The sequence below is a fragment of the Varroa destructor genome, unplaced genomic scaffold (assembly GCF_002443255.2).
Source record: "Varroa destructor unplaced genomic scaffold, Vdes_3.0 BEIS01000006.1, whole genome shotgun sequence".
NCBI classification, from domain to species: Eukaryota; Metazoa; Arthropoda; class Arachnida; order Mesostigmata; family Varroidae; genus Varroa; species Varroa destructor.
In genome coordinates, this window is record NW_019211459.1 from 4,416,658 (window position 1) to 4,538,553 (window position 121,896).

General features: G+C 41.5%; 5 protein-coding genes and 1 long non-coding RNA gene across 16 annotated transcripts in view; 3 read left to right on the plus strand and 3 right to left on the minus strand.

Moving 5' to 3' along the window:
• LOC111253329 (uncharacterized) overlaps window positions 1-6,394 on the minus strand; it is a 7,639-nt gene extending 1,245 nt beyond the window's left edge. The window contains exons 1-2 of one of the 3 annotated variants that reach the window (XM_086993628.1): window positions 6,268-6,394; window positions 1-35 (exon numbers count right to left, since the gene is read on the minus strand). The exon at window positions 1-35 is cut by the window's left edge and continues 103 nt beyond it. In XM_086993628.1, the coding sequence (XP_086849754.1) occupies window positions 1-35; window positions 6,268-6,342 (110 nt within the window). In that variant the 5' untranslated portion in view covers window positions 6,343-6,394. Of the gene's footprint in view, window positions 276-1,116; window positions 1,457-6,267 lie in introns of those variants that run through there. The other 2 variants (XM_022812578.2, XM_022812577.2) reach the window with 2 other exon arrangements.
• Window positions 1,654-15,529, plus strand: LOC111253324 (alpha-tocopherol transfer protein-like). 5 transcript variants are annotated; one of them, XM_086993616.1, is made up of 11 exons: window positions 1,654-2,025; window positions 2,508-2,604; window positions 4,625-4,795; window positions 5,008-5,422; window positions 8,314-8,568; window positions 8,955-9,091; window positions 9,309-9,540; window positions 9,696-9,776; window positions 10,211-10,336; window positions 10,587-10,673; window positions 11,171-15,529. In XM_086993616.1, exons 5-11 carry the CDS (start codon window positions 8,410-8,412, stop codon window positions 11,360-11,362), a joined length of 1,014 nt encoding a protein of 337 aa, XP_086849742.1. In that variant the 5' UTR covers window positions 1,654-2,025; window positions 2,508-2,604; window positions 4,625-4,795; window positions 5,008-5,422; window positions 8,314-8,409; the 3' UTR covers window positions 11,363-15,529. The 5 variants fall into 5 exon arrangements, with proteins under 5 accessions (XP_086849742.1, XP_022668301.1, XP_022668299.1 ...); XM_022812566.2 differs by lacking the exons at window positions 1,654-2,025; window positions 2,508-2,604; window positions 4,625-4,795; window positions 5,008-5,422 and having other exon boundaries at window positions 6,527-8,568; window positions 11,171-11,401; window positions 13,257-15,529; XM_022812564.2 differs by lacking the exons at window positions 1,654-2,025; window positions 2,508-2,604; window positions 4,625-4,795; window positions 5,008-5,422 and having other exon boundaries at window positions 6,527-8,568; window positions 11,171-11,401; window positions 15,367-15,529.
• On the minus strand, window positions 11,855-19,502 carry LOC111253325 (uncharacterized). The gene is made up of 7 exons (XM_022812569.2): window positions 19,294-19,502; window positions 18,660-18,966; window positions 16,436-16,586; window positions 15,565-15,652; window positions 13,929-14,023; window positions 13,488-13,571; window positions 11,855-12,556 (listed from the first exon to the last, which is right to left on the minus strand). Exons 2-7 carry the CDS (start codon window positions 18,914-18,916, stop codon window positions 12,329-12,331), a joined length of 903 nt encoding a protein of 300 aa, XP_022668304.1. The 5' UTR covers window positions 18,917-18,966; window positions 19,294-19,502; the 3' UTR covers window positions 11,855-12,328.
• A 1,005-nt stretch (window positions 19,503-20,507) lies between these two features.
• On the minus strand, window positions 20,508-25,119 carry LOC111253326 (uncharacterized). 3 transcript variants are annotated; one of them, XM_022812571.2, is made up of 4 exons: window positions 23,869-25,116; window positions 22,745-22,885; window positions 22,296-22,621; window positions 20,508-21,420 (listed from the first exon to the last, which is right to left on the minus strand). In XM_022812571.2, exons 1-4 carry the CDS (start codon window positions 24,080-24,082, stop codon window positions 21,334-21,336), a joined length of 768 nt encoding a protein of 255 aa, XP_022668306.1. In that variant the 5' UTR covers window positions 24,083-25,116; the 3' UTR covers window positions 20,508-21,333. The 3 variants fall into 3 exon arrangements, with proteins under 3 accessions (XP_022668306.1, XP_022668307.1, XP_022668305.1); XM_022812572.2 differs by lacking the exon at window positions 22,745-22,885 and having other exon boundaries at window positions 23,869-25,119; XM_022812570.2 differs by having other exon boundaries at window positions 22,296-22,885.
• Window positions 25,120-37,344: 12,225 nt separating this feature from the next.
• LOC111253327 (uncharacterized) lies at window positions 37,345-45,036 on the plus strand. Its single transcript, XM_022812573.2, has 4 exons — window positions 37,345-37,586; window positions 38,788-38,956; window positions 41,447-41,547; window positions 43,468-45,036. The coding sequence occupies exons 1-4, from the start codon at window positions 37,541-37,543 to the stop codon at window positions 43,836-43,838; spliced, it is 687 nt and encodes a 228-aa protein (XP_022668308.1). The 5' UTR covers window positions 37,345-37,540; the 3' UTR covers window positions 43,839-45,036.
• Window positions 45,037-73,504: 28,468 nt separating this feature from the next.
• Window positions 73,505-106,845, plus strand: LOC111253330 (uncharacterized). Of its 3 annotated transcripts, none has more exons than XR_015330622.1 (5): window positions 73,518-73,660; window positions 73,990-74,155; window positions 74,820-74,892; window positions 79,136-79,344; window positions 105,921-106,845. It is a non-coding gene; the product is annotated as an uncharacterized LOC111253330 (long non-coding RNA). The 3 variants fall into 3 exon arrangements; XR_002674598.2 differs by lacking the exon at window positions 105,921-106,845 and adding an exon at window positions 80,966-82,136; XR_015330621.1 differs by lacking the exon at window positions 79,136-79,344 and having other exon boundaries at window positions 73,505-73,660.
• Window positions 106,846-121,896: the final 15,051 nt, after the last annotated feature.

Sequence of the window (121,896 nt, forward strand, 5' to 3'; positions counted from 1 at the left end):
GCATCCATAGCTCCCTGTGCGAATTCGCCAGTTTTCTGCAAAACGGTATGAAAAGTGTTGTCGAGATGTTTAAGTAGATCGCTGATAAGTAGCCTGTCGGAGATCATCGTGTACATCTCTTTCCGGCGTTCAGGGCTTTGCACAGTGTCCATGGCATCATTAGCAAGTTCGCTAGTCTTCTCCGTAACTGTCTGAATCGCGTCTTTTAATTGCCACCAAAGATCGTCAATGTGCATCATGATGTCATCCTTCAAACCCCGACATGGGTCTTCCAGCTGTGTTTAATAAAATGGCTTAGTGCATTTCATTTTATCTCGCGATAGTGATTAGTTTGGCGAAAGAACAGATGGCCATCGAACCAAATGCTTATATAATGTTATTAGGAACTAAGGGTTTTCTAAGCAAACTACGTCTCATCTGTGTGCCTAAATGCTATCACATTTAAATATTTAGACTACAATGGGTCATCCGTTTTTATCCTTCACTCTTCTACTTTCCAATTTTCTCCAGTTCATGGTGGTCTCGTGCTAAGAAAAAGGGTTAACTAGGATCTTTTTTTATTTAAACACCGATGCTCAGTTCGTTACATGTAGGAAGTTAATATTTATTCGAGTCAGAACTGACGAAATAAGTTGAGATATGTCAGTTGAAACAGCCTGTATGAACTGAATCCGATGCTATGTTGAAGCGCGGTAAAGGCCATGCGGTTCTACAACAAGCAATCAATCAAGCGAGCGAAGAAAGAAAATCTGGTAAAATGAAGGGAGATTTCTATGAGCCTTGTGAAGTGACTCGGTTAGAAACGATGGAGTGTCGTGACACAACGACTATCTTACAAATCCTAATCATCTTGCACATGGCCTCCATAGTTCGAAAAAAAAGGTCTAAAGCCAAATCAAGATATTATATGACTAATCTCACCATTTGATTTTGGAATTTGACGTTACTCTAAAATAGCGGTTCATTGCTATACAGAACAATGTTGCAGCACCCTAAGGAAACAGTCGTGCATAAAAGGCACTTGTTTCAAACTTTGGTTATTACTGGATACTGTTAAATACGCATTATTGATATATCACATGCAGCTGCAAAGACTCAGTTAGTTCCAGTTCCTACCTCAGGCAAGTTTGCTGACGTGCACTTCAGGGCATTCAGCGTTGTGACGAGCAACAAAAACCTCACTGCCTTGGATAATAACATGCTCCTTATTACCCTATAGCTGAATGCTTCAAAGCGAAAGCTTTGGTGGTAATTTCTTGGCAAACCGATATTTTTTTTATCTCTATCACATTTGATTTGTTGCACACGCTTTGTTTAGCATAGGAATTTAAATCCACTTCGACCCGAAGGCTAAAAAGTATAAACACTGACGATTAGGTGAGTCATAAGCAGCCAAAGCTAATTAATGGCTTCGATTTGAGTAGAGATGCTTCTACATGTTGTTGTAATTGGGTTCTAAAATAAGGCGCCCACTCGTTTTTTTTCAACATGTGCAGGCAGTTGTCAGTTTTCGATTCGATCCGACTACGATATGTCATACCTACATACGAAGTGGTGCAATGTGCACATCTGTGAGATTTGTGCGGTTCGCCAACGTTGGGGGCAATATGATTTTGCCGTCCTCCAATGAGCAACCATCAGCCGCTTGCCACTGCCCTCATTGATGCTATATAATAAATTTTTCTTTCTTACGCACTCAGATGTCAAGATTGATTATGGACATTAGAGATTGTTTCAAGACCAGTGACCGGGCCGTTTAACAAAAACAAATAGAGGTCGGAGTACAGCATTATCAGAAGTAAATTGTTTGGCTCGAGAATATTTGTCACTTCGTTCGATTGTTTCGAATTCATGTCTGAAGTATTATAAGATGCTCTTATTCATACGTAAAAAACAGTTAACTGACAATGTTCAGTACTTAAGTTTCCAATGAAGTGATAAATGCGAAAAGACGAACCGTACCGAAATAGACCTACAATGCTTCCCTTCATTTCGCCAGAGGAAAAATTCTCCGTACAGCCGAACGTAAATATACCATTCGAGCCGTTGAAATACGTAAAAAACTTTTCCAGCCACTCCCTCTTAAGCAGTAATATCGCAATAACTAATGCTGGCGCATGATTTTTTTGGTTGGTGTGCATATTTGTGACCAGTGGCGGTGAAAGTAATGAGGAACCAGAATAAACACAAAAACAAACAGAATGAAATCGAGAACAGAAAGAGACAAGGGTCGTATAGAAGACGAAGGCGGAACTGATCGTCGGCTTATTGACCATACCGTGCTAGTGACGCTGTCAACGCCCCATAGATTTTGCTGTGCACCCGCTGCAGCAATGTTACGGCAGATATATTTTAACTTTGTTGCTGAGCGAACGGTCAAAATCGTTGTCGACACTTTTTTTTTAAGTTAACCGCTGCACTTCCCTTTGCCTGGCGCTCTTCCTCTGTTGTTGCGGTCGTTGGCGCGTTTACTGTGACGTACTCATCAGAGCGATTTCTGTTTTCAGAAGCCTGCAGTGCGACGACAGCAATACCAGCAGCTGTTTTCGCTAATGACTGATACTTTGAAGTTACTGCCCATAAGGGTGTTGCATTGCGCTTAGGGTGCGTTTGTCCTTTTTTTCTAATTCTACTCGAGCCTTTCTATTAGACTACTATTTGATTGTACAGAAGGTGTCTTGCATTCGTTGCGTCGTTTAATTTCCTATAAAATTATTCTGATTTATCACGAGTTTTATCTATAGATCTAAATATAAATAGATGTTTGTCACACTAGTTCATCACAATGGCATTGTATAAAATGGCTTTGCTAATGGCTTTTTGCTATTAGGTCGCATTTACAATAAAAGCATTCATTCTTAAATCTACTGCCAAACTATTAGTGGGTATAAAAATCATAATAGGCATCATTAAATAACATTAATAACATCAATAAATAAGCATTTGAATTCGCAAGACGGGCCCATGACGATAGCAACACACCTATAATCTTAAATTGTAAATAAAAAAGATTTGGCCACCGTGGACAGTCCCTCTTAAACTTGAGGTGTCCGATACCGTTTAACTCGGCAATTCTTTTTTTTCAATACTAATTTCTCAATTATTGCACTTCAGCGAAAACATATCATTCTTTTTTTACCATTCAATTATAGAAATCTGTGCAGTGTTACTGTTTCTACAAGTTTCAAAGGCTGCGACAGACTTAAATGAACACATATATACTGCCTAAAAAAATACAGAAACTATTTTGGTTAGGAACGAATTGAGCAGGCCGACAAATATCAATGTCCCATAATATCATTCAATGAACAGCAATTGGCAATAAGTCCTTTCTTTAGAAGTTTTGCAAAGCAAAAAAAGCTTACCCTCTTATTCCTGTTCTATTTAACATGTATCGTTAAGCGAGTCGAAAAACTTCAAAAAAGAACAGGGTAAAACATAGACCACGTCTGTTCCTCTATTGCTTATACAGTGAAGTCAGCGATGTGGGAGTCTCCCAACAACCCATGTATTTCTGATTTGCCTTACCTTGCTTAATTCCCTTATCGATGGTTTGTTTGAAAAGATTGGCGGTAAAATACGCTACAATATCTATTGACCTTTTGAAAGCATGAAAGCAATCAAAATCATATAGACTTGAACATGGAGTATGTGGATACGAAGGTGCTCACTCAATTTTTATCTTCTCTAATTCAAGCTGTAACAGAGGCATAATTAGCTTATGCTTCAGTTACTTCGGTACCGCGACCGAAATCGCTGTTTTTTTTCCTGATATTTTCTAGTTTGATTATTTTTTTAACAAGGAATATAAGCTCGTCTATTTTTTTTACCTCGTCCTCCTAAGTGCCTTCGCTGCAGTTTTGAAGGATCTCATACTAATTCTACAGGGAGCGATTTGTATGATTGATCTTGTTCCAGAGTTTCCATAATGTAGCAACCTGTCGTGAGATGTAGCCGTTCCCCCTGTGCTTAACTTACTTCAACAGTGATAACCTGGTGTCTTGCTAAGTGCCTCATTGCAAAGTGTTTTCACCAATATTCAATCTGTTAATGATCCGACCTTTGAGAACAGTATTGATTTTAAGCACTTAACAAGATCTTTGCCTCCAAATGTACTAGCCCTTGACGGTATTCAGTCAGCTTAGGTTGGTAGATAGTCAAATTTTACGCAAAAATCCTTCAACCACGTCTGCTAATAACGCGTTTTATTTTAAGTTATTAGAATTTTTAGTTTATCAGGTAGCTCCGGATAAGTTAATAATTGAAGACCTCATAGTTTATTGACCGACGCGCTATGCTTCATCGATATAACACATTATGTTAGTATGAGTAATATGGCTAAATTGCCGTATTGCACAATACTTCATCTACCGTTTTGATTCGATCGTTGTTGTTGTTGTTGTTGTTGTTAGATGTTACGTGGCGCCACGGATTGGCTCCAAGGACGATGCCAGTCTTTAGTTACTATAGATATAGCATGTTGTGTTTCGTGCGTGAAGAGTCGTTTCCGGAGAGGAGAGTCTTCTTTTATGCCGCATTAAATTATGTTGCCCTTTGCTATCAGTATGCGCGTCCAATACTACTATGGCGTGATTTTCCATTTATTATTCCCATTGTATGTTAGCCGTCCGATTCAGCCGATGCAGCGGGCGCCGCCGCCGCCGCCGCCGTCGTCGTCAGGCTCATTCATTCCAGAATATTTTGTCGTGGTGGGGTCAAAGCAGTTGTTATTGAAGCTCACAGTTGTACTGCTTCCGATTGATGGCCACCGAAGTTTAACAGAAATCAAGCCCAAGTAAATAATTTCCTTTGCTGTAAATTACCGTTAGAGTAACTATAAAGTAAACCTTGCTTCTAAGCGGTTTTGCGAATAGTCAGATAGGTTGAGGTCGGTAAACTGAGAGGATTATATCGGCCACTAAATCGAAAAATCTCTAAAAAAACCGAGATTGACTGACCTATATATTGCCACTAATAACCGTGTAATTATTTCCCGTGTCTCGTTAGAACTTAGAAAAAGAACTAGAAAAAGAGACTGCCCGCCAGCTGGACAGCTAATTGTCGGAGGAGGTTAATTCGTTTACGGAAGATTTTGCCCGATGAAACTAATGATAAACTGCAATGTTTCCTGTGTGAGGTACTGTAGTATACGGTGTAGACAATACAATCATCACGGGTGAGGATAATATATCGTCCTGCCGTAAAGTGCACTGACGCTATCGAAGATATGATTACGTTGTACACTACTGTAGATTTAACGTACGGTTACCCTATGGTTACCATAGGTAGGAAGTGTGAAGAAAATTATGCGTTTGCCCTTTTGGAAGCGTTTCGAAGTTAAAGTGGCGTTAAGGTTAAATCTAAATCTTGAAATGTATACAGACACATCTATATGTGACGAAAACGTGCTTGCGTAGTACTGGTAAGTATTATTTATTTTTTTTCATACCGAGAACTGCAACTGACTTATAAGAGGTCGAAGCTCATCTTGCTAATGGGAAGAGTTCTAGTCTAGGGTCCAACGAATAGGAGTTTGATAAAAATAGAGAATGTTCCAGTAAAGTCCCCTTATGGATAATGATTAATTCCTAGGCGTCACAGTGAGGATAGCAGCGATATCTTTTCTCTGATGTATTTCTAGTTGGCCACCTGCAATAAAAATGAATACTCTGACGGTGTGAGTTAACGAAGTTAGAGGCTTTGAAAACTTATTGGACTTTTTTCTAATTAGTGCTAATCGATTTGCTGCTACGAAGAATCAAGGACACAATTACTACTTCATTGCTGTAAGATACAGGCGGTCCTAATCAATAAGCAGCCGCGGCATCCTAGTATAAATACAGAAAGCACGCACAATGAACGTCTGATACGGATAATGGTATTTAAGCGTATCTACTAGGTTTCTTATTTTAGGGTTTAGATTTACACTACCTTTCCTTGAAGTGATCAAGACCTAGTTGATGCATACCAGACATCACTATAGAAGAATTAGCGGCACTGTGGGGCTCTCGCTTATTGAACCCTGGTCATATAGTCCTAAAGCTTTAGTTCAGTAGTGACTCTAAGATCACTTCAGATTAAAACTTGCAGGAAAAGCTAACAGATTTGTGAGTTCATTAGTATTTCGGTTTATCTTTCAGGCTTTCAAAGTTTTTGAAGATCTATTAAGCTTTAGGAGGAGCTGAAAATGTCTTTCGTATTCTTGCAAATACCTAAATGTGTATCAGCGTCTAGTGTACTGGCTTCAGACTGTGCTTCAGGACTCACCCTTTCAGGTCGATTTTTCTCTTTAAGGGATTTTCGAAAGCTCGTGTTACGCCTATTCTGCTGGGCCGTCTGCATTCCTTGTAATCCGCCTTCTTCAATTAGATAGAAGCTAAAGAAGTCCAGCCGCTTCCTCCTTCCGTCTCAGAATACCTAGACATATGCGACCAGAGACATACGCACTCTATAATTTTATGAATGTTTTTACTCAGTTTGGTTGTTTATTGAATCAGTAGGTGTCTAGTAGCAGTGGGTGCATTGTATCATAAACAGGTACTCAGAACTACAGTGATTTTTTTTTACATCAATCTGTTACATATTGTTGTTAATCGATGCCTAAGATTGATGCTTGATCAATGCTAAAAATGGGACCCCTAATAATAATGTTCACCTTATCATTAATACTCGGCTGTAGGTGAACAAATGGTCTATTCCGTAAACGAAAGACAAAACCCTAATTCGGCACAGTATCCTTGCAATGTATATTTCGTAGATTTTTTATGTGTGTACTACGCCATCATATACACGAGTGTTTCAGTTTTACCGGCTTTAGCAAGGTATCGTAATAGCAAATAGCCAAAAAGCATCCGACAGATCAGATATAAATGAGACCGGAAATTCCGGATACCGCAATGATGTCTGTTGTTTGACACAGTAAACTTCCATTAGCAGCTTCATAATATTAACAATATCGCATAACTTGTGTGTTTAATATATTGTTGAAAATACCTCACTATGAAACTACTCACTGTTGCTATTCCGCCTCTCTCGTTTTTTACGTATCGACGACTCTTTTTGTCATCGTAACACGCGCGTCTACCCTATATTTGAACCCCTTTCCCTTTGTTCCTTACACTCTCATATCGCTAGCGCGTATTTCGTAATACTTTTGCAGTACTTTTAGGTAATGACTATAACGATGGTTCTGTTGTTCATGATAAAAAATGATGTCAATAACTGTCGCCATTGGATTTTCTGGACCTTACCAGTCTCGGCTGTGCATCGTCTGGGAGAACTGAACAATCGCTAGCTGTTTTTTGTGCCGTATATCTTCAGCTAACTTCAGTGCAACGTTTTGTTGTGGTGACTCCCCCTTATTTCTCCGCGTGCTTCGGTGTCTGCTAATAACCTTGTAGGCTGCGTTAATAGAGACCCGAAAACGCTAACAGCTATTCGACCGCGCAGTGCAGTGTTTCAATATGCCGCTTCAGAACTGCAAGATACGATGGCATCAAACCTCTTTCACGCACAGACGGGCAAGATAAGGTTTCGCGCTTGTTGAGAGGGTGACAGTCTTGAACAGAGACAGTCGCAACTGCAAGTTGATAGTAGCAACGTACTGAAAAGGTTAAACTTCGAACGAGGCCCAGATACAGAAACCGCAAGATAGGTTCCGCACCAAGGCGATGATCAACCCTTTCTCGCAAAATGTTTTTTTCTCTAGGAGCCCGCTGGAGAAGGGGTCTATTCGCTATAGCATATCTAAGAGATGCGGTGTATTCGTTTGTACAATAGCAATTACGTCAGAATTTATTCTGTTAAGTTGGAGCGTTGTACCGGTCTTCGTTATGGTTCTGTGGCGGCGCCAGCTACTTACGCCTGTCGGACTTTGGTAGTGTACCACTTCACACTCCTCCATGTTCCCTTACTTGCGTTTTAGCGCGACTTGTATGTACGTATATACATACAACGGTACAAAGCGTCACTAGTAAATAGTAAGACGTGTCTATGCGCGATCGAAGACTACTAGTTCAGTCAGTTCAGCTCAGCCAAGCTTGTTTGCCCTTAAGTCTTATTAAATGTTTTTTCTTTAATAGAATTATTAGTTTATTACAGTATCATTTTCAATATCTCCTGTGATGGCTAGCCGCTTAGTAGAGTCATTGTAGTGCGTGTTCACTTTGATTTTTAAGGCTCTCCTTAAACAAGATCGCTCTTTAAAAAGACGAAGCTGGCTCTAAGCGGTGAATAGACATAAAACGCGGACTAGCATTTTGCAGTTAGCTTTATGCACATCTTCGAAGATCTAATGCTTTTGCACCTGGATAGGACTGATTAGTCCTAATTAACCGTTATTCTCGGAATTACCGTACTACCGAGGCGGGTGAGTGTAGATAACCCAAGCAGTTTTAATAGTCGTCCATTATGGGTGGAAATCCATCGGGTAAGAAGTGTCAGAAGAGGGAAGGCTTAAATAGCCAGATCCAATCGCAGGTGGATTGCAAGGCCCACCCTTTTGACTGGAAAAGACGTGCAAAGGAAGAATTGGGTGAAACACCTGAAATTCGAACTAAGGCTTTGAAGGTGAGTCCTTGTGCAATATTGTAAATATGAAAATCAGTTTCTTTTCCAAACACACTTTTTAGGGATTAATGAAGGGCATGTCTTTAACTATTCTACTAAGTTAAACGTATTTAGTGATATAATATTCTGACAGAGTTTTATATGGCGACCTTCATAAAAGCTGCTAACTGTTCAGTTGATAAAACCAACCGTCTATCCAGTGAAGCGAGCTCGTTCTTTCCGTCGCAGTTATTTTCCTTTATTGTTAATACGCTTCAGGAAACTTCCGGATTCACAAGTTGGACAGCCAGTCTCTTAAATAATTTTCTTTGATCGACTTCCCTTGGTAGGTGGCAACTAACTTACTAAGATGATTATACTAACTGTTTGCAATAATGTTCTTCAAGGAATTATCAGAAAAAGTCAGACAGATAGAAAATTTCAATCCGCGTGTGGACGAGAACTTTCTACTGCGGTTTCTTCGTTCAAAAAAGTTTGATGTCGAGAAGGCCTACAAATCCTACAGGAAGTTCCATACAATTAGGTACGAGCACGGCCACTTACAAGTATGCTTAAGTGTAGTAATAGCATTACGATATACAAACATGCCGACTGGTTATTGAATCGGCTCGTTCAACACCATAAACCCCTTTCGTAATCTAATGTTATAACGCATGCTGGGAATAGTGTATTTTTACAGTGATTCAACTGGATAGAAACCTAGCTAGACACAGAAAACGTTAAGTCAACTACAATTACAGGCTTATCGACCCCGCAAGATACCTTCCGGTGGGCGTTGGTCCGTTACGATACAAGCCCGCTTTTGACTTAGCTACGGGAACTCAACTCGAACCTTACAACCCCATCGATGGCGCTTTCATAGTCATTTGGCGAGTTGGCAAATGGAGCCCCGAGTGTGGCTTTGATCTAAGTGACATATTTACCCCAACAGCTATGGGTGGCGACTTTAGACTACGCCAAGACCAAGCGCAAGTAAGTTCGATAACTCACTATACTTACATATAAGTTGGGTTAAACGTTGATCTGCAAAATGAAAGGCCTTAGTTGCACTTATATTCGTTTATTCAGTGAAACCAAAATCCAACTAAACCTCTCGTTTGATCTTTACGACGGTAATTATCATTTAGGTTGCCGGTTGTCATATGGTGGTGGACTGTGGGCAAATGCAGCTGTCGTATATACGATACTTCCCATTTTCGGCCATAAGGGTGAGCGGGATGGTTGAAACGGCTCGAACAAGCCTATCTTTGTTCCTTTTCACAAAATTTTCATCTACGATCTAAGATTTCAATTTCTAGATGATAGTCCACATAATATTTGGAACGAGAATTACCTAACTGCATACGATTATAACGTACTAACTTGATTTTCTGAACCCATTCATATCAAACGTTTAATGGCTAAATTAGCACACGAAATTGAACATTTGCAGAAATCAGACTTACAATCTTGCTAAGCCGTGGTGAAGAAAGATACAGACCTTTGACTTTTAATGAAGATTATAAATTTTCCTTGGTATTGCACTGTGGATGCTTCGGATCGTTAGAGCAGATTCAATATGAAGTGAAGCACAAGTAATAAAATGACAATCATAAATATTGCACTTATACAGCTGCTAACCATTTAACATATCTGATCACAGGCCCTGATCATGACTATTCAAGATGGCTATCCGTGTCGCTTCAAAGGCTTCCACGTCATTAACCAATCTTCATTATGGGATTACGTCTGGGCAGTTGCGCGACCTTTTCTCAAAGAGAAGATTAAGGTAAGCACATATTGAGATACAGTAAAACTTAATGCATTCCAGCATATGTAGGCATATACATATATCGAGCAGTGAATATATTCCCGTTGTCTACGGTGTATGCTACGCCTATGATCGATTAATGCTTTATAAATTAAATTGATCTAAAGGTAAATAGTTTACCGAAAAGAACAAAATAGAAAAGGGAAGAAGGCAATAAAAATATGGAGCCATTGCAAAGCAAACAAAAACGCCACCCTTATTCTTACAGAAGCGTGTATATCTGCATGGTTCAAATATGGCATCACTTCACAAACATGTTTGTCCATCAGTCCTTCCAGAAGAATACGGAGGCCAGGTAATCTTTAAGCATGGTTTTTGCTGGCTTTTGTTAGGTGGGTTGCATGAAGAAAATGTGTAAAAGGTGCTTTATTACCTGTTTTTGACGTCGTTCTCTGATAAATCATATCGCTGATTTCATAGTTTCGAGAGTTAGAATTAGATTCACGTATGCTTATAACCTAACGGAGACAGAGCTATTTCCTCTGAAAAGTTGATTTCGTCTAGTAAATAGTCGTCTGGCGTAAGCTCTATCGTGATTTTGCAGTTGATCCGTAGCTCGACGCTAATTCTACTGCTACTTCAGATTAGGGCTTCATTTTGAGTAAGATAGTCACTGGCACATTCTGCACATGTTTTTAGGTAGGCCAACGAGAAGCTATTTGAGGTAATACGAGGTAAACTAGGCTAAGCTAGGTATGCCTTCACATTTTACCATTTTGTCAAATGGCGGGTCGAAAGCACCGTGTAAACTAGGCCTGACGTTGCCTAATAGTTTCGTTTCTTTAAACGCAGGCTGGCCCATTCAGTTGGTCCTGGATAACCAGGAACTTGTATGAGCGCAATGATGAATTCATTAGGCTCAGCCGGTATGGGTATATCACAAACAAAGAAGACCAACTGGATTTGCAAGAAAGTAACAAGGAATATTGGTCGGTAGCGTCCTGCACCTCGGACGAGAATACTGCTCAACATTGCAAGGAATAACAACGTACTATTATTAAAGTATTAGGAGAAGATTGAAACGTAAGTTGTTCCACGATTACGTTTTTCCAATTCAATACTCGGGTAATCGGGTAATATAGTTAATCAGCGGAGTAAGAAATGAATGAATTGAATTCAAATCGGTGAGCGCCGATGCACAACCATAAAAATAAGTCCGATCATTCAGCACAAATATTACTGAAATATATATTGATGTCGATTTTGTCCGCTCAATCTGAACGATACGTTACTTAGCTTGTATAGCGCCTATAAATTCCGCAACGAAAGAGCAATACTTATACGTTTTTTGATAGAAATCTTGAAATTTTGATTATTTAAAGTTGAGGCTGTTCATACGAAATCATAACTTATTGCAGAGCTGAGCCTGCTGTAGAGGATGAAGTAGCTATGTCTATCTATCTGAATGTTGCTCGACCTTCTTATGAAATACTAACGCTGTTCCAAACGTCAAACTAAAATGACTTTAGCAAAAGCGAAACATGGTTACCCAAATGGGTACTATTTATTTGGACCAAAGTGCTGGAATCTGATAAGCGGTTTGTGTTTGTTGTTTTATTCAGTTGCAGTGCTCTGTATTCAAGTGACTAGCCTTTCATTAGTATTAGCTAGTTTTCATAGGAAAAATTTCATAGGAATGACTATGAGTCTGTTAATCAGCTATTTAACACATTACCTGTTTGTTAATAATTCTGTCATTAGAGTATGATAGCGGCCCGGGTCCGGGCAACTAGAACATTTCGCATCTCATTCTTGCCAATTCAGAGATAAAGTGGTGTTTACCCAATTACCTAGCAAGAGGCACGGTCGATAATACACAGTACATAAACTAGTTAAACAAAACAGACAGATGCTGGCGTTTTTTTTGGAGAGTGAGATTAGGCTTAACCAAAGCAGGTACGTAGTGCGAAATTTAGAATGCAATGGTTGAAAGGCTGAAAATTTACATTTTCAAATTGTCTTGATTGGGATTGTGTATTCTCCCCCGACCGGCTGCGGGAAAGGGATTATAACCGTCAGCTTTCCTGAATTAGCGCACAGGGAGCAAGTTACGTGTGCGGCATCTACTCCAGGCGGCATAACGATGTCTCTTTTAAGCTCCTTACGAAGTGTTGTAGCTGGATCACGAGGATCTGGTCCCTCTTTTTTGCCCTGGATCACGAGATTGCGCCCGCTCACCTGTGAATAAAGGACGCTCTTAAAAATTGCGTATTGATGCACTCTGAAAATTTTTAGTAAAATGCGTAAAGGCGTAATGATTGGAAGTTGTTATTTCGAATCATAAACATTGCGCAATTCGTATGAACAACCAAAAATTCACTTACGAATAAAGCAAGTTCTTTTTTTTCATTTTTTATATAAACTTATACGCATGAATCGACAAGCCCGACGACGGGTTTTTGTTGCAGGAACTTTGGCCGAGTTTTCTGAGTTGACAAATTTAACATTTCCCACTCATGTGAGTTTGATTGACGGACTAAAGCTATAAGCAAACAAGACTATACGCGATCTAGGGATCGCCACGGTACTTATCCTACATACACAGAACCGGCGGCATATATTGTGCTACTTAATCCAATGTTGTAAACGAAGCTATGCAGTATTATTCATTGAGTTATATTTTTTGCTCTCATAAATAACCATGGTATTAAAGCCTAAACACTTTTAGGCTCGAAAAATTTGGGAATGCATATTGAATACGCGGTAGCCTCAAATGTTAGTGTCAAAAAGGGAGTAAGAATTGCCATCACCTGTCGTTAGATTTAACGTCATTGGCAAAAAAACACTGAACGTAATAAATAATCATCTTCCAATGCTGAAAATAACAATGTTGGGGACAAACAAGAGAGCTACCCCATCTCATAACAATATTTTACAGAAATTCATCTACAAGTGTCTTGTGAATGCACGACGGACTAGTGAACGGACCCCATTCTGCGCTACCCACGCAATCATATGTCAAAGAAAAACATGTTTATCTGCCCTGCTGCAATAAATCTTTGAAGTCGGTAATAACATTTCTACATGAATAGGATATCCTAGTTATAATATGATTTTTTCGTGTAGCAGTAACACTGTCAAACTACATAGTCACATCGACCAATCTTACCTTCATGGAGATATCCTCAGCGGTGAAACCTGACGCATCGATTTCAACGACAATTTTGTCGTGTGACTGAAGACAATTCTTAACCTAATCGTATAGTAACACAAACACAAATATACAAAAAAAAAAAGGTTAATGAAATATGGGAGAATATGCGCTGTATAAAAGCATTTATTGTGATGCCGGCTATTTTTTTTGTACTATTTTAACTTTCCTAGTTTCGAAACGGCAATTACTACAAGATGAGTCGACATCGTTTGCCTCCGACCAGATCCAATGGACCGCTTTTTTTTATCTGAAGCAAGAAAAAAATCGTTATATATCCAGCGGGTAAACCCGCAGTTCGTTTCAGTTTCTATACTAGTGGTCGTGTTTAAATTAGCAGTTAGTATATCATGGATAGATTGTTCTATCGTATATATTAAGATTTCGGCTAGTATGTACCTGTAGGTCGGGGATATCGTTGGTATACCCGGTTGATGTGGTGTTTTCTCTTGTCGTATGAACAGTCACGTGCTCGATATTCTTATTTTGCATCCCTAACAATAAAACAAATAGATAATCAACGCAGACTATTTTAGTACATGTTACCTCGTATGGATCAAATCAGAGTGCGCTAGATCAATCATGCGAGCCACGACCGCGCGCGCGCACATTTGAAAAATTTAAATCATTTGCTATAACTGCACTGGAACCCTTTCTATAAATATTTATATAGGCCATCTCACTGAAACACTTAAATGTTAATCAAGCAAGCTCGAGTGCTGAAATCAAACATTTAAATAATACAAACAACGTTAAATTAACAATACATAAATGGATATGACGATAAATATGTATAACAGTAACTAATTTAGAAATAGCTTAAATTTTCTAGCAGATTAACGGATCAGCTCTACAGGATCTTACTGCAAAGTTTATATACGTAAGTGCAAACGAAATCGTGTACCCTTGTACCATGTGCCCCAATTGATCAACCTGAACTTCAGAGTCGGAAGGCGTCTTGAAATCATCAATGATAACGAAACCTGCATGGATCGGCCTAAAGTCCTCTTTATTGCTATTTTTCACGGCGTCATCGACGATCTATCGATACGTATGTCGTGTTATTCATTAGGCTGGGCGTTTTGATAGCCCAGGTAAGAAATGGCAAACGGGGATATTCGATTTTTTCTAAAACAAAACTAACTTGTCATAGAATACACCCGCTGTCCGATCCCTTTGCGCTGGACGAACGCCCGTAAAAAATTAAAAATTTTCTCTTTTGCCAGTTTTAACTTGGTCTCTGAAAAAAACGAGGGAAATTCTCATGAGGTAAATATGATTTTTTTTCAATAAAGGCTCAGAAAAACTCAATAAAAAACGGCTCAAAAAATCCGTTCTTGATTCATATAGGCTTTAATAGAGAACCTAACGGCCGCTTTAGGCCAAAGAAAATCAATTTCCGATTGGGTCGTCCAAGTAAGCTTTTTGTCCTTGCTTTTCGCTGACCTTTGGCTTGCTGTCAGTCTAAGATCCAAACCCGTTAATATTTTTTGTATATAGAGTCTTCAAGTTATACTTTTAAATTTACATTTACTGATACAGCTTGGCACGCGGTTTACTGAGGACTATTTGAAACGATGTATTGAAACTATAATCGCGGTGAGTAGACATAACTGTAACGAAGTACACTTCGACATACAAAAAATTCTGGTTCATTACGTTATTGGGTCCAAGTTCCTTGAGAGCACTTCAGTATCTAGTTTTTTCTATGCAAACCTTGCATTCAAACACGCGATAGCAGTGCTCGTACGCTTTAAAGAACGAATAGTTAATTTAAATAATTAGACTGTTGAGAATCTAACAAGCCTCTATATAATTTTGTCCTATTTGTGTACAGATTTGGTCAGAGACGTTGTACGGCCGCGAGTACAATAGCATAACGTGTTTGCTAAAACCCTAATACGATTATTCTGCAATGCTGATCCAAGGCTTCAGAAGGAATAAATTTTAGGTAAAAATCTAAATATAAATAAATAAAAAAATCTAACAAAAAAACTAAACCTTGCGAATTGTCATGTTGCCTAGGGCAACCTACCCTGACTATTCATGAAGTCATTGATATATTTTTTGCACTCCTCTGGAAGCTGGTCGAGCATATCCTTTGTAAACGTTTTTGTCTCCTCCTGCAAATGTTGTGAAAAGGTACGTTGCTGTGAAATTATATTAGTTTTAATAGTGCATCGTCTGGGGCAGTCCTAGATTTATAATTTTGTTACGAAATTTGCACGGTTGATGGTCAGTTGTTCTGTTTTGTCGTGATTTTGCTATGTGCCTCGTTTATCCTCGGAATAACTGTTATAATAAAAGTACTCGAGCATATTACAACTATTTTCGAAATTGGGCCGCGGTGCTTCGTTCTTTACCGTTGTCATATGTAAGGATGTTCGTTCCCTATGATATCGACAAGCAGAGTTCAGAAGACGCTCAAGACATCGTCGAGGGAATTTATGGACGATGCCAGAAAGGCGTACTCAACGTAAACATCGTTTTGTCCTTCCATCGTGAAATTGCAGAAATGGTGATCAACCAACAAAACTAAGGTTCCGGTAGCTGCCTTCGAGAGATATTACTTTACATGTAGAAATAGTCCAGACGTCTTTTGTAACTTGTAAGTCAGGTGCCACATAGATATTTTTGTTGATAAATCGTTTTAAACGAAAAAATACCTCTTGCTACGTCCGACTACATCAAATTATAGCAGTAATATAGGGCCTTCTACTTCTCAAAAACCTTGCCATGTATTTTCGATATGTAATTTTAAGGTGCGAGTTTATGTCCAAGAAGGATAGTGTTGCTAGCCGCACAAGTGCCAGTCTTAGGCAGTACTATATAGTTTATCGTTTGTGGAAAATATAGCTTGGAACAACGAACTGTAAAAACTGTTAATAAGAAGCACGCTGCTTTACCTTGTATGTGTTGTCACGAGAGGAGATTGACGTTTGTTCAGTCGTCTGTTGAGATGACATCGCGCGTTCGTCAACTACCGGAATTTTTCGATTTTCTTCAACGATCTTCTTATGGCTGATGTTTACGACGCTCACTTCCGGCTGTGAGTACCTGCGAAGCATGGTTCTCAAATGTCTCTCATCCGGTTCGTTCTAAGGACAAACTGAGTGTACGTTTAGCGCTATAGTCTATAGCTCCTAACGTCCATCAACGCTCCAGGTCAAGCGGTTAGCTGTTTAGCTGGAGTCTGACACAAAATAGATGAAGCGAAGCATCATGAGCCCAATTTAGTGACGGCGCTGGTTGCTGTTTACGATATTAACGAAATAAACGAAAATGGTCTGCTCAATGAATACGTACTTTCTAAGCGTACTGCACACACAACCACACTGACACACACATTACCACCATTCAAACATCTGAAGTATCAACACATAGCAGTGTGTAAGATGCAAAAATCTTCTACTTCTAAGGTTCGTTGTTCTTGTTGCCTATGATAGTGCAGCCAAGTGAAATTTTCATGTTCAGTCTACGATAGTCGGGATAGTGGTCAACTTGTTACGACTTTCTCGAGGCAATTATGTGTATCACTACAGTTGAATGTCGATCGGTATATTTCGCATAGGACAGGTCCTGTCACTCGAAAGTCTCAGTCCATACTCATGCCGTCTGCGATGTCACTATGGAGATCAACAGTGCAGTGATACTACTATCCGCCACTACATTCTATAGTCAAAGTGAGTCACGTATCGGAGTATGCGGTCGTAGGCACTTCTTACAGCGCACATTTTGCTGTAGGTGACCAGCCTGAATGGCTCTAGAAGTTTACTGTCAAGCTGCAAGGCTTCGGACCGAAGGCCCTGCCCCACATAGTAGTAAGCATTATACCCGTTAAGTAGGCCTGACAGGGAAAAGGCATTATGTTGCGAACAACGACAAGAGGCAAAAAAAAAGACCATTTGTAGGTCTTGGCAGGTGCCAATGCCACTGTTAGTTCGTCAAAAAATAAATGTTCAAAAGTTCATTTTCTTTTTGCTCTCGCACAGGCTCTCTATGCCTGTCGATGCCGCTCGGCGAAGCTCTTCGATCGACCTAGGCCGCCCACGGTGTCTGACCGAGTTGCTATTGCTGGCACTGCTACAGTTAAATCGAAAAGTATTGAAGTGGAGTGCGGCAGCATAATCTTTTGCATCAATTGCCAGCCGGTAGCAGGGTTTGTGCAACGCTCACGTGGGTCAGGTAAAAGTAGGCCTAACAATAATACAGGCAGCAATCGAGCGGAAAAGAGCGTTTTGCTATAACCAGTCACTGCTAGCCCCTACATAGGCATGCACTAGGGTTCCTATGCGAGTTGCGTCAGCATCGTATAGCAGGGTGCTTTCATCATCTTATACATGGCCTTGCATTGGTCACTAGCCATTGATCACTGCATGCCCTACATATATACACACCCGCGTGTGAAAATAGACGTAACTGTGCCAGCAGGCAAACGACTTCATAGGTATGGCATATACGCCAAGGCCTACGATCTCTATGCTACTGTTATAAAGGCCAAGGAGGACCGACTGAATAGAATAAACAGCGGTGTGTTTACTGTATGGTTACGTCTTAGGAGATAGATAAACAAGGGTGGATGGTTAATTTTTTTTTAACTATCCTAAATTGCATTTTATTTTTTAAATTTAATTTTTTTTTAATTTTAAATTTAAACGATAAATTATCTTAAAAACTTGCCTTATCCGAAAACACCATGAATGTCTAAACATTTAGAAGAAAAACAAACTTTTCACTGGTAATTTAGTTTTGTAATTTCACGCGGGTTTCTATTGGAGCCGCAGGATGTGCATGACATCGCCTGCATATCATAATATAGCACATTATATAAAGTTCTAATACGTAATTTTGAGCTTTGGATATACGTTTCAAAAACGCGTACGAGCGAAACATCCACAAACATAAACAAGGCTACGTAAGACTGGCCTGAAGTTCATGATAGATTGCTCGCCAGGCATATTTGCTAAACCAGACACATTGATGTAAAATTAAAAAATTGCTTTGATTTGTGTTGTTGTACATCCGTGGCTCAGTCGGATATTTAGCGGCAAGTGATAACTAGGGAGGAGCGCGTTACCTCCAACCCCAATTACTTTTGACAAATCCCCTTCACCTAGCGTTTTGTCTAACCTTGTTGTCTCTTCGCTCACAACCGAAATATTGTCGAATTTCGTTTTCGCCTCAGGACCGAGCAGCTCATCGATGTATTTGCGAGCGTCTGTAGGGAACTCGTCGAAACTGTGATACTCGCGACGTTCAGCCTTATTTTCACTAGTGTGCACTTTTTCGCCGAGAAAAGTAGGATCGTGTGGACCACTGCTTCCTGCTGTAGATGACGACGTTGCACTCAGCTCGGAGAGCACTTTTATTTCACGGTTGCTACCCATTATCGGCGGTGCTGTGGTCGAAGAAAACTTTTCGTGTGTCTGGAATGGCGCTATCGAGCAGACGAACCTGCTTCGTTTAGTCGTGCGTCTTGTTCAAGCGGTTTAAAGCGCGCAAAAGCTTAGCTTCACTTCTCAGCAATAATAGCTCACTCCACTCAAAACTGCTCAGATAGTTATATGGCCCTTGCCTCTTCTCTCTTACTGCCTATTAGTGTTGTAATTAGTGGTAAATCCTGGTATCCAGAAATCAATATGAAGACTTCGCACACCACGCTTATCGACCTAGTAGTTGTATCTATGGGCGGATGGATAACAAGCAAGCAGAAACAAAGTTGTGCTTTGGAGGAACAAAGCTAAAATAAAAATGAAAACTTTACTGCCACAAGCGACGTTTGTCGTTGCTTCAGAACGAGCCTGTTGTCTAATACCGCGAGGACTGGAACCTACTACTATTGATACAACAGATACGGTCTCCGGCAGACAGTTCTGATAGTGAACTGCGACTTGAGGCCGTTCTTAAATGACGCTTGCCGCCCACTCATTCAGCTGAGTGTCATCGCTTGACAAAAAAACCACTAGCATATAGGTATAGTCACGGTCACTGCGACGGCTGAAGCACCCGCGGTTTTAGCACAACTCGTCTAGGCTACTTATTGGCCGCTACTCGAAGCCATAGTCGGCTCGCCTAATAGCTTTCTGTGACCTCTACCGTCCGTTTGAATACCGCATAACCAAAATCTGATTCTGGTACCGTTTACAGCTATCTGTATATTCTGGTATCGCTTACATCACTCGTTTTCTAGACTGTTCTATGACTCGCATCGCTGCTGTAGTTGCACATTGTTTCACGTAACGTTGCCCGGGTCTTCAATCCGAGTCCCTTTACCGCATTGTCAGATACTGACAAAGAGAACGACAAGACATCACCTCGACGTTCACCAAGCTGTCAATGGCGTCTTACGATTTTTAATCTAAATCTACATGCCTACTAATAAGAGCTATTGACCTGTACTTCGGTGCTAAGCAGCTCAAGCACGGTATGCCTACCACAGTCAGATATCCTGAAAGCATATAATTATGAATCGTTTGAAAAAATACTCCAGCTGTTTTGGGTCAATATAGAGATTCAAAAGACCTCGTAAGCACCTTTGACGCCTGAAAATAGCTTGACCGATAAGTAATTCTCGTTTATACTTTTCAGCGTACGTTTGACGACTAATTAGGCCGCCGATAACACACGCGCTAGTGCGTTCTTGGTAGGTCCCAATATGGATAAACATTGTTTACACCGCCTGGGCCAAAAGCCTGTTTCAAGGTAAAACGCGTAATGGGTATCAGGGAACGCTGTTGAAGTCGATGTGGGAGGCACGCGCTAAGTTTTTTTTGGACTGTTCCAAAGTTCTTTTTTTTTTTCTATTATCGTTTAGCCCGGATCGCAAAATTTTACTTCGGAGCGTAGGTTCCAAAGGCGGGTGTGTCGGGTGGCAAACGTATCGTGCGCTTTTACCAGCCTAATTGTAACCTCTGCTAGTTGACGGTATTATTCAGAAGCTGCCTGCTAAATTCAGAGACCATCTTTTCGACCCAATGAACGTACTTTCTAATATGGGACTCGTTTCTTTTTTATTGTCGGCTTATGCTCGATGCGGGCCGGCGTACATTCTGTATGAACGTTCAGCAATTGACCCTGATGCAGCCTACTTAACCTTTCAATTGTCCACGCCAGAGCAATGATTTACACCCGTATGTTCAATCCATTACGGTTCGTTAACATGTAGGGGCTAATATTTACAATTTAGTTGAATGAGGAATTTAAAGCTAAGTGTAAGAAGGCACCGGATTTAATGTCTTGTAGCATTACTACTGTGGATTGCCAAATAGCTCTTCATTACCTTTTACTTTGGTTATCCATTCAGCCTATGTACGGTTACCGAAACAGCGCTTGTAGTTTTCTGGGGTTCTTCATTTCGTACAGGTCAAAAACGATCATCTCTAGGGGGATTTTTTTTCTTTTGACAACAATGCTTGGGGGCTTCGTCATTGTTTAGGAAGACAGTCGCTATGCTTCCGTTTGATATTATCTCTATGTATGAATGGACTATGCCCTCCTGTTGTGCAATTCAGTCTGACAATATTTGATAACTTGGAACATAATTTAGATAACTGTCATACATATTCTGTAGGAAGCATTAACAACAAATGTATGAACCCTTTTTCTCAGGATTAAATAAAGGCTTAAAAAAGTACCATCCTTTTTCAGGTTTAATGCAATAAAGTTTATTCTATCAATTATATATTTGTGTGGGCCACATTTTCAACACAAATAATCCCCGAAATCCATCCCGAATTCAAAAAAAGTATGCACACAAATGTCCGTAGGTATATACTTCTGCGAGAGCCTCCTTCGAGCACCAATGTTATAAACTTCTCCGTTTATGTTCGGTTCTTAACAAGGCAGGAGAGCTGTCCCCACGCCAAACCGTCGTTTTCGGCAGTACGCGATTCTTTGTTGAACGAAAACAGATAAAACAAATTGAATGGCACAATTAAGTTACCGGTGCAAATGCTACAACATCGTACTCTCATTATGGATAAAAGTTAAACAATTATTAGCAGATCACTCGTCCAACAAAAACTGTTACTTAATAAATTATAGCATAGTTAGAACAGCTGTCTAACGGGATACTAAGGACATTTTCAATCAACAAGTGCATAGATAATTGCAGTTCCGAATTGGACTAGGATTCTCTGATGCGGGATCCGCCTGTAAGACGGCAAACCCTCTATCAGGGACTTAGCGTCTAAAATTCAGTTATGGCGGGACTTGTTGAGGAATATGAAGGAAATAACAGAGTGCATTTTGACAGGCCTGTTTTTTGTATGTCTATTCCAATTGACCCTGGGCACGTATTAAAATTCAGCTCTGTACTAAATACTGATGAGCGCATCAAAATTTAAACCTGTTTCGAAAAAGCGTACGACTGACTCTCTTTCCAATTTCCTAAAAAAATAGATTTACCGTTATGTGAATTCATCACTCGAGCGAATACGACAAGAAACTGCCAAGCCAACTATAGCAATGATGGCCATTGCTTTCCCAGACCCGACCGTTCGTTACCAGTAGGTGGGCACGAGGCAACTGCTATGTTAACGAAAGGTTCGAACGCTATCACACGCTAGCTTACACCCCGCCAGATCAAGTAGAGAGGTTTCATTCAAACTATTTTTTGAATGCCTATTCGTTCCAGATGGGTCTTATACGGCGATGGGCACCAAAAGTGTTCGTTTCCTATACTTCACTTGAGATAAATGAATTTATCTAATACAGCATAGTATGTCGATGTAATGTTACTTAATAAAATATCATTTGTGCACATACCTCGTCATCAATATTATTTGCACTGTCCCCACCGCATGCAGCAGTACCATGTAATCGAGGCCACGTTTCGCATTTGAGACGCTCTCCTGACGATCGCGTCTCAATCTCTTCTGTTCTGACCATAGCCTCAGCATCGTCTGATGCATGTCCGCTAGTACTGCCACATGTGCTACTGCTTACTTCGTCAAAATGTTCCTCTTCCCATAAATCTGACACGATCTCCGAATTGCTCGATTCACTTAGAGGGTCATTTTCATCCGAATCCTTCTGCATCGCTTCGTGACAGAAACGTACCCCTGCTGTGAAGCCCAGGTTGAAGTATTTTTCTGCAATGGCAAGGCAAGCTTCGAGAACTTGTTCCGATTCTATGATCGAGGACAACGGTTGATCCGTCTCCACAAACGGTGCAAATGCTCTATGTTGATCAGATTGTTGTTGTTGTGAATTACCGTTTGAGTCCGCGGCGCCTGGTGAAGTATTGCTAATTCTTGACGGACCTCTGCCCTCGACTTCTGCCCAGGCGGCGAGTTCGGCCCGAACTGCGTCCGCCTCACGCAGATAGCCGTCAAGGAGACTGGCAGACGAATCCACTGTTGAAATGAACAGTATGTCCGATTGAATGAAATGTACGTTTCTCAAGATTACCTAACACCCATAACGAATCCAAAACGCGGTTTACTGGGTTACAAGAAAAGAGAATGGCCTGAGCATAAAGCATTTCCAAATTCCGAGCTTCGATTACCATGACTTCATAAACCTTGACCATGCTTTAAATCTCGTAGGTACGTAAGAGATTTAACGCCGGCTTCCACCGTGCTTGCCATGTCGAACTTCGACCGATGCTTGTTTTGATATGGATAGAATTTGATCTAAGCTGTAGTATTTCCTAAAAGAAAGTTTCCTATAGGTGGAGACCAAAACTGCAGCTTTAAAGTGAAGCCGAATTCAAAGAGTATTCAGTAACGTCAGTTTCTTCCAGGGCCCTTTGGGGAACTACCAGTGGACACATTTGTTCTTTATAAGGGAAGTGTTCATTCTATTTGTTTCTTGTGAGACCGCGTACCTAAATTAAAACTTCGTACAAACTTTACTAAAGAATTGCTGAATTCTTAAGGGTATACATTAGTGATTCATAAGTTATCATCACAAATAGAATCCTTAGCATCGTTAGTAGTCGCTAAAACTTCAATGTGGAATATCTTTAATCTGTACCAAGTGAAAAGTAGATATGACCCGTTTATTGAAATAAGTACGTTTTCTGTAACCTGCGAATAGAAGCAAAGGATTCGTGGAAGTCGTATTTTCTATATCTATCCGCACCTTACCGCAGACTTCATGGCACTGTCTTCTGCATATTTTGGCGCAAATTCTCTGACGGCTATAACACGCACAGATGAAGCCACCCACGAGTCCGCAGTTTGCAATTTGAAGTATTCTGCTGATTATGTGTCACCTGCATACTAAACGAGTTAATATTTGCCTGCAGGTTACGCTTTAGTAGACTTGTCCTTAATATAAATGAGGGACAACTAAACTTACTTTTCTAGTGTATAAATTACGCGCAGCAACGAACCTTTTGTGCTGGCCTGATGTGTTTGGTCTGGCCTACTGCTGCTGCTGCAGCCGCCGCTGCCGCCACCCTGTTTTTGACGATCTCCCTTAACGGTAATGACGTTTGGCTGTGAGTAAAATGCAGCCTTTGAGTGGACAAGGTAGACATGTAGTCTTCGGAGTTCTGCCCTTTGCCATACGTCCAGCCTGACCTGGGATGACCCAGGCAGGCCCATTCGACGTCCGTCAAAATGCAGGGGGTTACCACAATCAAACGGTCGGACTTCAAGCAAAAACGGCTCCACTTTGTTGTTTCCATTCGACAAACCAAAACAGTTGAGAAGGAGTGGAGATTCGTTGTTGAATAGTACCAAAGCTTGGAACCATACAAGATCGCGAAACCGTATCCTTTACTAGCAGTAACTGTACGTGACAATATAAGATAGGTAATTGTATCAACAGTTGCGACTGATAGCTTGTGTACCAAGGGTTTAGGCTACTCGGCAGAGATCCTCGTAAGTATTCAACCTCGGTTTGTTATGAAAATTATAGACAATGAACTTCTCGCAAGGCTTTATCATTTCAGCGCGCTTAGACGAAATAAAGGCTTTTAAATAGTCCTTCATCTTTGCAGCGTCAATCATCTAACGTAGATATCACTGGTGAGTTTAAACTGTTTGTCGTCGCGCCACATAGGCCGCACACTAGGACACAGATAAACCAGTACAACGCTTCGTCACATCCTCATGTCACAAGCTTGTTGCCTCAACATCGTAGCCGTTTGTTGCTTTCTCAGGGCTTTGAAACCAGGCACACAAGATGTCCTAAACAAAGCACGTGATTTAAGGGTCTCCATCAAACCAAAGTTACACTGAATGAATGTAGGCATAAAAAGTCACACTTTCTTCAGATTGCCAACTGATTAAAAGGTCTTTTCAGGCTTCGTTAGGTATACGTTATGACAATAAGTGTCGTAACGTATATCTAAGGAACACAAAGTATATTTTTATGACTTTTCCTAGCAAATATTCAAAATGTAAGTGACTGATTTTAAATAAAACCTGACGAACTTATGATCGCGCGTTAGCTAGGTCATGAATTCGCCGTCAAAGGATTTGGTGCAAGCAGACTGGGTTTCCCATTCGATAATTAACCTTATCAAATCAAGGAAGGTCACTATTTCGGCGCTAGATGTAATGTTATCATGTTTAAGATGTTTAAAAACGGAAGACAGTACGTTGATTGGCTTTGGATCCCATCCGACAAAATTTAACTTCGTTTCTGAACGAAGAGGAAACTCATCGCGTTACTTCAGGATACGACTGCGATAAAACAAATACTCTTTAGTGGTTGATTTGTATTTTTGAGATTCTCAAAAGTGTTTATACTTGATTATGACTTTTTTTTTTAAACTTTTTGATGATCCCTCAAGTAGTACCCTTCGGACATATTACTACAGAGTTTAACTTATGATTGGAAGCTATTTTATTTCATCACCAAGCTCATCAAGCATGATTCTTATGGGTGCTAATATGGCTTCGAAGCTGAATGAGGAATGAGGTAATGATCAACAACGTACATCGATAGCAATGATTATGACGCGAAAGCATAAACCTCTACGAATGCGGTATAGTTGAGTAACATACCCCCTATGGACTGCATGTGGCGCACGAAAGCGTCTCGACGGCAGAGAATGCGACACATAACCCACAAGGAAAATTGAGCAATAAGATTACCCAACTCTTACCAAGAAATCATTCAAATAATGAATTATATAGTACTTTGATTAATAGCGTGCTTGTTTCCATTTGTTACAGTAGACGAGCAATATTGTATGCGAACATGTATGAACAATAATAGGAATAACGCTTATTTGAAAGTTGGTCATAGCGAGTGGCGAAATAAACTAAATCAGCTTTTAAGTTTAGTTCAGCAGGGAAACCTCGCCTCTTGAAACTACGTATGAGATCTCGGAACAGAATGGCCGAGCTGAAACATACGTGCATCAAAGTAATGGGGTCAGGTCCATAGCCAGGACTTTAGAAGACAGATTTTTGTGGGTTCGAATCTTCTAGCGTTTGATTTGCATAATGCACTAGTCCTTAACTTTCTTTGAAAAGGAAGATATCTGAAATTGCCAAAGGTGCAATTCAGTATCTCGCGTACAGAGACGAAAGCGTACAGGTCACGTTTCATTTATTGGCCTTCATACTGATGCTCGCCGACCGCCGAAATGGAAGGGTATTTCATGAAGTGTCATTTCATTTCCTGTTCAATTAGACTACTTTTCTCCTATTTTTAGGATCGGCTTTAGTTTTTTTTTCTTTTTTAATCTGAAAGTACTCCTCAACCTTTGTCGTTAGACAGAAGATGTTTATGATGACACAACATTTATTAGGTTGAGTTGACGACTACATTATGGACAGTTTTTATGGCGTTTTTTTTTGCACCCGTAGTTTGAACAGTACGGTATATCTAGGCTCAATCAAAAGGCTAACGTCTATAGATGCCTAGAGGCTCTTTAAATATAAACGTTTGCGCGCTCGCCAATTGGCATATTAAACCCGATGGAGAATTATATCGCCTGCAGGATTATCATTTGGGGCCATCTCTTTGTAGCGTTACATTTCGTTGCGTATATACTGGAAGGATATTTCTGAAATAGGTTCGAAATACATCCTTTAGCCAGGTTAGGTTTACGAATGCGAATACGAAAAGTATTTGTTGGTATTGGAGGGAATTAGCTTAACAACAATTCATGTGATGACCTATGTACATAAAAAAAGGTATCCTTCAAACTGGTTTTTTGACATGTTTTTTACAAATACAACATTCATACTTGGCCCAACATCAGTGTGCCTATTAAACGAGTAGCATACTAATGACTATAAAAACCACTAAAGAATGAGTAATAATCTAGGGTAGTTGCAACATGGATAGTAGTTCTTCAATAAAAACCAACAGAGAACACATTTCGCCAAATGTAATATCACAGGGCAATGGATAAAGTAAACATAGCAAAATAGATTCTTTTTTTTTTTTTATTTAGCTTTCACTAGTTAGTCGCAATATTCAAAATGGGGTATTTTCATACTTAGTTACTCCCAAAAAACAACGATGTATGTGGCCTTTGTATGGTCATGTATGTGTATGTGATACATCAATTAAATACTATTTCGTCGAAGAGCAACTCTGCATAGAAGGAATGACCTCGTAGATAGTTATATTCTGTAAGCGTAATACCTCATTGTGTCCGCCTACGTGGCCGGCGAAAGGCAAATAGCCGACAGCTTGGGGTTCTGAGGAGATTAGGGGCTAATCAACTGCGTAAACCTGAGGACTAAACGGCGCTAAGGACTGGTATGACGGAACTTTCACCTATTAAACTTAGGTCTATGTTGGGGTTTCCTTGAGCCTGGCTTTAGAACCTTCTGCTCAACTTAGCGGATTAGTGAGTTCATTTGTCGCATTTTGGTCCACCCTCATGTGTGCTTTTCCGCTGTGCCACCCGCGCGAAATTACGTTAAAGACACAAAGGATGTCATACCTTGCTTTACTAACGTGTGCATCAGTCCCCTGCGCTCTGCTCGCCCATCTGTCAGTCGTGTTCCTTTCGCTCAGGTCCTGCTGAATCATCTGCATCCCCCGTCATTTTGCCAGTTTCATCGGTCAGCCGTACGGCCAGTATTCTCATCCAGTGCTTGCATCTCCGGCCAACTGTTGATCTCAGTGCCATTGTTCACCAATCTCATAGATGTACCGAACAAGACGCTTATCTTATGTCTTGAGTTTCCGTCTAGCAGAAGGCCTGAGTATGTTTAGCATGATCCTTTGCACCGCTGTCATTGTGGACACATACAAGCAAAGGCGTCTTAGCTATTTTATGAGAATTATCATGCCCGTCAGGAACTAGACCATGTAGTATTTCAGTACTCTTCTGAAGCTGTCATGCTAGTCAGTGATTATTGTAATAATGTCCCGGATCGCGGCTTCCAGATCTTCCCATTAAACCGCTTATCACTCTGCTTGTCGGGTAATACTCAGTTAGTCTTAAATAGGAGAGGTGGGTTTACATGGGCCAAAATTTGCCGAACGCCATCGATGAAAACAACCCATGCCACAGGAGGGAAAAACATATGGAAATATCCGTCAAACACTCCGAAATGGGCTCATGAGAATTATTCTTGAGAAAATTTCAGTTGAAGACATGTCATTGACATATAGTCGTTCAAGGCTGAGTTTATGGGCCAGAAGCGGGGCTCGACGGGCCACTAATTATCTTTGGAAGGAGCTGCAGTCACGGATGCTTTATAATAATTTATGGTAAGTTAGACAGGTCAAATTCATTATTCGTCTATCAGAGGTTTTGCTGCGCAATGTGAAGCAGGGTTTTGAATAGGGTGGGCACTGGCACATCGGTGAGTTGCGAGTGGGGAAAAACAATAATCCACATGACAATTGGCTCTTGTGTCACTGAGGCTAGTATAATTAATGTAGCTCTGCATAATTCTAGTATAACTAATCATCTTCTAACTAAAACTTCTACTTTCTGAACGGGAACGTAGTGCAGTGGTCCGCCGATGCAGTCTTTATCCCTGCTGGCCCATACAATCTTTTGGGCGGCCATATAGTATACTTGCTCTTGATTTGCCTTTGATGATGCAGCCTCGGGAAAGGAGAGACTGTGTGAAAAACGAGCTGGTTACTTTTATTTGTTACCGCCAAGAGAAATTTGATGAGACACGAATATAACCCAGTCGGCCAGTATAACCCACTTTTTGAAATATGGCTGAAAAAAATTAGCCACGCGGCCAGTACTCAATTCCTGAATCGTGTATATCTAAAAACAAAACTCGAAGACTCTGTGTGTGGAAATTTTGAATCATTGAAAGGCGGAATGGTCCGTGCAGCCCCATCTTCCTCTGTCAGTAAGGTTTTCCAATTTCGTTGATATCAACTTCGAGTTCGAAGGAATTGTTCATGTTAGGTCTAAGGCCGCAAATGTACTCCCAAGTGGATGGCAACAAGTATCAGGACACGCTAGACCTTTCGCTGTAGTATTCAACGGAGCACAATAATGGATTCATGACGAGCCTTCGTTAACATTAGGTATCTAGCTTCGGCTCCTCAGCATAGGTTAGCGATCAGCAATGATTTGATACAGCAGCAGCATAACGGATAGAAGTGCGAGTATGGTCGCTTCTCGCGCTATCGATACATCGTTGACCACAATCTGCCGCTGTTTAGCCCTGTGTTAAAAAAAAACTAAAAATGTCTCAGTGTGTGCTGTACCAGATAAAAGCTGATCATTATTAGTAAAAACGGTTAAGTGGTTGAAATCGTTCTGCGTATAGCAAGGTGTATAGTCTCATAGGTTAGCATATTAAGAGTGCGTAGAAAAAAAGCTTACTTCTTGGAATCAACTAATAGCTGATAACTTCTTCGTCGGTGCTTGCAGTAATCTTTAAAGTTTTTTTTTTTTTTTTGCGGGAAATAAGCGCTTGTCAGGTAGAAGTAATTATGATATTAATGGTTGACAATTGCAATAAAAAATTCTCTGAAAAAAAATCTGGAGAATCTCTAATTGCCCTCTTCGTACCACTATCACCGCATCAAGAAATAAAAACAATTTAACTGAGACGTAATACTAAACATAGACGTGGCTCGATCTTCACAACGTCAATTACAACCGAAACATTTTCCAGCTCTTTAAATCTACCATTCAATATGCTGCGCAATGTGAAGCAGGGTTTTGAATAGGGCGGGCAGGCTAAGCCATTGTCGATTTGGAGAGCCCCATGTCGCTTTTATATCAATGGCAATTAGCAACACGAAGGATTCTCCAGCGAGGACGTTATCAATCATTGATTAACGAATTTGTGCATGTTCCACTGCGAACCAGCCAATTACGTGAAGAACTTTGAGGTTCATTCATGACGACTCGTCCTGTTCCTCAGCAAAACGACAGAAACAAGTCGTAGATATCACTGTTACGAGATACATAGCACAAAATAAACGTATTGATTTTTTTAGCTCCATACTGCAATTGGATCGTTTGTTGCACGGGCAATCTTCACGTGCATGAGTGCGCTCTATCGTCTGTATGCTCACCTCGAATGAACAGTGTGGCATCAGGACACCTGTAAACGTAGCTGTTGCTTTAGGGTGGTTTTCAGCATTGTGCAGATAATCTTCACATTAACCGTGTTACCAACTCAAAGAAGAACTAACAAAAATATGACCTTAAAAGCCTTATCGACCACATAGAGATAAATTCTATTTAGCCCACCGTTATCTATATTATTACGAACACTACACGTTGTTTCACATTTGACCAATAGGGGTTACGCTCTAACTGTCTTTTTAAAAGTGCATCTTTTAGTGCAACTTTAGATAGAAAGTCACGTTTTGAATTGACAGCCCATGCCAAGATATTTCTGATGTTTGTAGCATCGCCTAAAGGTTCCCGTAGGATCCACTAGATCCATTCATTCTTCATCGATTCACAACTATAATGATCTGTCACGTGAGCAGAGACGAGGAAAAATCCGGCTCGTTAATGACGGTCTGGGTAGTAAAACAGAGGAAATAAAAAAAAAAAACGCAAATTCCGAGTTTCATACTGGTGCTCCACGTATAAGCAGTCGTAGGTGAAGTCCTCTGCAAACAAAAGCTGTTTGTAAGCCGTAGTTATTATAGTTGATAGCCGCGGTTATTTGCATAGAAAATTTTCTACGTAGCTCACCATGGAGACTTTCCTCAAAGCGGGAAGCTTTATTGTTCCCATTTGGGGTGCGACAGGGAAGTTTTGTTCCAACATGTGATTGCCGCAACGTGTAAAAGTACTAACCCAATCAAATTATTTCAAATCGATTCACATTTGAGAGAAACTGAAGTAGGGGAACGTGGCGGATTCAACAGATTCAGTAAATAAAGAAGCCACAATTTACAAAAGAGCCTTCCATTTAGACACAGGCTGCAAACACTTGTGACGTATGTTTAGTTTTTTATTGCAATAATAAATTTTGTTAAAAGCTGAAAGAATAAGTCCATTGTGCCGTGCAGATCAATCAGAAAAACGATGGTGCCGGACGAGTTCGGCTTTTTGATACGATGATAAGTTTTAGATAGGTCGTGGCACTTGCTCAAGCTTGTTAGCATTTTCGAAATTAATCTAAAAATATTGCTGGGCCATTTTTAATTTTAAGCATAGTCCACGCTAAATATTATGCAAGCACAGCACTATCTACAAAAAAAATTGACGCAGTCAAGAATAATTTATAAAATCTGCACTTTGATATATAGGTGTAATGTCACTGGGTCCTCTGTGAATAATTCTATCTTTTTTTCTATCTAATTTAACGTTATGTGCTATCAGTTTTAAACGTTTTACATCTAGCTTTCACAATAGTTTCCGATGTCCAATATCACATATACTATTTAGTTTACTGTGACAAGTAGTAGTGGGATCTTCTGGCGAAATCATATGACTATTTGACCCTGAAATTCAATTACACGGCAAATTTCCGTCTATAACGCTCAAGCCAGCACAACTGTAGCATTGTGTTTAGAGTGGGGCATAAGGGAGTATATGTGATCGTAGACAAACGCAGCACTAGTGATACACTTGGCAATTTTTGAAAGGAATCACAGCTTTGAGTGTTTGTTTATTTCGCGACGAGCCTATACGGGGGAACTGCAGGAGATCAGCGCTCAGTCAAACGACATCTGAGGTTCTACTAAGAGGTTTGCTCCTGCTATCATACTACTTACCATATCTGTTTACTAACAGGAACCACCCTCCACTGGCTACACTGATTGAAACAAGAAAAACACGATTTTTTCCTTGGCGAACAGGCCTCCGCCCAGCATTTAAGCTCAAGCTAGCATACCAATCGTGTGCAAGCTTCATATACTTGTAAGACGAGAGCTAAAAGGATCATAGAAATATGTACATACGACCGTACGTATACTTCAGTAGCATGCAAATGACGTTGGCTGGCTACAGCTTCAATGCTACCGTCCGGCGAATTTCTCTTCTGTCCCTATACGCGGCCTTTTTCTGTTATGATATGTCCGACGTCACCTGTCGCAGGTGCTATCGGCAGGACCATCCGCTCGCTGCATGATTTCGACTAAGCGAGTGACGAACATCTTGCTAAATGGCAGACGGTCGCTTTGCTTACGATTAAATTTTGCTAGAGTTTTAAATAAGACATCAGCTTCTGGGCAACAAATTCAGCCAGGCGGATCCCCTTTGAGACAAGCGGAAATTCAAATGTCGCGAGAAGGCGTTGAAAACGTTTAGCGGTGTTTGCTGTTTCCTGTTGCCCCTTATCCGGCAGTCAATGATTTCGACAAAGTAAAGATACTGACGCCAGTGCGATCATTACTGGCACCTTTCCCGTAATAAACATTCGTAAAATAGCCTCGACAAGAACATCTTTAGTCCTGCCAATAGTTGGCGGTTTGATAATATTAAAAAATCAAAATGATTAATTCACGTCTTCATTTCAGTACCTGGTTTTCATATAGTTGTTAGCGTCATTCTTCTGTATGATAAAAGGTACCACAAAATAGGACAGGGTAAAATAGTGGCAGCGTACTTATAGCTTGAAGTCACTGTTGACAGCCACACAATATCGGTAGGATGAGCTCTTGGAGCGGACCTTTACACGACCAGCACTAGCTACAAGTAAGACTCTATTCACTCTAATAATTAAGTACAACTGATTCTTTACTGCTATACATCGTTTCGGTGATTCTAAGCTACCTGACTAAGTACTCTAACCGGGCCATTATGATACCTTACGTCTAGTTTGAATGCGAAAGGGTGCGCTATGTTGCTGATTAAAGCGTCGATTCGTGTGGCCTGCTGTTGTCGTTGTCCTGGTGAACATCGATAAGAGACACCACCACCATCATCATCAAATACAGGATTTTCGCCCAAACGCCTTCGGGAAGAGTTACAAGTGGTTCCGTTGCCGTCAACTAAGCAAATAGCGTACAACACCTGCGTATATTGCCGTAGATGTTCTTATGATCTGCCCCGTTGATCGATGGACAGATTGGCGAAAATAATTTGACCATTTTGACAGAAAATCATTAGACAGTCACGACTAGGTAGACCCAACTATTGAGTCGACAGTTAAAAACGTTGCGCGGGTGACTGTCAATAGTCATCTATCCACTCACAGGCAAACATATGCAATAGATAAGAAATTACGCAAAAACCGGTTGTTTTTCTTAGACATATAACCAAGATGTAAGACTCTACCGAATGTTTCGAATAACCGTTTGCTTACCAGTATTAGAGATTCGCACTGACGCAACCAATTCTTCTGTTAGCGAACCTGTCAACAATTCCCACATACGCCACGTAAGTTCAGCTGACAATCAGTCTCACAGCTTTAATCAGACCCCCCTACAAATCGATAAGTGCTACCCTTGAGTTTGTGTAAGTGGGGTCTTCTTGGAGGCTGCAACACCGATCTGGCACAATGGGCAATAAACAACAGGTGATGACTCACGTATGTTTTACACTAACGACCTGCGGTCAAGCTTCAAACCAAACGTTCGAGGTCTTGTATTTTTGAATTCTTCATTCATTCATTCATTAATGAACTCTTATTGCAAAATGAAACATTTCTCGCCATGTGTTCATACAACAACTTAATTGACTAGTGCAAAAAAGAACAAAGAAAATCTCCTTGAAAATTATAAATTTTCAAGGAGATTTACCAGGAGATAGACTATTTCTATATAGAACGGTATCAAATAGCTGTCGTTAGGCCAATGCTACGGTCATTATTTCGAAACTCAACCTGCCATTCAGGCTTCCTGTTGATTCGATGAAACGATATTTAGATCGAGCTGATGAACGTTAAGAGGCACAAATGACGAACTATTGTGGTACACAGCTTATGTTCTCAGAAGAGGTATTATCCTGTGCAAGTTAATCTCCTAACAACAGCAAACTGCCAGACCTTTCAAGTTTAGCACGAAGTAGGCAGTCAATAGGACGCACATCGTTTGGGATATATTTTGACACCTTATCCAACGCAATCTAAAAAACATTCTACGTTACTTAAGCTGGCTAGAATGGTTTCCCCGGAGTCGCTGATATGGCAAGATCAGGGAGAAATCATGTTGTGCAGTAAGGAGAAATCTCGTCCTAATGAAAGGCTGTCTTTGGATTTCGTCCTTTGAAAGAGCTGCTACAAACATAGCGTTTATTTTGGATTATCTCAAATCATTTGGCCTAGCGATCCAGTTGGCTTGTTAAATTTTCAGAGTCTATACATACGAACCCACAAAAACAGTGATTGATCCGTTTTCAAGTGACGACCTAGCTTATCCTAATCAATAAAATTCCTTCTATTCGTGGTCGATTTAACCAAGGATCTATGTCAAGCATTTGTATGAGAAACCTAACTTAGAAATGACGGTACTGGTATTTTTATGGTTGATTTATGTCAAAAAATTTTAAAGTGTAAAAAAGACAGTGTGTGAATAGAAGTTATGGACAGACTCGCGCCGCATCGGCAAAAGACCAGACTTGTTTTGGCTATTAGCCATTTTTAAAACTGACTCATTGCCAATGAACTCAAAGGTCATCGTACTCAATAATTTTCTTGCGCAAAAAATGCCCTTATTTTCTCATGATTTAGTATTCCTTATTTGACCCTTTTTCATTCTTGGTTTGCATCAATATCATTATACAGGAAAATAATTACAGTACAAGTGTTTACTTAGCTGTACCCGAGAGATATTCTTTTTATGATTGACCTTTTAAACATTGATCTTGTTTTTTTTTGAGAGTGCTATAAGGATTAATGTTAAGAATTTCTAGTATACTCTGCAATATTTAGATTAAAGATCTAAAAAAAAAAAAAAAAACGTGTCTAGATCAGCGCAGTACTGTGCAGCCGGCTAAATGACATTTAGGGCTCTTTGATAACTAAGTGCAAGCTTCCGTGTTACCATAACGTCAGGATCCCTATGAGAATTGGTGTTGGCCTTCTCGTTGTTGAGAGTATAGTGTAGTTGATAATGAGCCTACAATAGCCATGTCAGTTCATCAGACCACCTTCAAAGCTAAATAGATTGTCCTTTGCGGCCTGTATTGTGTCTTGAATCCTGGCAGAGCTGTGCAGCTTCCGATCACCTACAATGTACGTACATATAGTCTGACTAACCGATCCAGAAATTGCCTCTTCTGTGTCAAAAATAGAAGTCTTAAGCAACTATCTGGGAACAGAATTCGCTAAGGCCAGTTCCTACAAATATTGAAGCTATGATTCCCATCATGAGCGAAATGAACACAGCTGGTTTGGTAGAACTTTCAACTTGATAATACTCTCCGACGATAGAATCTGTTGACGATAGAACATAGATAAAGTTGAAAATGTTCATGTTTTTTTTTCTATAAATGACAAAATTTTCTTCGTACCAAATACTATAGTTCCCGTAGCGACGCAGTCACAACGTGTCGGCCCCCTAGACGTAACGACAGGAAAAAGTAGGTGGCGTGGATAAACTTCGTTTAGTGCTGGAAGGGGCCCGTCGTCTGAAACAATGCTAAATGGCAAAATATTGGTTTATTTTCGGGATACTGCAGATTTACTGAATGTCGGAGCATAGTCATAGGAAGTGAGCGTGCACACACTTTGTTTGGGGACTAGCCATCTTAAAGAATAGCATTGCTGGACGTATAATTCGAGACGCTTATTGTGATCGTAATAGTACTTGGTTGACGTGTGGTATCATGCTGGTACTCATTTAGCAATCTCTAAAAGGACAAAAAACCAATGTTATGACCGACATGCCTTTTACAAAAATAGCACGCAGGACACACGATTGGGATATCTTCCTTTTAACTATTTGCATTAAGGCCAGCGTTCGGATAGCAAAACTCGTTGGAACTACTTGTCTAGCCTTGAAAATACTGAACTTATGTTTGGTATCTGTGCGAAATATGATTACCATTAGTTTCTCTGCACGATGACGGTGTCGATAGATGCAACCATAACTTCAACATCGTACACCGGTGTAACTTTTGCAGAGGAAAACTGTGAAAAGTTTTAGTGAATAGACGGCGAACCCCCCAGTGGTTTCATTGGGGCTCGAGTGAAAAATGGCCAATAAGTTTACTCGTTCAGTATGGCTATTCCCATAAGGAACTGACAGGTTCCCGCTAGAACTAATGACAATTGCAACGGCCTGATACGCATCACGCGCTAAGCTAATTAAACGCCATAATCCGGGCACTGAAAAGCAAAATGAATACGTCTGCTAAGTAAGATATATATAAATATATAAGGCCACTTGAGACATATAACAGCAAATAGGGCGCAACATTCTACTAATCAACATAGATATCTGTTTGCTAATATCATAAGTCAAACGTTTGGAACAATTTATACTTACAACCTACATGTAACACCTTCTGACAGGAGCAAATAATGATTTTCTAAATGTCGGATTTGGCTGCAAAGAAGCTTTAATACCTCGCGTATCCTCAGTTTAGCATGTCATCGACCTAAGCAGAAACCGCCTACTTTATTTTTGCTCATATAGAAAAAGATTTCTCGAAAAAAAACTATTAGAAGCTTCCTATAGTGCCTATCACTAACGAAAGGACCGAACTTGAGTTTGCCATAAGGTTCATGAGTGTTACTGCAGGATTTCGATAGGTTTTTTCTGCTCTGTTCACAGGCGTAGCTGCTGTCTTCGGAGCCACGCCAATAGTGACTATGTGTTTATCCTCAAGATTCGTAGAACCTAACCACCGTAGCGCTTGGTCGAAGACGGCATCGCGATTTGTGACGCTTAAAATATGTTTGTAGGCTTTTCGCATGCTTTTCGCTATCAGAATCTAAGTTGCCTCCCAGTGTTTCAGCCCACAAACAATTTTGAGTAGCGGCTGGAAGATGTGGGAAGAGTAGACTTCAGCAAAAGATATCTCAGACATCGGGAATTCGGCCTTTTTCGGATTGAGACTCTCCGAAGTGAGTCTTTCTGCTGTACTGCTGCTGCGTCTGACGAACGGTTGGGTGTGAGCAAGGTCGAGGTCGTCGCTTGTGCCGTTTCCTTCCGCCGAAGAGACACAGCAAGCGCCGATGCTCGATGTATACACAGTCGCATATGGTCGTCATGCTGCGTTTTTGCCGATAGTAGCAGCATATCACTGACTTTGACTGGGGACGGGGGCTGGTGCTTTGGCGGTATTTGTTCGATTTATGGCGACGTCGAGCGCTGGTATCGACAACAGATCAGATTGGACTGGATGAAATACGAGGGGTAGCACGAAAAAGCTATAGTGAGTCAGCATCGGCTGCCGCTGTTTTTGCGGCAACAGCGCCCGCGGTAACATTGACGATGGCGACGTCACCAGCAGTAGTGGCAGCAGCAGCGGCAACAACAGCAGATTTTGCCCTCTCAAAGACCCCGAGGAGGAGGGCTTTTATTGAAGCCTGAGCCACGCGAGTCTCGTATAAGACCCGGCTCACATTCAACTTCAGCCAGCATTTCTCGAGCGTTGCCCTGCGTGAACTTGTGTCTGTGTGCGATTCCCTGTGCGCGTACAAACTGTCATTGTAGAGAGCGCCATAGGTGTTGAAGTAACGTCACCATCGCACCGTATTTCGTATACGTACACTGTATTCAAAGATACGCGCAGACGGTGCTTAGAGATGATGCGGTCGGCGGTGATACTCGTTTTGCTGGGGATTAGTGCCGGTAAGAGTCCTGTTAATTTGTTGGTTTCTGCTAAGGTGAACATAGCCATGAAGTGTCTTAATGGGTCAACACGAATTACGTTGATGAAAAAGACAAATAGGCGAAATATCGGCTACGAAGCCAATTGTGCGATCTAACCTGCGATTACAAGGCCATTGCCAGAGAAATAATTGTTCAGTGATGTGTTTTTCTTGTTATAGTGTCAGCGAAATTAGCTAGGATCTAAAACATGCTACTGTTACGCAAGGTCGTCTCATGAAGCCTGACGCCCTGGGGGCATTAGATACTTTTGAGTCGATATTAATTTACCCATAGAAATCAAACTCATAAAAAAATAGATGTTGGCTCTACATAAAACAGGAGCTAGGGAATGCAAGGCTCAAGGAACCGGACCTCTTCATGCTGTCAGATAATATCTAATTGATTTAAAGCTCGCCACGGAAAACTGAGTTAGTTAAAACAGTTCCAAAAAATTGAATCCCACCAAAAACCCTTTTTCCTTTAATTTTCTGAAAATTCATAGTATCCATGTGATCTTGTGTGTTGTATTGCGACAATTGTCTCTTTTTCTAAGTACATATGGTTTGGATTTACTAGTCACCTAATTTTTTAGCTAGGCTATAGAATTAATTAAATATTAAAACGATTCTACGCAGTCTTAACGTTACACCCTGACGTGCTATTAAACTTTGTTAACTTCAAGTCATCATTTGGACTTTTCTTCCTTCACTGATAGAAGCAGAAGGCTTAATATAAAACACTTCACTGGGTTGATAATTACTTGCATATGGCACCTGTTGGCTTCCCGTCAGTTTGCCAATATTTTGTTTTAATAAAATAATAATGTTTGTAAGTTATTATTATCCTTTTTGCTATTTTTCAAGCAAATGATATAAGCAAATAATACTAAGATAAATAATACTAAAACCACTTTTTGCATACATATAACATATATGTACTTGGTACAAAGGGGAGGAATGGCCTTGTTTGGACAGAGGTGATATATGTCAATCAGTGAAGAGAACAAGCAAGCACGGTATAGGATCTTAATGTGTGATTGTGAACCATAGGGATTCTGCTAGGGATGATGGCTTTGCCCCCTCAGAATAGTCGTGTTAGAACTAGCTGAAGAAGGACAAAAGAATGTGTGTGAATGAATGTTTGCTTTGCTTCTGGGTCGTACCTCCGCCATTGGTTACAGAATGGGTGTCAGCTCAAAATTGTCACCTGCGTGAACTGGATCTCTGCTCTGCGACGCTTCTTCTGTTTAACCAGAACCCCAGCGGGGTCGCTACCACCGACAATGAGCTGGATAAACAGTGCGGTTTCCTTTCCGAAGCTCAGGGTTGTTTTAACAACTTCACCACCAGGTGCGTAAACAAATAAATAGACGGGGTACATTTGTCATACATAGCGTTATGGATGTGCAGAAAACATCCCATTCGTACGATTCCGTTGTGGCCACGTGATGTCAATAGTGCAGCAGTAGAAACCCATCGGGTCGGACCATTTGATAAATAGGTATACTATATTCTACACCCCTATCAGTTCATAGCTTTATCTGTTAATTGTACATATCGAAAGATTAGATTGTGATAATATGGTTTTCAAATCACATAGTTGGGTGCTGACAGTGGTCTACTATGGTCGATAGAGAACCAAAAATGAGGCTATGGAGAAAAGAATGTCACATTGAAATTAAATACAAGACGCCTAAAATTGGCGTAACAAAGCGATTGGTCTTCCTTGTGGCTTAGCTCACGGGTCGCAGTGAGGACGTCCAAGTTCTCTTTCTCCGTACACTCGGGGCTGATCGTTCATTGAACTCCCTGCTTCTGATCAGCTTTCGAAAAGTCAACTTATGCAGCGTACAGCATAACTGCCGTTGAGGTGCCTCACCTGCTTTTGGCTAGTTATTACATGGTAGCTTGTTTTTGACGGTGAGATGGTCGAGTTGTAACAATACGATCAGTCCCCAGTTGTTAATTATGTGGAAGGCGCGAGTATATACATAGCCACCAGCGAAGATAGTAATTCATCTATAACCCACCGCGATTATTTGGTATATAGTATTTGTGATATAGTTGAAGCCGTTGAATTGGGCAAGACAACGTTACAGGCATTCAAGTTTAACTAATAGCATCGTGTGCCTGGACTTAAGTTCGGTGAACCTTATTTCACTATACATTTAATAAGAACTGTGGAAATATTGAAGATTTACCTTTCTAAACTACCCAACTTCGCGTAGTATTTGCTAGGTAGAATATGTTGCGGCGAATTTTTTTCATAAAAGAATAAAGTTGTTCTATATGAAATAGCCGTAAGACGATGCAGTAAAAGCATTTTACTAGGTGTAAGTGGTAGGAAGAATATGAACTTCTGCACGACAAATGATGGGCTTCACTTGAAGCATCTGGCCGGTAAAAGTTCCCAAGGACGGCAGAGTTATCTCCTAGAAGAGGAAAAATACTCCAAATATTAGCAGTAGCGGGCGCGCACTGTTCGAAAATGCGTAGGTCGAGCGAGCGCGGCCAATTTATAATACCTCCACTAAATTTTAAGAGCCAACTCCAAGGCACTTTGGGCCGTCCCTTAGGTAAAATGTTCTTCACAGCATCTTGGGATTAAGAGGATTCTAAAAGAAAAACCGAAAAAAAAAAAGAACACTTTTAGAAAAGCATTCGGATGATCGGGAAGGTAGACTCGTATTATATATTTCCACAAGTCAGGTGGCCCTTTCTCGCCAGCGTGATCATATTAGACGTACATGTCCTCCCCTTGTTACGTGTCTGTGAAAACGTAACTATGGGCTGGTCACATCGGTAGGGTACATTTGGCTGATAGCTTGAAATATGAGTGTTTTACTTTGTATTTAGTAAATCAGACGAGTCGTTTCGACGGTTAGAATGCCGACAATGTCTCCATATACTGGTCGCAGTTAGCCCTGCATCAACTGGTCTATATTATAACGTTGTAAGGTTGTCAATATACTAATCGCCGTATCGCGTTTACGTATCTCTAGTGGGTACTGTTTCACCAACTCATAAGGCGTCCAATGATGGGGCACTTCTCAGCTTCTATGGTACCAATCGGACGACGGCAAAACGCGTATTATCAATAGCGGCAGCACGCGTTCTTTAACGCAAAGTTCAGGGCCCTTTCAAATTCTTTCGACCGATCGCGTCGCAAGTCGGTTAAAAAAAATCGATTTCTTTGGTCTATCGGATATGGCTTATAACACTGTTCTAACTGTCGTTTGTAAACTAATCAGAACTAATTGTTGGTGTCGACTATCCACACTGCTTTATGTATTCGTACATTGTAGAAGATCATTTGGAAAACACGACGGTAAATAGATGTCTGATGATAGTCAGTACTGTTTGATTGGAAAGCCCACTCCCAGAGACTTGAAGATATGAAGAACAGGTTCGTCATTGAGCTTCCTTGCAGAAAATACGTGCAAAAAAAAAAAACAGCTCGACAAGTCAATGACTAAAGTTAAATAAAACTATGATAAGATCGGAGATTACAGGTAAAGAACGTATGCGAAGCGTACGATAGTGTAGTCTAAGAAAATTTTTACTAGAAAAAGTATGAAAGGCGCTACAGCTTCCGAGGATGCATGTTATGTATGAATATGTCAGATGCTATTTAGTGCTCGAATTTGTCGGTTCTCATTATTAGTAGGTTACTAGTTTTACTACGGGTCTATGTGATTTGCGTAATTCTTAAAAGGATACTCATGCACTAACGCTATAGGAAATATCCCTATTTCTACCCGAAAGGCCTGAGGGCTTGCTGCTATTTCGCAAGCTGTAGGTTATAACGATAGGTAAGAACATATTTTCTGGTTGTTTTAGATGTACAACGCCTCTCCAACGGGAACTGTTGGCCTTCGCCTCCGAAGGCTCAAACGAATTATTCCGGGAATTCTGCTCTCGAGGAAGCAAAATCCGTTCAGGTTGGTGGAAGAAATCTTATTGATCTATAGTACGTCGTGGGCTGAGGTAAATCATTTGCTCAATATATAATGCAATAATACTTAGACAATAGAAGAGATTAGGGCGCCATTGGCGTTGTCATGTCGCCGTAGGCTCTCATAAGGTATCCAGTTGATAGGTGCTAAATGTCGAGACAGCTCATACGATTAAATAAAATTAACCCATATAGATTCATGTGACGTAACTCCTTTCGATCCAAGTGAACTTTCAATACATTTTATTTGATTTCTTTTTTCGGTTTCCCTCGAGCCATTTGAAAAGTTTTGCTCTGCTCTAGAGTTGCAAGGCATGCCGATGTTGTAGAATATTGACAGCATCGGAACATCCCCAATATGAAACACGGGCACATTCAGCTACCCCTGTACTGAATGTTTATCTATTATCGACACATTCATGTGTGTATATGCAGAAACGCAATATCCATAGTAGTGACAAGAAAACAATAGAGGTATAATTGCTACAGCAGAGTAACTCGGTAAGCCCGCCATATTCAACTTGTTGATACATTGATCTGCCGTTAGGGTTTTTCCGCAACATTGGACGCGTCTGCATTTGTCTCAAGCGCAGTTGGAACCCACCGACAGGGGTTGATTCCTCCCGATTCTTGTAACACATTTTGCCGTTGTTGCTATACGCTTGATGACCCTAGTAGCGTCTGTAGAGCCAGCAGTGCCTATAACGTAGCTTGTCTTATTGATGGGGCCAGTCGGTAGTGCGAGAGCCTCGCCGTAGCGTTTCGTCAGCTGTTTAGCTGATCACACCGGGTCCTGATTTGCCCCTAACTGAGAATGTGTGGTGAGAAAGAAACTGAGAACGGTTTGGTCCCCCCCCCGCCCTTCCTCCCTCCCTCCATCCCACACATGTGCATGTTGTAAAACGTTGTTGCTTGCCGCAACGGATTCTTTTTCTCGTAGCGATGGCTGTGTTAATACCGTTACTCACCGGTAGCAATGGGTTTACTTTCTCCTCTACAAGCCCGTGATATGTCTGCGTCAGCACTCTCTGCTGTTTGCATTGAATTTTGCTTTCTTTCCGCCCCTCAGTTTATCGATGAAGTCCTTCTTCTCTGAAGCGACGTCGTGGGGCATCACGCATCAGTGAATGAAGCGTGAGCGGACGTGCGTGTGCCAGTGGCCCCCAACGACGGAGAGACATAGGAACCCATCGTTGGATCTAGTCGGCGACGGCAACAGTAACAGCAGTTGGAATTCTCCACCGGTTGCCTTCTGGCTCCTATATTACGTATTCGTTTCATGATCACATCATGATAGCGGTGACATAATAGTTCTGGTGCCGTTGATCATGAATTTTGCTCTTGTAAGATAGACCGCGACGATAGATTAGTATAGGAAACGACAGGCATCAGCCTATCGCTAAATAGAATTTCGTTTCATCGCGGCTTGATATAGTGTAGAAGGAGGCTTTGCACTTGCGGTTAGCAAATATCTAATACTAAGCGTTTTGACAGGTATATTTCTATGGATTTCCCCCGTCATTGTAGATAAGGACCGGTACAGAAAACACCCTAGTATGTTGATATATCAAAGGTTTTATTAGGTTCCAACTGATCGGTAATGCATTATATCATTTCAGTTTTTTTCATCTTGTTGAACGAACCTGTATAATACCACTGAACGTGGTGAAGGTAAACAGTGTATCATTATTAGATCTTTTGACACCTGACTTCCTAGATTATGCACGAATTGCTACTTAAACAACAGACCATCCATTGGACAAATGTTATATTTTACGTAAATAGCTAGCTAGCATTTTGATTGATTGATTGATTTTTTTTTAGAGAATCTGTACCCTGCGCCTAACAACTGATGATATGATCGTTCATAATATCGTTTTACTTTATTGCCATCTTGCGTCGACAGACTACCTGAAGCATGCCCCCTGCCTTGGCCAGACTCAGCCGGATCAGAAACGTTGTCTTAATGACGTCCAAGTTGGACTAGAGAAAATCTCTGCCGCGAAATTCAATGAACGTCTGCCGACCGCATGCTGCACCTATGTACGTTACTCATCCTGCACGACCGCCGCTGTGGCGAAGAAGTGCGGTCGCGAAGCTGTCGAGTTTGGTCAACTTTTGTTGAAGATGGCCGCCTCTAATCTTCCCGACACGGTATGCCAGTCATTCAAAAACAATCCGGTCTGCGATACGCTCTTACCGCCAAAGGGAACGCGGCCGACGGGCAAGTCTAACTCGGTCTTATCACGACTTTTCTCAGCCTACCTTGGCAATTAAATAAGGTATTATTGTTAATATCGAATATTTGCAAAGGCACTTACCTATAACATACGTAGACATTAAAAAAAAACCGCACATTGTGCGATACCATATAAAAAAAAAAGTACAGCTCTGTTTGCTTCGCATTTGTTGCCTTTTGTTAGTGTTGCAATTTCAGTGTTCAGCTCAGCCGAAGGCTGAAACAGTATTGGCTGTTACTTGATGAGATTTTCAGATCATGTTTTTATGTGTGAGCTTTTACTGTCAGTAGATTCGTTAATTGACCGCATAAAGGCGACCGTAACCAAAATCCAGTCGTCGTTTTTTTTTCGTTCCTACTTGTAATTTCAAATTTTTACCTCGATTTTTGGCTGAAATAATAGAAAGCATTAGTTTGTGCCATAGCTACGCCACTTAATCAGTATCCACAATACACCGTACGATGAGCAGTAGTCATAAAGAGAGAGATCAGCCAATTTTACGTGTCCAGTTGGTACAGGCTTACGACAAACAAATACGGACATTTGATGTTATCGTAACGATACGACCCCACGGAGAATTAGCAGTAGAGCACCTTTCGCATCCCTTCCGAGCCGCACAACCTCAACTGAGTCAGGAGGAATCCTTACATACTTAGAAATATATCTGGAGATTCTCTAGAGAGGAAGAGCGACTTGACAAACGGCAACAGAAGTATTTCGCCTGTACGTTGGGCGTGCAATGCTATGAATAGTTAATAGATGCGATAAGTATGAGAAACTGCGATCTGCTGCTTAACGAGAGTCTTCGGAAAAAAGGTCCATTTCGAGCTATGGTATCTTCGTGCGTATGTTCATCGAACAGTATACATATGTATGTACAGTGGACAAACGAATTGCAACGGTCACTGACATGCAAGGATATCTCGGGCTATCGGTCAGGCGTAATAGGCCCCGAAACGGACTTCGCTACTCGTTGGTAAATCTTACTATAAGTTATAAACCTATTCTAACTAGTAGTGATGAACAGCTCAGTAAATGCTCGTAAGAGAGGTGGCGAACGGTCATATCAGCGGATCGCGTCACTCAAAAGCACCAGTTTTGTATTGATGTGCTGTATAGAAAGATATCCAGTTTGATACGCGTTTAGCGTGATAAAAGTGAAACACACAGACTGAAAATATCTTACAAAACAAAAAAAAAAACCTATAAATAGAAAAAATAAACGTTAAAATGGAGGTCGTGTTTTTATTCACGTTATACGGGTAAAGTTTTCCTAGCAACTTACAAGTTTTCATTTGACATTTGTTCAGGTAGCAACAGTATATAATCTACTGAGAGGAATGCAAAAGATTAAAATGAATACTACTAAACTGTCTAGTGACTTTTCCAAAACTCGACCATCCTATATATATATATATACCTATATATACACATGTATATATATACATGTGTATTGGTATTCGTGGAATGATTGAATTTAGCCGAGGAACATCAATTACTGGGGTATAAATTGGGTAAGGAAATTCTAGCACTATTCGAAATATTTACTTAAAAAGAGTTACGGACGGCATCAATCAAATATGGCCAGATGCTTATAATGGCAGAAATGCGTGTGACGTAATCTTGTGGGCCTTTAAAAAAGGAAATTTACCTTACGTCACATGTTTCCACTATGATTATCCAGGTTTTAGGACATGAAGATTGGCACAAAATAGGCCCAATAAATTTACTGTTCACCCATTCAATTAAGTGACGTCGTTTAATGATCCGATATTTACAGGTAGAAAAATTGAACCAAATATTGTAACAGTAGCATGTCGTATGTGTTCAAGCGGATCGTTGTGTTTTTTCCCAAGGTTCCTTCTGTCTCACTCCCGAACTCCTGGAACCCCCTGTCAAGTTATGAAAAACATTGGCGTCTAGCGTCCTTGCAAGTTCGAAAGCGTCCTAGAATTTCTATGTAATTTGCTCCCCTTCCCCTCGACCTGATACGTAATCTTTTATCGTAGCGTCCTAGTTTATGCTTCGATTAACGCCGTTATCATAAACAGTTAACTCTCGGCGTCTCTGCCCCTGGCAACGATCTGCCGTATCGAAACGGTCGGTCAGTTACAGTTGTGTCCTCGCTAACGCCCTCAAGACGACAACAGCAACGGCCGCTTCTTTCTGATGGGACAAGGACAGATACCTGCAAAGTAGAAATAAGATTGACACGAAACAAATGCTTCACGCTCGTTTGGTCGATGTGTCAGCATACCCGGAGCAGCCCGGAGGAATACAGAGAATTGTTAAATTTGTTCTTGCTTGCATTTAGAGATTGGCTTTGCATTCCTCTTCTGTTGGAATTTCTAGCGAGTTCTCCAACGAGCTCCGTCCGAACACTGTGTGTGATAAATTGCTATACATGTGTCAGATATACTGGTGAAGATACAGTGATGTACGTCTATAGTTTTTGCTACTAGATACTATGCAATGCTAGGCCACAAAAACATCGATAAATTGTATTTTGATTTGATCATGGGTCAAAGCGGTGGCTGGTTGCTTGCTTCATGTTTTACCGAACCCGTCGTTATTCGATGAACCTCCACAATATATGATAGAATCACTTCCAGCGATCCGGCAATGAAGCTTTCGTTTCATATTAATATTTCGTTCTTCTTGTTGTACGTTCCTATCTACGATAGTTCGTCGACGTTCTGGCCGCCTGGCTACGGCAGGCCAGATCATCAAGCACATTTTGTTATGTAATAATGTTGTGCTTATGCAACCATTCGGCTGGCGCTGATAATGTTGATGGTACTAGTTGTGGCTATTTTCTACGACTTCGGAGGTGTTAGTCCGGCGATGATAGTCACAGTCACATCGTCAGCGTTGACTGTAATACTGGTCGTCTGTATATATCCCTCAGACCCCTATAGATTCCTCGCCAAAGTGACATTAGTCAAAATCAATGTGCGTCGATAGTCGATCGACTCGCAGTCGTTACTATCGACTTGTGCGTACAGGGCGTCTCCGGCGACGGCAGCGTCTGCTGGTGGTGAGCGATAGGGGGACGGGCGTCTTCGGCGCGACAATCTACCGCTAAAACAGTGCTACCGGAGGCGACAGACGTAGTCACGTAGAAAGAACTGCGTGTTGCAGGAGCTCCTGAACTGTTGCGGCTGTTGCTGTATCTAGACGCCCCTCAATCCAAGGTGAGTATCTTGTGATTGATAGTAACTGCCGACTGGTGCTTTAAGCGGCATCAGCCAGTAGCTCTACTGTAGATATCAGTAGTGATCGATGGCAACCAGGCGGCTGGGCAGAGATTGTCGATAAGATAGATTCCGTCGTCCTAGTCAACGTCATCATCGTTCTGGCCAGTGGGCAGTATATGACGCGTGGCGTATGCCCGCCGAGTTCCTGATACACAGACAAACATTGACAGATAAACAGTGTGTCGTTCAGAAAACTCAGATTGGGGTCGTTTATCTGGTAGTTTGTGACACGATACAGCAAAGGCTGCCCAATTTTATTGAACCCATAAAAACGTTAGGATCTAATTCAATAGATAGTGATTGAAAGACTTCGCATATCCTCCTATTTTTGGTTAGCGATACATGCTTTTATCTATGATTAGATTTTGGAGAAGATAAATCGAGCTTCCCCGGGTGAGCATGGAAAATATAGGCAGTCCAAATAACGACCACTGTGTAGCATGTACATATAACACAGTAAATCAATGTTGGTTTACGTATGGCAATTCGAATGGTTCGTGCCTTCCAGCTCTTGCTCGTTCATGTTAATGGACTACTTTTCAAATTTGCTTATAGTATGACATCCTCTCGGTGATTTTCTTATATATCTTATTAGAACGCGCCATTAGAATATGTATCTATGCCCTAAAATCGGTCATGGTAAGGTTTACGAAAGAATGGCTGGCCTCACGAAGTTACTCAGACTTGCTCTATTGGTTGGCTGGATGCTACCAACGTTCATAACACCCGAGCAAATGAAATTGGCAAGGGAATCTATGCTTTTAAATGCTAGTTTAGCGTTGGATACGTGTTACAGCTAACTATTTAACTTTATATTCTATGTTTCTTATTTAGAGTATGTACTCGTTTTAAATTCGTTGTTGTTGTAAATTTTGTTAATAAACTTCCCCGTTACTTTTCAAGCACTCCGTCATCGTTTCATTCGGATCGCGTATTTCAATTTGGAAGTTCGATTTTTTACCACTTTTGCTCAAGTTAGGCGCTTATTATTTCATCAAAGAAAATGTTTATTTATAACTACAAAAAAAACGTTGCAATATCATACGGCAAATCTAAATTGAGCAAGAACAACAACAAAACCCAGCGGAATTTATTAAAAAAAGAAACCAAATGTGACCGAAAATAACTAATCTAGTTTAACCTCTTATTTTTACCTTTCGATTTCTAATATTTTTTCCTTCTCTTAGTTGCATTTTTCAGACTCTGCAATTTTTCAATGAGTTTCCTATACTTTTTATTCTAAATCCCGAGTTCCTGTCGGTTTTTTAATTCATCTCTGAACTAGTTCTGATTTGTTATCTTACGTAATCGAAGTTATTATATGTAAACCTATAGATTTTCTAGAATAGTCGCATTTTAAAAAATGATTCACATTTTTGCTATGCCAACAAAAAAAATAACAGGAGTCTTGTATAATGAATGGCTGTCGAAGGATACACGAAACTACTCGGACGGCAGGGGGTAATGTATTAGGAGCGAGAAGCTACGAGCAGAACAGCAAGAACGTTTCAGATAACCTATCATTATTAGTATGAATAATAGAAAATATACTTACAACAATGTCAAAACTAGATGATTGGCCATATTTAGTTAGAATGTTTAGACAATTTTCGCCCACTTTCTAAAAATTGTCTGATCTATATAACGAAAATAACTAGTCCGTCCACTATCATGTAAAAGATAATTTTGCTCGTATACGTTTTACTGCGTTGTCATATTTATGTATGCAAGTAAAATGTCAAGTGTCTGAGCGTGACAACGTTAGTAACGCGGCTGGGCGGGGAAGCCGAAATGGGGTACTTGTCATCAATCCGTCGATGACCTTAATATAAATGGTTGCACAGATAGCGTTCACGAAGGGCGACCGAAGTCAGCTGCTCTCAAGGGAATGAGATTACTATGCATGAATAGAGGAACTAACAGCAAATCGAGACGCGACCCTGCATGTTACGCCTCAAAGACTTTACAACACTTCTCGTGTTGTTATTAGACTAGATTGTCTACTATTGAATGTTTGTTTATATGTTGACACATATTGACACATTAAAGCCGATAGGCTAAGTTGGCAAATGTTTAAAAATCTATTATACAAAAGTATACTTTTAATAGTACGGCTCTTCTTATTTAGGCATGTAAAGATAATAAGTAATATTCTTATATTATTATGAAAATCGAAAGAAAGTTCGCCTCTTTCATAGAGCAGTTTCCTATCAACTATAAAAGTTTCAAATTAACTTTTATAGTTGATAGGAAACTTTCTTGTTGAATGCAACGAAAAAAAGATGAGGATTAGCATACTCTTTCAGGAAAAAGCGGCCTGAAAAAGCGTTGAGGCGTGATGAAAAGAAGAAGATCCCTTCTGCCGCCTAGGAAGGATCGGAAACACGTCGTAGGCTACACACAGGTTACTAAAGCCTTTGGTAGCATGATCTACTACAGATGACACCTCGAGCTGTTATTTTGCTGTCTCATCATTTGACAAAAGTACGGAAATCGCAGTTAACTGACAGGCTTCCCACAGCGGCGTGTTCGTATGAGCGATGTCGGAAGGCCCAAACAAAATCAGCTATCGCTGATATATGCCTAGCTCTGCTGGGGAGCTATTGGGGGAGCTGGGGAACAGTTGTCCAAGCGATTACCCGTTTTAACAGCATCAACACTAGGCAGAATCTGAAGGAGTCAGAGCACCCCTCACGGAACATTTGATTTAGCCTAGGCAGGCAAGGCCATCGGTGAACTTCAGCTCGCGCCTTTACTTGTGCTGCTCGTTTGGGGAAACCCAAATACGCTAGGGCCAATAGCAAAGTGACAGAATCTTAAGTAGTTACATTGATCACAGTAAATATTGCAGGGTCAACCCAGAGTAGCTCCATCTTCCCCACACCTGCATTCGGCTGAGATCCGGTGAGTTTTTGCTTCATTCTCTACTAAACTGTCTCGACTGGAAAAATTTAGCAGAGAAAAAAGTAGAAGCAATGTGTAGTGTTTGCCTTCCACGGTGCTAAAACCTTCCAATACGAACCCGCGCAAAGAGCCCAATGTCTGTGGCGACGTGGTATTGCAGAATAAACAATTGAGATAGATGATGGCTTCAAAGGTGTAAATTCTCTAAGAGGATTCCAGATCATGCTATTCGTACGTGCAATATAATTCCATGTTGGTGTTGATATGTAATGCTTTCCGGTAGGCTATAAATCGCGAATTAGCCTTGTCACTCACGATCCGGTTCGATTGAGTACGAAAAATTGGTTCGGAATCGGTGCGGACTGTCGCACTGAGCGACTGAGCGAAAAACGCTGTCGTATCGACTCAGACAGATGCTAAACTACTTCGACGAAGGAGACCAACTGACCTGGTTCATGGGCGGAAGATAATCCAATGAAACTAATCCTTTTTGGTGAAATCCAGGACGGACGAAAATGCTTTCTATGTTTCCGCCAATCATCTTAAACCTTCAAATGAATTGAACAAATGAGGGCTAGCAAACTTTTCAGAGCATTTATTTCATATACTAAGAAAAGAAAGGAGAAGCCGAGGCGCCCAACTAAGAATGTTCCCTATCTCGATAGGACGTCGGTCCTTGGTAGGCCCCTAGTCAGTTAACAGGTCCATGCTATCCGACAAAATAGGCCATAGCTAGAAATCTAAGTCAGGCTTGATAGTAGGTCGGTTGCATAGCTCGTATCAAGCAGCGCATGATCAATTAATTGTTGATATTGTTTTACTTAAAGCGCGACCCTTACATCGATTTATTACGTAGCCGACAAAACAGTATTTGGTTGCAACTGCAATTTGAGATAATTGTACGATAAACTTCCATTAACTGGCTGCCCTATATGACGATGGAGTTTCAGGCCCACGACGTTACATAGTATCGTTTCCGCAATATAGAGCCCAATCTTAATTATTTCCGACGAAAACGTTCTTACAATTGCCGCAGTCAATTCCGTTCCTCTTACAGGTTGGCGTATTCTTTCTGAGAAAGTAAAGATGGTGAAAATGAGGAATGGTTCTTCCTGTTATCCTAACAGATTTGCAACAGTATAATAAGTTAGTGTAATCCAGGCACACAAGCGTGGGGCATTTCGTTGCCAAATGGTAGGTTGTCAGAGAGGAGTTAGAAGTAAAAATGACACTCAGTCCGCCCTAGTCTTAGTGGAGATCGATTTGCTTTTAGGCCTAATAAAAACTATTCCGGTGCGACTAGTCGAAAAAAAGCTTAGGCTCACCGAGCGATCGGCCGCTGTGCCTTAGGTATGTTTGGGTTCAAGCAGTTTATCATTATCACTATGATTTAGGCACGATTTAGTTGTTTTTCTCTCTTTTTTCACACGTGAGATACCTTAATTTTGAGAATTATATGGCGACAATATTCTATTGCATCATCTACCTGTCCAACTTGAAATAAGTGTCATAGTAGTTTTTATAAAGAAAAAGTGAAGAGTTATAAGTACGTGGAAATGATACACCGAACTAATTTCCAATAGGACATACATACACAGAATATATGGAAAAGTGTTAAGGGCCGATCATGCACACGTATACTAATTAAGCAACATATTGTGGAGTGACATTTAAAAAAATATCTACCTTCTATTGTCTCTATCTACCTTCTACAATTACTGCTCTCATATGTTTTAGTTTGATTCGAAGTTAACACTATAACTAACTAAAATTCTAAGAAACGACCCTGATAATTATTTTCAGAACGAGTATACAAAACACAGACAATTCGAAAGTACCTCAGTTTTTTAGAGAAACAAAGGAAAGCGAAAAAAAAAAAAAAAAAGCTTCACAAACATCTACAAAATTCAGTTTAATACGATTGAAAGTCCAGCAACTACCTTGTAAAACCAGCCAGTAACAGAATATTACTAGTTTATATGTTTGTAAACGTCAAACAAGCACGTTCAAACTTCGATGATGTGACCAACTGTCTACTTAGCTATTGATATGAAGAAATAATGTATATATTCATAAAAAGCTCGATCAAGTCACTAAGATCAGTTAGTCATATGAAGCTTCATATATTAGGACAATAAATACAAAAAAAAAAAAACAACAATGCATACATATTCCACTTCTCCCATCATTATCTTAGATTCCATGTAGTGACGAACCAACACAGCCCTTTGTTTTGTCTTCATAGTGAATGATTAACTAGAATGTACTTGTGTCCTTTAGGATAATCTGAGATACTATATTATGTTTATATTTAGAATAATTATAATAATTTCCCCTCGCGATGGTGTCAGTAGTAATAACATGTTCGCCTACTAACTAGAGAGACACAACAGCGGAAAAAAGGGCTTGATGAACATAATCATAACCATCTATGCCTACTCGATTTTGATAGGAAACCATATATTAAACCGACTTCCGCCTTCCCTTACCAGTTTGTCTTCTTCTGTTATCGAAACGGTCAGAAAGAAACGAGGCCCAATTTAGATCTCAAAATAATAACAATAATAACCTTTAAGCTTGTAGCACGCGAAACTGCGTTTGACAAGCTAAACTTCCGTTTTTTCACAAGTTAATTAGGTAGTGAAGTCGTGTTTTTAATAGTACTCATCTTTCGGTGTCCACTCGAGAGCGGTTTGATGAATATAATCATAACCATCTATGCCTACTCGATCGTGAATGCTTGTCAAGTAATTGTTACTTATATATCAGTGCACTGATCTGTAAAGAATTGTTATCTCGGTACCTTCTTGTATTCTATCCGAGTGTAAAAGCGGAGTCTGGCAAAATTTGAAGACCTTTCGGCTTTTATCTTACATCAAACAGGTATCCATCGGGACAATGACACACGTGCGATCAGTTGAGAGGAAGATGTCAGGTTTCTGCTAAAAGCTTCTAGTCTCTAATTCTGACATCTTGTGTCAACGCAAGGAAGACTCGAACCCTTCCGACATCGAAAAGAGTGCGCGATAGCTGGAGAGCTTGTTTTAGGTAAATCACGCTTCATATATCGATTGCGGTTGCACAAGAGAACATCAGCGTTAAAGCCAAAAGCACATTTTAAAAAAATTAATTTTAAAAAACTAGATTTCTGCATAAATTATAGATTTGATGAAAGTTTCAAGCTGTATACTTCAGACTAGATGGAATGGCTGTCCTTAGCCGACAGGGCACAACTAGAGATTCATTTGCCTTAACCAAGGACAAAATGCCTGCTAAAAAACTCAACATGATACCACGAAATTATTAACCAGCGATATATCTTTTCTCATGAGATACACAAGTGTAATATAAATGCCACTATCGATCCTAATATGCAATGCTATGTATAATATCGCCTCTAAGCTGAACCATACAGTTCGATACAGCAGGACTAGAAGAGAAACCCCAAAGGAAACCCAGTTGATACTGTCGCTGCTGTTTTTAGGGCATTTCGATGTTCTGCTTTAAGTTTAACTCCGTTTTTTCTCCGTTTCTAACTAAAACAATCAACGACAAGTCTCGCTTTATTTTGAAACGGCGCACCGCGTAGCGACTCGCCGGTAGCTCGTCCCAAGTGAGGATTTCAACGGGCTTATCCTTAGCTGCTCCATAGATCTAGGTCCCCAAGTCGGCTAGCATAAATTGATATGAAATTCAAGTATATTTTTGAAAAGTAGCTTTGTCAACTAAAGTTGACAGGCAAATGATATTTCGCAAAGCACATGTCACCGATGGCGTCGCAGTTCTCACCGAATAAAGTGTCCACGACATTTTACTATACGGATAATACGCGCGGTTACAGTTTTGTATTCCATGAATAGAATACGCTAACCTGCATCCGTCAAAATACAGTTTAAATTATAGAAGTAAGTTAAATGAGTGTAAGGTTCCGTACCTGCCCGCACCAAAAGGAATGTCCATCATTTAGTAGTTATGTTTTGAGAGTGCCCTCTATCGGCCCCTTTGCCCCGAATATCGCTAAGGAAAAATCGACGATTGTGCTTTTAAGGCGAATGATTCGTAGTCTAGGGGTCAGCTAAAACCCTGTGGCTTCACAAAAGCAACAGGTAGGTAAATCTAACGGATAGCTCACGCTATGGTGAATAAAAGGCAGGCAAAAAACAGGTAAATTTAGGTCGATCGCACCGGAGTCTGCTTCTTACAAAACAAAATACTTCAGTGAGCCTGTACGAGACTCAAAGATTATCAAGAATATATGGCAAGCAAACGCCTGCGTCATTCCTTTTCTATGGGTGTAGGCAAACGACGATCAGCATATCGTTCAGCTGTTATATATAGCTGTTATTATATATCTTATTTAACTTGATCGACAACACACGTGCTTGGCCAGTGGCCGTATAATGCGATGTTTTTATCCATATATATATATATATATATATGGCGAAAACAGCAACTGAATAAGCGAAATACACAGGCCACATTAGGACGTGTCTACCGTGTCTTGCCTATGCTTTCTCCATATGGTTTAATGGCAACAGACTGCTCACAGGTCCAATGATGATGTTCCAATTGTTTTTGGTAAGAGACCCTTTTCAAACGTCAAGTGAATAGATAACTAGTATATTTTGTAGTTCGGAAGAAACAACGAATGCAGGACTGCGAAAATAGAAGGTACAAATGTATTCATTAAATACCTATAAGGACTTAATAATAAGGCAAGTTCTATGCAGAAAACGCTGTTCCTCATATAGGATTCGTTCTCCGTGATTTATGATCCTATCGAAGACACTGCGTATTGTGTGTTCAGCGCATACCAGGACGAATGACCCTTGAATAGGCAGACAAATTACGATACTACAGACATTTAGAGTATATTATTATTATTATCGTTATAGTTATTTTTGAACAGGCTGCTGCTGCTGCTGCTGCAGGACATAACTGCTCAGAGGAGGGTGCCAGATAAAAAGGGTTCAGTTTATGGTAAATCGAGTCCTTTTAGGAAGTGGACAAGGCTACACACCTCGGAACTCCTGCAACAGTAGTAGCTGACGACAACAATACATGACTGCCTGTTACATCTCGTTCCGATTGAAATTATCTTCGCACTGCCCGCTAATTTCTAGCCCTTTGTTTTAGTGGAATTAGCAATTTCGAGATATATTATATATATTTTTTATGAGCGTATCTATCCAATCTCAGCTTTACTCATGCAGTTTCTAAATCACATTATTATGTCGTGGAGAACAGCTGAGTTTTTTTAAATCCTTTTTTAATTACACCAAATACAAATTGCAATTACGGAGTGAGTGAGTGAGAACCTATGACATATCCAAATCAGCTATTTCAACATACTGTTGTACAGTAGCTTTAATTATAGACTGTAGCAGCAGTCATTGAAGAAAAAGACAATAAATTATATATTGTTGTTTTCTATATTGCTCAATCAAATATAGCTTTCAATGGTAGATGAGCTTTTTTTAGCGAAATGTTCATATATATATATATATGAATGCAGGAACAACATAAGCTAGACCCATTTCTGGAGTTCGCAGATGCCGATATCTGAGCGGCGGTAGCGTACATTAACATTCATTAAATATTTCCCCGGTTATTGCAAAGTGAAAGGTTCCACTCTTTCCGATTTACATCGTCACCTGCTTCCACCATGCTCACAGCTCTCGAAACAGCACGAGTATAGGGACACTGCTTGCCAAATGGAATCGAGCAAAATTTTTACTACTAAGGAACATCTTAACCTGTCACATTTATTCGGTGTACATCCTGTACTATATTCGCTGTATGTTAGGCTTGCTCTTCTATACGTCAGGCGAGCCCCTTGGGGGATTCGGCGGAAAATTCCCCCTTCGTTAAAAATCCCTCGATATCTGCTCCTGATAACAGGTCTTCTTTGCGGTGACAGTGTAAGCTAAATATGAGAACGGACTCTACAAGATTCTTCTCTGTGTGACAATGCTAATGTGCGAATAGTGTCTTAAAGCGCAATGAAACTTGAAAATAAGTTTTAGAATCGTATTTCTAACAGGCAGAAATAAAGGCATATGCGCGAGATAATGAAGGTAAGAATTGACTCCATAGTCGCCATGATGTCTACAGCTATGATAACTGCGCCATTTCATATATATACACATCTAAAATGGGCGCAGTGGTGGAACTGTGGATGCTTTTTAGGTTTGAAGGAGTGAGTGAGCAAGTGGGGTGTGTTACACTTGTCCGGAAAGAGCGTGCAGGGGCGAAGTCAGGCCAGAACGTAAAAGTAAAGCTTCAATCTTACGGCTCGCAGATATGCAAAATGTGCCTTACTGCCTGCAAGCCGGCCAGGCCGACATGCTGCGCTCGGTACAGAAGCTGTGCCGGTATCGCTGGTGCTTGATGTGCTAGCTTTCTTCAGGCATAGCATAGGACAGACGTCGCCTCCCACAAAGTTTATGCTAACGTAACTTTTGAGAAAGATAAGAGTACGCCGTATTGCCGAGGATCCGAATCAGGTCGTCGGGAATTCAGGACTGGGGAACAACTAAGTGATTATTTTACTGTTATCCTGTTGTAGCAAACGTCAGTGATATGGTAACAGTTTTGCATATTGCGACACCATTTCCACATTCTGCTAGCACATCGAAATCCTAGGTTCTAGCACGTAACAGCTTAATAAACAATCAAGTAACTAAAATAAACTTATTCATTTTATTATTGAAATACTACCTGGAGAGATAAAATAATTGGCTTAGATGAATAAATATACTAGTCAAACGTGAATTACACCTGATACTTAGAAGGAACAATGAGAAAATTAGTGACCAAACTTGTCCTGACGTTTGTGCAGCATTGTACAATATACTGTGCGTGCCTCATCATTTTAGGACAAGTCTTGGTCCGTTCGCTAAATGTAGTCCGGTGTAGTTGGCAGGCACAGGGGCATACAACAGGTGTTAGATGTAGCTCTTTTCCCATCGGATAGCGGGCTCAGAGACATCGATCCGTGTGACATAAGACACTTGCTTTTCTAGTGCAGATGTGCTTCCGAGTCTCTATGTGCGCGTGGCAATGAGCGTCAAGAGACTATTTATCTTCGATATTGTCTTTCGCTATCTAAGAGCATTTGGGTTCCTTTTACCTTAGAGCTGTGTCAGCATCAGCGAATACCGCAGTGCTTCCCGTTTTGCCCACATCAATTTACCATTGGACAACTGCACCCGCCTCCTCCACGCTTTCGTTACTTGGACTTTTACTACCACTTAGGGTGGGGTTCAATTCCTAATAGACAAGCGAGCACGACCTGTCAGTGTTCGAACCAGGCTTGTTGTTACGTGCTGTTTAATGCAACTGATTCAATATTACTGAAGTGTTATAGCAGTTGTATACATATATACCGAGTAGGGACAACAGCTTATTCATACACATCTGTTAATAGGGAAACATCTTTCCAGCGTTTGATCGTACACATGCGACGATATATTGGCCGCGTGATAAAAAAGTGGACGCTTCGCGTGCACTAAAGTTTGATGAATATTCAGTAAGACTGTTTGCTTCGTATGTTTCCAACTCGTTTTCATCGCCCACATCTGACCCTACCATTTGACTTGTAGTAGGGACCAGATGGTCGGTCCTTCAATGCGCCTGTGTTCCCCTAGGGAGTTTGATTTGTTAAAGCTTAATGGGAATGGAAATAAAAGTGCGCCTCTCTTTTCCAGGGAACTTTCGTCGTATCTTTTTCCATGGACGCTAATTGACGTAGTGGAAATACTCAGCCATAGACGCGATTCTTCGTGCGACAAATGCTTTGCATATTTATCTGTAATACGTTCTTACTTAAGTCAGGGCGCGATATCAGATACTGCTATACAGCAGTGTTTAGTTTTTCGGTCACTTTTCAAGCTAATCGTTGTTGCCTAATATCTACTTATACTTCTAAATAAAGTCATTTAGTAACTTTACATTTTCTTACCTAGCAATCTTACGGACCTAAGTATTATATATTCGAGTGTCGGCTGTATCTTAAAATATTCCCACAAGAAAAGTCTATCGGCGCACGCCTGGGAAACGGACAGGGGGCATAAAGTATAGGACTTCTTTGTTTAATTTATATGTTTGGCTCTTACATTACGGTAATATTTTCCATCCTTTCGGAAATTAAATTCACGGAGGTCCAAATGAGTGTGTCGTAAAGCCGATTCTGGCAGTAAATTCAAGCAGTTACCATCAGTCACTGTTCTATCGAAAAAGAGTGGCCCAACATATTCGTTGCCTGAAATACTGTATCACGTCGTAACTCCTGATAAATTTAGTCGTTATCCCTGCGCAAGATTCGCAAAAGGTGTAATTATGTCAATCAACGCTGATGCCAAGCGGATTTCAGGACGTTTTACGATAATCTTACAGTTCTTATTCTCGGCCGGCAATATCTGGTGATGCTTTCGGTCTTCCGGAACGTTGCCCATGAGCGTCCTGAGCGGTGCCATCCGTTTTGAAGTTATTTTCTATCCGATCAATCGTGGGTCGCGTAGGCCTGAATTAGCCTGTAACTTCCGCTATATGTGTGTATTTGTGATAAAATTTTTTTACATATACAATAATAAATCATGATGCTCAACTGCATCTATCTGTACATCCGTCCGACAGATTGAGTATCAAATTTTTAAAAGGCCATGCCGGCTCACACCTCGTGCTCGACCTAGTTCAAAGCCTTACGCAAATAAAATGTTTCGATCACCTAACCAGTCGCCTCGCAGTACCTCCAGCGCCTCCATTTAATCGCATTAATATTAACTAGACTGGATTCCCGGCCTTAACAAGCATCCACGCTTAACACGACTGCGTGCCTACTGCGATATGTTATAAGGATTTAAAATTTTAGCTGGCGGCTTGCCCACGCATATATTTGAGTCAAGATCCTTTGGGATACCTTCAACGAGACTCATGTGTCAAGTTTATCTAGGCAAAGTTTATATACGTATATATATATATATATATATATATATATATATATATAAAGTCACTGTGTCCTCGTGCTTACTCAGAGAACTCTTGAGATACACAATTTTGATCAACTCTGTGCGGCTAAAACGCTATAGAATCGCAAATAAAGGCGACTAAATAAATAAGTAGCAGTTGTAAGCTATTATTAGTCATAGATGTTTCCCTTAAAGTCACTAATTTTAGTCTATCAATACGAGGACTAATTACGAGATGGGTAATCATTTTGAATTTTCTCGAAAACTTAAGTTTAAAATTCATTCAACGTTCTAAGATTACCAAAATAACCAATTCTACGCGGCCAGTCTATCCGATTGTGAAACAAATCGCCATTTGAAATCGACGCGCGGAACTGTCTAGGGGGTAGGGACCGATGTTTTCCTACCATAAGCGAGCAGCGGGATTATCACGAACAAATAAAGCTGCAGCCGACTAGTGTTTGTTTTGGATATATCCTTATATGTAAGCGTCAGTCTGGCCAGTACAACTAACCAACAGCTGTAAAGCTGAGCTTCATAAATGATAATCGCACACGGGCACCCTGTCGCCTGCGCCGTCACTAGCTCCGTCCGTCGAGTAGTATTGGTGGGACGTGTAATGCCCGGCTGGCCAGACTCTGCCAACTGCGGCAACAATGTTCAGACCTTTGTCGTTCGGGAAAGAAACGGGAGATTCTCCATTTACTCCACCCAAGGGGAGTGTTAGAGGCCGCTAGATGAGTGCGGCCTTACGCGCAAAAATGTAGAGCCGCGTTTTTGGTAAGAAGAATGTAGCGGCATTGAAGGTCAGGTTGTACTCTACGGAGCTGCTGCTGCGATAGCTAGCGCCTTGCAAAGGCCGGCCAGCAGTGCAGTAGTAAAAGGCCGTTCATATCTTTTTTTATCCAAGAGCGGACTATATCAGGTATAATGTACGTAAGCCAACCATGCACTCCATACTAGCTTCGAGATCTAGCGGCAGCAGCCCGGCTAATTCAAGCTCGCTTAGTAGAAATCCTAACCTCAGGCGCCTCGTGTTCTTCGGGAAAGCGCGAGAAAGCTCGCAAAAAAACGCATTAAGTGGACAAGTGAACGGTTCGACAGGCAACTATCACATATTAGAAAAGGGTATGGCCTTTTATATATGTATACGTCGTGATTTCACACAGGAGACTTGCAATGCATAATTCTATTGATTTCATTTTTACTTCAACATGCCAAGTGTATTTTGAATACAAATGGTACGCTCGTATACAGTTTTTTGCTTGCAAGAACGTCGCAGGTCCAATTCGAGTTATAATAGACAATAAAACCTGTCTAAATACTACGTGCTAATTTATAATTGGTTTAAAATGTACGCGAGTCTCTGTAGTTTCCTCCTGTAGGATCTTGTTTGCAGGATCGTCGATTAAGGGCAATATTTAAATACCGAGGTATCAGTGTGGTCCTGACCGCTATAGCCAAGAATATTTCCACTTATCCTCAGTCTTAGATGCATCTGCGTAGATCAGATGATGAATGATCAAACTGAAATTATCATTCTACTCACTTACACGTGATCAAACAAATGTATCATTTATGCTGTAGAATGGTTTGAGCGGTAAAACGCAAGATATGTGCGGTATTTTTTGCAATTCGGTACAACAAGGGGCCTTTCAGTGCTATACCCGCTAACCTTTTGTTAAGTCTAGACAGAAATAGTTGTGGGAATCGTTGTAGAATGACGTTGTAGATTCGTCCAGCCCTTTCGTGCCGGAAAAGCTGGTCCAGGTCACACTCGTCTGAAGTTCTAACGCAATATTCGGAAGCAAAATGTCCTTCGTCAGATACTCGGCTCGTACATAAACCTCTGACTACAAAAATTCGTTTTCTTTGTGCGTTATAGGCACCGCAAGTGGCACCCAAACGGGAAACCCTATGTGAGATCTGCGCCTTAGATGCTGAAAGGAGCGATGTTTTAGCTGATATAGAAACGGGTCGTCTTCGCTTTTAGGCCGACAGAAAATGGCAAATCGACAGTAAGAAGCAAACAGGTGATACATGATGCGCCTGCTTCCAGGAGTGTACACCAGTGATGTACGCCACTTGTGTACGTTATGGTCTTTAGCAATGTGGGGAAAAATTTAAGGAAACCTGAATAGATTACTTGGTCGATCTAATAATATGAAACAGGCCTAGTAGACTTTTGCAGTGTCTCATCTGTACTGGTCCTGGAAGTTTTTTCACATCATATGTATATATATAATGCATCGGGATCGACCACAAGCGAGATAAGTTAGCTGGTTTATATATTTAAGCTCACTGTTGGGATTCGAACTTCTAGCCTTACGTACGTAGGTTATATACTTGTCTAAACCACACCACAACAATCCGTGTTGCGAACCGCCTCTATTGTCCATTAAATATGGTAAAGCTGATTCGATTTCTAAAGCGAAAAGCTAATGAGTCCTGGACAAAGCTCCTGGGTGAGTCGACTTTAACCTGAGGCCGGGCCTATTGTCTTTCCTCTCTTTTCCGATTTTGAAAGCGTGCCCTCGATGTGGACACGAAGGGTTGCGGATAAAGGCGAACTACGAGCGATGATTTGAATTTTAGGAGAACATATGACAATCTCAACGACATCTGATAAGATCCTAGCTCACGTCCGTCGACGGATCTACACGGCGACAATTGGCCGCCCGACTGCCCAGTCAACGGGCAGCTTAGCATAAAACGCCTTTAAATTCCGTCCTCACTGGCGTTTTGGTGCCGCGCCTTACGGTTCGATGATTTCAAGATTTATATTCGGTTCAATGTTGAATGTTGAGCGTTGAGCGTTCAACACGTTGGGTATGCACATATTGAAAATGGTCAAGTAGCTAAGGAAGCTTGAGCGCTCTCCTTTTTGCCGCGATAGTTAGCACAAATCGCGTGGTGCAAGATTCAGGTTCAGCAGGGGCCCATTCATGTGGTTGGGAAAAATTTGAATGTGCGTGTGTAGGGTGTGGGGGTGTAGAACAGCAGTACAGGCTGCGTTTTGCCTTCGATCGCTGAACAATGGAAGGACCGAACTGCTAGGCGGGACGCTAGCTGGCCGGGTAAATGGGAGGCACCGAATTGCGAGTCAGCCCTGAGCTCGACAAACACACAAACGGATCAATTTACATCCACGAAAAAAACGCCCTGTCCCTTCTCCTACCTTAACGCTGGTCGCTGCCGCTTTGGCGTCGCATTCGCCGTTCAGCGTGCGGGCCGCTGTGTGTCAGGAGACGATGTATATCTAGCTGGTCAAAGCTTTCGCTGGAGGCTTTGGCCAGAAAGTGCAGCATCAGTGGAGGGCTATATAAATATCCTTTCTCTAGCGTGCGAAATTGTGTGGGAAGGAAGGAAGGAAGGAAATTTGACTCTTAGGTACAGAAATAGGACGATTCAAAGGAGCCATGAGAAACCGGGACAACGACAACGATGCGGATAGTGATTTCGCTAACGCCGACAGCGACAAGAAACATTATCGAGGTGTGCGGATACGAAGTATTGAAGAAGCGATTTATATCGTATAGAACCTCCTTTACTATGCATTGTATTTTAGTGTCGCATGTGAAAGTTTGAAGCCAGAGATGATAATTTTTTCTAACTAAACAACCGAGTTCCGCTCTTACTAGCATCTTTCGGGTGCGTGAACGTTTTGGCCGTTCATGATCAATGGCAACTACGGCCAAAGACAAGCCAATATGTGTTTCATAGCCGAACAGTGCCAACTGAAATCGATGTCGACCTACGTATCGTTCTTTTTTATAGTTCATTTGGGACCAGCTGACAGTCAGAAAATAGTCATAGGTAGATTTACCTCTACAGGTCTCACCTGATGTTGAATAGCCTTTTAAAGTAGGTAATAAAACAAAACAGGTACTGGAGGACAAATTGTGCATGAATCGATCATACTGTGTCTCTATTCTCACTGCCAGAGGTTCCCATCGAGAACTATTTACATGAATGACCCGACGATAGTACGAAGGTGGGTACTTGATGCTAATTAGCAGCGATATGAAATTCCATCCATGCGATCGTTGTGCTTCTTCAAAGTTTAAAATATGCATAAATACCTATAAAAAACAGTCACGTGATGATAGTAAGCTTTTCTGATCAGTCGCTGATCGGATCACAGAGTGATCGGGGCACAACTTGCTTCACCTAACGCGATTTAGTGACCCACATACTATTCTTCCATTCGATGCTGCTGCCAGCCGAGCTTACATCATTTACGCAATCATAGGATTGATGCGTAGAAGACAATGACTTTTCAGGAGATGTCTCCGTACCAAAACGTCGTATCGCCTCGATCATGTGCAGTCAGTTCGATCCTCTAACTAACGGAAAGTACCACTTTTACACGAAGGTGACTTTGGTGCGGCGTCGTTACTTCGTACTATAATGGAAATATATATGAGAAGCTATCCTTCGTGCGTTCGTGTAGCCGTATGTGTATATATATATATATATATATATGCGTCGTTTTGACATCGGTGTTACGTCCGGGTGTCTACGGGCCTGGTGCTGTGCCAGTCGGCTTGTATAAGACAGGATACGTTCAGATGAACTGGATGTATTATGCCTCAACCTTACTCGACCAGAGTGACAATGATATATGGGCCCCGCTGAGTTGGCAGTATCTTTTGTTAGCTACGACGCCGGACGGTACTACCTACGAAGTAGCGGATAGCCTGTATGGGTCAAACGCTGCTCGTGCTGCTGTTGCCATTGTAATGGCTGCTGTCGCTGCTGCTAAACCGTTGCTATGACTATAGTATCCTGTAGAAAATAAGGCCAATGCTGGGGAGCCTGGGCACAGCATCTATAGTCGCTGTAGCTGCCACCGATGCTTCTATGAGTGCGTCGTTGGCTGCCGTGACGTCGATGCTGCTACTGCTGACTAAAAAAGCAGCAGGACATATTGGTCCGTATGCACATAATACAGATGCTCCGAGGCAAAGTTAATGTCTCTGGACGGCGCTAGTTTCTAGCAGCCCCAAAGGAGTAAGGGTACAGATAGTAAAGTAAGAATTCACAGCGGCAAATTTGGGGCCATCGTAGAGAGTAGCATATTAGTAGGCGCGTTTGTCCACTATGCAAACTTAGATACTTGCTAACAGGGACTGCAAGGCTTTTTATAGGCTGGCAATTGAAATTTTGTTACGTCGTGCGGCCCATTGTGATTAGGCGATCCGGTAAAGCACAATCAGTTGCGACGAAATATAGTATCTTACCTGTTGACCTGCTTTATTTTCAGCTTGAAAACACGAGTTTCGTAGGGTCAGTTAGATGTAACTGTGTGCCTGCACACTGTTCAGCTTCCACTCGTAACTCGATAATTCCAGGCAACGTCGCAGAGGTGAGACGACCAGGTCGACTAATGTTTGTAAAATGAATTTGTCTAACATATCAGGCCGGCCGATGTGCCGTTCATAGAAACCCTCTGTACCTGAATAGCTGCTACTAATGCTAGTCTAATCCAATACAATACAATACAATTAACAAGGGGCCGTGCACTTTACTGGTTGGTTAAACGCAGTGGACATCATCGCTATATTTAGGGTCGTTCTCCTCTGTTGGGAGCATGCATGAGGTGATCTAAATCGGTAGAAGCTCTATAATGAATAGACCTACTAAATTGTGCAGAGTGCATATATGTCCTTTGGCAAGTGTGTATCCGCGGCTCGTCTAAATCCACTAAAGCCTTATTTCGAATTCTGCATCTTCTACTTAGCTGCCCTTGGGTCGGAGAGAATCAGCTTCCATCTTTTCAAATCGATTATTTCGCATAGAGTTAGGCTGTGGCTGTACGTGGCACGCTAGAAGAATATTTAATTAAGTAGAAAAATTCCAGCTTTGACATCTTGTTAAACTAAGTATATTAATGAAGACTAATTGTTTTTATTCATACATGGCAATCATGCTTTCAATATCCGATGATCTTTATTGGTTCCGTCTTGCCGATCATTTACCTTGTTCTTGGCAGACGATAAAAGCTAAGATGATTGTTCGAAATAAGAGGAAAAAAAAAAGAAAGGGAACTGTTTCTTTAAGGCGGCTACACTGTATTGTAGGCTTGGCCACTTTGATTTTAGGCCCTTCGCTAATAACCCGAAAAGGTCCAATAGCCTATTACGTGGCGCAAATCGACTCAAATCTAGAATATTAATAGGCAATAGTCGAGTTGTGCTTGCACTGTTCCGTACAACGCTGCATAAACCATTACTTTTATCATTCAATTTCAATCAACGTGAAATTTTACGTTTAATTTATTCTTACATGCCTTGTATGAAGGGGGGCTGCGCTATGTGGGCAAACAGAAAAACACTATCGTTCAAAACAAGCAGTGTTACGGGCAAGACAAACAATATTCCATTATATCCGTCAAAGGCTCCCGTATTACACGGCCGAATGGCAAATACCCATTGAAGACAGCTATGTCGTCGGTCTGTATAGCCCCTCAACATGGGGGCTGTACGGGCCAACGTGAGGCCGTATAGTTCATTAATGATTAAGTCAGTTATTTAACACAAGTAGAGAGAAAATGCTTGTCTTCTTAAAAGGGGATGTGTCTATGCTTAGAAAAGTCGATGCTTCATAAAAATTCATTGCCAAGTTAGGAGACAGGTGTAAAATTATGTTCTGCTGTGCAGTATGCAGCAGACTTTTGAATAGCCTGGGCCCATGAAACAATGCCAATCTGGGCATGATTCTTCAAAGTCCATGTAGTTGTATCGAAGCCTGTATAGCTAACGTGATTATGCATGATTCCGGTATAAATTTTGATCTATGAACATGACTACTCTTAATAATGCCCGTACTTTGACAATACTGTTTTGTCCGCACGATAAGGTCACCAAGACCTCTTTCAAAAGCAACTTTATGATAGCACGTTACTGACAACAACGATATGTAATACAAATAGCAAGTTTTAGTTCCGCTGGGCATATATTTGCGTATACAGGTACCTAAACTCTGACTTGTGCTTTGAAACCATTAAGTTTTTCGGATTTTTTTTTTGCAAAATAGCATCAATAGTTTTTCGAGCTTCATTTGCGCTCGAAGTACAGTGGTTCATATAGCCCCACCTCATTCTGCTGTATGTAGTTCCCGTTTCATATAGCCCTGCCAGCTCTTACATGCCTACATTAGATTAGTAGAACATAGAAGAATATGATTCTACTTGTGTATTTATTATGCCCATTTGAGCAGCAATCAAATAGAGGTACAGTCAATAACACATGACGAGAGGTTGATCAACGCTCTGGTATATTTGGGCAAGATGGATTCCTATATTGAGATTAATAATAATGGAGGTTTAGCTATTAAAGGATTCGTTCGGTCCGAGGTAAGCAAGCCTATTCAGATACCCATAAGCCCGGGACAAGCATTACTGGGCAACGATCCTTGATCTTATTATTATTTGTAGCCGAATAATATAGGATAGATTCAATCTGTCGTATCGAACGGCTAAGTCTACTCTTAATTATTATTAGTATGTGGCACGTGTTTTGCCGGCTACTCGGATAATTAGATACTTAAAGCACATAAACGTGGGCAAATGTTTCCTTATTTTATATGGCCGTATTTTGTTACATATCATTATCACGCATTAACCGACACGGACCAAGGTCTTGGTAGCATGAGATTTTGATTTTACCGTGGCGACTTCTTCCCGTAGCTACTATGCCACGCCAATCCTTAATACAGAAGTATGCTAAAGAAAATCAGGTCAATACGTCAATCATCCCTGATTTCAGCTTTCCATTCGTCCTTAAAGTTTGTTTCGCTGATAAAACAAGACTTCAACGGAGAAGGCTATTTTGAAGGATCGCGTCGAGGATCTCTTTCGTAAACTGAATGATTTAGCCGTAATAGCAACTGTTTTATATGGGTTTTGAAGTTTTAATGGCCGTAAGAACCTGATCACGTCGATGCTGTAAATCCTTAGCATTGAATCAGCACACGGGAGCAACCCGCTCCGGGCGCCAATGATCCTAATAGCTTTGTTCCAAGTTAATTTAACATTCTGTAGACGTGCGCAATTACTGTCACCCATTTTAGGCTAAATAGTAATTTACTTGAGTATAATCTAAGCACCGGCAGACATCAATAGCTTTGTTTCGGCCAAATCAGCGACAAAAAAACACCAAAATTTTATAGCTTTGTCCGAAACACATGGTCAAGATCTGCTAGAAAGTAGGAACAATCGAATCACTATTAAATAGATTATTACAAAGGCACGCAGTCGTTATAAATATAGTTATAACATGTTTAGTTGATTGATCATATACACATAAGCACTCTGACCTGTGGTGCTTCATAGGGCTCAAATGATAGTTTGTACGAAACGTATGTTGCACTAAATGGCTGCCACGGCGGCAGACAGCGCTTATTACGACGACGATACGTTTTGACGTATTCTGTAACAGAAAGGTGTGAACGAGAAGTCTGTCACGCAAGAACAAAACAGACTACACGTACCTACTGTCTGCCTCCACGTCATTTGGCCAACATAATGCCTATTTTTTGTCGTCGGCACACGATAGGAACAGCTAATGTGAAAATATGCTACACGCTTATCTCTAAATGTGTATCATAATGGCCGCAATATTCTCTGGACGTAAGTATTCATTAGTAATTGTTGTCCACTGAACGTGTAGGAGTTTGCAGCAAGCCTGCATAGCGCTCTGATCGGATCGTCCTTTGAACGAAGATACCTGGAGAACTTAGCTAGAGAACTTAGTTTTAGCTATAGTCTGCTGTCAAGCTAAAACGCATCTGCTTCGTAATCTCCATATGCTATCAAAAAAAATCGTGCTACCAAAACCAGTCGTTGTGGTAGCCGTAAGGCGTGGGCTAGTTTTATGCGATAAGCTAAGATGATTAAGAAGAAATTTACAAGTTCGGGTATACACTGACGAGTGCTCACAGGTGCTGATAGGAACGAAGTGCGGTGGGCTGGGGGTATAAAGGGGCATATCAATACGCAACAAACTCAATTTTGCGACGGAATGATGTTAGGTCCTATGAAGACTGTTGAAACGCGTCAGCTTAGGAGCAGTTGGATGATCTGTATCGGCAACAGAGACTCAGCACTCGTTTATGCAGTCACGTATTAAAGAGGATCAAAACGGAAATTTAATATTTTCAATTTATTGTTGGCCACATGGGCCACTATTAATAATGCGATTGAAGATAACGCTACGGTAAACCGAAGATGACAACAGTGATAAAATTTTTCAGCTTTTGACGAGTCGTTGCCAAAGATGTCCACAAAGATCCATATGGGCTAAGCGGTTGTGCTATAAATCCGTAAATGTCCCGCTTCAAATATTCAGACGTTTATATATCTGCTAGAGGTCGTAAGGCTTTTAGTAGGTGATGGAAACCGTTATAGACTGAAACGATCTGAATCTTCATCTAACTTTACGCTTTCAAGTTTGTTTCTGCTTCCTTTTCTTGCTGCTAAAAAAAAAAAAACAAAACTAATACGATATGAGCAATACTGATGGGTTTAGTCATTTTTTGTGTATCTAAATAACAACGTAAGCCAAGCTTGAGTAGCTGAGTCTCTTTGATGGCGAACAGGGAAAGCGCCGCTTCAAGTCTTACGTGTGTACTCATCCTGAGCGAGGACGTATGCCTTGATCTAGCTTCAGCTTTTTAAGCCTAATGTTAATTAATCAAACACATAACAGTACTTCAATAAAGCTAAATCAGTGCGAAGCTAAACAAAAACCGAACTCAGACTACGTCACTTGTACGTGTATTGTTTAAAACAAGAAAAATATAAAACTGTTACTAGAAGGTGTTTTTTTCAGTGAAAAAAGGCTAAAATACATAGGATATTGGTGAAAGGCTTCTTGTTTATCCTGCAAGGGCGAACCATATATCAGGTTATGTACTACAACAGGTCGTGAGCGCAATATAGAAGTTAAGTAATTGAGTATATCCGTAACGTTGATTCAATCAACGATATTTCAAAACGTTTTGTACCCGTATTTTTCGAAATCGATGCACTGACCATCTAGTTAATAATAACAGTCCTCATAATGATAAAGATATTCTCAACAAGACATTGATGTGAGACGAATGTTGCTTGGCGGAAACGCTTAACACAGTCCTAAGATCGGTTAGGAGCACATTTGATCGAATCCTGATCCTGGCAACAGCGGCATCAGATAAGTAGGTTTAGTTAATATTACCTACAATATATATAAAACACATGTTCGTTTTTTGAATGGAAGGGCGGGGTGAGGTGGGGGTAGGCGTTCCTAGTTGTATTTCGCGGCATTCTGGGCCGGAAGAGGCGAGTATTAGTTCAAGCAACATGACCTAACGACCGATATCGGTCACTAGCTGTGACAGTAGAGCACTCCCCGCGATCGTCGTCTTGGAGCAACATGAAGAGTAGACGAGGGAAGCAAACTGTGAACTGTGAACGACGACGACGCTCATACAATCTTGTTCGCTCGCGGTGTCCCGTACTGCAACATATATATACCTATCAGTATATAGCATTGTGGGTGTGCACTGCCTAGGGCCAAAGATCATAAAACTAGTCGATCTTGCACGGGGAAACAGCGGCTCTCAGCCGTCGACGACCAGTCCCCGGCAAACTATCCTGTGATGAACCCTTTTTTGCTGCCTTCGCTGCCGCTGCTGTCGGCACTCCTTTATGGAATACAGCGTGCAGGAGCGGCAGCAAATAGGAATCCAATATTGGCCGATTGTTTTTGTTGCAACAGCCGACACCTCTCAGGGCCTAGCTAGTGACACTGGTGTTTCTTCTAGGGGTCATAGTGGAGCTGCGGTGCCGTGTCCGTTGCAGCAGAATGGGACGCACTGATGGGTATGAGTTACGCCTCCGAGGGGCGCCTCTGAGCAGATCAGCCCCCGTCCCCGTGACCAATGCGGCTGGTGTGTTAAGCCAAGCTATGGGTCTATGGGACCGTTGGGGGAAAAAGGGAAAACGAGAGTAGGCGGACGACCTCATTATTCACTGGGTAGCAGCAGCAGTCGCCGTACAGGGCGTACAGGGAACAGCGAAATAAAAAAAAAAAAAGGAAAACGACGACGACGGTGGTGCCACCGTCGCAGTAGTCTCGAACGCAGACGGTGAAAGACAGCGTGCATTCAACACGCATTCGACCAGTGTTGCTCATATACAAATATAGACAAAAACAGACGACGCACCATCCTGCTCAACTGTTCTTCGACGTGTCGCGTCTCTGTGATTTGGGCAATACTGCCTTGCGCTTGTGGTCCTTTCAGCTTACCAGGCCCCAAGACCACCCCTAACAATTTATAACGTCTTCCTTCACCGAGCCCCTAGACTCCGTTCGCGGCAGGCGAATAGCAGCCAATGAAATTGTGCCGTCGCAGGCAAGACAGGGCGGCAGCAGCAGCAAGGGCATTACCTGAGTTGCTGGCATCGACAACACCATGCTGGCAAATACAGCACTGCGGGTCTCGGATATTCTAGAGACAATTGATCGCTTGCTGCACCCTACGAATGCCCTGTATTGTGTCTTACCGTACCGCCTTCATTGTCGTCGTATTGGGAAGGCAACCTTCATTTTCATAGACACTTCGACTGTTTCCAGCGCCGTCGCAGCTGCTTCCGTCGCTGCCAAGAACCGAGACACAGATCTGGGACACAGTAAGAATGGTGAGATAGGAGATGGATAAAGGAGTCCTCATTCTCTTGTTTTGTGTTTCACTTTGGGGTTAGGCCTTTTAACGGCCTTAATACGGTGCGGCTCTTGCTGCTGGTGCCACTGTCTTCAGTCGTTATTCGTGCGTAGACAGGCTATTAGATTATGCATTAGGATCAGAGCTGAGATGGTTGATTAGATACACAGATGTATCTCCAACGGTAGTAATCTGCGTAGAGCCACTGTAGTAGGTTAGGCGAGCGCACTCCAATGTATAGTATGTGCAAAGACCTTTTTCCATATTTGCGTAACATATCTTATCTGTAAGTTCTGCCATTTGGTGCGTCTCAGGAACTTTATTAAACAGCGCGGATCCATTTCCAGAGTTGGTATGGAGGCTTCCCTCCATTTAGCAACAGCTTTGCCTGGAGTGACGGAATGAGAAACTGTTCCAGCCATTCATACATCAACATAAATTCTCTTATGAGAGAAGCTATTAATGGAAATTTATATTTGCAAAAAAGTAATAATTTCAGCATGGTGAGGTCACTGATGTTAACAAGCCTAGAAAAAAGCTGCAAACGACTAGGGTCTTTTGTCAGTTCATGTATGAATCAAGTTTGTATATCGATAATTACATGTGAAATATGCAGTGGTTCTTCTTTGAGGATACTCCTATGAGAAATCCTTTGAAGACAACAAAGTAGAACAGTGGCCGTTTTGGGTATGAGTGTTGTCAGACAATAAAATTTAACTGTGCCTTCTTAATCTTTCAGGATATCAAAGCTGAACACCCTTAGCATAATCTCTGTACACGATAACCTCTATTTTAACGAACGTAGGTACAGCTGTCTATACGTGAGACTGAAATTTATCTAACTTGACAGATATCTCGCCACACTGAAAGCGCAATAGGCAATATTTATGAGAAAGCAAAAAAAATCTCAATCGTAATTTTCAAAATGAAGGTTAGGAAGGGAATAGGTTTGCATAGTATATTTCGCATAGTATATTGAATATCACGAGCGTAGATTAGTCTTAACCCAGACCCTGTTTATATAAATATTTGTGTGAAAAACTCGTCTGCGATAAGGATGTAAACAGTGTAGGAAGTTTTCTTTTTTGAACTTCTTTTGAAACTTCTGTTGCTATTGTGGGTATCGTGCACGTCTTATATAGACTCGGTGTGTACAAGTTGTGGTTAAGAACTATATAAATCTACAGCCATCAATACACTGATGTTCTATACAACTGATCACTATTTAACTAGTAGTATTTAATTAGTCTCATTTTTGTACAAAATTACTCTAGGCACGTATGAAATTAATCCTCGAAATTTTTAATTCGACGCCAACACACCTATTTCTGAATCGGCCTATAAATTCAGCTCGTCTTTGGGTCTGTCTGTTGATGTTTATCAATAGCGAACTTAATGGAGATGCTGAAAATGATGATCATCCGCTAGAGATATTAGCGAAGTTTCTAGATGCCGCTTTTAGGCAGTTTTTGAAGCACTTATCGCTTAACTTTCCGGCAACTTCTCTACCGTGACGTCGAACAACCGCTCGCGTGTCTGTTTTTCTTCGTTTTGATGTTCATATCACACAGCCTTTACAGCTATGCCGTCTGGGCGTCTGCTGTACACAGGGCGAAAAGAACAGACCACATTTCATTGCGAATCTATTAGACAGTACAGGACTGGGGAAAGTGGAATAAGGATCTCATGGCGCTATGCGTGCTTCCTTTCATCGTCTCACTTGCATACGCAGACAGAACAAATACAAATTCTCGAACGGGTTCTGCGGCCATCTGCGCAGGGTTTTGCGGCTTCGCCCATCGATAATCTTTTACCTCACTCGTATTATGTAGATATTGAGAAAAAAAAGGTGATTCAGCGAAGGAGAATCAACGTTGTCAGGGGCAACGTACTGTTGTAAAAAACGCACGCGCGCGAGAGAGAGAGAGAGAGAGAGACGCAGCTGCCAGATGTGACAAGTTCAGGAAGAAGGCTCTAGGTTGCAAAATCTTCACTTGAATGCCAGCTTCGACGGCCGCCACTGTTACAAGCCTCACCAACGCAAAGAACCTGCCACCGTCATCATTGTAGAGCTGGAAACTTTGAGAGTCGCTTGATAGTGATGTGTCCCCCCCCTGCTCGCCTACAGGCGACAGTAACATCAACTATGCCAGACGACTACTACAGTCATATCTCCGTTATACTCTTATATATCGCAGCACTAGTAGATTTGAGATCACTACCATCAGAGTACAGCCACTGGGGTTCCTGCTGCTGTTTTTTCCCGTTTCTTGGGTACACAAAGGCATCAAACATGTGAAATTCTCGGAAGACTAAGAAAGAGAAACGGTCAGGAACGTTTTGGAAATGCACAGGAGGCGAGTACACATCGAAGGGTTGAAGGCAAACGAGGTTTGGCCGGGAGCTTGTTTGAAGAGTGCTTGTACTGGGGTGGGCTACCCGTCATGATCGTCATAGCAAAGGTGCATATGCGCATTTTATGCAAGCGACAGGCGGAGTTGACACAACGAGGCGCATCGATACGGACACAATGTATCAACAGCAGTGGCAAAACAGTGCTAGGCCAGTAGTATATCAGAGATATAAGGTGGAAAACGGGATAGATTGAAAAGCGCCGAATCTGTCGAAGAACGGAAAAGGGACTTGAAGAATAAGAAGCACAAGCATCAGAAAGCTGCACAAAAATAATGTGTTCAAAGATAGAAAGAATTCTGGGGTAGATCAGTTGGAAATGTAATAGAAATGGAAAAATGATACTATTGATTTATGGCTGCGTCACAGAACGACAGTAGCCATATAGGAACCAAGAAAAGCCAGCCCTTCAAAAGATGTAAACATATGTTTACTTTCTATTTATGGACAACGATACTAGATACAGGTTTGTTTATGCTGGGGGCATCCCGTATTACTTTCTAAGATATTCTGCTCTCGTCAGTGGCTGGATTAAAACAATAGACTCAGGCCCAGGCCCAGCCGACTTATAAATATTAAACTCAGAACATCTTAGCTTCTCTTCTGAGAATGTAAGGCATTGTTTAGTTTGTAGATGAGTGCTGATGTTGTATATTATGGGATATAGGTGTAGTTTAAAAGTCTCGCAGTCAGGTACAGAGCACTTGATTGATTCGCTTATTGATAATGTGACGGTGATGCGGAAAGTAATTTACTAGAGGGCACAGGGTTAGATGATTAGATCTTCTTTCTCCTGCTATAGCAATGCTTACTCTAATAACAAATACACTTTACGTATATATGATAGATGTGCGTAAGGCAAATTTGTGCCTCGGCGCCAGTCCCGAGTTGTTTTCCCATGTAATCTTTTCCCAGCTATATGTACTTCTGGTAATTGCAGGACGCACGTTCATCCAGATAGGCTATTCAGGCCGAGATGGTAGTTACCCGCAATACCAAGCGATGGCTTGTCAAGTGAGGGAGGGTGACCGCTACGGTCCGTCCGACACAAATTCGCCGGCTAACGATATGCTCTGAGGCCTTGTAGCGATGCCTAGCAGCAATAGGTGAGTCGTACTTTTGTTCTCATTTGACTGCTATGTTTGTCCGTATATCTCTGTCCAAGTACTACAAGAAGACCTCAACGCCGCCCTGTTAATGAATCATCTTTACAGTCTCATATTGTATAGTGCTATATAATTTAGCATACCTTTGTGTTATAGAGTAGCGAATGGTAAAGGTGCAATATGTATTGGCTAAGGCTAGAAACAGTATATTGACGATACAGTTATCACCACCCTATTATATTCACGGTTTGGTTAAAAAAAAGAGGAGGTATTTGTAATACTTGCAAATAAAACAACTGCGACAATGATAGGAACGTATAGACCAATATAATTTGGGTTTTCCAAATTTTACTATACCAATTAAAAAATATGATGAAGTGTGAACGGTCAGTGGATTCTCTGGAGAGCTAGCTTTACGAATACGTTCATGGCTAAGTGTATATTTATATATCTCTATGGAGTACGCCCATGTAGCGGTGATGTCTCCCGTCGAAAATAAAGCAGCGCGTGACAAGCGCCTGAATCTTCAAAAAAGCGTCATAGACCCTATTGAAATAAACACATAGACTGCGGAAAGTTTTTTCCGTTCCATCTTCTGTTGTAGCTTGAGTAGAGTATACGTCCATATTAAATGCTTTCAACTAATCTCAACCCGCTTTATCAGTTGCTTAGAGCATACTCAACCCATCGTTCCCTATGCAACCAGACGTGCATGGTCGTCACCGCTAATCAAAATGGTAAGTTAAACTGGTAACATCAGCGTCATTGACGCTGACTAGCCGGCTAAAAAGCCAACCTATCGAAATCGTACCATTTAAAACTAGGGCTAATTAGCCTAATACTACGTTTGTCGTCGAGGAGAGACACATGCGATTCCACTACATGCATTACGCCACGACCGCTGGCCGTACCAATTCGTAGTCATAGTCAGGGCATATTGTTCTGTGGCTCTGGCTTTCTATTCACTAGTCGGGTTCATGATGCCGAGAAACCCCGACGCGACGGTTTGTGGCGGCTTAATGAAGCATCGAAATAGTGACTCGAGGCAAGCAATAGCTGGCGAGCTGTGCGGCAGTTCCCGTCTCATGGCCGCCATGAGGTTCGCAACGGCTGCAATGACGGTGAAACAAAGGAGACGGAAAGCAAAATAGAGAGAGTGACAGAGGCCAGTTTCCACAAGTTTTTCCACTAGTGTCTACCGACGGAGCAGTACTAGCAGCAGCAGCAGCAGTAACAGGCAGCTGTGAGATTCCCTGCCTCTATTTTTCACCCGCATTGCTAGCTAGGCCAACATCGCTCTTTAATTGCTGACTAGCTGCCGTCTGCTTTTGTTTAACTCTGCGATTTGTGCGTCCAACGCTCTGCCGGAAGAAAAGCTATGAGGGAAACCGCCGAGGCCAGCCAGTCCAACAGCAAGCAGTTTCTAGACTTGACCGGCTTTATCCGGTCGGGTTAGGGCCCTATCTCAAACGCCATTTATATTATAGCCTAAGATGACACATTACAAGCATTGCAAACGCACCCCATACATTGAGCCTTATCTAAAACTGTCGCCTGCTAATATAGCCCGCCTAGCTGCCACTCCCCGTAAGTGGTCTCGCCCTGACATTACCGTTAGGTCGGCTAAGCGGAGCACTGAAGTCAGGCAAGGCAGAGCTCATTGGCTCATTGTGCTCCGTTAAATCTAAGATGCTGTCACTCGTTACCTCTGTGGTCACGCTTTTCGCTAGCCCCATCCCCTTTTTGCGCCTCTGTCCCTATTTAGCTCATATGAGACGTTTTCCCAGCTTCCCATCTCCACACTCTCTCACACCTACCCTCCATTTTTCTCCCCCTCCCTATTTGCCTACCACTGACCGTTGCCTGCGCTCCGATTACACCAACTAACCATAGGACTGTCCCATAGATCTAGACCATAGAACTAGATTTTAACGAACTTCCTGCACTGCTCGGAATTACATGCATGGCTGTTAGCACTGCGGATTCTACGATGTCCGGTCCGCTCGAAGGTAGTCCCTTTTCATGCCAGCACAGGAACGCTCTGTTTTTGAAGGGTAGAGAAAAATGGTTGAAAAAGGCTTGATGAAGGAAACAAAGATTGTTGACGATGATACAGATCTTCCTACAGATCAATTCATCTCACAGCCTATGGTCGTCGCTAAATTCGGCTACAAAAGAACTCTAAGTAAGCTTTGTCACAGTATTCATCTACATCATGGTCGATATACTTAAGCTTCAAGACAGTGGGCCTTCACTGGTCATTTGTTGGCGACCGCCTCTGTGCGCACTGACAGATATAAAGTAGGACCAAGGAAGTAACCGAGTGATAGATGAGGCCCCTGGCGACGAGGTCTGCCCTTTGTTGAGGTCAGTGACGAAGAAAGGAGCGGACAAGAACAAGACGAACGAACGAACATATCGCCGTTATTAAGATATTATACTAGATAGGTGTCACGCTGGGCATGGATGACGGCTATTGTACTAGCTAAGCTTTGATAATCTCTATCGATAGATGCACGTTTTTCGGCAATGAAAAAAGCTCAGTTGACAATTCTAAGCGTAGATCTATTTCATAGTGCAACATGCTTTAGGTTCCCTAACATCCCCAACTAATAGTTCTGAACAGTATGTGCCTTTTTCAATATTAACATTTTTCAGAGTACAATAATAACAAAATATGTGATCTCAGGATGATCGAAGACAATTCGATCGATCGTATGACCCTATACATACGCAATATTCTGGGAAACTTACACCTATGCAGAAAAGCGCAAAAAATTGTCGAAATAATGGTAATGACAACTAAGTTGTATATTCTTGCAATAGCGACTATAATACAATTACATATATCTATCATATATATATATATATATATATGTATATATCAGACATTTAGGAAGTTAGTAATGGTCATGGTGGGGCTTTGTGGTTTATCTTTTGCCTCCTTGTTCAGCCAGTCACCCGACAGATTGGGGTCGTTGTACGACGATGGTCGCTATTGTTGCTGCTGCTGATCGTTTATAGATGTGGCAGACGCTCTGACATCACCCTCTACAGCCCTAGGTTCCCATCGTTGGATTCTAGCCATAATTATGTTCTCGCAACTGTCTGTTCTTTCCGCCCAACAATTTACTGATCCGAATCGGGTCATACATCTCTGACGTCAGACCTTATGCCTTCTTCTTCTCTGGTTGTTCGTGGGTTTCTATCCACTACCATGAAGTAACATTGCGCACGGCAGTAAAAGTAGTGGTAGAATGGGAAATTATTTATTACCGTGGCGGCCTTAACGATTGTCTCTCTCTCTCTGCGCCGGTTTAGAAACCGAACTAAGTAACTTAGATAAACTAAACTGTTGGTAGACTGCAGACTTCGAGCTGCACCTACGCCCTATTGCTACCCTGATCTGCAACGGCGCGCAGGATCAGTGGTTCATACACAGTATTGTGAAAAATCTACATCTAATATTAACACTAATAGTCCTATAGCGCCGATTTCATTCTATACGCATTTCCTATAGATTGAAACCTTCTGACCACACTGCAGAATCACGTTTACCTGCAACAGGTACTTTTCCTGTGTTTCTAAAATGACTGTAGAGACAACGCTGACCTAGTCTGAAAGTTTAAGAAATCTGTCCTATGAAACAGATACTTGTTATTTTTTATTCAAAATTTTTATACACGTATTTTTTTTCACCAAAATAGATCCGACTACAGTAATACTATCTGTTTATATCTGGCACGCCATATCCACTGCGTACGTTCAGACTTGTGTTATTAATGTACCGCAAAGTTACGTTGCTCAAATACATGGACCAGGTAAGCCAGATGGAATTAAGGGAACAGCATTTGCTACAAACAGATTCTATAGGGTACAGAAGAATCAAAATGTTATACGTATTAACGATGTCTTTGCTTGAGACACGTGTGCCCACCTAAAAAAGTGAGCAAAAAACAGCCAAGAAAATAAGTTGAATTATCTATTTATTCGAAATCGCATTGAGCATGAACCACGTGACAGAAGCCCCTCTCTTCTCTACCTCGGCATCCGACTACTATGACTACTCCGAGCTGCCTCGCCATGTTTATCTTGTCCTATTCCGAACAGGTCCCCTGCTGCTCATCCAGCAGGATCTTGGTCCTACTTAACATCGTAATCAGGGCAAACCGATAGACCAGATTATGGCATAAGGTTTCTCCAACTGCGAGACGCTTCATTGATCGCCTAGTAATGTTGTGTTAGATCTGCTAAGTTCGTACCCGTCGAAAAAGAGCAGACTGAGAGCGTAGTGAGTTGCTCCTCGATTTCATAAGCACCGGGAAATGTAGCAGTCAATGGGCCTCGAATAGCTATGAAGTAGCCTACTTACATCTATTTCCTGTCGAGTGTCCTGCAACCAAGGCAATGAGCGATGCCTATAAAAACGTAGGCATAACCATCATTCTGTAGCAGTAGTTAGTCATACACTGTCATAAGCCTTATTAAGGAACATTACAAAAGCTAAAGTTAGTTAGGCTGATTTTCCTGATGATAGGAAATTCTCGTAAAAAAAAATTTAATATATTCGTATAGAATATATGCGTAAAAAAGTTATGCTCAACACACGAAATATAATGCAACCACAATGTAGCTATAAGTAAGACCAAACCAACCTCTTGAGCGGGGTATTCAGGCATTTGTTGATTAAGCGTTTAGTAGTACCAGTGCCTGTTGTTTAGAGCGTGCTATATATGTGTGTACGTATTGCTCTCCGGTAACTTGTTGATGTCATAAAAGCGCCTCTATATTACATCGGAGCAATAAGCTGGATGAAGACATCTTTACGGATTCTAGGATCGATTTTACTATAGAGAAGGTATTGTACTCCCCGTCTGTATCCAAACAGAATTAAAGAGCAGCTGATTTTTCTTCTTTACCATTTAAAAAAGGCTTCTTCAACTGTTTAATAACAACAAATGTTCTTTTTTCTATACAAAGGATATCGCTAGTGTCAAAATGCAGCAAGATCACAGGGATGTGGAAAGCTTTGGTCTGCCTAATATCATTTTGCCTCCGGAACTCAGTCTTCCTCTAGCCGGATATGATAAAGCTGGTTAGAGATCAGAACTAACTCGTTAAAGAGAAGGACGTTGTTGGATTCTAAGCCCGGAGGGAAGCGCCACAGGAGGTTCTTCGATAGCGGCGATGTAAGTACGAAAAGCTCCAATTTTGTTGTCTGATTCTGCTTCGGGCCACCCGCCTCGTGGCCGATAGTGACCCGTCAGATCGTCTTTCTTACTTTAATTCTCCGCTCTATTTCGCCTTGATTCCGGCACAATGCAATCCGGCAAAGCCTAGAGGACACAGCCTTTAGCTGCATTGATATATTGGAAAAGGTTAGAAGCAATTTCGCTAATAAGAGTCTAGAGGACTCTTACGTTTAGCCATAGTGTGTCTGAATGTCATTTTTGCAGTGGACAATAATACAATATAGTAGGCTCATCCACACGCATTAACTTGTGTCATAGATAATATCATATAACGTAAGTTTTACTGAGAAGACGTATAGCAAAGTTATTGTGTGCCCTTACACAGTTCGTTTGAGTGAGTCTTTGCAAGAAAATTCGTATTGATTTCATTCACGAGTTTGCTCGCATCTACACTACAGTTAATCGCTCAGTTATAGGATAACAGGTACGCTTTTGAATGTGCTTTAAGGAAATCCAATATTTGTACGTTTAATAAGGCTTTAGGAACGGGCAAGCCTTAAGACATGTCGTGCGGCCTGGCTGAATCATTGAAGATCATTCTTCAAAGCCTCTATAAACGAGTATTTGTGTACAACTATTTGTTCTATTTTGTTTGAAAGATTTGAGAGGAAACCAACGCTAAATAGCTTGCGGCAGTCAATTAGAAACAGGTTGATGTTCTGACCAGAAATGTCCATAGGTATAACTGGAAGCTAAAGTAAATTTGGTGTTCAAGGAATCGTTACTAGAAGTTATCTACCAACAAATCAATGGCTTCTAGGGAGGTCATTGCTACATCAAAGATTAAGCACATCCACGGCGATGCTGTAACTGAAGAAAATGAACCAATGGATCCTCGAAATACGCATTTTATTGTCACGGGAAAACGAATCCTACCTAGCTAAATCAATCGATTAAACATATCCCTGTCAAAAGGTAGAAATATTGGTAGAACAATCTATAATTAATGCCCAATGACAACTACCTCAATGAACGTGATATAGGCTATGAAATCGTATTGGTTTTATGTTCCGCTGTCGCTGCTTAATATCATTTGTTACACCGTATGTTCGTAGTAGACGCCTTACGAATTGGGATTGCATTTTTCTCGTTGGGTCTCTTTTACTAAATGAGTTGAACCGTGGATTCCCTTAATTAAGCGATCGAATGTTCCCTCGACAAACCATGTTGTTCCTTGTATTGCAATCGGTACTTGACCGGTGATTTGGAAGATGGTCGACAACGAATTTCTTGAAGACTGCGATGTCTCCCTGAAGTGTCCAACTGTTGTTTCTCCCTTCATTTCCTTTTTCAAAACGAGGTTAATTATGGACATTTCGAATGTAGCTGGATCCGTACTCTCTAGATAGAGGGCAAATATGGGCCGTAGCGATGTAACTCAGAGCAGCGTTGAAGGCTTATTGAACTAAGATCATATACTATCGGCCGTAACATTGAATAAAATGTTTTTAGGCTTCTGAACTTTACTGTATAACCAACATGGTAGACTGAGTCGGAACTCTTGAAACGAAGGGAAGACCTAGAAGTCTTTTTTATGTTATTTTTTTTTATGTTACAGATGGATCACAAGAACCGATAAAAGTATCCAAATGCCGTTCTTACACCCTCTACAAGTACTTTATCATAGCCTATTAAAACGAGTACGTCCCGTTTTTCTTTGAAGCTTTTGTTAGCGTCGCGGAAGAACGGTTGGATATTCCTAAATGAAAGTTCAGATTTTGCCAGAATTTGCCAGATGAAGCCTTTTATCAAGGCTTTCGTTGGATCGATCATCGGAAAGAGGAGCTGGAGGCGCACGAGCGTGGGCGTTCAAAGCCATGTTATTACCACCTTTGCAACGCACGTACATGCCCGAAAAAATATACTTTACGTTACGTGTATGTCGAAGCCTTGTATAAAGTACAGCAGCTTACTACCGCTGGAGTAACACAAATAGGAATCGGAACTTTAAAAGAATATCTTATCCATCCAAGGAAGTTGTAAGAGGCCCAAACACTGAACTTGCATCTTAAAATTTGGCAAGTAAAAAAAAAAAAGAAGAAAAGATGCCTCCCAAGTAGAAACCAAAAAACAGAAAAGCAAAAAACATTTGAAAACAATCTCGTGTTTCACAGTTTGAACTGAGATAAAATAGGCGGCTTTGCCATGCGATCAGAATACACGCTGTGCATCCATAGCTTTCCGGTTACTTACAAACTCGCGAATCGCCGTAAGGACTAGATGTGCTTAGTGGTCCGATAGATTGAATAAAAAAGCTGAAAAGGTCCATTGTTTATACACAAACTTGCCGCTTTGGAACTATTCAAGGAAAATCGAACTTCTGGCGGTATGAAGTCGCCTGTAATAAATCCGGGCATCTCTGTATATGGTAAGGTATCAAACGTACTGCAGCAGCTGAGGATCCTGGTCGTTCGAAATATGCCACAGCCGTAATTAGGCATGTGATATAAGTAAATTTAGGGGAGCGCTACGAATAGATTCTCCAATTTTTAGGAAAAGACCGAGTAACATGAAGTCTTACAACCCAGCGATTTACGTGCATCGAATTCAAGGATGTGCGCAACCCCTTCTTGCACCATACTTCTGAAACTGATGCTATCGGATGCTTTTTATTGACAGAAATGATGTTGGTTCCATGGCACCTTGCAGTTTTTCTTACTTGAAGTAGACTGAAACCTGCGTTGTTTACGATGAAGATACACTCCCGAATATCGCTTCAATCCCTATTGTAGCCGGAACAGAGTAGATTTCGTTTTGGTTGTACAATACATTTAGAGTGGCCTTATGACCTCCCACTTGCAGGGCAGAGACCGATGTGTAGTATAATTTCAATATTTATATCAACTGCCAAGTACCGACAGATATGTATTGTTTAACTCTATTGCTTTCGTCATTCGTAAGCAACGTTTGCCAACAGCATAAGTAGCTTTTGTGAAGATACAATCGAAGAAAACCTTACGACGTTTGAATCTTCACAGATTATAACAGTTTGACCGACGTCACAGAGGCACTAGCAATCGCCAAAGGCCAATGCTCTCTATACAGTCACTGAAGAATGAAAAAATTTGATTTATTGATATTTATTGGAAGATCATTGTTTCAGGTCCGATAGAACAATTTTTTTTTGTGTTGTATGAACTATACACTGAACTAATGTAGCAATATGTATCGTCTTTAGTAATATTTTTCTTAAATGTTTCTAGCCAGTAACGAGAATGTGAACCGATTTATTGAGAAGGAGGCTTTTTAACGGTACAAATGGGTAACGGTACATTTGGCTATGGGGCTTATATAGAAATACAGTATCACTCACTGTATTTGATAGCACAAGTATTTGTATTGCTTTACCTTCAAGTAAATCACTTTGTAGTTTCGTTCAAAGCTTGCTACCTTCATGCCGTAATGAACATCTCATACAATAGCTAGGTTCGCCCTCAAATGATCTTTTATGACACTGGCCGTCCGAATGATATCGTCTCGTTATGGTAAAACCCTGATATTTTGCCATCCCAATGTGGACAATAAGATAAGAAACACTACTTCATACCCTAACTGGTTTCGCGGAAAGCAGATAAACGTAAGAGTCATAAAGACTGCTTTAGAAGGTCAGGGTCTGGTCGAAGTTTGAAGTCCTCAAAAGCAGATGTCTTCAATTTGTGATAAAGATCGGAAATCAATACTCGATTGGTCGTTGTTTCATCTCTTTCTCCCTATACTGTCGTCTCTCGATTTTTTCTCACAAAGACTAACGCGAGCGCCCTAGAAAATATGAACTATTATATATCGGTTGTAGGAGGACGCAGCTCTAGATGGACAGCAACGAGTAGATAATAAAACGTATCGTTTCTCAATCAGACAAGGGAATAGGTCTGTGTCACGTGATCAGCGTGAGTAGAATGGATTGGTGCGACCACTTTCTCATCGAAACTCTAGCTCAGTGTATGTTCGTCACGAAGCGATGCGCATTGTTCATTGTGACCGAATGAATACTATAACACTGCTTGAAAGTAGTAGTTCAACTTATCCGCCTATCTGTGTACAGTTCATCAAAGATCTAGGGGTTATCTAGGGGTTAGGCAGGCGAGACCTTCTCTTTGTTGGTGCCATTCGTCTTCTTCGAAGGTTGAGACCTATTATTAGTGCTAGGGGTGATACAAAATAGTGTGGAAATTGTTTCTTTTCCTTAATCTAGAAGCCTGTATTAGTGGGAATCTTCTAATCACACAAGGTAGATAGATGGAATCGTGTTTTGCGAAACGAATGAGTACGATCGATGTGCCAAGTGTGATTGAAACTTTTGTCGTACACTGATGACGATAAAGATCTGCACACAGATGGTCCTCGATTACGCAGAGGTTATATCCTTTGTGTGAAACAAAAGGGTCTTTTAGTTGGGAGAAGATCCATAGCCAACAAATGTTGGCCATGGATCTTCTCCCAACTAAAAGAGCATCTGCCTACTCATTTTAAAGAAGAATCATTTGACGCGATTCTGGCCGACCTCTTCGACCTGGTGTCTGGGCCGAGGCTGCTTGTAGGATAAATACCCTTTTTTTTTAAGGACAGAATATTAATCTATTCCCAATTGCGCGCTTCAGATGTGTGCGCAGCCTTGGGAATAGCTGAAGATATACTATGGTGTTGCTCTTGCTATTGAACAGCTGCTTTTTTTCTGGCAGCTCCCATAGACGAATGCATAACGAGTATGTATACGGCAGCGGCTACTAAGAATCATGTGCATAAGGGCTGCAGAAATGTATGAGATAAACTATTGACAAGTAATTGTGACTGTTCTTATATATATATATATATATATATAACTTGCATACTTAGTTCCTATTTTCTTTTGATTAGTATTAAAAGTCTGTTAGTTCCAGCTTAATGCACCATACGATTTCATTGTATTGAAATATTTCCTAAAAATTTTTCCCGGCTAGATGTCTCCATGAATTTCTTTAAAAACGGCCATATATTTATAGTATTCTGATTTCGATCGACTCGTATTTTAGATGTAAAAAAAACTTAGGTCGTGCACATCCTAAGTTTTTATAAACGAGTAATGCACAGATGGAGGCAACCAGCAACGGACTACCTTTTCTAGTACTATCATGTCCCTTCTTATTCCTCCATTCTTTGCGTTCACAGTCGCTGACCGCATTGTGTCTTTACCGGATTTAGAATAGCAGTAGTATGGCTTGTGCTTATACCCCACTACTAGTACTTTTTTCATTGCATTCCCCGCCACTACTCTTCGTAACCCACCGCCACGATCCCTCATGCTAGCCCTTCTCTGGTCTCTGCTGATGGAGGCTGGCACGCAAGGTTTACGTTAGCGCTGCGCACACGCGTCTTTGGTGGATGGGAACCGGTTCTTGCGCGCTCTCGACCTGGGCACTGGCGAACGGGGCCCCCAAGCTTCCAATGAAGAACACCTGATCCGGAGACATGGTCAGTACACGCTAGCCGATGCTCCTTTCTGATCCGCATACGTCGATGGGAAAGCGCCAATAGGTTGCGTCCAGCTCGATCTACTATCACTACGTCTAACAGTGTCTATTTCTACCATCTATTTCTTTTTTTTTTCATTCTTGTTCCTGCTTTTTCCTGCTACTGTCGTTATTGTCGTCATCGCCAAGTATATATATAAGCGTACCGCGTACCTGCTAGCTGCAGCCGTTTGTTGCAGCATAGGCCGCCATTGCCAAAAGGGGTCATCCTTGCTATTTTTCTGCGGTGGAAGCGTTAAAAAGAATCGGTCCATCGGATCGCATAGAGGAATGCACCAAGGAGGTGGCAAAACAGGCTTAGTGGGTGAACAGTTGCTACTGCGGGGACGCCGTTGGTAGGATGCCCAGGAGAAACTTGGTTGGTGTTGATCCGCGTGTGATAGCCTACGGCAGGACATATGAAGAAGAGAGTAGTAGGCAGCACAACGACAATATCACCCGACTCGATTTACCGCTACCACAAAGTTATCTAGCGAGATGTCCTGCCTTTAGCAACCACTTGGTTAACTTGTCCGGCTGAACAGATATTGTACATTTACTGTCCGCACATGTATAAATCCAATTAAACTGAGGATGCACAACCGGAGTAATGGGTGCAGAGATAGCGGACGTGCAATTATGCTTAAAGCGTGAATACCCGAATAGAAACGACAAAATTCAGTCCTTGTAGGTACCAAAAGAGGATGAGGTGGGCCTAGCGGAGTACTAGGAATGGAACCTGTGGATTAAAAACAGGTTGCCTCTTAGCTATATAATCCCGTGTCACTGCAGGCCCATGGCTCACTCGATGATACGCTTCAGCATACATTTATAATGCGTAGTGCTTATAGGTCCTAGTAGGCAATATGGTTTAAATTGACCTTATCTCAGGTAGTGGGCCATCATTCGATTGCTTTAACTGCGAATTAAAAAGAAAGCTCGTTTATTTGGTGGCTGGTCAAAGTGACACGATGTGTGGTTGGCTTCTAACTTCAACTCTGACACAAATGACCACAGAAAGACACACGACGACGATGGCGAAGGGCGGCAGCGATTGCAGGAAAATGAGAGGCAAAAATAAAAACGGTAGAACCAGCCACAGCGCCAAGATCAACACTTTCAAGTGCTGAGAGCGAAAGTAATAGCTGTGTGCGTGGCATCGCTGGCTTTGGTGGTATCATCCGTCTTCGTACGCGAATCAAGTGACAAAGATGTCTTAGTCTCTTGCTCTTTATCCAACCACTCTCCTTCCAGTCGTTCGCGCTTTTTGGGCCACGCCAGGCCAACTCTATTTTTCTTTTCTCTTTTTGTTACTGCCCCTCAAAGGGTGTTCAGAGATGCGACAAAACAACATCTCACCCCTATCCAGGATTGTGGAACCAGTCGGCAGGCAGATCTTCCTCTATGGAATTTTCGAAGCTGTGGTGCTATACAACAGGCACCGTGGCAGTGGTCAATAAATTCAAGGTCTTTTGTCCGTGCCATTCAGTAATACCCGAGCGGTCGTGAACTGGTGTCCGTCTACTAACAGTAAAAATTGGAAAATCTATTTAAAACCTAGGATGCTGTCTTAAAATGGCAGGGAAGTTAAAGGTAAACAACAGTAAAATAACTTCAAAGGACTTACAATAGGTGCATAACTTCACTAGTAGCTTTGGCTATGTCCTAAGGGCATGCAACAGTTTAATAATCAGCACCAAGTACAAAAGTTCATTGAGATAAAGATGCATTCCTTTTAGTATCAGATTATCCAGAAGTAGAATTAAGGGGTACGTCGAACACGGGCATTGTTCGATATTAAACATTTTACCGATTCAATCTGTATTTAGCTCGTAAGACACCAACAAGCCTTCAAAGCCATTGCGGACAGAGCAAGCAACATTACGGACGAAGATATTTTTTGGCCAACAATCAAGTGTATTGACCAGCCCGAATGCAGGTTTGTCTCGTGGTTTGTTTGACCGGTAGCCTTTGGTAGGCTATGCTATGGCTATAACTGCTACAAGTGCTGGTGTTACGCGTACATTCCTATTTTTGCCGTCGGTGTACAAATCGTCTTCAAGGCTTTTTGTTACTGGCCCAAACAAACAAACAGACCCGGCGAGTCCAGACAAACGGGCGTGACCATTGAGGCTAAAAACAAGAAGACACGCTCGGTGGGTGAAAGAAGACTCAGAGCGAAAAAGGCAAGCCAAGATGATAGGCAGGAGCGAAAGCAACGCGACATAGGGCGAAGGCCCTTTGGCAACCGGTCGTGAAATCTCATTTCTCGATATCAATAATGCCAGCCAGCCAACTAGTTAGCCTACTCTACTGATAAAGAATGACGTACAAAGGAAGAGAATATCAAGCCAGCCGTATATATCCGCTAAAATAGAACTAGGCCAATAAGCGCCGTCATCATTGCCTTAATACGACGATGTATTTGGTCGCTTTTGATCTTTTTGGTTATCTAACGAGTCCTTCTACTTTTACTGTATTTGCTATTTATTCAAGGGACAACATATATGAGAGACAAATATTAAAAAAGTTTTTGAAATAGTCAAGTCTGTAAAAGGAGTAACCTTTCCGAGTGTCAGCTCTACTTCATTAAACAATTAAGCCATCTTTATATTAGTTTGCATCAAAAAAGAGTTCTACTTCTAACAGAGCACCATTTGTTTTAGTGGCCTCATTAGCTGAATGGTTCATTGGCAAGTAATTTTCCACACTTACAGTAGATAATCCTTTTATGTAAGCTAAGCAAAGAGGGTTGGGGCGGGTGACGACCTTTTATGCTGCACTAGCCCATGTATGTTGTTCGGATTACTTCAGTTCGATTCAAAACGAGCTAACGCGTGTGTCACGCTTCGGGCCCAGCTTAAGATGGGGTTATGAGGCAAACGAAGCGGCGCATGGTGCAGCTTCTGAGAATGGCGCACAGCGGTTAGCGGGAAATCTGTGGCTCACTAGACCCGTCTAAGACCGTTCAAGTGCTGCTCGGTGCCGGATATACCGGGCTTAGTGCATCGAGTCCTGCCGACGCCATATAGATACCACCGTCGCCGCCGCAGGCCTTACCGTCGCCTAATGGTGTTCCGTGCGTTCAGCTTTCCCAAAGCGATAGATGCGACGCTTTCAACGAGCAATGGTCACTCTTCGCTGCGGGAACAAGTAAGACGCGGGCCCACAAGCAACGAAACTACGGCCAAGAAAACTTGCAACATTTCGCTCCCTTCGAGCGGAAGCAAATCTCCGGCCTGGCCGGCCTTACCCCACCTTGCCGTAGCTCGGAGAATACTTGGCCTTTCCTCCTTCCTCTTATGTCCTCCAAACTACTCTGACAGTCTGAAAGGCCCGCATACTTTCGGCTCGGACAAAACCCGCCTTGCCTTGTCCTGAACAATGGCGGTGCCGTAAACCTCCTTGCCTCATGCTTTGCTCCAGAATCATCAAGATTAATGACCTGCATGTGGCAGTGGTCGGTGTGCCAGTTGGGCCGAGTTACAGTCTGTGTATCGGTGTGTGTGAATAGGTAGAACGCTTCGCTAGATCGACGAAATGAAAACAGGATAGCTTTTAGCCAAGACTTAAGCTAGACCCAAATCCACCAGTGGGCGAACGGCGGCGCCTGCAGCAGACTTTGGCGCTTCTTCACCTAAGCGTTAACGCTACATCTCTGCATTGCTTTATAAGCCTTAATTGCATTGCGTATGACGTACTGGCCATTAGTAACCTGCCTCTGTTGTACTGCGTTGGTGCAGTGTCAGTAGCCCGGCCTTTTATCATACTGTACAGGAAATAATAATGGACAATGTTATATAGCAATAATCATAACATTTCTGCTCATGTATGGCACCAATTTACGCTTGAAAGGGGCTGATAGTATCGATAAGAATGTGTTCGGTTCTGTGGACGTAGAGATGCCCGTATCTAACATGCCACGCGTGTCATCTACGCAGCAACCGGTGACCCGTATAATACATATTGTTCTTATAGGACGCATAGATGCAATGTTGTAAAACAATGCGTCATGAATGTTATCATTGAACTCAGTGAATGGTGCTTTTGCAATAAAAGTATTTTCGATTTGCTTCGTATTTATTGGGTTTACAGAAAAAGCAGTTATCTCTTTTTTACGGGGTGTTTATAAAAAAAAAAATACTTTTCCCAGTGATAGGCATGTTCCCGTAGTTTTTGTTTCCATCAAATACATTTCGTTGATACGTAATACATGAAATCTTTACTGTTTTCGATTCAGGTTCCTCCGTTTCCGATTTTATACTAATTTAATAATAATAATAAACGATTTTTCATCCAACTACGGCACTAGGGGAATGCTTTAAACCTAAAAGCTTTTATAGCGTTTTTGATGAAATCGCTGAGATGCACAACTTATTCGACCATGCCGTATAAATACGTTTGAATTGGCGTCGAACTTCACCATGTCCTTCAGTCGTCAAGCAAAGAGCATCGAGAAGAAATAGGAAAACTAGTGTACAGAGCTCAGCCATATTTACCGTTGCCTTCTCAGTCGAGGAACCTAGATTCGTCTAGCGCTGTCCAGCAGTGGAGTGTGCGAGGTATGAGAAAAGTAGTAACTAATTTATCGAGCTCTTGTCAGGGAAAAATTTTCAAAAACAGACAAGAGTATCGTTGCACCTTATTGCGGCCCAGCCGTTTCCAGCAGGGCACTACCATGCGTCCATACGCTTCCAGACCTTTGATCATTGTTGCTATAGGACAGCAATATTGTCACTCAGTCCTGCCGGTTCCGCAGAGGCCTCTGGCTTGTCTAGGCAGTTAAAAATGAAGCGGAAAAACCCCGTGAATAGGAGATCACAGGTAGAACTGTCGCAGAACGCGGGACGAAGAAGCAGTCAACTGCCTCCGAAGGCGTTATCTGCTACCAGCATATTTTATAGCGAGCAGTTTCTCATTGTCAAGGGGTGTGTGCCTGAAGTAAACAGTAGCAGCTGTCTAGTGGCAATGGAACGAATATACTTGTATTTGAAAGAACGAAACAATTAAACGACCTGTTTCGTTATTGTGGATTATTGTTTACGTAATAATAATAGTAATAAGTAATAAATAGGCTCACGTAATAAGTTTCACGGCGATACTTCCCGACATGGTTCAGAGCTGTGAGTTTTCTGCTGCTATGCATCGTTGCTTTCCTCCATCATGAGAGGTGTTGACACAAAGCTTTTAGCATAAACCGGATCGTTTGTTTTGCATGGTTTCTCGTTAAGAACGCCATTAGTAGGCACATGTGTATACTCAATGTGTCCTGTGAAGGTAGTTACATAGTGGTCACGGACTGAAAAGGCAGCTTTCATTACTACCTTCCAAACAATTACACCATAACTTCCAAGTTATAGTCATACGTTGTAGTTCATGTTCATCAATTCGGTATTTTACTACATAACGCTCGAATACTGTCCAACAATTCGGTGCTTTTGTATAAAACAAATGTTACAAAACGTGCCAATAAGCACGAGCGAAAAATTATTCCGTAGAGCAAGAAAATTGTTTTATATAATAAAAAAAAACTTAACCACTGTTGCTGCTCATTGGCTCGAATCTAATCTTGGCACTCAGTTCTTAACGATACACAATTTTGACCATTTAATAACGCGTAAATTTTTACAAGGCTGCATTATAAACAAATTCATGTTTGTAGTTTATATGAGCGCCTTAATTCGCCATATTGGGTACCTTAAGTCTGCTGCATTTGGTTTGTTGATGACTTCACTTTTTCTATACAGTTTTTTAAAGAGTTGTTTGGCGCTGAGGTTCGTGATTTCTATATCTATAATCGTCGTAGTTTTGCTCTAAGGAAACTTGTAACAAAATGTATTACTTTGACATTTTCTCTGTGTTTCCTCAATAGGTTTAAAATCCAATCGATCCTGGTAAGACATCAAGTGAGTTCATCAACAAGATGTTTCCGCTTACCGTTGAAACATGCCTAGAAGTTGGTCATTTTCTTGAATTATGTTCATAACGCTATTGGATTGCTGAGCTGTGTTGTCTTTGAAGTACGGGTTTCTTCGAACACGTATTTTTAAAGTGTTACCGCCAAAGGGGTCTATAGGACCTCTTGTTAAAGCGGTAATTACGCGTGCCGTTGGAGGTAACACATTTTCTAAATGTTGGAATACTGCATCAGCAGTCCAGCATGATGTCGTCCACGCTATCATTCATTGTATTATCGAAACTTGCTCGTGCTGCACAAAGCCTTTTCGTTGGTCGTAGCATTCTAACTTAGAACAAGCTAGAATGCCACGACAGATCCTGACAGGTAGATCAGTATGAAATGCGAAATGTAAGTTCACAGAAGTTTCAACAGAGTATCTATCTATTTTATGTTTGATTGGAGCTTTATTATCCACGATGATTTGTAAAGTTCTATTATCTATGACCTTTTGCGGTTTGAACGGTAACTTTGTCCTGTTACATAAGTCTGGCGTATAAGGGGTTCATAAAGTTTCGAAAGGCAATTTCGATACCATATTACAACCCGAACAGCTTTAGTACTAAGAAGTTACAAATTGTCGTTGTCTAGATTTGAAAAAAAAACATGTAACTTACACAAGAACAGTGTCTGGTGAGTCTGGTGGAAGACAGAGTGTCCCTCCCAGCTACCGCTCCTGTATTTTTATCAACGTGATTCTTGGGTGTGCAGGATCGTGTGTTATTGTGCCTTAGGAAAGGTTTAAGTCTGCTTAATCATCTGGCTATGTGATGCATAATTTGCTCATCGTCTCCTCCATTTCTTGTAAACACATTTGGGTCATAACGGGCGAACAGGAGCTCATGAAGCTATATATTGAATAACGTCTATGGTATATTACTAAATAGAGCCCTAAGCTACCGCAGCTTTAGGGCGATGTCCTGCCGTCGAGTTTCATTTACGCACTGTTGAGACCGTATACGAGTATCGTAGAAAATTAATTCTAATCGCAAATCGTAATTAAATAACTCACATGTTAACTGTGCAAACGACTCTACGCCATTGTTTTTGACCCTTCCGATTGATAGTCGTCTGATCATTTTTTGTTTTTATTTTACCCATGTGAAATAGCTAGATATGTTTTTCTACGTTCATCAACTCTGAGATGGGTCGGCTCGTACCACAGTTCTCGACTCTCTGTTATTATTCACTAGCGTATAGAGACTTCGACGTAACTTTTGAAATTTAAAATGTGCTTTCTAGAAGCCTTTGGAGCAACAGTTCACAGTGCTCTCGGTGGTAGATCATTGTAGGAGCACAGGAATTGTTTGTACCCCTAGTATCCGTAAATCACACCAATTTTCTATCCTTTCTTGGCATGAGTGCAAGTCGCCTGCTAAAAGCCTCAGTGATCATATCTGAGTAGACGGTGCTACCCGGAAAAAAAACACTATATATATATAAGACAAAGAAAAGTGTCGCGAAATGCTGCACTGCATATATATATATACTGGCTTGTCAAAAAGAACTGATCTGTTTTAATTAAAACGAAAACGAATATTTTCTATATGTTCAAATTATATTCCTAAACGAAATGTGCGCGATTTTTGTTGCACGATTGCCTGATATTTTTGTTCTCATTATTATTATTATTATTATAGGTCTTCTGTATTGAAAAATTGTGACAAGCAATGTTCGTATCTCTCAATCGAAACTAAAAACCCTTAAGGCAGCTCTACAGAGACCATAGTCCGATGGGGAGAAATCTACGCCATTGAAGTTCTCTTATTTTTTGCCGGCTATGTATGCTAAAGATGTATGGTGTCTGTTGTTATCGTGGTCGAAGACAGCATCTTTTCTGTTCCTATCGATTTGTTTTTAACAACTTGCTCTAATGTTTTTAGTTGTTGACAACAGGGGGGTCCGAATGGATCCTTTTGCCTGGCGGCAGTGTCCCGCAATGCACGATTTCTGTCCAATCCCACCAAGAATATTGTATCACCCCCTTCGACATGATCTCGACTTTGCCATAGATCGTAAACTATGTTACTTAATACCTAAACTATGCAAGTAATATTGCAGTGTGACCTGGTTTTCATTAGCCGTGATCAATCGCGTCGTTGCGTTTCCCTAAACCATCGCAGATTGAAACAAAATCAATCAAATCTTTCTAGCGTCAATTCGTGTGGCACCCAAACATCGAACGCTTCTTTGTAGTCAGCTTTCTTCAAACGTTCTAAAACTGCCTGTTAGTGAGTGCTTTGTTCTCAGGAGATACTTATGTTTCTTTCGGTCATGTTCAACTCTTGCGATACTTTCATTATTTTTTTTTTTTCGTTATTGATCGACCCGCACGAGGACCATATTGCACACCAAAACGACAGAACAATCTTCTCCAATAATGCCTTGATCGCAAGTAACATAGTTTTTTTTTTTTTTTTTTTTTTTTTTATGCGCTAAGGCAGTATTTCGATCTTTATCGTACTCAAAAATTGTAAAATATATTGAATTTTTAGAGCAGTTTTACGCACCTTCTAAAGCGCTCCGCTTTAGGTCCGAGTATTGTTCCAGTATATCCACTTCCGTACGACAACAACGCCGACTTACACCACTTGTTAAGCCATCTGGTAAGAAAATGGTACTTTTTTTTTGAGAACAGTATATATATATATATATATATGCACATGGAAATAAGAGGTTAACCTTTTTGCATAAGCCATATAATTGCAATAAATATTTACTGTTCTAGCTGGCTATAAAAATGTATGGCTTTATGCTGGCTGACCAATTGCCAGTCTCCAGCGGAGAAATCTCGTTATTTAGGCAAAGTTTGACAGTCTAATCTCAATTCGTAGACCGCCTACGCGAATGTATACTTGCTTCGTGCTCCGAGTGTGTTTTCCGGTGCACAAAATCAAGCTATGGACCCAACCCAGTAATTTTCATCGCCGTCAGCGTCTCTACTTGTCCCTTAAAAATGGCCATATGATGTTACTAGCGCACAGAGATCTATCCGTAAAGCATTTATTATTATATAGACCTATTATATAATCGTTATGTGATTACTGTCGTCTCGTAGCTTGAATCTATGATGAAAATCAAACTCTTTCGAAAATGCCACGTTCAGATTTAAATTGCGCTCCATTTTAGAGCTGACGCTCGGCGGTAACTAAGCTTCCACATAATATGTTTCGACGTCTGCATTAAACCTCGGGTGACTGACGACAACAATCGCGTGAGGCGTACGCGCCCTAGGCAGTTGCTGTCTGCAGTTTCTAAGCAAGTTTGCAGCGGTCTCCATTGGCTTAATAAGCATGAAATAAGTAAGTGATCAATAAAAGTCGAGTTTCATAAGAGAGGCTTGAAACCTCTCGATGGCTTAATTTTTTCCACACATGTCTTAAGCAATAAAAGCCGACACCACGTTACAAAGCGTTAGTACCTCTCGCTTGTATTGTGATAAAGCTAGTACAACTGCTGTAGTGTGGAAGACTGAAGACAAATATATTCAAAGGGGACTTTATTTTCTCATGGTCGACGTCCAGCCTATGCGCACAAAGGCGCATGCTTAGTCGTGGAGCCGAAAGTTAGCATCAAGCAAAATAGAGGAGACCAAGGACTTTCAACAGCGTATCCTGTGGTTGAGACTCCGTTGCTTCGAGTGCCGCTGGTGCTGCCGTGGCGGCCCGTGCTTTGCGCTATCACGTTCACCCCAACTGTTGTTTCTGCGCGAGGCGCTAGTTTTCGATCGAACTTCTCTAAGCCCCCCAGTGCCCGATCTTGATCATACACTGCTGACGGTGATCCCCATCGTAGTTGCCTGTTGTTTCTCGATCCTCCCTAACTCAATAGCGACAACAGCAGTAGCAGAAAATCTAGTGGGGGCAAGCTCGCATCGCATGACGAGCAGGCCCGAAGTGACGTTGAAAGGCAACGCGTTGCGTCTTCGCCCGCTGTTCAACCCCAAACCGCTTTTTCGTCCGCCCCTCCTCCCCACCAGCATCCTCAGCTTCATACAGTTTCCAACGGCCTTCCATCTAGACCCTCGATACGCCCTCCAAAACCCCGCAGACCCAGGCTCGGACGGCGGCGAAAAATACATCAGCAGCAATAGCAGTAATAGTGGCAGCGGTCCGGACTTGTTCTATGACGGACCCTGGAGGTTTTAAGGCCCGAAGGCAGCAGGCGAGTGCTTGTTGTGAGTACTTCGACGAGGGGCAAACGAAAGACATTTTGAAAATGAAATATCGACATGTCGGTCCTCGTATGTTTCGTCCTCATTTTTTTCACTCGCTCTGTCGTTCGTTTTCAGACCTTCGACGCCCGCTGGCTGCTCGACTAGTTCAAGTGTCCAACTCAGCGGAGTTCACTGAGTGTCTGCTCCCTCGTGGAATGAAGCGCGGATGACGCTGCCGCGGGGGGTACTAGTGGTCGGTTTGTCCTATTTAGATAGAAAAATAGAAAGAAAAAGCGAGGACGGCTTGTGGGAGAAGGCCGAATGTTACATACAGTGTTGTGCATATGTACGAAGCCATTCCGACAGTACGAGACCCAATGACCAGAGAGGTAGTAGAAACAAAAGTCGTTAAAATAGAAAAAAAAACCTAATCCACTACACCAGGGAATACTTCGAGCGAACACCGCAAATAGAACAGCCATTTAACATTTTTCTGCTTCTTGCGCATTTGCCTAAATACACGATCATGTTTTGCAGGAAACAACTGGGCGAAGTTAGATAAACGTAGTTTGTCAACCAATATCTTGCAGTAGGCAAAATTGTGTCACTAGGTTTTGAAATTTTTATAATGAGAGTTTTGAAAACTTGAGGTAAGTTTGCTGTGATTTAACGTACAGCTTAAGGAACATATACGTTGGTAATATTCTCTATTAATAACCAACTATTAGCTTTTTTCGCTTAGTCGCTGGGCCTTTTCCTGTTTTTTCAACGATTTATGTTAACAGTGACAAATTATATTTTTTATATGTATTTTTTTTTAAATCATTTACCTTAGGTCTAAAACTTATCTTCTTGGTATTTTCGCTCGAGATAAAGTCTCTTAAATTGATGTTGATCCCTGACAGGAAAACGAGGTCAGTTCTAATGTCGCTGCAATTGGCCCTAGATGGTGCCCTAGTGCTGCCAACGAGCCATCTCATAGACACCTCTATTACACTTCGTATTATACACCTATTGTTATTATTATTTGTGCAAGCGGCTGATCTCGGATCGCTTGCGTTTGCCAATGTCGACGACCCACTCCCCCTAGTAGAACGCTACTATACTGGTTGGCTGCGGTTTATCTGGGTAGGGGTTGTCACCTACCAATAAATCGGTAATTTCCACAGAAGACCCAGTAGATCAGCGCCGGCGAAAGCTCTTTAGAATAGCACTTCTATTATTACGACTAGTTAAGCCCTATACAAACTTTTTTATCGCATAGCATTCTCTGTTCGCATGTTTCGTATAAAGAGGGCAAAATCACGGATTAAACCCGCTAATGACCTCATTGAGACTGTTTGTACTCACCACGGCCGTCTCCAATGCGGCACTCCTGTCCGGGTCGTCAAGTGAATGGCATGGTCCAATAACACGAATACGTAATATCTTGTAGCTTAAAATAAAGGGTGCTCATTCAATAGATCGGGCTGAAACCGCACCTATAACGAAACACGTCAATCATACATTATGGAAGTAAGTTGCCTTGTTTGTACTTCTTCGTGAATTTTTGCTTATTTATAAAGATGCGTCTAACTGAACGAATAATTTTCATAAAACTATTTTATGTCTATTTAAAAAGCCAAGCGTTTCGTAATGCCGTTTTCTATAGTATATAAGGTTGCGACCGTTTGTATTGTTTAGTAACCTGGACGAAGACCCTGTTCGTGGACTATGATCTTTGGGTAGTCGATTCCACCTCACCATGCAGGTTTAAGTATGGATATGGTGTAACAAGCTTAATCAAAACCGTACTGTAAACTGTCAAGCTAAGAATCACTCATTGGCAGAAGATGCAAAGATTTGTGCTCATGTGCCGATGACGATAGCCCTCACTGCCCATATTGCACCTGTGCGAACTGTCAAACGTCAAACCTCGTCTAGTAATTCCGTCGGAGGCCTAGATGTAGACAGGTCATCAGAACGCACTCACGAAGACTGCGCCTAACGCCGGGAATACCGAAGCTTAAGCGCAGCGTCTGGCTGAAATTTTCCAGTCTACAGTACAGCTTTCCATATTCTCCGGAAGCACAGGCCGTCATTCAGCCATATCTGCAACCTTATCCGGAGGATCCGGATAACCTTCAAGCTTATGGTTGAAGTGTAGCCAAAGCTAGGCTTTTTAGCCTTTGTTCTTAAAATGATCTATAAAAAAGCGTATGCGTTATAAAGTAAACCATATCTTAGATGTCTGGACACCCGTTTGATCGTCAACACAAAACGTTGCCCATACGAGTAGCTAACGCACTACAGCATCTCAACGGTTTGCCTGATTAGCTCTTCGGCCGTAGTAATTTACTTCGTAAAGATGTTTACGTAACGGGCTATGACACCATGCGCGGTGCCCTTTTCGCCTCAGGTACTATTTAATAAATGTCTACATATGGGTACATTTCCAGCCCAGTGAGATGCTGATCTTCGAGTGGCTGTTCAAGACTGAACAGGACGTAGCAACAGGGGTTCTGCCAGAGAACAGAATACTTATCGATGGCGCAGTGACCTAAGACCCGCCTTTTACTCAGACGACTGGCCTGGCTCAAGGGGACAGCCTAAGCCTTCTTATTCGCTATCTTACTAAAGGACATTTCTGATCGAATAAAACGGCCGGGAAAATCAGTCGGTCGTCTTGTATGTAGAGCACTTACTGACATACAGATCGAACCGGTTCCAAGTACAGCAAGTTCTAGCCCAGCTGCGCGCTAGTCAGTTTTAGACTGATTGAAAACCTGGCCAAAATATAGGCAGAAGGAGAGGAGAAACAGCGGCCACTGACACCTCGCACATCGCCAAGTCACTAATTGTTTATATAAATCGATTTTCGTACTTAAAACTGTTCTTCTCCGCGGACGCGGCAGAAGCTCCACTGAATATCTGACCGAAAAATGCAGGAAAGCAGTGTTGACCGTGCGGACAATCAAATTGTTCCAGTGGTTATCTTTCGCAACCGCTCTCAACTTGTTCTATGAGATACGCATCATTTAGAAAAATTTTACAGCGAAGAACATCGACGGATGAAATCTTAAGAAGTTTTTTTTCCTCTAAAGGGCACCAGGACTTCACATCGTGATCTGAAATTGTCTTATGTATTTCTAGTCAACATGCGTACCACTTTATTATTAATAATGATTATTTACGATTATGACAATGCAAGTAAAACCTGGTACTATCCTGGGACCTACGTCGTCGCTCTGAGCACCCCCCAACGGAAACGTTGGATACCAGTTTCAAGAACTGGACAAAAATTCTAGATGATTCATCGAGATTTCTTAGTTTCGGGTGCGATGCACGACGAGTGGAACGGGACGAAACGGGCAAATGGTCGCTCGCTTTGCCTGTACGATTTTTATTGTGAATTTGGCAAAAAAGTTAGTTTTCACAAGACTAATGCCCCAATTATTCACTATTAATTCACAAATGCCCCACGTGCGGATGAAATTGTGATAGATATTATGCGAATTGCTGTTCTCTAGTACCATTTTTTAGACATCTGGGAAATCCCTTAAATTAGTTCTATAGACTCACCTGTACAGCGCATATGACGCAAGGCATTGTAAGTAGTTCCATCTACTCACCCTCTAATATCGGGATCCCTTGTCTACTACTAATAAAGGTGAATAAATTAAGTTCGTTTGCTAAGTTAGACGAGGGTTCCAGGACAAATTCTAGTCTGTCCTGAACCATTCGGCTCACACTCAAAGAATACATTCATTTTTCGCGTGTCTAACCTAGCTAACAACAGCGGTAATATATAAGTTATAAATGTCTAATGTTCAAATGTACATGGGATTTGTTTATTGGACACTAATGAGAGTGTCCAGAGTCCCGTAAAGGTACCTGCTTGTTCCAGGTGGAAAAAAAATAAGCAGAGTGTGAGGGTTCTTGAAAAAGGATCACTTGAATTGGAAGCACCAAAACGCGACTTCGGCCGTACCATTACAACCGACTTCGGTTAGGTTGTTCAATTAATCTTCATTACTTTTCGTTTTCTCGACGCTTCGCGTCCTAGAAGCCCCGAACATGTGTTGCCCTACCAAAGTAAAAGGCTATGAACACTTATTGTAGCAGGAGTAGGTGGGAGTATAAAAGTCACCTGTTCCGTGTACCCTTTAAAGGCCGCTCGGCTGCCAGAACAGAGCGTTATTGCTGCTGGCGGCACAGCGGCAGTGGCAGCGGCGATGGCGGTAACGAGACGGATTTATTTGCATGGTGGCCTAAGTGCAGGGCGAAATGATTGTTGTAGCAGCAGTGGTTATGGTATTGGCGCTATCGACAATGTATTTTCTGTTCATTCTGAATACAATCAATAAATCATATAAGCGAATGGGCAAAAAAGGACCATCAGCCATGCTCGTCACTCCATTCTAATAGACAGAGCTTGTAATTCATGCTGCGAGAAGATAGACGGAATGAAAAAACATGGCATCCACTGCCAAAAGAACTTAGATTGTTGCAATATTAATATCATTGGTTTTTTACGATGCATTGACTGCCTGAACGCTTGTTCATGCCAGACTACATTATGCTGTGCCAACTAATTTTAATAATTATAGTTTTACAATTAAAGTAAAGCTTGATAATAAAGTTCAATAGAAACTTTTGGCGCCCTATGTAATACATAAACATGTATAAGTGTTGATAAGGCGCATCCAATTTAGTCATGAAGCTGACCCTCTTCTAGAATATGTATCGTACAGAAACTTTGTCATGTAATTAAGTTGTGACTTAACTCGTAAAGACAACAGAGACACCTGTTTTCAAACAGCTGCTTTTACAGATCTGCAACGTATACAAATGGACCAGTGCTAACCTACCCAGAAGCCACTCATAATGAATGTTACCGGAAGGACAAATTTGAATAATGTATTATCCTAAATTGTTTTTGTTCCTCTCGCTATTTTTGTCAAAAGTCAGACGTCTGAAACTAGGCTTAACGGCATTGCCGCACGCGCGATTCAACATATTTTCTTCAAATGCTGATTGCTCTCATTATCGTGTAAAGGCCAAAAACCTAGAAGGCCACAAACTACTTGCCCAGCGCAGATAGCAAACTTTTTAAATATCTAGGGCTGATATCTATAAAAGAACCTTAGGGTACGCCAGGACGGAATTGATGTCAGGGCAAAAACAGGTGAATTAATACTTTAGCTTAGCCATAACGGTGCACGTAACAAACACCGTTATCAGTTTATGTTATTAGGATGGGCTGGAAGAGCACAATCAGCTAGCATAACTTCTGAAGATAACCTTTGCAAAGAGAGCAAATCAACTGGGATAAATTATTTGTTTTATATGGTGTATGTCCTATTTAGGCCCCATTCGGTAATAACTTCTTTCAAACACTCACTAAGCTAATAAGCTCTTTGAAATCATGCATTCTGGGGAATCTTACAAAAATTAACAACCCAAGACATACTGGATAAGGTCGGTTAAGAGGCAGCCTAGTGGTCAGTTAGCTCAATGAAACTGACTCAAACCAGCTTCATACTCTCCGGGCGTATTCGTTCAAATAGGATTGTTCTCTTTGCAAGACACGTCCAGCCTTGTATGGATTGCTGTGCGAGCTATAATTAATCCCGAGACCAGGCCAATTAACCCTTCTGATCGTTTCGTAGCCCTGAAGGCTAAAGGCCTGCTGGCCGCTTCCGCTACCCCGTTGACGAAACTTTCACAAAGCCGCTAGTGATATATAGGGCGCCACCGCGAGAAATTGACGAGCACTAAGAATGAAGGTATTAATCATCCGACATGGTAATAATCATATAATCCGAAGTAGCTCAGAAAAGCAGCTCAGAGAATGAGTGGTCGCTGCAGGTAATTCTCCAGCTGACAACGACGCCATCCACATAATCTGGGTTGGCCAAAATTAGGTTAGTGTTAGGTTTTCAATAGGTTTTCTTTGTGTGTGTGTGACCCTGCAAAAAATGGTAATCTTCGGTGTTCTGACATTTAACATAACTATGCCAGTAGCGGAAAGATTCGTACATATTATACTAGGATTGTTGCGAACGCAACGATCATATATCATAGAGAAACGTAGAGAACGTAACGTAAAGAAACGATCATTACATTTCCAGTAGGGCAAGTCCGACTCTCCTATAGTAGAAAGTTCTACAGAAAAAGGCGTTATATTTTGAAGCTTTTATATGTTACGCCCGAAAAGCCTTAACTAAATGATTAGTACATCGTTAATAAGACACAAAACCGCTTGGGAAAAACGATAATGGTAGTTTATGCTGTTGAGCGTAAAACTTGTAATAGACAGACAGTAATTTTCTGCAAATAAAGATGCGCCCATCAAGTTGAGGGGTCCTGGTTGTATGGAAAGGACAGATGTCTTCCCTGAAATAGAAATGGCCCGTGGAAGTATCGCAATACGGTGCAACCGCACCGTTAGCAGCTGAGCATCAGTATAATGGCCATCGTAGCAAACGACTCATGATTCAATGTGAGATAGCGTGATATTTTCAGTAAGTAATAAAAATATTAGGCAATATACACGTACGTCTTTACTAATAGATCTCGTAGTGGAGTTGAACGTAAATCAAAAGGATGAATAGATACGGACGTGCACTTGGCGCTGTAACCCTTCGATATCGATGAGGGAGAAGGCTGATACGAAGCCAGCGATAACTGGATTGGACTTCTGTCGAGCTGGTAACAATTCCAGTTATAAAAACCTATCATTTACCTGATTTTGATAACGGAACTTCCTGGGAAACTAAGTGAATTAATGACTTTTTGTGACCATATACGAAGCACTAAATAATTGACTGGAACTTCTATTGCTTTATCTATACAGGGGTTCTAGACATAACAAGAATGATAACAGAGAATCATTGATTTTGCTTAAGTGAGCAACATGAACCCTGATCTAGTGGATTTGTTAGTAGAGCAAATTATCCCTGCCTGCGCATTTTTCTCCGATCATTTGATTTGAGCAATACTTTTCATGTGTTTTTTCTTTTTTCAAGAGACGATTTTATGTCTTTCCGAACTAATCTGAATGGAAAATACGATATGAGGATCCATAATCATACTAACTGGTATTATCAGCTAGCGGAAATCTGTGCTAACAGTTAGGTGTCCCATTTGAGGCCAAACCACTATTATATATGGCTAACAATTTTATACCGTTTTATTGTTAGGAAAAATAAAAGTAGTGTCCCTTCTATTACATGGAGGTCGACAAATTCGCAGATAAACGTTTTCGGGAACAAGACTATAGTGCAATGTTTGGAAAAAATGGCGGAACAGTAATAAATGCATACTCTATTATAACAGATCGGCACAAATTCGAATCATAATACGGAATTCATAACACAAACTGATTTTCCTACCTAGATGTTTTGCGCGTATTATATTTGGACTATAAATACATAAAAGCCGGTGCGTTTTTGTGTTAGAAGGTCCGTTCTTTTTTGGTTTAATCCATCCTAAGCTTAAAGACAATAAAGCAGATGCTGAGTTTGCTAAGGCTTTTGCAGCTGTGGCCACGTAAATCAGGTTGTCGGCTTTCGACATTCGCACTAGAACGCCTTAACCAGACCGGATATAGCAATCAAAGCAGACCTATGTGTCACGTTTCAGAATTGTCGTCGAAGGCGAACGTGTCTAACCGACACTTAAGTGGTTTGCGTGCTGCTAAGGTCTATGCTGAATCGCAGAAGAATACTGCTTTACGAAGACAACGACTAGGTCGGCTGCCGCCGTCGCGTTCTAATGGGACACGTCGCATGCAGCGGACGACCTTGCGGACAAAATGCTTAGCAGGGCCTGGCGCATCGGACAGGCCATACCTCCTGTGCTTAATTTAAGAAGCATGGTACTCCCAACTGTGCCTTTCTCAGGCATTCCGATCCAATTGTCTATCGACAGATGCGCCAGGGAGGCGCTCACGATGATGACAGTAATGGTCTCATCGACACCTCTCTTTTCAGCACTCCCTGGACTGACCGAAGAAACCTGGGTTTTCTTTGCCATTCCTGCGTTTGTTGTTGGATAGTAGCATTCTGGCTTGGTTCTCTTTCCGGCTACCTTCTATTTCTTCGCCTTCCTCTAAGCCCGAACAGGGGCACTAGCTCGCTTAGGGTAACTTGTCCATTGTAGAGCAGACTACGATTATCTTGCGGGCAAACAAAGGCAGACCTTTTCACTTGCACTATCAGGCCAAGACAACAACTGTTACCCGTGCGAATGAACATCAAGTGTAAGGCAGAACGGGATGGCCCGATTTACCCTGACTCAGCCTGAGCAAAAAGTCACGTAGGCAGAGTTGCAGCGAGCAGGGTTATTGTTGTTGTTGCCAGCACGCAGCAATTGACCCAAGAGCAGCAAGAGGCCGAAGGGTAAAAGTAAGAATGTGGAGGAAAGAAGCCAAATGTTGTCTTCGTTTTTGCTGTCTTCTTGGGGTTTGCTTAGACCCCTTGAAAGCGGAATGCAGACGTGAGCAACAACGCCAGTGGGTGTCACGGGACGTGGAGAATGCATGAACAATGGAAACCTTGGAGGTTCTCGAGCGGCTAGCTACTAGCCCGGCTAGTCACCCCCGGTCCACTCGAAGCCAGCCACCCGGCTAGCCGAGGCGTGACGACGTGCCACGCCGCTCTGTTTTCCGTTCGAGTTTGCCTCAGCGACCTCTTGATCCGTTGTTGTTGACAAGGGTGGAGAAACGCGTATCCACCCGCCCACCGTCACAAGCGTTTCGTTGGAAGGGAGAGAACGAGAAAACACGGTCCAGAAGGGCGCGGAGAGAAGACTGGGAACGAGCACTGCGAAAAAAAATCGAATACAGAGATTCATTACGAGACCAATACAATTCTGCACAAGTAAATGAATGGTAAGGTAGGAAATGTGGCGTTTTCCTCAGTTTGGTTTTCATCACAAATTAGCAGACTTTCTAACAAAAATGAAAGATCCTTCTTCATGTGTTGCTAAACGCTGTTGATCTATCATATACGTCGGTACGTACTCTATATATTGAAACGATAGGTGGCAAGATGAAGAACACTTGTTGTATATTTGACCGATATCGGTCTTACTGTTTTGCGGGAGCTTATATTACCGTGCTGGAAGGTAATTCCTTTCTGGTTTTTCGCTGATCCCCAACGAATTGTGTGATCCGATTTGAATACATAGAAACTTAAGTAAACTAATACTGTTTGAAGGAATAAAATTTACACCTCGAATAAGCACCTCCTGTTACTGAGAGCGCCTAATTTCTCGAGCATGCTTCGATACACCTGAGAAGCGTTCATAGAAAAATGTATTTACATGTAAGTGGATAAGTTGTTAAAAGGTTGCCCTTGGGGAAAGGAAGTATCGTTGTGTCTGTTCAGTTCGATGTCTCTGTCTTTCAAAATATTATGACCGCAACAAACTGGAGTCTCAAATCCTGTACTAAACAGCGACTAAACATAACGACAAACTTCAATACTTGCACCTATAAATGTCAAAAGAAATTAAAGAATTTCAAGAACTTTTGGAAATTGACTGTTAGCATACTGTATATGATTATTCAACTCAAGGTGGGATGAGCATTAGTCGGCAGAACTTAAGACCAGTTCCCGAAATTTCTAATTCTGAATAAATACAGTCTGCATAGAGCCACAGGATCGATACGAGACGCACAAACGGCGGTTGAGTACGTCAATTGCTGCGCCAATACCAAAATATAGTAAAGCCATTGTTCTACTTTTCCTATTTCGAAAAAATACATTTTTGACGTAAATGCTGAGATATCTGTGTCCGTACCCGTTAGTATAGGCTCGCAAACCTCGTTGGACGCCTCTTGCTTACAAGAAACGTACTTTTTTTTTTTTGTTGGTTTTTAAATTCATTCAGCCTCTGTTGCATGTGAGCTCTCTTTAAAGCGTCAATTAGAGTACAGTGTGTGCCCGGTCTCCGAAGCAGAAAATTTCTACATTTTTTTCATAATATCGCCCTATATGCGAGGCCCTTACGACGAAATTTAGTGGAGTGAGACTGTTAACAACGGACGACTTTACATCGCTTACGTGACAATCGTTGAAATGGTATTTTACTAAATACGCGCCTGGTTATAACGAGCGTAGAGTTTCTATATACATATATGTAATAACGGCTCTGCAGCACTTGCATTTAACTGTATGTAAGGTAAGTGACTTACTTTATGGAAGAAAAAGCGTACTATCTGGGCCTTCGAAGAAGTGGCACTGTCTATGCAAGGTATGATGGGTTATTTCTTACAATAAATGTAAAAACGAGACATTTCAGGATATGAAAACAAAGGTTTGTATATGGTAAGGTAGGCATAAAAGTATCGATTAATTTTCACACCAGCTAACAAACGCAGAAAAAAAAAGTTATATAATTTTTGTTCTTTACACTCAGGTCACCTCGTGTTAGATTTTTTTTTTAAAGCTAGTTCTGATTTAACCCAGATACTCATAATTTCAGCATTAGGAAAAGAAAAGCCACAAATAAAGATCATATTTGATTTCAACTAAATGTCAATCATATACGGACCTCGCATTGTCAGTCATACACTAACGTAGGACATTTTATCGGAGGTAAAGTTTCTCAGGATACATGTTGGGTAATTTCCGCGCATCGCACAGGAGTAGGAAGCTATTGCTCACAAAGCTGAAACTGATGAAAGTTGTTCTTGTCAGAGGCGTAGAATCCGTCACTGTCTATGCTTGTAACGATAGCATATTGCTTCACATTCAACCTGCACATACTTCTTTATATATATATATTAATAATAATAATAAAAGAAACACACCATAAGTCTGCACGTGCACGACCGATCACTTTCATTCGCTCTGCAGGATTTGAACCGGCAACTCCCTTTCGAAACGCAATAATCTTAACATATAATTTCTCATCTATATTCTAGAATTGCGGGGCAGATACGGATACAGTACGGATGGAAAGCTGTTCGACATACGAAAGTTTTCGTTTTCACCGTGAGACGAGATACTCAGTCCCTGCTTGTTTAATTAGTGCTGTAAGTCTTCAGACTTTTTGTCATCATTTCTTCGTCAACGTCTTCACTCAGAAAAGCCATATCTGACCTATTTGTCTTATATTAACGGCTTGTAATTCAAATGTATAATGTCTACATAGTTCTAACGATTGTGGTGTTTTATAGCATGGTCAAGTTCATACAAATGTTAGCCTAATTTTTCCTGACGATCGGCTTATGTTGTAATTATTGTTTTTGTTCTATTGGAATAGAACTAGAGAGAAACAAAGCAGTAGACCCACAACTGACGCAGAATGGGGTCTGTAATTAGGTTTGCAGATATCTTCCTATCGATAAATGTTAGGGGTAACAATTACGAGAATGTATTTATTGTTCTACAGCAGTCGTGTTACAGTACTTAAAGAGTTTTTCCTTCTAAAAACAGCCGTTATTAATAATGGAAAGGGTGGAAAGGCTTAGTATGCTGTAAAATAGTACATGAGCCGTGTATTATGCCGATCCTATCGGCTTAAATCGATCTTGCCCACTAATATAACGTTTGTCGCCTTCTGCTGTCTAAGCCAGAATACTAAAAGTTGTGTCTGTTTTCCGTTTACAAGGTAAGTTTCCCAACCTGGGAACTTTAATTGGCTAGTTCTTCCAATATGAACGGCTGCTTTCTCCACGGAGTTATTAATTTTGAAAGCTTATTGAAACTTTAGGTTATTACCTAGGATTGAGAACACGGTGAGATATAAGCTAACTTCCAAATAAAGGTACAATGTCGTTTTGTAGCATTTAATAGCATCATATTTAAAGATTTCTATCAAAATCGATGTGCGATCACGAGATTGAGATGCAGTCAGGACCAACTCATTTTATCTTGATTCACTTTATTTTTTTTTTTACCCTGGATATTACCTCCTTGCTTCTGAGGCGTGTTTTTTTTTTGCCAGAAAATACAGAATTGCTTCAGTGTATCGGAAATGTTTTAAAGAGATTTGGCCTAATCTTTAGTGCTCGCTCTTGCGTTTCACCATGGTGGATTTAATGTTCAGGCCTCGTTCGGGAAATTTCGTCTTATTAGTTCATGCTTCGAGCGACAGAAGAGATCTTCGTACTGGCAACCAGCCCATAGTGTAAATCAATGCAGATGCGAGCTAGCACAAGTGAAATAGTTTTTTTTTTAATTAAAAAATTAGCATTAACGATCGTCGTTGGTTTAACCAGGACCCACTTGCTTTTTTAGCAGAGGATAAGCAAAGCGCAGGCGCTCAACAGCGCTCTAACTATTGCCAGATAAGGCCCTCCGGTCAAACAAGATAAGCACACCCTCGGTAAGCTTCAGTTCAAGTCCGCATGTCCTTGTGTCTAGACAGAACCTAATGCGAGGTACATTGCTCAATTGGGATTGAGGGATGTATGAATTACCCAGACTCATCTGGACCACATAGCCTTTCTTTGCAAACGAGTGTCAAGGGGACGGTGCTAGCGTGCGTAAATTCTGTGGCACATCTTAGCTGTATCCTACGTAGGAGGAAGAGATCAACCCCAAATCGCAAGTGAAGACCTCTAAAAGAGCTAAGCTTGGTGGATTTAAAGACGAATTCGCTATACGCCACTAGCCTTCGAGACTTTAAAATCTTCACTGGAGGTCACTGATGTGTTTCTGCGTAAGTTCAAAAATAGCGTAAGATATAGCTAAGGTTTACGACGTGCTGGAGAACATTTGCTCCGAAACGTATAACCTTCCGCTCAACACGAGACCGCCTCATGTGCGGACCACAACACGAGCGTTGTTCTGACCCTCAGTCTCAAGGGTGACATGTGAGAGTGCTGTACTTATTCTTAGTGGACGTGCTCTGTTAAAATATTTAAAAGCTCTGCGTCTACTATTGAACAAGGTTATTTTCCAAAAAACTATAGGCTTCTTCTCGTTATTACCTAAGCGAACAGATTAGGAATGAGACCATATCAGGATGGTTTCCAGCCACGAGTTAGCAAGAAGTTCGCAAAAACCAAACCAATGAATTTGAAAGAGGCGGTCCCAAGGCCAACGATAAAGAAGGCCCGGAGAGGTCAACAAATGTTCACCTTAAACGGCAAACGGCCATCGTTCAAGTGAGCATCAGCTATGGCGCCACCCTAAACAAGAGTGGGTGCCGTAGTTGCTCACGCTGCTTTAAAAGTCGAATCCTGCGTGGGGTTCAGACCGGTATATTGGGCAGTTTGTTGACGAAACTGCTTCTTTCTCACCAAATTCGAAATCGCTGGTGCAAGCCGAATTCGACACTGTAGGACTTTCACCAATATTAGGCTTAAGCTGAGCAATAAAAGAAGGGACCTCTATCGAAGAGGTTATGACCAACGTTTTCCACAAATGCTGCATTGTTTCCGGATCGCCTTTTCGGTCAAATACAGGAACAACAAGCAAGCCTCAAAGCTTTTGTGTTTTTTTTAAAAATGAACCGTTAATAAAAATGTACAGTATATCCAGTCACAATTCATGTTTCAACAGATCACCTAATTTTTGCACACGTTTACCTCACCACTTCCAAGTTTACAATGATGCCATTTGACATGCTACTTCAATAGACTTTTCGTGACTACTTTCTTTACAAAAATTTATGGCAGAACATATCTTTAAGGGAAAGGTTGTATCCTTTGCGGTACCATGATGCTGCACGGTAATTTCGGACTAGAAATTTTTGGAATGGAAGACGTACGTGGTCTTGCTTTCGAAAAATTCGAATTTGAAGAGAGAGTATCGCATATAAGTACAGTAATTTTCGTAGTAGTTTTTCTATCTACTACTACTACTACTACTACATAGAGTTGTTCATACATTCCTGCAGGTTGTGCTGCCTATTGTATAGTACTGATGCTGGTTTCAATCAGTTAGCCGTTAGAAAATATTACTACCGGTATTTTTATCGGATTACGCTGCTAGTAACACCGGGATTAGTTTCATCGGTAAGTAAGCTCTCGATCTTAATTTGCTGCGACAATGTAGTCTGACAGGATCAATGGTTCGCGTATCACGATTAATAGGATTTTCGGTATTCCTGCTATGCTCACCCCCTAGTGCGCTGACTTAAGACAACACAAGGCGTATCTTGTGTCAGCAAAAGCTGTTTGTAAACTGCGTTCGCACGGCTTCACGTCGGGTTGTGCGGCATGCAAGCATGATCCTCGGTGCCCAGGTTTCAAATTTTTGATAATTAGACCTTTTACACCTATCGCATTAACATCGTAATGTTTCTGGCCTTTTCTAGCCTGTAAACCAACCCCTTTCGTTGAATGTTGTTTATTTTTCTAGGGAGAGGTCTGAATTACGTAGCCTAGCCAAGGGGTTGTTGTTTGGCTATATTTCGAAGGAAAATGTGCAATTTACGAGGGCATTTAGCGTCTCTGTTGACTGCGGTTCCGTTTTGCCTTCTCTAATCTATATGAGACCGCACAACTTTTCTTTGAAAACTATTCCACTGTATCGTATTCATAAGGTTATTTAGCAAACTTTTACGTATTTTTGCAAATTTCTCAATAAAAGGACGTAACATGACATGTTTTCGTCTATTTCATTTATTTTGATTATTTATGCTACATGCTATGTCTATATGCTTGTACTATATATTGTATATTCGCTATTTTTTTTAATCGCATAACGGGATTTTTGAGAATTTCGAAAATTAGGGTAACGAGAATTTATGCAGTGAGAGATGCCGCTAATGAATGGTAGATGAAATTTAGTTTTTCTTTGGGCGCGAAATCCGGGCGCGAAATCCAAAAATACGTCAGGTTTTTCAAATAATTTCTTTGCCTGAAATTTGTTTTTCTTGGGCGCGAAATCCAAAAATGCGTCAGGTTCAAATCGAAGGTCCCTGCCTTTGGAGAGGCAATCTACATAGCGGAGAGGCTAGCCGCCGCATATCACGAGCAACCAGACGCCTCCAGCCTTTCGCCTTTTTCTATGAAGGACGCTCCCTATTAATGATATTGACTGTGCGAAACGTGAGACACAACGGAGCGAACCATCGTCTGTAGTGGTTAACTATGTATCGTGGCTTTACAGTACCGTACGTTGAGTTACTTAACCAGATTAGTAGTACTATAGAAAAAACCTTTATTGTTTCAGGGTTACCATCCAATACCGGCGGCAGGCACCCTTACCAACCTCGGTGGCAATGTCCAGGATGCGGCAGTGGGGGCTGCGGCACATAACACGCTCCAGGGCTATGGGCACACCCGTTGTAGGCAGCAGGAGGGTTATACCCAATGTAAGGATTGTAAATTGCTGCAGGATTGTAGGCCCCATACGCGTAACTTACAGGAGGAACCGGCATAGGTGGGCCTGTTGGGCTGGGCCCACTGGTCATGTCATGTCCATGCACTGGCAGTGGATGTCCTGCCATGGGGGGCTGCATTCCGCACGACGAGTAGCAAGGGCTAGTGCTCCTAGCGAAAGGCCCGTTCATTCTACGTGAAACGTCGTAGTAGGAAACCGCTCTTCAGAAGTCTATACGCCTGTTATTGTGCCAGCCGTTAGATTGCTACTGCCCATGTCCACACTAGGATTCAACCTTATATATAGTACGATCCGATAAAGCAATACCTTCAGAGCTAAAAGATTTTTTCCATGAAAAAAGAGTTTAAATAGCTACCATTCGATATTGCATGGACGAGGTCTACGATTTACCGTAAGAGTGGCTATACCTTTCTTGAATCATATGAACATGATCTGGGTTACGAACAAACTGGCTTCCATATCGCGAGGGTCTTGGACGTGCAGCAAGTTCGTATTAGAGCTTGACAGGTTTTATTCGATTCATATGATGATACGTATATCTATTTAGTACATATATTTACCTATATGTTTACTATAATTAAGTTATTATAAAAAGACCGCATTTTTTTCTTGTTAACTACTAACTGTTTTTTTTTATGTTAGCTATTTGTCTACGCAATACGCATAAGGTGGCTGCAAGCTGTCAATGAAACAATAACAACGAATTTTAAGACAGAGAATCAGTTACATTGACCTGTGCGATTTGAGTACAGAATAGGTATTAGTATGTCTAATTCAGTCTCTCACGATCAGGAAGTATCGAGACTCTTGAGTAGTGCAGTGAAAAAATGTGTTAAGAACTATAATTCTTCAATGAACCTCTTACGAACTCAACGATTGTTTCTGATAGGCGACGGAGCGTTTTCCGTTATGAATACTCACTCGTTATATAACGGGCCGCCCTTCAGTAAATAGGAGCTAACAAGCGACACAAAATTCGAACTATGATCTGTGCCTGAACGAATTTTACAAAAGCTGATGACCCTTTGTCATAGTCACATGATCAAGTCTCAGCACTTCACGCTGGCACAGGCTGCGCTGTGCCGATAATTTCTTCAGAGCTTCAACACGAAGACATCTAGCAGCTGAGGCTTTATGCTGCGACAGTCAGAGTGACGTTTCTAATTATAGATTGAAGAATTAGTTCGGTGATTTGCACAAGGGGCTTACGTGGAGGCGGATACGACGTGTAGAGGCCAGTCACCGAGCCAATTCGACGCTGCCTATGCAGTTTCTACAATGATGAAACGCACAATAGTTTTTCCTACCCTCTACTTTTAGGGTACAAACTAATGATACTTTCTAATCAAACATAATGCAACTGTGTTTGGGGGCGTGAAAGGGACAATCGACCAGCTTTGCGGAGCATTATTATTAGATGTACCGCCATTTCGACTTGAGGTAGTAGTATATATTACCGCAACTCGGTTCGATTTGGAAAACTAAAGATTCGTGCAATTGTCAAGTGTTAGGAAGGCAATCTATCTCCATGTTGACATGCGAGCTGGGCAAGCGAACTGCGTGATAGCACCTGGTCGGAACTCGGCAGTACTCTACCCTACGGCTGAGACCAAGGTACCGAAATAAACTTCGTCTGTAAATACTGACTTTCGGTGCAATGTAAAAGTCATAGCGGGAAAGGAGGGGAGGGGAGGGGACTTGTGGTTGAATCAGAAACTTGAAAGCACTCATGCACTTTCTGATCTATGGTCACTATGACCTACTCGAATATGGTTGAAGAAACAAGCAAGAGCCGTTTGGAAATTCTACTAAACCTGCCGCCATGAATTTCTGTCTTCGAATTATCTATCGTCGCGCATCCGACCTCAAAACGTCCTGACGCCTGGTGGGTCGAGTTTGTTAACAGACGAAGTTATCGAATATAGTACAAGGTCGCCTTCCATAAATTAGTGTTGTTTTCACTTCATGAGGCCCCCGGGTGGCTTCGAATAATACTGAACGAAAAGGAGAAGCATATAGCGGTAAAGGTCTATGTCAATGTATGAAAAAATGCAAATTAAGCCATAGATTTTGTTTTAATCCAGCATGATTTATAACGTTACCGCTTGTGCTCATACCCAGTTTTCCATAGAAACGTGATATGCATTACGACCCTCAGGCCAAATCTCTTAATTGCAAAGACCACTCCAATAACACGTTAGTATTATCAAGACATACGACGACACATAACGTAACATGTACATTAGATTCACATACAGCGAACAGAAGGCGTATGATTCATCGCGTATTATAATGCGCTACCTCTCTGATTAGGCAACCCCCCCCCTCCCCACAGCAGTTTTCGAAACTATCACTGCCCTTAGAAGTGACTAGCCAGTAATCGAAAATGACGTCTGTTAGCTAATAAAGAGAATAGTAGTAAGGGTCAAAATTTCTCAGAGATCAGTTGCGAGTAATGGAAGCGAAATGAGCACATGTTATACGTTATTTGCTGCAAAAACATTCACTATAGCTTACTATTTGTCTACTTTCTTTTATTGATATAATAACAAATTAAACTACTAAAAAAAGAACCTATCAGGTTCCAGTCAGGTTATACAACTTGAAGGAAACCTTACTGCTAACGAAATATCGTTTTATTTCAGGTAAAACTTACTAAACAGTGAGCACAACTGCTGGTCGAGGGTGTTTAATAATCGCTACCTCGCGACCTTCGTTTTCTATTATGCTTTGAATACTAGCGCCAACCAAATTAGATTTCTAATACCGCCAGTTCGGTCCTATCCGTGTAATCCCCAGGGATAACCAATATACGGCATAATATCGATACCGAAGGGTAAATAGTGACTTCAGATTATCTGTTCCAAACGTTATGTGCTCGAAAACCAACAGTGGTGACGATATACGAGGCTATCCTACGCAAAATAGGTAGGTACACCTCAACAAACAGAGGTTCCCTCCATGTCTCCTTACAGCTGGACTGTTTACGGCAAGTGTTTCCAGCCGTATGAGGCTAAGGAATAAAGCTGGGTTTGCTTCTCCATCGTGATTGTCTTCGGTGGTCGCTCAACACCAGTGTCACACCCAGATATCGAAAAATGTTTGTTCATCTTTTCAAATATTCTGCTCAACCATCTTTTTCGACCCGTTCGTGAATTGTTATTATTGTTGTCAAAATGAAGATACACGCATAGTGCAGTGCCCAGAAATTCTAGAACTCGAACGCTATTCAACAACTGCCCGGGCACAGGAACGACTTGTTCGGCGATCATATTCTTGGGACACTTGAAGGGTACAAATGTAGTTGGATGGATCGGCCTGGGGAGGTGCAATGATACAACTGCGTAAAGAAGGTTGAAGAGTCAAAATTGACTTGTGTCTCTGGCCCTCTGCTGCGGGGGCTATGCCGACGAAATGGATTGCTCGTATATATATATCCTTTTTTCAAACATGTGTTTATGGATGGAGGGTTCGCTTCTTAAGTTGCTGTTATCCAGCTTTTTGTAGAAGAGTCGTTGTGTTGGTATGGGTTGTACTTGGTTTCTCCTTCGTCGTTTTGCGCCTCTACCTCTCGTTGGCGCACGTTGGCATAGCGACCTGCTATTGCAGGAAGCTTACAAAGGAAAAGAGAGGTAGGTAAAGCGCGGGCAGGTCTATTGAATAGCATGACACACAATGTAGGAGTACGAATCGTTTCCCAAGGTTTTTAGCTGTGCTGGGCCTGTATTGCATCAGTCGGTATGGCTTGTCGACCAACAGACCGACCGTGCATAGGCGAATACTGAAGGAGGAGCAAGTGTAATGGCAAAGGGACCTGGCCAGAGGCAACACTTGTAGCAGTCAGGTCGCAACAGCAATTCTAGCTAGCTCGCCCATGCCATAAAATTCGCTTAGATGAAGAAGCAACCAGCAGAAGCAGAACGGACGAACACGCCAAGGAGTGGGCGGCTGCATGGTTTCGGCATCCTGCGCAACCCGGTACAATCCCGCTGGCCATTCACTCTTTGCCTATTCTATTTCACGTCACTGATGTTGCCTTGTGCTCCGCTTCGCTATTTTTGTTTATTCCTCTTCGATGCGTCTCTTTTTCTCTGTGCTTCGCTTCAGCTGAGTGCTTCGTCGGCCTCTCATCGTCGTTCGCTTTATCGTTGTCGTCCCCCTCCACCGCCCGTCTGCGTCCTTCTTTTCCCCTGCATTCCTTTATTTTTGTCTTCTCCCGCTGCTCGTGGCTCCTCAGCCATAGCTGGCGACGGATGCGTTTACTTTCAAGCGGCAAATCCCCGTTGGTGGTAGCAACCAGCCCGAGTCGCGGAAACCACCACAGCCGCACCGACGCATAACAAAGAGGGGACGAATTTCTTTTCGTTTGACAATAAACAGCTCAGCGTACAGAAAAGGATTTGTGAAAATATATTGGGCAAAGCCCACTTTTCGCCGGCGCAACCAAGCGGGGGACCTGCGAAGGGTTCGGGTCAAAATGGGAGGATGTATCTCACTGAGTGTTTTTTAGCCTGTGTTTGTGAGCGTACCTAAGGGCATGCTTGCGTGAGCTAGTCGTAAAAGAAAAAAAAAATCGAAAGGTACTTTTCAAGCCGCTCCTGAACTGCTTTAGACAAGAACATGTTATAATATTGTTTAAATGTAAGCTTGCACCCCTCAATCAGAGTAGATCATGGATGCTGCTTGCTGGGTCGAAACTTCGTCGCATTTTATGCAATTTTTCGCTGTATTTTATTGAGCAACGGAGCCTAATTAAATACAACGAAAAAAATTTGAAACTTTTATTTTTTTTTAGTTTGGGTAGCCGTGTTGTCACCATGATTTATCATAAGCTAAGAACTAGCCCCAGTGTCTATTATTCTCAAATATAGGACACAATGTATCAGATGTAGAGAATTACTTGGTCATCCAGAGCGCTACGCTTTGCCCACAATCGACTTCTTATTGTTTAGCCATTTGTATATAATACTCATTATTTTATATTGGCGAAGCAGAATTTGATCGTTTTCTGTGCCAAAAGAATTTACCGCTCTGGCCCTAAGCAGCGTACCGCTTTGCTGCATCTGAAAAATAGGCGTTATTAATACAATAGAGCTAATAACCAGCTACAATATAACGTGTCCTCAAAGTCATTTATTACGTAAAATATAGGCTCAAGACGGCACTGTAAAATATGGCGTTTATTTTGGTCCGCTTCCACCTTCTTGCAACCTTTACCTTTTCACGTACGTTCGAAATATCTCCATCGCCATTTCTTTGGAAGATCCCGATCTCTGCGTCAAAGAACCTCGTCCTTCATATCACCCCAATAGAAAAAATGAATCCTAAGTGAGGTCTAGGTATCACAGAAGCCATTCGACTGAATTCGCTGATCTATATAGCACCTGTAGGCAGGCCAACCACTCGTTGAAAAGGACACGTATAGTAACGGCGGGAAAACTAACCAACCAACCAATCAATCTGAAAAAGATGCTAGAACATCTTAAACGTTTACTCGATATCTTCGTACCAACTTCGCACCCGTTACGATTCTATTCATTTTGAAAGTTACAACATATTAGCATAAAAAAAAAAAGAACTTATCCAAGCTTGACAAATTAGGCAAAAACATCTATAAGATAATGATTAGTGATTTATATAACGCCGCCATTATACGACAGTGAACACAACTCAATCCGCTTTTTTCCTTACACGAACGTATCTATTAGCGTACTTAATCCTAGCATCGCTTTAACAGTATATATAAAATTTCTTCATCTAAAAAGCTCACGCTAGCTTATTTAGAGAACAAAAAAATTAAGTAGACGGCACGAAAATTAGGGCAAGCATGAGACAGTATTCATTCGGCAGTTTCGCTTAACAAATCATTTACAACATAAAAAAATGAGCTTAGAAGAAAAACTCGTAAAAAAATTAAGACTAATCCACATGTGTAGTCAAGGATTACAAACTTCTGTTGCTTTCGTAGCTAACCCGGCGCATGAACTGAATGTGCAAGCCCTGAAGGACCGCACGCTCAGTTTTATCGAATCGCCTACCTATGTCCTGTTTGACTGCAACAACTGTGGGATGTAGTCGTATACGTTACACGTACGTCTATGCAAAGTTAATATATAGGTCTAGAGGCCACAAACGTATCACCTCGTTTTCGTTTTCGTATCACCTCGATGGAGACATCGTTTAATTTCTTATGTTGCTTGTATTCAGCACTTTTGTATCAAGCTAGACCAACCGAAAGGGGTAACCAAGTAACAAGGTGAGCAACAAGCGCCTAAAGAATAGGTAAATCAGTAGACCGTTTCAGGCCTCAATACAAGTGGCAAGGTGATAATCAAGCAGCACCCGCTTGATGCTTTACCCTTCGAAGGTTGCCGGCGCGTTGAAGTAGATGCCACCTTGTCGTAAGTCAATTCAGTTCCTGAACAAAACGACAATAATGGTATCGATCCCGAGCTTTTATCTTTTCTAATCGATATGCCATCGGCATATCGATTAGATAAGAACTTCCATCTCGGACGAGAATCATCGGCGAACCATTAAACAAAAACAGGCACTGTGACATCCTTGAACGAAACGAACGGAACTCGACAATTCCGATTAAATAAAAAGGTCGAATTTTTTTAAAGATCACCGAGTTACGTGTATACGGGGTTCTGCTCGTTGCTTGCCAAATAATATGGTCTTCACTATAGCAGCAAAAAAAAACAGATGTACATGAAGATTATTTAGCATTTGTCAACTGATTGCTGCGTTACGCCCAAAATGTATAAAAATTCGTTCTGTTGCAACTGCACTGGGTAAAAGACAGCAGGTGACTCACGAAGCTTTGTTTTAGCTACGCATAGGGTAGTCAATTCGATGAAAGATTGTTCTCATTCTCACCATAATTTAACCTAAGATTGTACAATAAAGCGAAAATATCCTATTAAATTTCCAGCTGACCATGTCTGAACATGGATTATATGCCTTTTAAAGTACCGCTGACAGGACGATCCTGAACGGCTTTACGTAATCTCTTGCTTAGAAGACATAAGAATGGAATTCCTAAATGTTTCAAATTCTAGTCGTTCTCGCCATTCTTACCTGTCATCATTGCTCTTTGATGATGCCCGTAACCATAGTGTGACATAATAGACCGGCTATAAAAATACATTTTTCTTTACAGTTTAAGGACGCATCTAAAAAGTCGTTATAATTGTTCTAATGCGACATAAACGGTAACTTTTGCAAAGTTCAGTAGTTATTTTAAACTTCATCTTCTTTGCTGCTGTCAGCTGTTTGACTTGAAGAAAAAAAAACACATCAATACCGCAATTTCGTCGGGGAACGCACGCATAGAAACGATGCGTTTATTATTCACGATTGAATATTCTGTCGTGGGAAGGAGCGGTCGAGGGGTGCAACGCTGTCCCCGAGAGCCGAGTTCACAACCCGTCAAAGCGGCGAGGACAATAAAATAGGTATTCAGGTAACTTTCGGTAATGATCGTCGCAACGATAACAAGTCAGCTTACTATCATCACGTTCTGATTTGACAAATGCTCGTAATATTCTATTCTTTTATATCTACTACATATCGGTGCGTGAGCGAGCAAAGCAGAAAGAGCACATGCACGCCACGGTACCCACCTGTTACCTGCTGCAGCAAATACAGATACCTGATTAGCCATTCTTCCAAGCCGCTCTTTCGCTGCCATTAATACGCACGAATACAAGCAAACATCAGTCAAGCGAAGACCCTTCTGTGTTTCGATAACGACATCAGAGCAGGCTACATAGAGCGGGGTACGAAACGACCGACGGCTTCCCTTTGGGCCCACCAACGGCCGGCGATTAGGATGGGTAAGGGAAGGGGCTTGATGCATTTTGCTGACTCATCAGCAAGCATTGTACTTAGAAGAACTCTGGTGGTGATGCCGCTGCTACTACTACTGCTGCTGCTGTTGTTGCTGTTGGCGTTAAAATAAACTCGAAGCTTTAGCCACGCCTGCAGGTCGCCCCGCCGCGGTCCTGCTGGGTCGACGAAGGAAAGGGGCCTAGGTGCCGCTAACTCATCCAAATATGCTCCTATGCGGGGCCTATGGATGAGGGTTAGTTTCACCGTCGCTGCAGCTACTCCACCTGTAAATGCTTCTACGACGGTGATGAAAGTCGCTGAAGGTATTGAAAGCTGAGGTAACGATGGAACAATCTTCCTACTTGCAATGAATATGTCTAATACACCGCTCAATATCTATACGGTCTAATAATTAGTAGTCGCTGTGACAATAGGGATGCACATGAAGATACGACGTCCACTGGGTTCTACCACCTAATCAGCAGCTATGGATTATCAAAATTAGCCATTTTTTTTCTATATATTTATGCATGGATTTCGATCTTATTGTCGTGCTGGTCGTTCTTCTCTTGAGAGTTGCCGGTAGCTTTCAGATTGTCAAGGTTACTAGTCTGGAGTTGCTACAATGGTCGGCATTATGCCTAAGGACGAATGGCAGCCGCTAACCTAAGGGCTGGATATTTCTGGTCTCGCGCAAATAGAAACGACATGCTAGTATTCATCCGATCAAAATGGGTTTGGCTTGGATATCTCGGCCGTTGCCTACACTAGCAGCAAATAATCTTCACTGATCGGATGGAATATCACTTTCATTAGGAACATTCAGATATCTTCTACTGCTGTAAGATAGCAGTAGAACACAGCATCGTTCAGATATTGCTGCGTTCTCATTAACTGTAGCGCGATGTCTTCATCCACGTTGCAGCGTTCCATAATAACGTGATTTACCGTTGTGTTGAGCTTCGTGTAAAGGAAATCGAAGTCACAGCCCAGAACAGCCTTGACATAAATGCGGCTCGGTGCTTCTATTAACGCCACGGCTTAATGTAATTCAAATCGCGTTAAGTGCCCAAACAGAAACCAGTATAAATCTATGAAAAGTTGCCATTGTATAAATAAAAAGCTGTTGTATAAATCACGATAGAACGATCTGAAGGAGAATAAACTGTGACCGTTCAAAGCGATCCGGAACGCTTGGCACGTTATTACCGTGACCATCAAGCCGAATTGAATACAAACGTTGCACGTTCGAGTCACTGCGCTCTTCGAAATCCAGCTTCGCGGCAACTGGCCAGCACAGCTTTATGGAAGCTGATAATACATCACTGCAGTAGTTGCGACCCGTATAGCAATAGGCTTAACCGTTATATCTTCATCGCTACATAATGACCATATTTTGTCCTCTATTCGATTGCTTCCTGCCTTTAAACACTAGTATTGATAATTGTAGCTCTACGAGCAGCAAACAGAGGGGCATCTGGGGGGGGGGGGGGGCAGCATTGCCATATGACATATCGCTGACCCTACATATTCTTTCCTTGCCTTTATCGCTTCATGTCCACTTCGTATATTTGTTCTTTCGCTCTTCGGACCGATCTTTTAGCGGTCCTACCAGTTGATTTTGTACTGTCTATCCAATAGTTATCATCTAAGTTTTCTATTTCTATTTGCCAGCTACATTTCATCGTAGGGAACTGCGGACAACGACCTGACGGGCCGTTTATCTTGCATAATCTCTGATGTCTTTAACCGGAAACAGTGAGGTGCCTTCGCTTAAAAGTGAAGGATTTTAGGTTTACGGAGGATAGATGGCCATGTCTGCTGTGAATGGTACTTGCTACAGACATGTTAAAGCTAGATTAGTTTGCCGATGCGAAGCTCTAAGAAGGGGCTGTTGGTAAACGCTGACATCCAACGTGGGATCGCTTCCGTTTGATCTAACGGCAGCGAACTTTCCGTTCATGGTTTTTCTTAAAATCAACAGCTTTTGACTGAAGCCCGTTATGATTTACGAAACAAAGACGAAGCATGAGAAATAAAGATGAAGCATGTTCACCAACTATAAGTTTATCCTATGGGGGGGCTAGGTCCGTAGGGCTACCGATTATACCCTCTTCATGCTTGTAAGTTTTCAGCGGTATAATAATATACGTAATAACAAATATAGCAAGCATTTTGTTCGATTTTTCTGTTTGTGAAATTAACTGGGGGCATTTCAGCAAGATGTAGCATAAAGTTATTCATGCGTAAAGCAGGACTATCTAATTAGAAAACTATACAATGATTGAATTGATTGAAAACTATACAATGAACAATGAACAGAATTTTTTCTGTGACAGTTGCTGCAAATGTCCTTTCGGATGATCCGATTGAAACTGATTTAGAGATATCCCGTGGCGCAGCTAGGATCATCGGTGACGGAGCTATGTTTAGACTATTATGGCAAACATTGTAGTAATAATCCCAAAATTGTACACATGTGTTACACTGATGTCATTTATGTTTGTTTCTAACCCTATACAATAGGGTCATTGCACAGCTGATCGTCGCCAGTCGCCGAACGAAATTGGCCGGCATTCGATGTAGATCGATCAGCCTCTTGGGCCGCAGATGGATCTAGATGGATGCACGAGATTTTTGGCGTTAAAAGAGCGCAATATGCAAAGACGCTACTAGAACTTAGAGAAAACCCTGACAATTGACTAACTGGAAGTCAAGTTCGAGGTCATACTGGCTCAAAAGAAGAGGGAATGCCACTTCGGAGAAACACAATACGTTTTAGACAATGTGGGGGCGTCGTTGCGTGTTTCGAATGATTCGAGAACGAAGCCGGGACCGTACGAATAGTGATCGGAATACGTAAATATGGAGTGGTGAGAGGAAACAGATTTTTAAATTAGTATCAAACGAAACTGCTTGGCACTCCGGCACTAGATACCTAGACAGATCCTATTTAACTTTGAACTTGATGATCAGACGGATCCAGCTATGTGAACAATATGTGTGTGATCGTTGGTTAGAACGCCAAGATGCGCAGGCGAACTTATGATGTGGCTATGAAAATTAATTATAAAAATAGTTCAGTTTCGTACGGCCAGCAAATGACTATATGGCCTTTATATAAGCACAAATTATATATACAGCAATGTATTGAGGAAGACACATGTTGGCAGTAAAGGATGTTTGAGGTCTAGAGAAGTTGTATCACTGTTGTAGAATATAATTTATATCGAAGTTCGCTTCAATATGTCGCAGTGTCGCAAGATTGGCTGTATAGTTGTGCTTGATTCAGACCGACCTTATGAATCAAATCTCTTCTGAAAGTTCGTTCGTCTAGATACCACGTGGGAAACGTGCAGCACGCAACTCTGTTGTAGCCACGGAAGTCCAATATCCGCTGGCCTTTTTCAATTTATTATACGCGTACGCACGACGCACACGAGACGCTGATTCAAATAGGACGTCGGACTTGCTTTAGCGATCTGACTTGAAGCGCGTTAACCCTGGTCTCAGATCGGCTTAAGCGATTATACTGTTCCAGTTTTATCCTTCATCACTCCGTTACAGTTCTCTTGCTGGCCTGTCTTAGTAAACGCACTATAGTACTCGAGTAATTATAAATGTTTTTCTGCATTCTCCCGTTCCGCTATGGCAGTAATTCAATTATTTAGATGATAATCTGTTTCAATGATTCCATCATGTCGCCTGAGCTGTTAAGTTACCATAGTTTCTCTGAGTGATAGGTGTATCCTGTGACGTTGGAGC

Bases quoted from the DNA above. Each gene is read 5' to 3' on its own strand.
- LOC111253324 (XM_086993616.1), top strand. From the start codon at position 8,410: ATGGGTGGAAATCCATCGGGTAAGAAGTGTCAGAAGAGGGAAGGCTTA. The intron at 9,541-9,695 runs GTAAGTTCGATA...ATTATCATTTAG, and splicing joins TACGCCAAGACCAAGCGCAA to GTTGCCGGTTGTCATATGGT. The intron at 10,674-11,170 runs GTAATCTTTAAG...CTTTAAACGCAG, and splicing joins CAGAAGAATACGGAGGCCAG to GCTGGCCCATTCAGTTGGTC.
- LOC111253325 (XM_022812569.2), bottom strand. From the start codon at position 18,916: ATGGGTAGCAACCGTGAAATAAAAGTGCTCTCCGAGCTGAGTGCAACG. The intron at 15,653-16,435 runs GTAAAGCAGCGT...CAACATTTGCAG, and splicing joins CTCGTGACAACACATACAAG to GAGGAGACAAAAACGTTTAC. The intron at 13,572-13,928 runs GTACATACTAGC...CTATACGATTAG, and splicing joins ACGATATCCCCGACCTACAG to GTTAAGAATTGTCTTCAGTC.
- LOC111253326 (XM_022812570.2), bottom strand. From the start codon at position 24,082: ATGGGCCTGCCTGGGTCATCCCAGGTCAGGCTGGACGTATGGCAAAGG. The intron at 22,886-23,868 runs GTTCGTTGCTGC...TCATTTCAACAG, and splicing joins ACATCAGGCCAGCACAAAAG to TGGATTCGTCTGCCAGTCTC. The intron at 21,421-22,295 runs GTATGTGCACAA...CGTTCAACAAAG, and splicing joins CAAATAATATTGATGACGAG to AATCGCGTACTGCCGAAAAC.
- LOC111253327 (XM_022812573.2), top strand. From the start codon at position 37,541: ATGATGCGGTCGGCGGTGATACTCGTTTTGCTGGGGATTAGTGCCG. The intron at 38,957-41,446 runs GTGCGTAAACAA...TGGTTGTTTTAG, and splicing joins TTTAACAACTTCACCACCAG to ATGTACAACGCCTCTCCAAC. The intron at 41,548-43,467 runs GTTGGTGGAAGA...TTGCGTCGACAG, and splicing joins AGGAAGCAAAATCCGTTCAG to ACTACCTGAAGCATGCCCCC.